Genomic DNA, 144179 nt, shown 5'->3' with positions numbered 1-144179 from the left:
TTCTCTCGCTTCAATCCCTGTAAAACACTGTTCTACTTTCTGTCTCTATGAATTCAACTATTCCACATGCCACATTCAAGCAGAATCACACAACACTTGTTCCTTTGTGTCTTACTCATTTCATTTAGCATAGACTCATCCATGTTGTAGCATGTATTAGAATGTCTTTTATTTTTAAGGCTCAATATCCTCTTGTGTGCATACAAATGTTTTGTTTATTTTTCTTTTTTAATTTTGTTTGTTTGTTTGTTTGGAGGCCACACCTGGCAGTGCTCAGGGATTACTCCTAGTTCTTGCTCAGGGATCACTCCTAACAATGCTTGGGGAACCTTAGCAGGTGCAGAGGATCATCAAACCTGAGCCAGCCGTGTGCAAAGCAGGCAACCCATCCACGAAACTCCAGTCCTACCTAAAAACCTTGTTTTTCCATTTATCTACTGATGGCCATTGGGCTGTTCCCACATCTTGACTATTATGAATGAAGTTGTGAACTTTGATGTGCAAGTATCTGTTAAAGTTTCTGCTTTCCATTATTTGGGATGTATAGTCAATGTTTTAAGCACATTTGCTTTTAGTTTCATTTTTGCTTATAATGTTTTATTATGCCATTTAAAAGCCTTTTGTTGGTTGTTCTAAGTGTTACTGTGTGTATATGTGTGTATACATATACATCTTCCATCATAGGCCCTGGTGTTAACATCTTTAATTGAAGTATAGAAAACAACCTTCCCTTTAAAATGCTTTATACTTCCACTTTTCTAAAAAATTATTTCCCCTTCATATAGTGAGGACCTTACCCTTACCCTGAAAGAGCCTCCAATGCGGCACTGCTGGAAAGAACAAGTAAAGAGAGGCTGCTAAAATCTCAGGGCTAGGACAAATGGAGGTATTACTGGCGCCCACTCGAGCAAATCGATGATCAACGGGAGGACAGTGATACAGTAATACAGTGATAGTGAGAAGCAAATAGTGCTATCACACATCTGTTTACATCTTTTTTCATTGATTAATTCTTTTTCAGTCTCTTCCTTTCATTTTGGTTGGTGGTGATGTTGTGATGACACACGTGCCTGACTGTGGTATTTGCGACCTCCCATCTGTGGCGCTCCCTGGAAATTATACATTAGGTTGTGGTGCTCACGTGTAGCCATAGCACTTACGAAGGTTTATATTCCCTCAGTTGCCATGTCTACATATGCATTTGGAGGGCTCCCACTCTTACTTGAGGCACGTAGCTGTGGTTGTGGTATTCGCTGGTTAACACACCCTTTTTTTTTTTAGTCTTTTTAATTTATTTATTTATTTTTAATTAGTGAATCACCGTGAGGGTACAGTTACAGATTTATACACTTTTGTGCTTATGCTTCCCTCATACAAAGTTCGGGAACCCATCCCTTCACCAGTACCCATTCTCCACCACCAGTAAACCCAGCCTCCCTCCCACCCTCCCCAATCCCATCTCCCCCCACCCCACCCTGCCACTGTGGCAGGGCATCCCCTTCTGTTCTCTCTCTCTAATTAGCTGTTGAGGTTTGCAATAAAGGTGTTGAGTGGCCACTGTGCTCAGTCTCTAGCCCTCATTCAGCCCGCAACTCCCTTCCCCCGCATGGCCTTCGACTACATTATAGTTGGTGATCCCTTCTCTGAGTTGCCCTTTCCCCAAGCCATGGAGTCAACCTCCTGGTACTTATTTCTACAATTCTTGGGTTGACACACCCTTTTTCATGGTGTTTATACACACCTGGATGTGACAAGGTTAGAAAACTTTTGCAGCAACAAAGAGCACAAAGAGAAAGCTGTGAGATACCTGTGTCCTGACCACTTCCCTTCTCCTGGTCCTGTGTCCATGCCTCTTGGAGAGTCCATCTGGCACGCCTTTCAGGGAATGCATCATGTTGTCATTCTTCACATCTTAACGTTTCCTATCAACCTATTTCTCCTTTCTAGCTTTCAAAATCCTTTTATCATTGTCTGCTCAGTAATTTCAAGTGAAGTTGGTTATATTTAGAGAAAAAGATAAGGAAAAAGTACATCTGTCCCATCTTGTTGCAAAAATAAATAAATGTTTGGTCTAATTCAAGTTATCAAGTGAACATATGATGATAAGAGGAAAGGATTATAGAAAGTGGCTCAGTTGTGTGCAGAAGTATCAACACAGATACACTGTGTATAATAAAAGATAATAACTCTACAAATATAAGTCAGTGTTTTCATATTATCAATTCCAATTGCCATACGGTAGAATTGGCCTGCTGTGGTGCTTTACTTTGGAAATCAAAAAGGAGAGTCAACTAGTAAAAGACCAATTGCTAACGAAACTCTGTAATCATAGTCAACTTCTGGGTGCTATAGTGAGTGGTAGAGGATAAGAAGTACCACGACTTTAAAATACTTCTAAATGGAATCAGTTTTCAACCAGTGGAAGTGGCATTATTGTCTCCAGAACATAAACTTTTATATAACAATAAATTTTTATTTCAGTGGCCAGAAGATGGTTGTCGATCATGAAAAACTAGAAGAAAAATGGGGGAACCAGGACGTAGCTAAACTCTTCCCCAGGAGATTGGGATGCTGGTGATGAGACTCCATGGAGAAGACAAGAGGACACGACAGAGAGGGCAAGAGCAGACAGATGAGATGGGGGTGGGGTCACCTGCCCAACACACACAAAGGAACTCTGTCCAAGGACAGGACTTGCTGACACCTGCAGTTTGAAACTGTTTGCTGGGGCCCAAGAACTAGGACTTGCATCACCTCACCCCAGTTAAAATCCTCAGCACTGCATAGGATCCCCCTAACTACTAGGGGGCACCCCTGACCACAGAGCCAGGAATAACCCCTGAGCACTACTGGGCGTGGTTCCAATAAATAAATAAATAAATAGAACTGTTTGCCTTGGGGCCAAGGAGATAGCACAAGTACTAAGCATGTGCAAGACCCAGAGTTTGATCTGACTCCCTAGCACCACTAAGTATGACGCTGATCTCTCACCAGCACCACCAACCTGAACATTGCCAACCCTCAGGGAGCACTGCCAGGTATGGTCCCTATAAAAAAAAATAAGATAGAATTGTATGCGGTGTAGTACACAATGCCCTTTGGGGCTACGCAGAGAAGTACTGTGTCCCATGCCTACATCCATATCAAGGAGAGAGAGGATGTCCAAGTTCTGGATGGAAATTAAGAATCGCGAGGAGCAGCATGTTACATCTAGAGATTGGAGATGCCCATGAGAACACAATCACACAGAAACTAATAAGCAAGTGTGAGAAAGGAGGTTGGTTCCGTTTCCTGCACATCACTGAGGATGAGCCTATACTCGGGAATCCCTCCTGGCTCTGCACTCAGGGGACCGTATGCAGGGCTGTGGACTGACTAGCGTCCAGCTGCACACAAGGCAAGTAAGTGCCTTACCCACTGTACTATCTCTCTGTCCCTGCAAGTCATTCTTAATTTTTTTTTTCAGAATCCATTTAGACAGAATAAGGTATCTGCTATGCCTTCTGTCAATAAACCTCGGAGCAAAAGTACACAAGGTAAAAATCACACCAAGGATCCCGGAAAGATAGTTCAATGGGTAGGGTGCTTGCCTTGTGTGCAGCCAGCCAGGGTTCAATCCACAGCATTCCATACGGTCCCCCATGCGCACCAGGAGTAATTCCTGAGTGCAGAGTCTAGAGAAAGCCTTGAGTCCTTCCGGGTATGGCCCCAAAAAATAAAATAAAATAAATTTAAAATAGTAAAAACATTTTTAGAATAAAAATCAAACAGTACTCCATGCACTAAATGGATGCACTAGATTTCAGCATTTCAAAACTAATTCTTTCCCATAATGCCAGAGTTTCCTGCTCTCTCACAGAGAAATGGGAGCTCCAGCCCTGTAAGAGTCCTTGGTGGGCTGGAACTGTCAGGAATGGCTGCAGGCCCTGTTGTCTGGGAAGCAGGGCTGAGAGGTGGGGGGAGGGGAGAGTGAGGGGAGGACGTGGCCTGTCCTTGGGGAGATGGCTCAAGGTTGAAGAAACAAAGGTGCCCCAGTAATGGATCCTCTGCAGGCTGACTGACTGCTAAAGTTAGGGTGCCTAATGATGGAGAGAACTGACTCACTGGGAGAGTAATAAATAGCAACAATCACAGGCATTTCTACAGTATTGATTTCCCTGAGACTTCCACAGGTTTTCATGTGCATAATCTGACTTATAACCAAGTAGGTCCTCTGATGAGTCTGATGAATTTCTTGTATGTCTCTGTTATGGCTCACATCTCATAAAGAAGAACTAAAGAAAGAAGGCCGTGCCTTCCTCAAGGCCCCGTGGGATCTATACTAGATGCATGGTCTCTGGAGGATACTAGAAAAAATCGTTCTTGATTGCATAGACCATTCACAGTTAGGTTACTGAACGCCTGCAATCGACCCTCAAATCCAGTTAAGTCTAAGTAATTGCTAACATAATTTTGTTAATGTAATTTTAAATCTAAGACCACATCAAATTGTTCTTGAAAGAAATAATACACAATGCAAGATGATAATTTAATAACAACACCAGCAAGCACTTGTGTTTACTATGTGCTGTTCACTGCTGTACGTGCTTTGCCTCTAGTACCTCCCTCATTCCTCACACTCGTTCCTTTGGGGGTGGGGGTTGATCACCATCATCGGAAAGCAATACACTGAGGCAGAGAAGTGGCCAAGGTGGCACTGCAGGCTGGGATGTAAACCCGGCCAGTCTGCAGACTCAGCCACCATCCTAGAAGGCCTCTCGGTGCCAGTACCGACAGTAATTCAGAGTGAGCTTCCGAGAGAAGATCTACAAAAACTGGCAATGTAGAGGGAGCGAGAGGGAAAGTAGAACATGCCTTTTTTTTTTTTTTTTTTGCTCTTCCATTTTATTCCATTTCATTCTTGAATTTGGTCACTTGAGGAAAAACACGTTCAAATTTTAGAAAATTGGAATCTGAGGGAATTTAGAGGTGTTGGTAATGTATATTTTGACAGGAGTTTGAGTTACCCAGGCGTATGCATTTGTCAAAACTTAGCAACTATGTTCTTAAAGTGTGTGCACTTCATTTATGTATATTTTACATCCAAGGAGAATGCCGTAAATAAAGTACTAGAGCGGGGGAGGTATACAGTTTGCTTTGAAATGCAACCAAAATTAAGGTGGTCTGATGAGTGAGTGGAAGACTAGGTGGAGGGGCACGTAAATGCCATGTGTATAAAATTTGCTCATGACAGAGAATCTGGTGAACTTGATAGTCACTTCTGAGATTTAGAAACTCATCAACTCCCTGAGAAAGTCCCCCATGTGCCCTGCTGAACACAGCCTCCAGCCCTCTCTGACAGTGCAGCTCTTGTTCTCATGCTACTGCAGTTCTCTATTGCCCAAGAATGCAGCCCTGGACATAGCAGTTTTGTGTGTTCCCTGTTTTGACTTAATCTAGCCCCTTCATCCCTTTCTCTGCCTTCCAGGGCCAGGGAAGCAGCTCAGTGATGGATCATTTGCCTTACATGTGTGAGGCCGATTTTGATCCCCAGCGCCACAAAAACAAAACAAAGCCTTTTCCTTGCCTTTCATTGTGTCTGCTGAAGGACGGAGGCTGTTCAGTTATGGAGTTTTCTCCAGCCTGGATGTTGATGGCTGCACACCCTCAGGTCAGAGTGCATGCTCTGCTCTGTCCCCCCTGCATTTCCTGCAGTCTGCAGCAGGATACAGAGGTGTGAGAAGACTCAGACTCCATCACACTGGGAAGACAACCATTGTGGGGTGTTCCTTTACCAGGAGTTACAAAACATCAGCTTTCCACATTTTTTGTTTAATTTTTGCACTTGTTAATGCAACCATTCTTCATTTATTTGAGGTCCTCCTAATACTATTACTTGATTTTCATTAAGTAGCTAAAATTGTTTGAACAAGAAATGTTTCCCTTCCCGCCCCCCCAAAAAAAGAAATGTTTCCCTTCCCTTACATTTATTGTGTCATGTAGTCTCATTATTTAAAAATACAGGGATAAAAACCCAGTTGATTCTTTATTTGCATTTTTTAGTTTTCACAGTAATGGCTGTCATTCTGAAAAAGTGACCAGTTTTCTTAAATATTGCCATAAAATCAGGGACTTAAATATACCTTAACATTATCTTCATTAAAACTCAATTTTGGACAGACCCTCTGCTCCTAAAGACCCATTTTGGCACCCAGAGCAGCTTCTTACAGAAATGCATCTAGACTGTGAACTGAACTAAAACATCAGAAACCCAAAGCTCATAGAATCTTTATTCTAAGCAATGAAAAGAAATTATTAAATGATGCCTTTTCAACAGGCCTGATAGTTGGGGGAAATTTCCAAACAATAATAGTGAGTTCTCTATTGAAATATTGAACGTATTCAAAGTATAGAGAATAAAATGAATATCATTAGCTATTTAGGTGGGGGCTGGATGGGAGGGGGGTATATTGGGGTTCTTGGTGGTGGAACATGTGCACTGGTGAAGGGATGGGGTTTCAATCATTATACGACTGAGACTTATACCTGGAAGCTTTGTATTTTTTTTCACAGTGATTCAATATAATAAAATAAAATTTAAAAAAACAAACTCAATTTTGGTTTCTGTATTTGACCTGTGGGAGCCTCTTTAAAATAGCTCCTGTAGGGCTGGGGCGATAGTAGAGAAGGCAGGACCTTTGCCTTGCACACAGCCGACCCAGGTTTGATACCCAGCATCCCTGAACACCACCAGAATAATTCCTGAGTGTAGAGCCAGGAGTAACCCCTGAGCATCGCTAGGTGTGACTCAAAAAGCCAAAAACCCTGAGCCTTTGCATGCAAGCACAAGAGTCTTTGTAGCCTCCAAACCATGAGGTGGGTCAAGGGTTCTGCTTCTGCATGACCTACTCCAGACCCAGACCAGTCACTTCTCCGAGAAGGCCTACTCTCTTTCGGTGGAACATGCCACGTCAAGACTAGCATCTGGACATGAAGGCTTCTTTCCTCATAATAACCAGGAAATAGCATTTCCTTCCTTCACTACTGGGGACTTCATTCTCGAAGACCCAGAGAAAATAAAATTAAAGTATCCCACCATAAGAAAAGAAGAACAAAAAAAAATCCCACCATGTCTCAACCCTGTAATAATTATGCAGCAGTTTCAGAATAGCAACAACACTACCAGCACCACAAATTACAATGAAATGAAATTGTTTAAATATTTGTTTACACATTCATGAGGTAGGCTAAACTCATTCCCTCCACTCTCGGTGGTTAACGTAGAGCTATGTTGACAGATCATATAACCTTCCAGATAATAACCTCCCTCTTCACTCTTCCTGGAATCTCAGCTCTATAGACAGTTGAGTTGTTTATGCTCATTGTGTCAACATCTCTCTGACCTTCATGGTGGACTTGGTCTCTAGCAGACTCTTAGTAAGGCCCTCTGAGTACATGAGTCCCCAAATTCATGTATGTTGATCACAGTTTGGTTAATCTTACTGATTGTTTAACCCTTCGCTCACAATTCCTTTCCGTGAGTATCTTAAAAATATTTCGTTCTCTTCTGACCTGAAGTTTTGCTGTCAAAGAGTTCGATAATAATTCAATTCTGCTCTTCATAAGTGACATGTAATTGTGCCTTAGTGTCAAAGGAATTTTTGTTTGTCTTTAAAGTCCAGCAATTGGGGCTGGAGCCATAGCACAGCAGAAGGGTGTTTGCCTTTCACGTGGCCAACCCGGTTCAGTTCCCAGCATCCCATATGGTCCCCTAAGCACCACCAGGAGTAATTCCTGAGTGCAGAGCCAGGAGTAATCCTTGTGCATCACCAGGTGTGACCCAAAAAGAAAGAAAAAAAAAAGTCCAGCAATTGTTCTAGAAAATATTCTGGTGTGGGGTGATTCTGGGCAGTATAGTTAGATCCATGGTGTGCTCTGTTCCTCTGCAGTTCAGAACAATGCAGGAAATAACTCAGAAGAGTTTTCTTGACTTCACTTGGTGTGCACTATGCTCTCTTATAATCTTCTTCCTCTCCAGGTACAGATTTCCTAATGTTCAGGTCTTTCCTCTACATTTGTCACTTTCCTCAAATCCTTTATCCCTCTTTCTACAATGTTTGTTTATTATGTTTTGTCTGGTTGGTTTTATTTTTGAGGCCACAGCAAGTTGTGCTCAGGGGCTGAATCTCACTCAGTGCTTACAGGACCACGTGGTTCCTGAGACCCAACCCAGAGCTTCTGTATACAGAGCATGCTCTCCAGCCCTCTAAACTATAAACCCAGGGAGATAGTACAGCAGGTAAGGTAGCTTGCCTTGAATGTGGCTGACCCAGATTCAATCCCCAGTATTCCATATACTCCCCTAAGGACTGCCAGGAACGATCCCTGAGTGCAAAGCTAGTAATAATCCTTGAGCATCACTAGGTGTAGCTCAAAAATAAAATAAAATAAACTATAAGTGCAACCCTATTATAGATCACTATATTACTGTATTACTGTCATCCCACTGTTCATCAATTTACTTGAGCGGGAGCCAGTAACGTCTTCATTCATCTCAACCCTGAGATTTTAGCAGCCTCCCCTTGTTTTTCCCAACAATTGGAGGCTCTTTTCAGGGTCAGGGGAATGAGACCTGTTATTTTTATTGTATTTGGTATATCAAATATGCCATGGGGAGCTTGCCAGGCTCTTCATTCTATTGTAGATATTTAAAATAAAGTCCCAAGGTTCTATTTCCCTTCCCTTTCCACTTTTAGTGATAGTGTTCACTGAGCAGGGTTGTAGCGTTGGGCATCACAAACAGCCTTGAGGCTGGGATGGGGCCCAGTCTGCGGGTGTTGCAGGAGGGGAAAGGGTTAGAAGTGGAGCCTCCAGTCTAGAGAAAGACAGTCTTCCACTGAGCTAGACCCAGGTGCCCCTGTTGATTTTTAAGTTATATTTCTTTTTACCTTGCCCATATCCATCTGCTCCTGTTCTTTGTGGCTTGGTCTTCCTTTCTAAACTGATTTTTCTCTTTTATTTGTAAGCTCCTTCTTTAATTCTGCTGCCTCGTTTATCATGTTTTTCTGATTCTCATGCTCTTTTGTCTTTTGTCCTTTGGCTAATGTCCTTCATTTCCTTTGAAATCGCTTATGATCGCGCTGAGCTATTTTCCAGCATATCTTTCTGGCACACTTTCAGAGTCCATGCTCCCTTGATTTTTTGCATAAAACACTGAGACCCAGAAGGTGGGTACTAATAGAAGTCCCTTTCGATTTTTTTTTTTAAGCGTGAAAAACAACTGAATTTTTTGTTTTGCTTTTGGACTAACCCATTGCTCAGCTGGGTGCAGCTCTGTACTCGGGAGTGCTCAGGGGGCCATATGTGGTGCTAAGAGATCCAACCTGGGTAAGCCACAGACAAGGCAGGCAGATTACCCCCTGTACTGTCTCAGGTCCCCCCAAACAGCATAACTTTCAAAACTATTTTGGAACTGGAAAGAGAGCTCAATAGGCTAGAATGCAGGCTTTGCACACAGATGGTTCCAACACCGGCAACACATGGTCTCTCACCGTCACCCAAAAGGACCTTCAAACCCAGTCAAGTGCTCAATCCTGAGCACTTCTGAGTGTGGCTCAAAAGCTCAAAATTTAACAATAGAAAACTTGCATGATGGTGTCTTTCTTTGGAGAAAAGGAAGGAGAAACAGTTCACCAAATGCCACAATAGGTTAATCTAGGGTTAATCAATCGAACGGCCAAAGCCAGGCCATCCTTGGTCCAGAGACTGGGCTTCCTTCAGGGAAATTGTTTCACCCTCTCAGAGTTCAAAAGCAAGTAAACAATCAATTTAGTTAGAAGAAACTGAACCGAAATCACACTCTTTCAAAAGGCCTAATGAATCAAATTTATTTATTCTGCAAGGTCAGTTGAGTTTCTGCTTTTGAGGCCCTCCCTACAGAGAAGAATCACCTCTGCTCCTCTGGGTGAATCAAAGAGAGAGATCAATGGCATATTAAATTAACAAGAGAGGCAGTTTCAGATGCAGACACTGTCCAACAGCAACACAGCATCAAACTCTGTCTTTATTGAAATATTTGATCAATCTTTTTGATGTCAGTAAATGTTATTTAATTAGGGATTATCTCTCATCACATAAAAGAACAAATTTCTGTATTTTATAGTGGAGTGAATTTTATAGTTTCTTACCAATAAAATAGAAGTTAACCTTCAATTAAATTGTTATGGCCACATTAACTTTAAAATACAAGTGGCAGGGGCTGGAGTAATAGTAGATGAGGAGGGTGCTTGCCTCGTACATGGCCGACCTGAGTTCATTCCCCAGAATGATACAGTCTGCCTGCCTAGAGTATTCCCTGAGCACAGAGCCAGGAGTAATCCCTGAGCACATCAGGTATTGCCCCTGAACAAAAAAGTGTATATATACATATATATATAATGAAATGCAAGCTGTAGGAAAATGAATATTGCTTGGGTGTTATCACAGGTGACTTAGACATGTGAGGCCCTGAGTTGGATCCTCAGAACATGAACCCCACCAGCACCACTGGATATGGTCCTTGTAGCCCCCCAAGAACCATCAGGCGTAAAATCCCCAATAATAGTGATCAAAAAAAGAGTGATGTTTCGGGTTTGTTTGGATTTGGGGACCATACCCAGTGGTGCTCAGAGGCTATTCCCAAGTCTATGTTCATGAGGTGTTCCCATGGTGGCTGGGGGACCATGAGATGCTGGGGATTGAACCTGGGTCTTCCACATGCAAAGTGCATTCCGCCCACTGAGCTATATCTTCAGCCCAAAATGAGTATGGTTTTAAAAAATAATTTTAAAAAAGTAAAATGCAAAAAACAAATTATAATAATTTTAAAAAAGTAAAATGCGACTCATGAGTTAAGGACAGAGATCATATTTCCTACGCATAAGGCCCTAGATTTTAGCCCTAAGGCCCTAGATTTTTAAAAAAGAGATTTAAAAAATGTTATTTCCACAGCTATTTTCTTTAGATTGATAAAAATAATTCATTTAATACTCAGAAAAATCCCATGAAAAATAATTATCATGCATACAATTGTAGAAAATACTCTACAATGCCTTTGATTAAAGAAGAATCTCTGAACATGCATCTATTACGTGGGTAATTATGACCGAGGCCTTACATTAGGATCCTACAGGTTATAATCAAAATTCACACGCATTTTCCCAGCAATAAATTTCTTTACATTTACATTTCTCTACTTGCACCCAAGATTTAGTGATGCTTATTCCCAGAGTATCAAAGGCTGTGATCCAGACCCCAGGTCACCAGCCTCTAAGCCTATATATAAGAGAATATATAAAACAAGCACTGGTAATGTTGAGATATGCCTTGAAAAGGAAAAAAGGAAGAAATGCTGAAATAAAAATGAAAGTAAAATGAGAGAAATAGAAGATGAGCCATGAACTGGGATAAAAAGGAAGAAAGAAATGCTTGGAGTCATACATAATCACACATACCATTCTCACCAACTTCATAGTACGGAATCACCCCCACTTATTTTTCACTATTGTGCACCAAACACTGTAGTTGATGCTTTCTTAGTCTTGCTACAATCCCATAAGAACCTTTTCCACTTAAAATCATAACCTGATTTGCTATGGGTTGCTTTTGGTTCTGTTTTGCCTTTGTGTTTTGTTTCCTTTGGGGGAAGGATCTTTGAACCACGCCCAGGAATGCCTAGAAGCTACTCCAAGTTCCATGTTTGGGGTAGTGGGGGAATATCTCCCAGTGGTTCTAGATGGCCATGCAGTGCCATGGATAGAACCAGGGAATAGATTGTGTACAAGGCAAGCACCTTTATCCCTGTACCATCTCTCTTGCCTCCATAGATTGATTTGTACATGAGTATCCATGTACAAATAATATTTGTACATGTACAAATTAATATCCCAAAATGGAAACAACTCAAATGTTCATCAACTGATGAATAGGTAAGCAAAATTTGGTATAAATGCAAATGGAAAATTATTTGCTAATATTAATCAAAAATTATTACTAGTGACAGCTTAGATGAACTTTAAAAATACACTAAGTAAAAGAAGCCAGTCACGCCCCCCCCAAAAAAAATAAACCCACATATTACATGATTCCAATTATGTGTATGTTCATAGAAACAGAAAGTAGATTTGTGCCTAGCTGTTGACAGGAATGGTTTTGAGGTAGGGTAGACATTCAGGAGTTGTGGGTCTGTTACCTGAGAAAACATGAGCACAGACATAAGGGAAACCACAGGGCCAGGGACTGCCGTGCCAGATTTGCACCTCCAGGGCCCTGTCCCAGGTGTTAGAGGGGAAACCATAGGGCCAGAGATTGTCGCTTCAGTTTTGATGCAGCTGTTGACCCCAATTCGGGTAACCTGCAAGGGGGTCAGCCCCAGGTCCCGAAAAATCAGGGGATGTTCCCAGTTGCAGCCCCTCTCCCCAGTGTGGAGTTTCAGAGCTCCAATCAGTAGATTCGCTGCAGCCAGTGAGGGCAGGAAGCACAGCTTTGAATATTTCCTGCCCATACTATAAAGCCTGCCCAGTGTCCCTATAAATTAAATTCTGGACCAATCCCACAAGGCACTCTAGGCCTACTCTTAGGGAAAGCAGTTTGACTATTAAGGGAACACTGCGGCTTTAAGCCCACCACCTCTCCATATTCAGTGGATATATGGCATGTTAAGTCAAAGACAAAAAGGAGGTATTTCCCCGAGGAGTGACTGCCAATGGGTACAGGGCTTCTTTCTGGGGTATGAAATGTTCTAGCATTGATTATAGAAAAGGTTGCACAACCTTTAAATATTAAAACTATGGGTGAATTGCATCGTTATGAATCAACCCTTTATAAAGCTGTTATTTAAAAACCCATGAAGGTGTTGGAACATTGTATGACTGAAACCCAATCATGATCAGCTTTGTAATGCTCTATCTCACGGTGACTCAGTTTAAAAACAAAAATTTAATTTAAATAAATTAATTAATTAAAACTCATGGACTGAATACATCAGTCTCTGAGCAAAGGAATTCAAGATTCCGTCCAGCATACCAACGACTCATTTCTAAGGGGGTCTACTTCCAGGAGTAACCCTTAAACACTGCAAGTTGTGACACAAAAACAAACAAAAATATTTAATTAAAAAATCCCCCCCCCAAAAATAAAAATAAACCAAAATAAATAAATACCCATTAAACAAAATTATACGGTCCAGCCATTTTGAATTCTACAAAGAATTGAAAGTAGGATTTCAAACAGATATTTGCACACTCAAGTTCATAGAAGCATTATTTATGATAGTTTAAATGTGGAAGATACCCAGGTACCCATCTAAGAATGGATAAATAAAATTGTGTTTGCATTAAAAGGATCCCGACTTTAAAAGGAAGGAAATTTCTGCAATATACTGCAACCTGGATGGATGAATGTGGAGGCATTAAGCTAAGCAAAATTTGCCAGTCACAAAAAAGGACCAATATTTTGAGTTTTTCATATTCAGTACGATATTAGCTATATATGTCATAGATGGCATTTATTATGTGTATCATAATAAATGCGTTTGTTCTTTATATACCCATTTTATTTTAACATAAATTTTGATATGTGAGGCCCTCAGTTCCATCCCTGGCACTCCACATACCAAACACAACCATGTTGAATCTTGTCATATCCTTCATCTGAGATGATGTTCTGATTTTTTTGTCCTTCTTTTTGTTGGTGCATGTATCTGAACTATTTTTTAAATCCCTGAAACAACTCAATTTTTCAATTTTATAAAGTAGTTTGTGAAGGATAGGCATTAACTCTTACTTGATTGTTTGGTAGAATTCAAACTAGAACTACCTGGGGGTTCAAAGCGATAATACAGCAGTAGGTGCTTGCCTTGCATGTAGCCAATTGGGGTTGTTCTACCTCCCCACACACAACTTATATGGTTCCCACCCCCCACCTCTCCCACCTTCCCACCCCCCCTTACCCCCAGCAGCCCACTGGGAGTCACCCTTAAGCACAGAGTCAGGAGTAAGCCCTAAGCTCCTCTGAGTGTTGCCCAAAATCCAAAAATGGAGAAAGAAATAGAAACCAACTGACCCTTGGATTTCTTTCCTTTGTTAGGCTTTCAATGACTGTTTCCATTTTGTTACTTGTGATGGGTCCCTTCATGTTTTCAGTTTCTTCCTGATTCAATCTTGGAATGTTGTGTGATTCTAAAAATTTGCCCATTTCTTATGGAGATCCAATTTGCTGCCATATAATTGTTCATAATATTTTCTTATGATTCTTTTTTAGTTCTGTAGTATATGCAGTAATTTCTCTTCTCTATTTCTAATTTTTCATGTATTTTTTCTCTCCCTTCTTTGTGAGTTTGCTAAAAGGTTTATTCATTTTGTGAATGTTTTTTTTAAAAAAAAGAGCCCTTGGGTTTTTTGATCTTTTGGATTGCATTCTAAATCTCTGCTGTATTAATTTCTGCTCTAATTTTTAATATATCTTTTTATCTATTGACTCTGGTTTTGATTCCTACTTTCTTTAGGTGCAAACTGAAACTTTTAATTTGTAATTCTTATTTTCTGTATTGCTCTAGCCTTCCTTCTGGATACTTCTTTCACTGTATTCCATAGGTTCTGATATCTCCATAGGTTCATATCTTCATTTCAAATCATCTCCAGATATTTTTTATTCGATCTTTTATTTCCTCATTGGCTCAATGGTTCGGTGGCATATTACTTATTCCACACAAATACTTTCCCCTATTTCTTTTTTCTTTTTGGGTCACACCTGATGATGCACAGGGGTTACTCCTGGCTCTGCACTCAGGAATTACTCCTGGCGGTGCTCAGGGGACCATATGGGATGTTGGGAATCGAACCCGGATTGGCCTCGTGCAAGGCAAACACCCTACCCGCTGGGCTATTGCTCCAGACCCTCCTCTATTTCTTTATTTGATTGATGTCTAGTTTCATACAACTACGATTCAAGAAATATGTTTGGGAGTTACTCGGGTGTGGTTCAGTGACAGAGCACGTGCCTTGCGTGTGTGAGGCCCTGGATTCAATTCTCACAACTACATGATCCCCCAAGCACTCCCAGGTGTGGTCCCAACACAAAAAAAGAATTGGCTGTAATTTTAATCTTCCTAACTTTATTGAGATATGTTTTATGTTCTAATATATAGTCTATTCTTTTTTTTTTTTTTTTTTTTTTTGCTTTTTGGGTCACACCTGTCAATGCACAGGGGTTACTCCTTGCTCTGCACTCAGGAATTACCCCTGGCCGTGCTCACAACAGCATAGAAATATCTAAAATAAATATGGGACGCTGGGATTTGAACCCGGGTCGGCCGCGTGCAAGGCAAACGCCCTACCCGCTGTGCTATCTCTCCAGCCCCTATAGTCTACTCTTGAAGATATCCTGTGAGCACTTGAAAAGAATGCACATCCTGCTGTTTGGGGATGGGGTATTTTATAAATAAGTCAATCTCATGTAACTTGTGACTTCAGACCACTTTTTCCTTGGCAATTTTCTCTCTGGATTATCTCTCTTTATTGCTGTATGTGGGTATTAAAGTCCTCTGCTATTATTTTGTTGCTATTGATGTTACTAACAGATCTTTATGACTGTTAATATTTATTTTAGATATTTTTATGCTGTTGTGTTGGTGCATATGTTATTAATTGTTCATGTCCTCAAGTTTTATTATTTATCATAACATAACACCAATATTTGCCTCTGGCTATCATTTTTGTCTGGAAGTCTACTTTATCTGATTGAAATATAGTGGTTCTTGCCTTTTTAAATTTCCCATTAGATGGAGTATCAATTTTCTTTTATTTTAAGTCTATGTTTGTCTGTACAGTCTACAAATAGTAAGTAGTAAAAAGAATGGCCATTTTTTGTATTTTTCCTAAGCTATTTGCTGTTTACAAGCTTAGACTGTAAAGACAAACATAGGATAACATTGGCTTGTCATTTCTCTCTGGCCACAGGAACCTTAGGTTTGTTGGGTTACACCACTCACAGTGCTCTCGAGGTACTCCCATTCCTCGGAGTTCATCTTTAACCCCTTGTGCTCTGCTTCCCCAACCAATTCATCACCTATTTCCCCTAAGCAGTACCTGTGACTTGTGAAGTCAAATTCCTCAGAAATCTTTGGACTTGTAATTGTAAGTGAAATATTGCTTTTCTCCTTCCCTTATGTCCTTTGCATAATTTTCCTCAGAGCAATGTCCTTTTTGTATAACACAGGAGGACAGTTATTGCTATGCTTTTGTAAATTGGGAGTTAATTGACTCTGGTTGATATTCACTCCTGGGCATCTGTTTTCTCCATTTAAGCTTCAGTTGCCCTTAGTTCTTAGCATTCCCAAAGCAGGATCCTGATGAGGGACTGGATGGACCCAGAGCAAGCTGTGAGCTACCCTGGCATCAAAACGAGCCAGGCCAAGCGCCATAATACTTAACTATAAGTTAAAACTATGGTCATGGACAAACTGTGTCATGATCCAAAGAGTAACAACTGGATTAGGACCCTAGGGTTAGGGTTAGGGTTAGGAAAGACTAATCTGGCCTGAGCACTATCATCTGGGATCTATTGTGAGATGTCCCCAGGAAAGCCACCCTACAAGCTTAATATATCTCTTACTGTGTCCATATAAAATGACTAGAAAGTAAATCTAAAATAGTTGTTGGATTAAGAAAAGGAGAAACACACCCTTAGATGGTATTTCACCCTTGAGCGATCTCCTGGCTGCAGGAGACTTTGTCTTACCTTAGGAGAGCTTCCTGGGAAGGAAGGGCTTTCATATGTTGATCGTGCTAGCTGACCTGGGTGTGGTTGCTACCCCCAATGCTTGGAGGTTAGGCACTAGACCAAGACAGCCAGACATGCAGAAAGACTAGCATGGGGGGACAGGAGGAGACTGGAAGTGGGGGAGTGAGGGGGTGGGTGGGGGGCAGTGTGAGACTAGAATGGGGAGCTGAGTGAGACTGGAACAGGCATGTGGAGAGAATGGAATAAATGGCAACTGACCACCAACCAGCCTGGTGGCCCTGTTCCCTCCTTCATGTCTGTTGGAGGCAGCTGTAGGCCAGGGTGGGGAAGCGGCTTATGGCCACCGAACACAGTGGTAGGGAAGAGAGAGACCATCACTGCTGCTGTGCTCACTTATTTATTTTGTGGTTACACACTGTTCAATATAACAAAAATAATAGTTGGAAATCCTCCTCGCAAGAATAACTTGACATGATAATAATATAAGATGCATCCAAATTAAAAGAAAAAAGTAAAATTATTACTGTTAGAAGATGTCATGATGCCATACATAGAAATTTTTAAGTTCAATGCAAAAACTATTATAAATACTTAATCAATTCTGTAAAGTATCAAGCTAAAAAGCCCTCCCTCCCTCCTCTCTTCCTCCCTTCCTCCCTTTCTCTCTATACCTCTCTCTCTCTGTCTATATATACAAATATGTGTATATACATATATTCCCTTTTGTGCACTGTGGTATGCAATACAGATACCGAGAGGTTATCCTATTTGTTCCTTTACTAATTTTCGGCATGCAGTTCTTATCTAGAGTGATCATTTCCACCTATCTTTGTTATATTGGCCGCTTCTCTATCCCAGCTGCCTTCTCCCTCAGCACTTGAGGCAGGCTTCCAAACGTGAACCAATCCTCCTGGCTAATGCAAAAAGAACAATGAAATTATCACCTCAGACCTATTAGAATGGCTATTATCAAGGACAAGAAACAAGTGTGGAGAGGGTGTGGATAAAAAGGAGACCTTATGCGTTCTCAATGGGAATGTAAATTAGTGAGGCCATTACGGAAAGCAGCTTTCAAACTCTTCAAAAACCTAAAAATAGAAACTCCATGTGATCCAGTTATGCTACTTTTGGGTCTAGCCCCAAAACTACCAAAAAGCATACTCCCTAAATATATGTAAAGCACCACGTTTGTTGCAACAGCATTAGGACAATCAAGAACTGGAAAAAGGTTCTTGCCATCTATCAGTGATGGATGGTAAGTAAAGAAGATGTAGTGTGTAGTGTGTGTGTATAAACAATGGAACACTATTCAGTTTTTTTTTTTTCTTTTTGGGTCACACCCAGCGATGCTCAGGGGTTACTCCTGGCTTTGCACTCAGGAATTACTCCTGGCGGTGCTTGGGGGACCATATGGGATGCCGGGCATCGAACCCGGGTTGGCCGAGTGCAAGGCAAACGCCCTACCCGCTGTGCTATCGCTCCGGCCCGTCAGTTATTTTTTTAATGAAGTCCCATCATTTACAACTTGATAAGCATATCAAGTTGATATCCCTTGCTGAATGTTATGCTTAGTGAAATAAGCCATAGAGAGGAAAATTAGTATTATATGGTTTTACTCATCTATGGAATGGTACATATATGAATGAAATAAAACAAAAATAATTTTTTGAAAGGTAAGACCAATAAGTGGCTACCAAAAAGGAAGAAGGTACAAGAGTGGGTAAGAGAGAAGGAGAGACTCTTAAATGAAGAACAGAATTGAACTAACAATGGTGTAATTAAAATGCTTAATTTCTACATTTTGCATATTTTACCACATTTTTTTAAGTGAGGGGAATCTTAAGTTAGCTAATTAGTGCATTTGTGCATACATACACAAATGTACATACACATACAACAGAGACACACGTGCTTATATTCCACTGGTCTTCAGACAAGAACTGCTACTCTATCTAAAATTCTTCCAGGCAAGTTGGTTGGCTTTATCTCTTGCTGAATAACTCTTAGCCTCATCTCTCAAACTTTGAGGGACACTTAGCTGCAGCGCTCCAATGCCAGATGGCTGGAGGTCCCATGTATATATCCGTGACCTTGCACACAATGGCCTCCATAAAACCTCCTTTCCCCTCCTTCCTACTGTGAATGCCAAGACCAAAGTCAGGTCATCTCATTGACTCAGAGATGGGCACTCAGAGTGGGGTAAGGGTACTGTGCAGAGAGAAGTGTTAAGGAAATTTCCGTAGTGATAAAAATATTTTATATCTTAATTAGAACAGTATTACAAGATGTCTGGCTGAATCAAAATTCACTGAGCTATATTACAATTGTTTTTTTTTTCTTAAGATTCTTAAAATAGTAAACAACCAGGAGAAGTCTACCAGAGCATCATTTCCCAAAAGTTTTCCCAGTGCCCCACTGCAACCATAGTCTGATTTAAAATAACTCTCCTCTGTGCCCTCTTAAATAACACTCTACAGAGAGTTGTATACAAGGATATAAGGTATCTTGCTGCACATGTACAACTACTAAACTTACTTATCGAAGCTTAGAAGTTCAGAAGCTTCAAAGACCATGCATTAACATCTTCATTTCCTTAACACATTCTACACTTTTCTGGAATCTCTTACATCACAAAAGTCACTCAATAAGCAGGATCCAGAGAAATAATATAGCAGGTAATGTGCCTTGCACGCAACCAACACAGATTCAATCTCTGGTATCCCACATAGCCTCCTAAGCACCTTCGGAGTGTTCCCTTAGTGCAGAGCTGGGAGTAACCCCTGAACATCACCAGGTGTAGCCCCCAAAACAAGCAAAATCAGTTTAAAAAATACATATATATATATGTATTGAATGGGGTTGCAAAGAGTTAGAAAAAGATTTCTGAGAATAAAACATAATCCCCAAAAATTAGATGACAGGAAAATAGAAATCTCAATGGGTTAGAGTGCAAGTTTTGCATGAGCAGTGCCAGAAACAATCCATGAGCCCCTGAGTACTACAGGGTGTGGCCCAGATAACAATAATAATTGGATCACAATAAAATGTAATTATCGACTATAATTGAAATCAACTTACAATCCACCCCACCACAAGCTGACACCTTCCATTCTGCAGCCAACTATGGGGCCCTCACCATCACTTCTCGACTGTTCCTTTTGAAAAATTTAGCCAAGAGGAACTGTGGTTTGGGGGACATTTTATCCAGTGAGATGTGAAGTGTGTCTGTTTATTCCCCTCCAACCCCTATGAATAGTCCTGAAGAAAGACATTTAAAAGTCCATTCCTCGCTGAGCCAGGAGTAGCCCCCAAGCACAACTGGGTAGGTCCCCAAAACAAAAAGCAAACCAACAAAAATCCAAAAGGAAAGCCAGTGGCATATCCCATGTTTGAATCAGAAAAAACTAAAAGGATTGAGCACATGCTCTGCATGCAGGAGACCAGGATTTGATCCTAGCATGACATGGTCCCCCAACTACCACCAGGAGCAACTCTTGAGCACAGGGTCAGGAGTAACCCCTAAGCACCACTGCCCCCCCTCAAAATAAAAAAGTAGCCACTCCTATAGTGATCTTATGCCTATTGAACGATCAGCAGGATTGATGGCAAATCAGTTCTCCAGGAAAAGCATTTTCCTGATTCTTATTTAGAAAATTCAACTCTGATCTATTCAAGAAATATGTCTAAGTGAGCTTTATCAAGCCTATAATTCACTTAATTTAGGTAAATATTAGCCATTAGGACTTTAACATTATAAAACGCGGCTATGGTTGGCTGCCCAAGAAGTCCCTAACGTGCTGAAGGCACCAATGGGATGACACACAGCATCCACAGCTCAGACACAGCCATGCAGGGACACGAAATCAAACAGGCTTGTGTGCAGCCCGCCTCTCTGCCCTGCCTCATCTTGCACCTACATTTACTGACACAGAGGCACAGCCGGAAGCCCGCAGAGAGAGACGTTCCATACCATGTGATATTTTCTCCCTCTTCCTCTCCCACTCAACGCCTTGGTTCATAGAACCTGCAAGAAAACTGAGCTGCAGAGGCTCAGCTGTGGAACTGACAGATCCATGTTCTCTCCTGAAGGATTCCAAATATCCAAACAATGGAAAACAAAAGCTTTTTGAAACTGTAACAGAAACTTTTCTAGAGATGACATACAGATGGCCACAGACACGTGAAAAAACGGGTCAGCATCACTGATCGAAACCAGAAAGAGCATTCACCTCACACCAGGAAGCATGGCCTATCTCAAAAAAGATGAGAAACAGGGGCCAGGAAATAGAAGAATTATTTGATAGGCATGCACCCAACCCAGCTGGGGTTCCTGGGATCACGTGGTCTCCCCACCGTCACCAGGTGCATCCCTGCCTGTCCCTAGGCACTGCCAGGTATGGCCCTGGAGGCCCATAGCCCTGCTGAAATGGCCCAGGTATCTCCAGCAGCATAGGGTCCAAGCAGCATTGCCAGTGGGGCTCCTGGATCTCCTGGGCACTGACTGGGAGCCCCCCAACACACAAAAGGCATTAGAAACAACAAATGTTGGGATCCTCAACGAGATGCTAAACCATTCCCTCTCCTGAGCCTCAACAGGCCACCAGACAGTTCTGGGTAGATCAATCTCTGGACTGAAAACTCTGAATGGGAGCTGGCAGATTCCCCCTCTCCCCTCCCCCACCTCCCGCTCTTTCTGGCTGGGGCTGGCAGCCGTCACCCATCCTCCTCACCACAGCTCCTGAAGCATGTGGCCACGTACGCAGCTGCACAACTCCTCCCCCAGATTTCACGGTACTAACATCCCAGAAATACTAAACAGCCCTTAAATTCTGTAGCATTATAAACTAACGATAAATCAATTTTTTTTTAAATGGGGGAGAGCACAAAGTAACTACCCCTACCCGGCAGTGCGGTCCCTGCTCAGAGCCCCACTTCATCAAGGAGGTTTGCATCTGGGTATTCCCAACACACAGAAGCCACAGATTAGCCAGGCCTTAAAAGCAACTGTTAGATGGCACAGCTGTAGCCGTTGCCACAGAGACGGCCTTGATGCAGAGCTCAGAGAGCTCAGACAAATTCTTCTCCCTGAAATGGAACCCTTCCAGATGATCATGTTGGAGTGTCATCTGCATGGCAGCAGGTCAAGTCAGTGGGCGGACGCTGGCCACGCTAACTGGCCACACTAGTCAGTTGATATCATCCACACTTCTCTAGAGACTGAACTTAATTGTTTACTTGTCATTGAATTATGGCAGAAAGCAGAACAGCGTACTTATTGGAAGTATACCCCCAGGTGAATTCTCACAAGTGAATATACCATGTAACCAGCACCTGGCTCAAAATATAGAATATCCTCGCCCTGCGGACATGTTCCTCATGTTTCCTTCTAAATCGTTATCATCCCTCTCCCCACCCCAATGGTGACCACGAGCTTAACTTCCGAGTCTATTTTCTCCAGCTTGGCTTTATAGATCAAATTCACCAAATGCTTTGGCATAAAGTAAGCTCATGTGGAGGATGCTAGGTCCCTGCCCTCTGAAGGTGAGACTTGAAGACAAGCTGGGGAAGTTGTTGAGACAATAAAAACCTCAGTACAGAGCCTGATGGAGTGCAAGAAACGCTGCGCTGCGCTACCCCCAGCCTGTGTTGCCTCATTATCAGACTCTGACAAAATACAAAGACACAAGTCTGCATGCAAAAAAAGAACACAGAGACTTAATTTTAAAAGATGATTCAAAACTAAGTATCACTTAAAGCGAGGGCTGGAGAGATACTGGAGCAGGTAAGGCACCTGCTCTGTGCATGGCCAACCCAGGTTCGATCCCAGGTTTCCCATATGGTTCCTCAAGCAGAGCCAGGAGCAATCCTTGAGCATCGCTAGATGTGCCCCCTCAAAGAAAAGTATCTACTTAAAGCTTATAAATGTCACTTTATTGAGATAAAATTCACACAACCTGCCTGCTAGCAAATTAGTCTTAGTTCCCCTGACACTGATGCCCTGGCAATCTCTAATCTACTTCCTGTCTCTCTGGTCTTGCCTACTTATGACAAAAGAGGCGATTTGGCCCTTTGTCTAGTTTCCTTCACCTTCTCATGTTTTCCAAGACAGATTATGCTGCAGCTTGAATCCAATTTGCATTCCTTTTCCTTGCTGAACATTGCATCATATACCAATACCATAATTTGTTTATCTATTGATACATTTGTATTTACCATTACAAACCAAATATGTGAAAACAAAAAACAGTAGCATTGTATAAACATGCAATCCCATACCTGCTTAACCACAAGGAGGTAAAAAGTTTGAGTCATAAAAATTATACATTGATGCACAGTTTAAAAATACTGGGCTGGAGCAATAGTACAGTGAGTAGGGTGCTTGCCTTGCACACGGCTGACCTGGGTTGGATCCCTGATACCCCTATATGGTTCCCAAAGCATCACCTGGAGTGATTTCTGAGTGCAGAGCCAAGAGTAACCCCTGAGCATTGCCAGGTCCAGCCCAAAAAATAATAGGACAAAAAATAGTTAAGTAGGAAAAAAAAATACCCAATTCTAGGCACCTAATATCTACGTCTTAGATTTGCCTCTGTAATATGGAGGTAACAATATCTATCTCATGGTTAAACAGATTAAATCAAATAATATGTAAAAAGTCATTATGATAGGGCCAGGGAGAGAGTTCACAGAGCTAGATGCCATGCTTTGCAATCGCTGGTCCCCAAGCTCAGTCCCCGGGGGAGCTCAGAGGGACTCAGAGGCACTGCATCACCACCACCCCCAGCACTGCACTGAGTCATCAGCCCACATAACCAGGCCAGATCCTACCAGAAGTGGGCCCTGAACCCCCTGAGGACTGCTTGGAGAATCCTTCCCTAAGAGTACAAAATGGGACCCATTCACATAATACACTAACAGATGTCTACTGCTTGTATGTTTTCATCTTGTGGTTATGGGAACTGAATCCAGGGCCTCACACATACACAGCGGGTGTGCAATCACTGAGTACTTCCTCAGTCCTGTCAACTGTTTCTATCTCTACTGTTCTTAATGTATGCTTCAGTTGATTTATAGCAATGGTTTCTGAGTTTGAGTTTTTCTTTATTAATTTGTTGGGTGGGGGGGGCGCTACACCTGGCAGTACTATTCAGAGGCTACTTCCAGCTTGGGGCACAGAAGTCACTCTTTCTTTTTAATTTAATCCCTGTGAGCCACAAAGTTACAAAGTTATTCACGATTGGGTTTCCAGACATACAATATTCCAACACCAGTCCCTACACCGGTGTCTACTTCCCTCCATCAATGTCCCCAGTTTCCCTCCCACCCCACCCCGCAGCCTGCCTCTATGGTGACACTTTTTTTCTTTATTTTTTCCTTTTAGGCACTGTGGTTTACAATACTATCACTGACAGGGTACCATGCACAGCACTTTACCTCCTTTCAGAACTCAATTCCTTCCAGAGTGACCCCTCCCTCCATCACTGTCACAGTGGTCTTGGGGATCACATAACAGTGCTCAGAGAACCATATAGTGCTGAGGGTTCAATCAAGGTCTCCTGTATGCAAAGCAGACACTCCAGTCATTGAGTTATTTTCTGACCCTAAAGTAATTTTTTAAATAACACATCTTCCTTAGGAACAACTCTTGCCCATTAAAGGCTATGCAAACAAATGAACCAGTAATGATTTGGGCTAAAGTTAAATGACCTTGGGGCTAGGAAGATAGTACTTCAGTCAAGGTGCTTTTCTTGCCCAAGGCCAGCCTAGGTTTAATCCTCAGCATCACATACGGTTGTCCAGGCACCTTCATGAGTGGTCCGTGAGTATAGGTATAAGCCCTGAGCAGCTAAACCCCCTCCCAAAAAAACTGAAAATAAAAATAGTCTTGGAAGAAACCCATAAGATTAAAAGGTAAACTAGAAACCTAAAAAACCAAGAAGTGTTCATTTTCCCATCTTTGGAGCCACTTAACACAGCATTTTGAGAGCTAAATGGTTAATTTCCCCCATGGTACTTAACTGAAGAGCTTCCTATTTTCTGGCTTACCAGAAGTGGCCTACAGTGTGCCAGGCAGGGAGGGTTAGGCAATCAGAGGGTGGGTATTCCGGCTGCTCTTCAAGACCCTGGAGATTTGTCTCATGCCTCTGACCCTTACGGAAGGAAGGAGGGAGTTGGAAAGAAACGCCCTTCTGATTCTGAAAGTCAGATTGCTTGGGTCTACATTTAGACTTTCTTCTCATCTCTATTTGTAGCAAGCAGAATTATTCAAGCCAGCTTTCAAGATATTTGCGTGTGCTAACCTTTGTGATCGCGCTTTATCACATTTGTCTTCTGGAAATAATCCCTACCTCAAAAAATAATTCTCCTGAGTTTTTTGGGGTTTTTTTTGTCTTTGGGGGGTGAGATGTCAAGCAGTGGTTATTTTGTTAGTTGTTTGACTTTTGTGGGGGTTTTTTTGGTTTTTTTTTTTTAGTTTGGCATCTCTACCCCAAAAGTCAAGTATACATACATCTGGAGGGAAGGAAGTTTCCACGTGCCAGGCACACAGATGGGCATAACAGTGACTCGCCAAGGACACTGTGGGAGATCATGGGAGGAATGAGCTGGACAAACATTTGGGGGAACCACTGTGGCCCCTGAGCTCAGGAAAGCCGTGTCTCCCCTGCCAGCCCAGGCTTCTTGAGAGGAAAGCAAAGACCCCAAGCAGTCATCTCCAGCAGAGGAAACCAGAACCTTGCTGTAAGGTTTCTGATTGTGACTTGGGGGAGGGAGTGACAGGGAGGACTTAGTTCATCAGTTATGCAGTTAATATTTATTGGGAGCCTATGATGATCCAGGCACCAGTCTAGCTGCATAAAGAAACCTTAGATCTTACAGCAAGAAAAGACTTACATTTACAGGGAAATATATGCAATAGGTAAATTAAAAAGTAGGTGCTTGTGTGTGCTTATGTGTACGGAGCATGTGAATGCAATGATTGTGTGTGTGTGTGTGTGTGTGTGTGTGTGTGTGTGTGTTAGAGCAAAGAGAACAGGCTAGGAAGCTGAGTGCAAGTTGCTATTCTAAACAGGATATCCAGAGGGGGCTTCATGGACTGGATGACACAGAGATGCCAAACTGAAAGGTGAGGGTTGCAATGGCAGAGGGAGTGTTACAAGAGCTGGGAGTGGAAAGTGCCTGCAATGAGAAGACTGAGTCTGAGAAGCCAGTGAGTGTGGCTGGAACAGAGACGTCCAGGAAAGAGACAGGAGGTGAGTGGGAGAGAGAGGGCATGTCGGCAAGGACCTGCCAGACATTAAAAGGACTTTGGCTTTTATTATGAGCATCATGGGGGTCAGGTAAGCAACTATGACCTGAAGAGAGACTTGATCTGACTTGTGTTTTTAAATGTGCTCTCCATGTGCTGGAGCAATAGTAACGTGAATAGGGCGCTTGCCCCAAAACCCCACAACCCAACCGCCTCCACGCTCAAGGCCATTCCCCATGCGCTCAGGCTGAGCCTCACATACGAGTGAACATTTTCCTGGGCCACGCAGCTGCTTTTGCAGCCACACGACACGTCATAAAACACTCCCTACCCATTCTCCATAATTACCACACCACATTTGATGGGGTTCAGATGGTAGGCAACAAATCACAGAGGGAAATATATATATATGCATATATACATATTTTCAGATATATATACCAAAGTTCACATCACCCAAATTTTAACAACATGTTAGTGATATCCTTTAGGATGTCTTAATGGCTCCTGCCAAAATAGAACAGTCTTCACACTGTTTCCTCTATGAATACCTTTTTGTAAGCACGTTCAGCCGTTCTTCATAATAGACAATACAAAATAAACTGTTTCGGTTGTATTTTGGGTCAGGGATTGGGGCTTGGGATGGAAACATCCCGAATTTGGTAGTGGGAAGGTATAATGGTGGTGGGATTGGTGTTTGAAGGTAATCAAACATTGTGAACTAACATAAAATTTCAAAAAAAATTTAAAGTAATGTGGAGTTCATGTTCAATTCAATCAGCTTAATCAATGGCTGAATAAAAAACAGTGCTCCTACATTATTAAAAAAAAAAAGAATAGGGCACTTGCCTGAGAGCCAGGAATAAAACCTGAGCAAGGGTGGGTGTGGCCTAAAAAAAAACAAAAAGTAAAATAAAATGTGCCCTCCAACAAAACAAATGCAGGCTAACGCTAAAAGATATCATCTGAATGAAAGGTATCAACATATGAGATAAAGGGTGAATATCCAAGGTACATAAAGAATTCACAAAGATTAGCAGTGAAAAAAAAAGTTTTAACCCTATCCAAATATCATAGTACTGACAGCCCAGTAGGAACACAGCAAATTAGATAGGAAAGTTGCATAAAAACTCACTAAGCTCAAAGAAGGCTCAATTAGCACCAACCAGCTCAGTAAATTCTCAATGACTTAAACAGTTTAACAGTAACTCACATCCTTCGGGTCAACTGAGACAATGACTTAAGTAGTATCATTGTGAAATAAAACAATTATCACAAATTCTCTTTTATTGATTTATTTTTTTATAATTTCATTTGCCATTTTGTCATAAAAAGCAATATGAACTAAATTTGTTTGTGCCTGTTAAAGGGGGTATTCTGGGGGGTGGGTGGGAATTTGGGGACGTTGGTGGAGAGAAGGTCATGTGGGATTGGTGTTGGAACATTGAATACCTGATACAACTCTAGTATGAACAACCTCATAAATCATGGTGTTTAAATTTAAAAATAAAAATAAATAAAAAATAAACCCGATCCAAAACTAGGGAGAGCAAATGAACACTTTCCTGAAGAAGACAAATGGATGACCAATAGGCATATAAAAAGCGCTTATCATCGCTTATTACCAGGGAAATTCAAATCAAGACAACAAATATATATCATCTTCTCTTACACCAGTGAGAATTGCATATATCAAAAAAAACTGGGAATGAAGCCAGAGCAATAGTATAGTGGTAGGGCATTTGCCTTGCATGCAGCCCACAGGGTTTGATCCCCAGCATCCCAAACTGTCCCCTGAGCACCGTAAAGAGTAATTCCTGAGTGCAGAGCCAGGAGTCACCCCTGGGCATTGCCGGATATCACCCAAAAAGAAAGGAAAAATAAAAACCTGGGAACAGTTTGTGCTGGGGAAGAAGTGGTTGAAAAGGAATACTCAGTCAGAAAGATAGTACAGTGGATAGGACATTTGCTTTGCACACAGAACCACGTATGGTCCCCTATGGATAACATAACCAGGACTGATCCCTGAGCACAGGGCCAGGAGTAAGCACTGAGCACCAGTGGGTGTGGCCATAACTAAGTAAATAAATAAGTAAATAAATGGGGAAAGCAGCTCTCATCAGAGCTGGCTGGAATTGTTACCTGGTTCAACCCCTGTGGAAAACAGCATGGAGATTTCTCAGAAAAGTAAGAATACACTGCCCTATGATTCATCAATTCCACTTCTTGGTATCTACCCCTAGGACACAAAAACACCCCTTTGAAAGGATATATGCACACCATTATTCATGCTGCATTTGGCACAATCGCTAGAGTATGAATCAACCTGGGTGTCCAGCAACAGTGAGAGGGTAATGATAAAGCCTTGTATGTGCCTGACCCAAGTTTTACCTCTGGTACCACATGGGGCCCATGTCCTGCCAGGAGTGATGCCTGAGCACAAAGCCAGGAGGAAGCCCTGGGCACTGCCAGGTGTGGTCCAAAAACAATTAATTAATTAAAATATTCTCTCAAACTGCCAAGACTATGCTGTAGAGGTGAACAGCAAACAGTGATGTATTGCAATTGTCCAAAGAAGAAGTGGCAGGGATTAGACAAGGAGTTTTAGCTCCAGAGATAATGAGAAGAGGCTGGATTCTGGGTGTACTTCTCTGTATTAATAGATGCAATGGCTGGGGAAGAGGAGAGAAAGGTAGAATCAGACATGACTGCAGTTTTTGGGCTGACCAGCTCAAGGGAAAACTGTAAAAGGAAATGACAGAAAGGCAGAAGGATGTGATGATGTAGAGTTCAGTTTTGGACATGTGGCTCTTGCAGTGCATATTAGACATTGAAGCAGAGATGAAGATCTAGCTCTAGAATTCAAAGGATAGGTTATATGATGGACTGGAGCAATAGCACAGCGGATAGGGAGTTTGCCTTGCACGCGGCTAACCCAGGTTCGATTCCTCCATCCCTCTCAGAGAGCCTGGCAAGCTACCGAGAGTATCTCACCCTCCACGGCAGAGCCTGGCAAGCTACTCGTGGCGTATTCGACATGCCAAAATCAGTGACAAGTCTCACAATGGAGACGTTACTGGTGCCCACTTGAGCAAATCTATGAACAATGGGACGACAGTGCTATAGTGCAGGTTATATGATCTTTATATAATCTTTAAATCTTGTGTGTGTGATTTTACAAGATTTAAAACTATAAAACTGGATAAGCCTCTGCTGGGGAAGGAAACAAAAAAAAAAAAGTCTGGGGTCTGACTTTAGTGCTTCCCAGTGTACAGCATCCAGAAAGTAAAGGTGAAGCACCTCAGGTGAGGTGTTCAGTCTCGGGGGGCAAAAGGCTCCCCATCAGTATAAAGGGCAGAAGTGAGAGGGTGCTCCAGAATATGGAGAAAACTTGAAAGCATCCAGAGTCAAGAAAAGAAAGTATTTGGTGCCAGGGAGATAGTACAGGGGTCAAGGCACTGTCCTTGAATGCAGCCGACCCCAGTTAGATCTCCAGCACTACATATGTTACCCATAGCCTTGCCAGGCATAGCCCCAACACTGCCAGTTGTGCTCCCCAAATGAAAATAAATACTTTAAACAGGTCATATACTACAGGTTTCCTGTATAGAAAATATCCAGAAGGGGCCCACACAAAGAGATAGAAAATAGATGCGTTGCTCCCAGCAGCCAGAGGGAGAGAGAGAAGCTCACAGGTGTGGGATTCTTTTGGAAGGATGACAAAAACACTCTGGGATGAGAGTGGGGATGTTTGTTCAACTTTGTGAATAGCCGAACAGCTCGGGAATCGTCCACCTTGTTTTGTCGATCAGATTGGGTGGTGCTGAGGATGAAACCCAGGGCCTCTCACCCATGGGACCTGGGCTCTGCCATGAAGCTACATCCGCAGATCTGACGTGTACATTAACAGACTCAGTGTTGGGGCTGGAGTGATAGGCCCTTGTCTTGCATGGGGACAACTCAAGTTCAATCCCCTGCATCCCATATGGTCCCCCGAGTCCCACCAATAGTGATCCCTATGCACAGAGCCAGGAGAAAGCCCTGAGCATTGCCAGGTGTGGCCCCAAACCAAAACCAAACAAAATTAATGGCCTGGTAGAGTTTTATGTCTTTTTTTTTATAATTTGAAAAGTGAGAACTCAGGCCCAGGGATGTGACTCAGCAGTGAAGAACATGTCTCACATGAGTGAAGGCCATAGATATCCTCAATACCAGAGAAAGGGACGGGGGGGCGGGGGGAGAAAGAAAAAAAGAGAAAGAAGGAGAAAGGGAGAGAGAGAGGGCAGGATAGAGGGAGGGAGATAGAGAGAGAGTGAATTAACTCTTGACTTTTGCAAATGACAACACTGATATGTGATGGGATCACAGAAGAGAGTTTAGGGAAGTAGGACTGTTGTCCCATTGTTCATCGATTTGCTCCAGCAAGCACCAGTAACGTCTCCATTGTGAGACTTGTTACTGTTTTAGGCATATCGAATATGCCACGCGTAGCTTGCCAGGCTCTGCCATGCGGGCAGGATACTCTCACTAGCTTGCCGGGCTCTCCAAGAGGGATGGAGGAATAGAACCCGGGTCAGCCACATGCAAGGCAAACGCCCTATCCGCTGTACTATCGCTCCAGCCCGTAGGGAATTTGGAATGAGAAAAAGTGAGCATAAATGCATCCATGCTGCAACCATAATGGAATGAAATCTAGTGTATCTAATACACTAGATACATGATTTTATAACAATACTTGAGGGGGCAAATAACACACAAAAAAACCCTCAAAATCAGATTAAGAGAGGCTATGGAAAACACTCATTGTTTTGAGACTAACAAATATTTTTAAAAATCAAGAATGAAACTGTACCATTGGGCATACAAATTGTATATAAAAATAACTTTTTTTTGGGGGGGGGAGGGTTGTTTGTTTCGGGCTTACTGACTGAGTTCAGGGCTTACTCCTAGTTCACTGCTCAGGAGTCATATATGGTTCTGGTGCTCAGAGACCATATATGGTGCCAGGGATCAAACCAAGGTCAGTCATGTGCAAAGCAAGCACCTTAACCCCTGTCCTGCATAAGTCTCTGTCCCCTCCTTTATGTATAGTTTCGCTTTGTTTCCAAGCCCTACCTCCTGCATGCAAAGCCAACAACTCAGCCTGTCAAGCCGTCTCGGGCCCCTGTGATTTTCACTTTTGAAGGATATTCCAGCTGCACCTGGAGCCCAAGTGGTATCGCAGCGGTAGAGAGGGCTGCCTTGTAGACAAAGGGGAGCTCCAGCCCCGAGTGCCCGCCCCAGGCTGTGCACTCTGCTACCTGTGGTTCCCTGGCACAAAGTGGAGGCTCTCGGGGACATCATCAGCCACAGATGTGCCAGCTCTGACGGCGGCAAATGTTCACTCCCCAGGCAGCACGACAACGAGGGTTCGACCCCCAGTCATCACAACAATAGCAAAGGCAGGGGAAGGGGGGATATTCTTTAAAAGGCATTTTAGCTAGTGAATGAAGAAGGAACAGTGCAATTAGTGTGCTGCCATTTTGAGACACCTAATAAACTCATGGGAGCAGGCACTGATCTCCCCGCAGCTGGCGTTTTGAAAATAGAAGCAAACTTTATGTGCCTCCTGATGGAAGCGCGTACCAACCCTGAAAGCCTTCCCTCCACATCTCGGTTTGAGATCAGTATCCCACCAGGTCTCTACACCCAACCGCCAATTGTCGGGATGGCCACGGACAGAGAAAGATGTCAAATTCTATGATGAGGCTGCAATCAGCAGAATTCAAACTCTGAGAATATCTGAAGGAAAGTGTATTTTGTTTCCTCCTCAAACAAATGACAAATTACAAATGAGGTGGGGGGGAGGGTGAAGATAGAAAAAGAGGAGAAAGAGAGAGAGAGAGAGAGAGAGAGAGTATTTAATGGCACTAAGAACTTTTAAACAACTCCCCCTCTCTTTTAAAAATAAGACAATAAACCCCAAATGAGTTGCTTCTGCTAAATTTCAGTACCAAACTGAGACTTAATTACAGTCTCTGCCTTTTGCAGAAAGGAATCTTGAACTAAACACGGTTGAATCCTCTTATCAATCAGTAATCTGCCTAATGGGCCAGAGCAATAGCACAGCGGGTAGGGCATTTGCCTTGCATGTGGCCAACCAGGGTTCGATTCCTCCGCCCCTCTCAGAGAGCCTGGCAAGCTACCGAGAGTATCTTGCCCCCAGGGCAGAGCCTGGCAAGGCTACCCGTGGCGTGTTTGATATGTTAAAAACAATAACAACAAGTCTCATTAGTGCCTGCTGGAGCAAATCTATGAGCAATGGGATGACAGTGATACAGTGATACCAAGAAATCATTCAGGTCTAGAAAACAACTACATGTTTTAAAAGTATGCAAGTGACTTCAGTTTGATACATGGCATCACCAGATCGCCTGACCACTGTAGAGTGTGGCCCTACCCCTTGACACCCAAAAATCATTCACTTTTTCAAAGCATTAGTTATAGTGCATTAATATCTTTGTTTTATATCTTTTTTTAATTTGGGGGAGGTTGGGGCCACACCCAGCAATGTTCAGGGCTTTCTTCTGGCTCTGCACTCAGGAATTACTCCTGGCAGTGCTCAGAGGACCATATGGGGTGCTAGGGATCAAGCCCGAGTTGGCCATGTGCAAGGTAAGCAACCTACCCACTGTACTATCTCTCCAGCCCCTTTAATCTTTTAGCTGTATCCCTTTATTAGGATGGCTTTTGGTTTTGTTTTTATATTTTCGGTTGCTACAATAGTGTTAAAGTTTGTGGTATTGATGTACAAGATTACAACACCCCTTCCCGCACCAATGTACCCGCAAATATCCCTCAGCTGACGCGCAAGGGTCTTATCTGTTAGTCATATGCACTGAAATGTTTACAGATGGTGTGATATGGTATCTAAACTAGTTCAAATTATGGGGAAGGAGAAGGAGCCAAGGAAATCTGAAAAAAGATGGGCCATGTCTGGTCAACATAAATGTGGTGGGGAGCTCCTTATACTGTCCTGTGTTAAATCAATTTGAACCTACCACCAAATAGAAGTTAGAAGAGAGAAGGCCCAAGAGATAAGATAGTGGGTAAGATGTTTGCCTTGCAAGTGGCTGGCCCCAGCTCATCCCTGGTACCACATATGGTCCCCCAAACACCACCAGGACTAATCTCTGAGTGTAAAGCAAGGAGTAAGCCCTGAGCATGCTGGTTATGCCCTCCCTCCCTCAACCCTCCCCCGCCCCAATAAAAGTTAGAAGAGACACTGGGAGGAGGAAACCTGGGAAGAGGATGTAGAGCCTGCTCATCAGAGAAGCAGAGACATGGAGTGGCAGGAGAGAAGGTGGGGTCCCAGAAGGACCCTCTGAACACCAGCAGGTGTTAGGAAAGGTTCAAATAGGGATGCCAGAATGCAAGAATGACGCTGTGGGAAGCAAAGCACTGAGAGACTGTGAGAGGAGCTGGCTGGAGGGGCTGTCAGGCAGACATTGGGGCGTTACCTGAGCCCAACCCAGGTCACTTGTCTCTTTCTCACAGAGTAAGAGCGCGATGGCCTCTTAGTACCAGTATTGCAAACCATAATCACTAAAGGAGTAAAGGAGAGAGAGAGAGAGAGAGAGAGAGAGAGAGAGAGAGAAGTGCAGTGCCTGCAGGCTTGCGGAGGTGGGGAGGTGTGGACAGCGGGGAAAGAGGGATGATGGGAGGGAAATTGGGGACTTTGGTGGTGGGAAATCCACACCGGTGACGGGATGGATGTTACAACATTGTATGACTGAAACCAGACACAAATAGCTTTTCAATAGTCTACCTCATAGAGATTCAATTTTTTAAATTTTTTTAAAGCGTCTCCAGGTTTGCTCTGTTGGAATGACTTGGAAGTCTGTTCCCCCTCGTCCCTGAGAAGCAGCTTTCTGAAGGTGCCCTCTTTAAATGTAACATGACTGTTCTCACTCAAAATGATTCTCCGAACACCTGCACAGCACCCTTTTCCTGAGTCTTCTCTTTAAACTTTTCAACTAGGGCCACCTGCCTTGCACACAGCCACGCCTGGTTGGACTCCAGGCTCCACATATCCACCTAGGAGTGATCTCTGAGCACAGTTCCGGGAAAGCCCTGAGCTCTGCTGGTGTGGGCCCAAAACAAAAGGCTATAACTTCACTCTTCTCTTCAAATTTTCTCTCTGGTAGAGAAGGACCCACCAAGTAAAGGATGCTTGGAGGGCCCGCTCGGGATGGGAGATGTGTGCTGAAAGTAGACTATAAACCGAATATGATGGCCACTTAATGCCTGTGTCGCAAACCACAACACCCAAAAGGAGAGAGAGAGAGAGAGAGAGAGAGAGAGAGAGAGAGAGAGAGAGAGAGAGAGAGAGTGAGAGAACAAAAGGGAATGCACCTGCCACAGAGGCGGTTGGGGGCGGGAGGGGGCAAGAATGGGGTGGGGGATGGGGGAGGGATACTGGGAACATTGGTGGTGGAGAATGGGCACTGGTGGACTGGTGACTGAAATGTAAGCACGAAAGTTTGTATGTCTGTAACTGTACCTCACGTTGATTCGTAAAAAAAAAATAATAAAAAATAAATTTAAAAAATTCTCTCTGGGCAGTCTCTCAAAACACATTTATTTACCTTAATAACCACAGTGCACGTTTTGGTTTTGTCTCTTCTTTACTTTTTTCTCTTTTTTGCTGAGGGAGCACGCCTGGCAGAGCTGAGCGGGAAGGAGGTACACACGTGTGGTGCAGGAAATCAGACGTGGGGCTCCCTCATCCAAATCGTGCTCTCCAGTCCTTTGAGCTATCTCCCAGCCCCCACAGTACACTTTTTTTTTAAAGTTCTTTCCTCTTTTTCAGATGTTGGTCTCATTAAAATACAGTGAGAACAAAATATCTATCTTCTGCAGATTCAACAACCCCACAGTGAGTTAAATGACCTGCCCAAGGTCTCCTGGGTGGAAAGTGCATTGGGCCCAGATCCGTTCACTGCCTGTGCCACAGCGGCCCCCAGTGGCACACTGATGACACTGTCCGCCCACTGCACCCAGCCTGCGAGGTCCACAGCCCACCTGTTCACAAGAAATTCTTCATCTGAATTAAGACCAACCGACACCCTCAAAAAGAATATTTTTATAGAATTTCTATGATTTATAAATATTTTATAACACTGATATTTCCGGTTTTAATGGTATGTTAAGTTTTTAGGATATTGAGTCTAACATTCTTTTTTTATTAATTTATTCTTTTATTGAATCATCATGTGAAAAGTTACAAAGCTTTCAGGTTTAAGTCTCAGTTATACAATACTGTGATTCTTGGTGGTGGAATATGTGCACTGGTGAAGGGATGGGTGTTCGAGCATTGAGTCTAACATTCTAAGCCTTTCATGCACTGTCTGTAGCACTGTCGTCTCATGGTTCGATTTTCTCGAGCGGGCACCAGTAATGTCTCCATTGTGAAACGTGTTGTTACTGTTTTTGGCATATCGAACTCGATATGCCAAAAGCCCTTCATATGGAAAGAAAATACATAGATGCCCGGAAAGATTTCTTTTTATCAATAAACTTCTAAAATTTGGTCCTATATACTGAGCACTTAAGTATTTGTGATTCTTATCTTTTTTGGGGGGTGATATGAAGTCTTTTAAGAACCAGAACCATAGGAAGAGCATTTGCCTTGCACATGGCCAACCCGGGTTCTATCCCCAGAGTCTAATAGGGTTCGCTGAGCCTGCCAGGACTAATTACTGAGTGCAAAGCCAGGAGTAACCCCTGAGCACTGCTGAGTGTGGAGACCCCCTCTCACCAAAAGGGCATCTGACATAAATCACCAATCCTCTTCTGAGACGATTTATAGCTTGCTTTTTGGTAGGGTAGGGGGCAGATTGGCTTTGGGTCACACCAAGCAGAGCTCAGGGACTACTTTTGAGTCAGTGTTTGAGCTTTCTACTGCCAGTGCTTGGAAAACTGCAATACTGGGCCTCAGAAGGCCAGAGAGACAGTGTAGTGGGTAGGGAGCTTGCCTTGCACGTGGCTGACCTGGGTTCAATCCCCAGCATCCCATATGGTTCCCTGAGCCCTGCCAGGAGTGATACCTGAACACAGAGCTAGGAGTAACCCATGAACCCCACCAGATGTAATCCCAAAAGAAAACAAAACCAAAAAGGTTTTGAAGTGATAGTACTTTGGGTAAAGCATTTTCCTTGCACACAGCCCACCAGGTCCATCCCCAGCACCCCAGATAGTTCCCAAGACTGCCAGAAGTGATCCCTACGTGTAGAACCAGGAGTAAGCTTTGAGCACAGCTGGGTACGGGAAAAAAAAAAACTTGGTCTCCTAGATGCAAAGCATATCCTCCAAGCCAGTGTATAATCTTTTGAGCCCCAAATCTTGCTTTTAATCACAAGGTAGCCACGGGCCCTCGATGAAAACTCACTGCAAACAGCATCTCAGCACCCATCATTTTGCTGCAACCAGGTCTAGCTACAATATGATTTGAATCCATTTCACAGCAGGACTTTAAATCACTCTAACTCTTACCAGAGGTGTCAAGCCTTCTCAGTCAGAAGCAATATCTCAGTATAAATTCAGTTTTCACAGGCAATCTGAAACCCCTGAAATATTTTTATTTCCACTGCTTTTGAGAGAACAGAATTCAATTTTAATTTATATTTAAAACATTATTCTAGGGTAAGGGAGATAGTACAGAAGTTATGGCTCCTGCCTTACATGCGACGACCCCAGTTTGATCCCCAGCATCACATATGGTCACCCAAGTGCTGTGTAATCTCTGAGCACAGAGCCAAGACTAAACCCTGATCAACACAAGACATAGCCCTAAACCACCACCCCAGCAAAAAAAGATAATATTCTAGGACTAAAGAGATAGTACAGGGGTTGAGGAGATTGTCTTGCATGCTTTTTTTGCTCTAGTTTAAACATATAGTTCCCTGGGCACTGTCAGGAGTGACCCTTAGCATAGAGTGTAAAGCATCCCCTCCTACTGTGGGGTATGGCCCCCAAATAAGAAAAAAATCATAAATAAATATTTTATTAAAATATTGAAATTGGGAAATAGTAAAGCAGGTAGGACGTCTATCTTGCACGTGGACAACCTGGTTCAATCTGGGCACCTCATATGTTACCACGAGCCTTCCTGGAATGATTCTTGAGTGCAGAGCCCGGAGTAAGCCCTGAGACCACTGGAGGTGGTCCAAAAAACAAAACACACACAGCACACACACACACACACACACACACACAACACACGAACAAAGATTCAGACATATCACAATATTACCCAGTTGAGTCAAATCCTCAGTCACAAAGGTTTCTCCCTTCCAGTACTAGTGGCAGATATTCAGAAATATAGTTCTTTAAAAAACAGACTGGAGGGGCTGGAGTGATAGCACAGCGGGTAGGGTGTTTGCCTTGCACGCAGCCGACCCAGGTTCAATTCCCAACATCCCATATGGTCTCCCGAGCACTGCCAGGAATGATTCCTGAGTGCAAAGCCAGGAGTAACCCCTGAGCATTGCCGGGTATGACCAAAAAAGAAAAAAAGAAAACAGAGAAGGGGAAATTATGGGAACTTCCTTGATGGTGGGGAGTCAGTGGAATAAGACAGAGAACATTGAGGAGCACTGTGTCTAGTGAAGTGGGTCTCATCCTTGCCTGAATGTTGGAATCAGCTGGGGAGCTGGAGCATTCCTGTGTCCTGGCTTCCTGGTGCTGGGCCAGGAGGACTCGGGCCATGGTGTGTTTCTCGGGATCCCAGGTAATGCCAAGATGCAGCCAACATTGAGAACCACTGGCAGCAGAAGAGCTGGGAGCCTTTGCATTCATGACCAACTGGCTCCTGGGTTGTGGTTTAGAATGATTTGCATTATAGCTTGGAGAGCTTCTGGCCAATATGCCAGCCACCAGGTGGGTATGATTACCTGGAACTTGCAATACAGGTAGCAAAGCTAAAATATGCCGCGGTATAAAAATAGCACAAATTTTGAAAACTTTGAAGGAAAAAATGCAAAATTTTATTATTTTAAAAATGTAGCCCTGGGGCTGGAGCGATAGCACAGAGGGTAGGGTGTTTGCCTTGCACGCGGCCGACCCAGGTTTGATTCCCAGCATCCCATATGGTCCCCTGAGCACCGCCAGGAGTAATTCCTGAGTGCAAAGCCAGGAGTAACCCCTGTGCATCGCCGGGTGTGACCCAAAAAGCAAAAAAATAAATACATAAATAAATAAATTTTTTTTAAATGTAGCCCTATTGTATACATAGAAGACAAGGTTGGCAAAACCCTCCACGACATTGAAGCTAAAGGTATTTTCAAAGATGACATGCCACTGGCCAAACAAGTGAAAACAGAGATAAACAAATGGGACTATCTTAAACTAAGAAGCTTCTGCATCTCAAAAGAAACAGTGACCAAGATACAATGACAGTCTACAGAATAGGAAAGGATATTCACCCAATACCCATCTGATAAGGGGTTGATATCAAGGATATACAAAGCACTGGTTGAACTCTACAAGAAGAAAACATCCAACCCCATCAGAAAATGAGGGGTGGAAATGAACAGAAATTTTCTCAAAGAAGAAATCCGAATGGCTAAAACACATGAGAAAATGCTCTACATCATGAATTATCAGGGAGATGCAGATTAAAACAACAATGAGATATCATTTCACATCACAGAGACTGGCCCACATACAAAAGAACAAAAGCAACCGGTGTTGGCACAGATGTGGGGAGAAAGGGACTCTCCTTCACTGCTGGTGGGAATGCCAACTGGTATAGCCCTTTTGGAAAACAATATGGGCGATTCTCAAAAAATTAGAAATTGAGTTCCCATTTGACCCAGCAAATACCACTCCTGGGAATATATCCCAGAGAGGCAAAAAAAGGTACAGTAGAAATGACATCTGCATTTGTATGTTCATTGCAGCACTGTTTACAATAGCCAAAATCTGGAAAAAAAAAAAACAGAGTGCCCAAAAACAGATGACTTGTTAAAGAAACTTTGATACATCTACACAATGGAATATTATGCAGCTGTTAGAAAAGATGAAGTCATGAAATTTGCATATAAGTGGATCAACATGGAAAGTATCATGTTGAGTGAAATGAGTCAGAAAGAGAGAGACAGGCATAGAAAGATTGCACTCATCTGTGAAATATAAAGTAACAGAGTGGGAGACTAATACCCAAGAGTAGTAGAGATAAGGAACAGGAGGTCTGCCCCACAGCTTGGAAACTGTCCTCACATGCTGGGGGAAAAGGCAGCTCAGATAGAGAAGGGAACACCAAGTAGAGGATGTTGGGAGGACCCATTCAGGTTGAAAGATGCATGCCTAAAGTAGACTATAGACCAAACATGATGGCCACTCAATACCTCTATTGCAAACTACAAAACCCAAAAGGAGAGAGAACAAAAGGGAATGCCCTGCCGCAGAGGCAGGACGGGGTGGTGGGGGATGGGGTGAGAGTGGTGGGAGGGATACTGGGACCATTGGTGGAGGAGATGGGTAAACGATCACTGTATGACTGAAATACAAACATGAAAGCTCATAAGTTGTAACTGTACCTCACGGTGATTCACTAATAAAAAAATTATTTTAATGTATCTCTATTGAAATAATAGGGGTTTTTTGCTTGGATCTCTTTGGTCAAGTAGCATATATTGCAAAAAAGTTATAAAGATGTTTTTATATATCACCAGTTGGGTGCATATGTGGTTTTGTTGTTGTTTATTGTTATGTTTTGTTTTGTTTTGTCACCTTGGATCCATTTAGGTAACTGGTAATCTGTTTTATTTGTTGCTTCTGTTCTTTTTCCTGCAGTGTGAGGGATCAAACCCAGAACCTCACACGTGCAAGGCAAGAGTTACACCCCCAGTTCCCTTTAATATCATTAATTCAGTAGAAATCCTGAAGTATAAATACATGAGACCTTAGGTGTATCCTGATTCACTCTGAAATATTTTTGCTTTTAAAGGAAGTTATTCCTCTTGCAAGGGCCTGTCATAAAGCAACTTCCCCTCTCTCTTCCATTACCAGGCTTAGAAGAAGCTCCAGGACCAGATCTTCACCCTGATAGTGGCTGATCCCCCAGAAAAAAAGTTTAGAATCATTGACGTCCAGAAGCTTTGTCTCTCTCAAGAGACGCTAGTAAGAAGCAGTTTCAGCAGCCCTTCGGCCCTGTCTGATGGCACTAACCACAGGATCTGAGAAGTCCATCAGGAAAACAACTGCCAGGAGCATGCCCACAGCTCCCAACTGGGCCGGCTCACTGAGAGGCATCTGCTTCCCAAGCAGCATGCCGTGTCCTTGCTCCACGAGCATCCCTCACTGCTGACGTGCCTGCTGCCCTCAGCACTCCAGCCCCCAATCCTCTCACCAGCTCTCGAGAATTCCAAGGCACCTGGGGACTGTGGAGGGCCCCAGGATGCGGCCTGACGTTCTCTGGGTAGCTACGGGTGAGATCAGCTTCTGGTTTCCAAGACCCGAATACCAGACACAAACATTTTCAGCAGAGGTGCCACATCCTTCATGGGTTGCCAGGAGTCATGCTGGTTGTCTCTACCGAAAACAAATCTATTCTGTACAGGCTCCGAGCCGGGAGAGAACTGTGTTGCCAACACTCTTGCCATGTAGAAAGCTCTGTTAGCTGATTTGCCCACTCTTTTTCTTTTCTTTTTTTTTGCTTTTGGGTCTCACCCGAAGATGCTCAGGGGATACTCCTGGTTCTGCACTCAAGAATTACGCCTGGCAGTGCAGTGCTCGGGGGACCATATGGGATGCTGGGAATCAAACTCAGGTCAGCCGCATGCAAGGTAAAGACCCTACCCACTGTGCTATCGCTCTAGCCCTGTCCACCCTTTTTTCATGAGGGCAAATTTCTCAAAGCCTGGGAAGCAGGGTGTAATAAAACTTATTCTTTACTTCTTTTTTCTTTTTGGGTCACACCCGACAATGCACAGAGGTTACTCCTGGCTCTGCACTCAGGAATCACCCCTGGCAGTGCTCAGGGGACCATATGGGATGCTGGGAATCGAACCCGGGTCGGCTGCATGCAAGGCAAACACCCTACCCACTGTGCTATCGCTCCAGCCCTCCTTTACTTTTTTTAAAAATAAAATTTATAAGAGGCAGGACAGAGAGATAGTACAGAAACTAAGACACATCTGTACATAGTACATAGATAGTACAGAATCTACCGCATGGCTGACCCCAGGTCAAATCTGATCCCCTGAGCAGAGAAACAGGAGAACACCCTGAGCATCTTTAGGTGTGGCTCAAACAACAAAACCAAACAAACACAAATGTACAGGGAATTTAAATAATTTCTTCTGAAGTACCAGCCGTCAGAGCTAAGATGAAATTTGTGTGTAAGTTCCTGGTCTAGAATACTCAGATGCTGAGTATCTTAAAACTGCGAGTGAGGGGTCAAGAGAGGGTAGAGGAAGTTAAGGCACTTGCCTTGCATGTGGCCACATCGAATGCAGCCCTGATTCGAATCCCTGCACCACATATGGTCCCATGAGCACCACCAAAGATCACTCCTGAGCACAGAACCAGGAATAGCTGCTGAACACCACTGGGTGTGACCCGCCCCCATGCAATACCTCCCCCCCCAAAAAAAAGAAAAAAACTGTGAATGAGAGATGTCAGAAATATTGGGCAGGGGTTAGGTTGTTTGCCTTACAAGCAGCCAACCCCGGTTCAGCCCTCAACACCAAATATTGTTCCTCCAAGCAATGCCAGGAGTGACCTCCCCGCCAAAGTTCCTCCAAGCAATGCCAGGAGTGACCTCCCCCCAAAGCAACAAGAAAAGAAAAAAATGAAGGTGGAACGCTGTGTGACCGTATCTCAACACAGAGGAATAAAGGAAAGAGAGGGGTTCTTCCCAAGGAAGTTTCCAAGAAATACTACCCAAAAATACAACCCTAAGGAGAATCTCCAGGATTTTCTTCCAATCAAAAACATATAGAAGCAGAGTCGGGCCCGTGCTCGGCTCCGGCCGGCCGGGTTGTCGGCCCGGGCGCCCATGCCCCTGCAGAGCCGGTGGATGTGGAACAAGTGGGAACCAGAGACAGCTTTAGGAATTGGGGTTCCAGCAAGTGCCTGCACCCATGTATGGAGACGGTGAATTAAGCCTTTGCCCCACGCCGGCTAACGGAGGAAAGAACCTTCCTTCTTGGTCTCTCTCCCCTCCGGGAGAAGGCGTGGAGTCCTACATTTTGTGGGTCCGTTGAGAAGGTACGAACTTGGTGGCGCGGAAAAAAAAAAAAAAAATGTGTGCTTTGAACTTGAAACAGCCGCAGGATACAGAGCCAGCCCCAGTCGGGCCCGTGCTCGGCTCCGGCCGGCCGGGTTGTCGGCCCGGGCGCCCATGCCCCTGCAGAGCCGGTGGATGTGGAACAAGCGGGAACCAGAGACAGCTTTAGGAATTGGGGTTCCAGCAAGTGCCTGCACCCATGTATGGAGACTGTGAATTAAGCCTTTGCCCCACGCCGGCCAACGGAGGAAATATGTAATTTCTGGCAGAATTTTCCCAGGACTTTATACAGAAATCCAAAACCGCGCGGACGCAGCCGCGTCCGCGCAACTTAACATTTATAATTGTCATCAATGTGAAAGGGTTCCATTTGAACAGGTCAGACTTGGGGGGGAAACTCCAAATAATAACAGTAAGTTTTTGTTGAAATATTGAAGGTTCTTAATGTAACAGCCACCTCTGGACTATGAGCTAAGCAAAAGCCCCACGCTGGCCAACGTGGCGTGGAGTACACCATACTATGAGGCGCAGGAAGGGGGATGAGGGGGAAAAATTAAAAAAAAAAAATGGAAAAGGAAATAGAGAAAAAAAAAAGAGAGAGAGAGAGTTATGTCAACTATAGTGAGTTTTGTGTTGAATTATGGAATGTAATCAAGGTAAAGAAAAAATGAAGTGAAATTCATTAGTTATACAGTAGGGGGTAGGGGGTGGGGGCGGGGGGTAAACTGGGGTTCCTGGTGGTGGAATTTGGGCACTGGTGATGGGATGGGTGTTTGAATATTGTATAACTGACATATAAACCTGAGAACTTTGTAACTTTCCACATGGTGATTTAATAAAAATTTAAAAAAAAAAAAAAAAAAAAAAAAACATATAGAAGCAAATGGGAGTCACCTCCTCTCCCGGGGAAATCCCTGACCCTGTCCACCACTACGCCCGTGCCAGGCCCCTCTCCTGCCTCCAGGCTCCTCTACGCCCTTCATCAGACCCTTGGCCCCGTCTGCCAGGCCCAGCTGCTTGGCACCTAAAATATGCTGCTTCCTGGACTTGGTCGCCTTCTCTCACTACCCTTCCATGTCCTAGTTACCTACTGAAAAGTCTAATAAGCTGAGAAATTCTAGGGAGGGACCTGGACACCCCTCAAATTGGTTCATCAACACTGACAAGCCAGAAGTAACTGAATTTCAGCAGATGCATCATAGTCTTCTGGCCTCCTCTGTCCCTCCCGACGAGAAGGAGGGGTGCCCACAGAGCATCTTCCATCATAATTGGTGCAGACTTTATGCCAAGTTTTTGTTTGTTTGGGTGACAAAGCAGGGTGTGACTACCATGTGAAGGTTTTTTAAATTGTGCAGATACTGGGGGCTGGAGCAATAGCACAGAGAGTAGGGCATTTGTCTTGCACGCGGCCGACCTGGGTTCGATTCCCAGCATCCCATATGGTCCCCTGAGCAGCGCCAGGGGTAATTCCTGAGTGCAGAGCCAGGAGTAACCCCTGTGCATTGCCGGGTGTGACCTAAAAAAAAAAAGCAAAAAAAAAATTGTGCAGATACTGAGGCTAGAGTGATAGTCCAGTAGCTACAGCATTTTTCTTGCACACAGCCAGCCCAGGTTTGATCCCTGGTACCCCATATGGTTTCCCAGCACTTCCATGAGTGATTCCTGAGCTCAGAGCCAAAAGTAATCCCTGAGCATTGACAGATGTGGCCCAAAACCAAATGATGATGATGATGATGATAATAATATAATGCAGATATTGCCTTAAAATAGGAACTGACAAAATGTGGTGAAATATAATAAGAGGAGAGCCTAAGCAGAAGAAAAAAGCTCCTCAAAATTCAGAGTTAAGGAGCTGGAGTGATAGCACAGCGAGTATGGTGTTTGCCTTGCACACGGCTGACCCGGGTTCGATTCCCAGCATCCCATATGATCCCCCAAGCACCCGCGAGGAGTAATTCCTGAGTGCATGAGCCAGGAGTAACCCCTGTGCATCACCAGGTGTGACTCAAAAAGCAAAAGGAAAAAAAGTTCAGAGTTAAGGACCGGAGCAATAATACGATTGTTAAGGCATACTGTCACTATACTGCCTTGCACATGGCCAACCCAGGTTTGATCCCAGGCACCCTCAAGTCCACCATGAGTAATCCCTGAGCACTTCCAGGTGTGGCCCCAAAACAACAACAAAAAAATTAGAATTAAGTCAAAGTGAAATGTTTTCCAAAAAATCATTTCCCCATAGTCCTTATTCTTAGGCTAACTAGCCAAGTCACGGGAGCCAGAGATTGCTTTTCTTTACATCTTGTGAGGACCAAGCCCAGGGTTGCAGGCATGTGCGGCACTCACATGACCTCTGAGCTACACCCACCGGCCACGGAACCAGGTTTTCTGTGTCTCTTTTGCTTCAAGGCGTGAGTCTGCCATCTTACAAGTACAAACCCAGCCTTTCCTGAAATATCCACCTGAGGGCTCTGAGTTCAGGATGGCAGGTCGCACTGTCTGTCACCCCATAGTTCATGGATTTGCTCAAGCAGGCACCAGTAACATCTCCACTGTGAGACCTGTTGTTACTGTTTTTGGCATATCGAATATGCCACGGGTAGCTTGCCAGGCTCTGCTGTGCGGGCGGGATACTCTCAGTAGCTTGCCGGGCTCTCCGAGAGGGGCGGAGGAATCGAACCCGGGTCGGCCATGTGCAAGGCAAACACCCTAACTGCTGTGCTATCATTCCAGCCCAGGGGGGCAGGTAAGTGTCTATTACCAGGGAACTTTCTCTCAAACTTTCTCCCTTCTTACTCAAGAAATGCAACGCAGGCGAGCGCCTCCAAAAACACCACAGATTCATGATACTGTTGATTTGAGGTTAATTTGTGGTCTTTGGGTGTTCAGAAACCTTTCCTAGTTGCTAGGTTTTCTGTGACCCCGATGTCCAGTGGCACAACCCCATGACACAACCCCACCGCCTGTGAATCGAGGCTCTATACCAACACTGGCAATAACAGTGAATCCTTAGACCCCAAAGGTCTGGAATGCCAGATAACTCAGGCAGTGAAGCAGAGGTCCGGGGGCCTGGCGGTGTGATGGAGATGGTGTTAACTCCCTCTTGGTGGAAGCAGCTTCCATCACCTCATTTGTTAGAGGTCCCCATTACCCCCTAAACCAAACAGGGAGAAACCTTGTGTACCCAGACAAGAGTTGACGGGATGGTGTATGTAAGAGAGAAATGATTCTGTGACATGAGATTTTATGAGAACTTGGCAGATCAGGCTGAAGGAATGTGAGAAGTGGCCTGTGGACAAAGGGCTTCCTGCTGTTCCCCGGAAACAGGTCATCTGTGAGGGGCCCTCCCAAGATTTAACAACCCAAGATCTAAGCAGCACCCCCAGCTCGGAGAGGGAGGGCCACAGAGAGGCATGTGAGCCGGCGGCCTCACTCCTGTCCTCCAGCTGATGGCCCCAGCAACTCTCAGGCACGTCACGCCTTCCCAGGCCTCTCCTCCACACTTGGCCTCAAAAAACTCAGGTTGAACCCCTCTTTGGGTCTTTGCTCTCATAGGATGCCTCCTGTGTCACAGAAAACTTTTAGTAAGTAAATTTATATGATGTTTTTACCTGGGTTCCGTGGGACTTCACTCATGCGTGAGGCTCAGCCCGAGTGTGTGGAAAGCGGCCTAGAGCATGGCGGTGGTTGGGTTGTGGAAGTCAGCTGCCAGGGCTGGGGTCCCTTGGGGTGGGGAAGGCTCTCACCTGGCCCCTCTAGGGCACCCCGAGTGAGAACAACCTGGCGCAGGGGCCGGTGACATGGTTATGGGGGCTTCATTTTGTGCTCCCTTTCGGGAGAAGCAGCCGCCACGCTCCAAGCCTCTTTCCACACACACTAAGGCCGAGCCTCACATATGAGTAAACATATTCCTGGACCATAAGACACTCCCTACCCATTTTCCGTAATTACCAGACCATATTTGATGGGGTTCAGACAGTAGGCAACAAATCACAGAGGGAAATATATACATATGCCTCTCGGCGAGCCCGGCAAGCTACCAAGAGTATCCCACCCACGCGGAAGAGCCTGACAAGGTCCCCGTGGTGTATTCGATATGCCAAAAACAGTAACAATAACGGGTCTCATTCCCATGACCCTGAAAGAACCTCCAATATGGCAGCGTTAGGAAAGATGAGTAAGGAGAGGTTGCTAAAAATCTCAGGACTGGGACGGGTGGAGATGTTACTGGCACCCGTTCGAGTAAATCGATAAACAACAGAGTGACAGTGATGTTTTTCCTGCCCAGTTTTGTCGACCTAGCTTTCAGACATAACCAGAGCCTCTGAGAGGGTCCCTTTTGTTCCTCTCTAGCAAGGAATATGTTAAGGTGTCAGAAGCATCAGGTTTTGTCCTCACGCACTTTGGACATAGTTTATAAAGGTTCTATTTTGGGGGAAGTGGAGCTTCCCAAGTAGGTCTCAGGGGCCCTGGGTATCACTCACAGCAATTCTTGACCAAATGAGCCAGGTTGAATGTGATGCTCAGGGCCTGCAGTGATGAGGAACCTGAGGGTCACACTGACAGCTGGGGGGCTGGGAGGGGCAGTGGAGGGGCTAGAGGAAGAGGCATATGGTGCCAGGTATTAAACCAGGTTTGGACACAGGCAAGTTTGCTCCTTTACCCCTATACTATCTCCCTGGCCCTTTATCAGTGTTCTTATCCAACGACTATCTGGTCAACAGTGTTCAGTTAATTCTGTACAAAATTGACTGCCTAAATCTTAATAGAAGAAATGTTACTGAGTCCGGAAAGGTTTGTTGCTTATGTTTTTGGTGTAAAGTTTAAAGTAGCTTCAGGGCCAAGAGACATGGCCGTGACAGAGTACTTGCCCTGCACTTGTGAGGTGCTGGGTGTGATTCCCAGCACTGCTGGGTCCCCTGAAAATAAGGGAATATCTCCCAAGCACTGGCCTCAAAACCAAAAGTAAATGAACTATTTAGTATACATAAACCCCAAAATAAACAAACTATTTAGTATACACACATGTGAGGCTTTTACATAAAATTGGATTCAGGGTCAGGTATATGATTCAGTAGCTAAAAGTACCTGCCTTGCAGACGTAAGCTTGTGAGTTCAATCCCCAGTGCTGCCCAAATGTGCAGAGAGCAAAGCAAGTGTCTCTGCTATCTGGGACCCCAAAGGCTACAACAGAGTGCGCAGTCTCTAGTGCACATCAGATGTGTGCAGCATCACAGCTAAAAGTGCGTGACCCACTCCCACAGCAATACCCACAATGAACGATAACGCTAGCTCTGCGATCCATAATGCAACCCAGACAGGCATAGGGTTCCTGAAAACATTACACTCAAATGTGCATGAGCCCCCCAGTGAGCATGTGTGCAAACACAGCAAGTGTGGGCACTGTGACCCAGATGTGTGCAAGCCCCCAACCAGATGTGTGACCGATGGCAAGCACCACAAGCAAGCATTTGCAGTCCCTGGTTATTGCAACAAAAGGAAGGAAACAGAAATGTTGACATTCACTTTAAATTAAATAATAAAGTTAGATTCAAATGCTGGGTTGAAGATGAAGAGAAATGACATTTTCTCCCCTCTCTACAACTTGGAGGACAGGCGACCCCAAAGCAGAAGGCAGCTCAATCGTTTGCTCTGTTCACTTCAGTTCTATGAAATATGCAGATCTCACAGAGGTGAGCCTGACCCATATTTTCATAAAAGGTCAGTTCTCGATTGTTAATCCATTTACCCTCTGCCAGACTCAAGAAGGATGACAGAAACGTGCTGACTTTGCCTCTGAAACCTACTTTGCATGACCAGTTTCCAGCCTGAAGGACAAAAATCCAAAGACTATTCCTGACCTTTCCAGATCAATCAAGAGAGATCTATCTACTCAAAATATTTTAAAAGCCATTGACATCTGGCAGGGTGGGGGGGAGGGGGTTGGAGTAAAAAAAAAAAAAGAATAGATTCCTTACTTATTCTGTGAAAGCACACCAAAATAGGACATTAAGATTACCTGTCAGTTTTGACTCCGCTGATGTATTTCTAGCAATTGCTGGCTACACGGCTCATTTCTTTGGGGTGATAAGCTGTTTGACGGATCTCTGACTGTTTTCTGTAGATGATGGACCTCCACCCTTCCGGGATTCGTTAACTAAAGAATCGAAGGTTTCATTTGCATATATGCCATTAGGATAAACTATGGGTAAGCATTTCCTCCTCCCAGGCCGCTGTTCTCAGTAGATCATTTCAAATGCAGCAATCAGTAGACAAGAAAACGCTGACCCGCTAGTGTTTCACCAGAGTAATCATATTTCCATTGCCTTTCCTAAACTATGGGGCAATTTAGCTGAAAAAAACAGATAAATGGAAAATTTGATACTGTGTATGTTCTCATGTGTTTCATTATTGAAGAATAACAGGGTATCAATGGAAAATAAAGATAGCACAGGGATTACTAAAAAAAAAGAAAAAAAAGATATTTCTACATGCAAGCATCCTTGTAAATCACCAATGCTTAGAAAATAGATGGCATTTAAACAGTTAGACATTAAAAATTCCAATCCCTCCAAAAAAAGCCGTTAAAACTAAGCAATACTTAGTCCCAAGAGTTCCACTTAAATTATTTTCCAGTATTAAATATTATACAAATAAATATGCCTTGTTCTATAATTACTCCTAAAAAAATAACAAAAGTCTGAAAGTGTCTGAAATGTTAGAGAAATATTAATGAGTAGCTTTTCAAAACTAGACATGGGTTTTTAAAAAATCATTTCAGCAGCTTTCATTATTTCATATTTTAAATGTCTACATTGGAGCTGGAGTGATATTACAGTGGGTAGGGTGCTTCAAGAGGCCAACCTAGGCTCGATCCCAGGCACCTCATATGGTCCCCCTAGCTCCCCCATAAGTGATCCTTGAGCATAGAGATAGGAGTAAGCCCTGAGCACCAAAACAAAGTCTATATTATATCTTTTATACAATTTTATCCAGAAAAAAATTATATTGCATGATTGTTTTTAATGTCTTTTTTTTGCATGAACTGAACCTAAGTAAAGTAGAATCACAAAGTATACAAAATGATGTTCCATTTGGTCCACATTTTAACATTACCTTTCTACACCGTCTGCCTCTGGATTTTCAATAAAAATCCTTTCACTTGAATATCTTCATCTTTGCCAGAAGACAGTTTCTAGAGCTTTGGAAAGTTGTCACGCTAATACAATCACACACAAGATGAACTGGCACGCAGCAGCTTCGGAAGACACAGGAGAGTGGGTGTTTTATTACTTCTGTACCAGATCATTGTTTCTAGGAGGTAATCCATAAATTTTTAATCTTCCTAGTGTTCTTGAGCAACACAGAGAGACCACTCCTGACCTAATTCAACCTCTTTCATTAAAGGAGTGGCAATAATTTTATTGCACAATAGAAACGGTTTATTCTATTATCTTTCCTGTTAATACTTATTGAATGTTGAAGAGTAATTTATAGCCTCCTTAAATAATGAATGTTGAGATCACCTTCAAGGCCCATAACAGGCACTGTTCCTTAAACTCAAGGTTTCATGCAATGAACGTACAGATACGTGAATGGCTTTTTTCATATTGTGAGATTATTCTCCACTAAATTATAGCATTTCACTAATTCAGAGTGGTTTTTAATATCTCCTGGTTAGCAAGATAAATTCTGTTATTAGTGCTGTTCAAAGAGAAAAGAATTTCCTAGTACTTGATACCAGTAAAAAAGACCTCAAGTTTACCAAAGTAGCATAAATGAATCTATACCCCCACTTATTATTCCACAAATCATATAATGAATGATTTGCACAAAAAAGACTACCCCTGAATTTGATGTCAGTTCTGCCTTAAATCGACCACATGCTGGAAACCCAAATTAAGATAATATGTAAACAGAAAAACAGAAAGCACTAAATCCTTTAAATTTGTGACTGTGGTTTTACCTCAAAGTGAGAGCACAATGAATAGAATAATTCAATCTTAAAGAGTCTTTCTCTGCAAATCCAATCCATAGGGGTTCAACAACTTGTTAATTTATCCTAGCTACTGAACACTCAAATTTGAAATTCAAGTGAGCTAAAATAGAACAAATGCATACATAAAATGGCAATGATGTTAATTTTTGTCAGTTAAATGAGCTTTAGCAGGCTGGAGAGAGAGATCAAAAGACAGAGTGCATGCTTCGCATGCAGCAGGTCAGCGATCAATCCAGCGCACCACCTGGTCCTCTGGTCACTTCTGGAGCAACTTTGGAGCACTGAGCTGGAAGCAGCCCCTGAGCACTATCTGATGTGGTCAAAAACAAAGAAGAGGGGGGAAAAAAACACATAGAAATGTTTAAGCAAATAAACTGTAGTATTTTAAAACTATTTTAAAGCAAGCCAGAATGGAAACTGGAGTCATAAACTACAAGAGTCTGTAGCTCTAATATATGTTACTTATGGTTCCATCATGATCTGAAATCAGCAATGCAGATTTCATACCTTCACTCATACTCTCCTTATCATCAGCTTAACAGACACTTATTTCCTTAATATCTCCAAGGGGACCAGAGAGATAGTACAAGAGGTAAAGAACTTGCCTTGCATGTGGCTGACCTTTGTAGGATCAATGGCACCATATATGGTCCCCCAAGCACCCCAAAGCACAGCCTTAGCACAGGTGGTGAGGCCCAAAAACAAAGTATAATAGTTATCCCCCAAGGGAAAAAGAAAGAGAGAATAAAAGGAGTCTGAAAGTATCTGTGAACAGTCGCAGAGAATTGCATTTAAAGGACAGCCTCTACTTTGGCTTAACGGGTTACTTCATATGCAATTGCAAAATCAATTGCCTAATGGCATTGGCAAAAATATTTTTGGTCTATAGCCACTTTGTGACTCTGCAAATTTCTGCCTTGTAGCTGACTATAAATGCAGAGCTCGAGCTAGATTTCATTTAAAAACTTAACATTGTCAAAATCTTAGCAGAGTGTTCTAGTAAATCATAGGCTTTGTTTAAAAATCTTCAGAGCACTGAAGACTCATCGCTGATGTTCTAAACAACCTGGAAGGCAGCCTGGGCCAATGGAAAGCCCTCAAAGCCAGTCCAGTCTACTTCTCATTCACATGTTGGTCTGCAGGCAGCCCCCTCTGTGAGGTGGTCTGGAGGTTGCATTTTTTCTGTTCTGTGGCTCTGTTAATTACTCAGAGTCTCAAAGTTGTCAGCACCCACCCAGCTGAACAAAGGTGGGCAGGAAGAAGTGCGGAAGGCCAATGTGCTCCTTTAAAGCTGACACACAGCACTTCTGCCAACATTCTGCTGACCAGAATTAGGTCAGAGAGTCATACCCAAACCAATGGAGCTTGGAAAATGAAGGCTATCTTTGTGCCTAAGTCAACAAAAAATAAAGGATGGTTATGCATCCTTGAAACATATACAATAATAATGAAATTTAATTTCAATTTAAATGATAACAACAACAAACTGGAGTTCATAACAAATAAGTAAGTGTGACAAACTGTGACATAGGAGGTTATTTCAAGATCAGAGCATGCTGAGATTTGAATCAGCTCTTGAGTGAGCTACCTGGCATTATGAGTACACGTTGGGAATAATAATTGTATACATGAGTTGAAAAGTTAAAAAGGAAATAAACACTTGGGGAAAAGAACTATCCATCAAGAAGAACCGCAGTGTATATAGAACCAAGCACATATTGGATGGGGAAGGGAATTGAACAGCCTGGAATACATGCTTTGCAATACAAGAGGCCTGGGTTTGATCCCCAGCACTGCGTGGTACCAAGAACCTCCAAGAGTGACCCCTGAACACAGAGCTTGGAGTTGCCACTGAGCACCACCAGATGTGGCTTAAAAGTCCAAGGAAGCTGTGTGGGGGGATGCATATGCAAGTTTTAGATATTACAATTCCATTCACGGGGCAGGAACAATAGTACAGCAGGTAGGACATTTGCCTTGCACGCAGCCAACCTGGATTCGATCCCCGACACCTAAAATAGTCCCCAAGCCCGCCAGGAGTGATCTGAGTGCACAGCCAGGAGTAACCCTGAACATTGCTGGATATGGCCCCAAAACCAATAAATAAATGCATAAGTAAATTAATAAATAAAATTCCATTCATAGATAACATTAGGTTAAATTATTGTTTTTGATTATTCTTTAGACAATTATATATGTTCAAAGAAATTTAAATAGGGAATGTGAATAAAATGAATGATATAATTTTAAAATATAACTAGGATCTGAGGAGACGACTCAAAAGACAAGAGCACGTGCTTTGCACTTGAGAGTCCCAGGTTCAGTCTCCTGCCCCATATGGTCCCGAGCACCACACCATAAAGGGCAACACAAGGTATGGTCTAAAAACACTCCAAAAGTCCCCAAATAAATAATTTTTAAATATATATATATATATCACTGTCATCCCATTGCTCATCGATTTGTTCGAGCGGGCACCAGTAATGTCTCTCATTGTGAGACTTATTGTTACTGTTTTTGGCATATCCAATATGCCACGGGTAGCTTGCCAGGCTCTGCCGTGCGGGCTCCATACTCTCGGTAGCTTTCCGGGCTCTCCGCGAACACAGGTCGGCCACGTGAAAGGCGAACGCCCTACCACTGTGCTATCACTCTAGCCCTTATATATATATATATATTTTTTTTTTTAAAACAGGACTAAAGCAATAGCACAGCGGGTAGGGCGTTTGTCTTGCACATAAACAACCCGGGTTCGATTCCTCCATCCCTCTCGGAGAGCCTGGCAAGCCACTGAGAGTATCCCGCCCGCACAGCAGAGCCTGGCAAGCTACCCGTGGCGTATTTGATATGCCAAAAACAGTAACAACAAGTCTCACAATGGAGATGTTACCGGTACCCACTCAAGCAAATCGATGAACAACGGGACAACAGTGCAACAGTGCTACAGTGCTAAATATACTATTAAATGTTCCATATTTAAGTTAAATACAGAATGTTCAATTAATAGAACAAATACAAACCTTTTTCTCGTAGGAAGGATCAAATCGTGGCCTAGGTTTGGTGTTTGTTTGGGGGCCACCCCTGTACATGACGGCTATTCCTGACTCCGTGTTTGAGGGTTGCTCCTGGCAGTGCTCAGAAGGCAGTGCAGGGACCAAACCTGGGCTCCTACAGGCCAAGCACACACTCAAGCCCTCTGAAACATATGTCTTGTAACTTACATGTTACAATGCAATGTTACTTCAATTTTCTAATTAAATATTAATTTTAAAGACAGATCTTTCAGGGGCTGGAGGGATAGCACAGCGGATAGAGCGTTTGCCTTGCACGCAGCTGACCCGGGTTCAATTCCCAGCATCCCACATGGTCTCCCAAGCACCACCAGGAGTTATTCCTGAGTGCAGAGCCAGGAGTTAACCCCTGTGCATTGCCTGGCATGACCCAAAAAGGAAAAAAAAAAAAACAGATCTTTGGTAAAAAGATGCAGGCAAGCTAATTTGATTGCATTTTGCTTTTGTGAGCTTCGCAGATGTTTTTTTTATAAATTAATGTGGCAACCCAACTCCATGCAGGTCTCAGCAGCACAAACAGCCTGTGCTCTTCTTTATTTCATATTTCATTAAAGTAATTACATTTTGCAGACATAATGCTATAGCACGTGTAATAGACTACAGTATACCATAAACATATCTCACATTGAGAAACCACCAAAAAATGACTATTTTTTTCAATACTGACTTTATTGCAGTGGTTTGCAACCTAACCCATAATATCTGAAATGTGCATGTAATCCTGTATCTCTGCTCTTCTTTATTTACAAATAGGTAACAATTACTTGTGTTGAAACTCAATATTGAGAGCTTTTGAATACCGATATTTATGAGTCATTTTCAGTTCTCTGGCTAAGCACTGTGTCGATTAAATATACAGCTATTGTTTATGTCAATGGTTGTCAGCCTGTGCCGGTTTGCAGGTGTAAAAGGCTGAAAGCTACCACTGGTTCATGCCACTGCTATGCTGATGTTAATTTGAAACGTTACCTTAGATTAAGTAGTGGGAAGCAATATAATGTACTTTCTATCTTTCTTGATATATTCATTATCAAGAATGCTATGTTGACCGTCCACTTAAGGCCCCATATGGCCAGGATCCAGAGACACACAAACGAACCTCGGTCCCGAGCAACTTGCTGCAGAGATAGAAATGGCCCTGGACTTTGCAATAGGCCGTTTCCGCTGGGCTGCTCTGGACGGAGGTAGGTGCCGTCCCTCCACCTACTCCCTAGGAACTCCGGCAGGCGCCATTTTCTAGAAGCCAGAGATAAGCTCCAGGTACGAGTGATGGTGGCGCCAAACGCCAGGCCTCACAGGCCAGGGGAGTAGTGGGCACTCCTCCATCCCCCTGCCCCAGGACTCCGAGATGATGCCACACCCGGCCACCATCTACTTAAGCTCCCACACAGCCAGGATCCAGAGACACACAAACAAACCTCGGTCCCAAGCAACTTGCTGCAGCGACCTCTTCAGACCCTAATTATTAACATTTTAGAATTCCTAAAATATCCGGCCACTCTTGCGGGGCGCTTGACATTATATTGCATCCATAACAAACAATACAAAACACATTGTCTAGCATTGCCTTTTCGGCAGGTATGAGTGGTGGTGGGTCTTGTCTCGAAATATCGAAGATAACTGAAGTAGAGAAAGAGAGGATTGTGCAAGTTGTCTGTCACACAGGCAGGGCGAGGTGTGAAATGGGGGGAAGGAAGAGAAGGAGGAGGAAGAGGAGGAGGAAGAGGAGAAGAAGAACAACAATAACAACAACATCAAAATGCTAAATTAGAGACCAATGCAATAATACAGCTGGTATGACATTTGCCTTCCATGAAGCCAACTGGGATTTGATCCCTGGCATCCCATATGGTCCCCCAAGCACCACCAGGAGTGATTCCTAAATGCAGAGCCTAGAGTAACCCCTGATCACCACAGGATGTGCCCACAAAACAAAAACAAACAAAAACAAAGAGGTAGGTGAAATACCATTTTCCCTGGCAATCAAGCAATTAACTAGATAGTGTTCCAGTCCCTTTGTTGCAGGCAGATAGGTAGGGGGCAGCTGGTAATGAGCTTTAGGGGAATAATAAAACTTAATAAATTGCCCAGCCCTGAAGTAGCCAAAAAGGCATGCAAGCACATCCCTTTGGAATGCAAATTCTGAGCTCTTTGAAGAGAGAAACTGAGGCACATCCAGATGAAGAAATGTGAGGCCCCAGAGGAAGGTAGACCCTCTCAGAAAAGAGAAGCCACAAAACCTTAAGATATTCATGAGATTGTGAAAAGACCATCAACTGTGACAAGGCCCAGTTTCAATCTTATGTATAGAGAAAACTCCAGGCTAAGACCATTTGGAGGAACGTATACAACTAAAACCCATTCAAGGCCTGCTTGCCTTTATAAACCTTACTCTCTCTTGAGCACGTCTATCTCTCTTTCTCTTCCCAATTTTTCCACTCTGGAGAAGCCTGTGTTCTCTCTTGCATATGTAGAATACATATTCCTCCTTCTCCCCTCACATCTAAGTAATTTTTTTTTAATTCAGGGGGAGGGGTTCAGGGGTAATTCCTGACTCTGAGCTCAGAGATCACTCCTGGTGGTGCTCATCTAGCACGCCAGGAATTTAAACCAGGTCAGCAGCTTGCAAAGCAAGTGCTCTACCTGCTGTGCTACAAGTCCAGCCCCAAGGTAGTAAATTTCTTCAATAAAAATTATAATGATTTTGGGGCTGGAGCAATAGCACAGCGGGTAGGGCGTTTGCCTTGCACACGGCCAACCCGGGTTCAATTCCCAGCATCCCATATGGTCCCCTGAGCACTGTCGGGAGTAATTCCTGAGTGCAGAGCCAGGAGTGATGACCCCTGTGCATCACCAGGTGTGACCCAAAAAGCAAAAAAATATATATATATATAATGATTTACTATTTGGCCTCCTCCTGAAATTCTTTTATTTTAGGGGGTGGGGCTTTTTGGTTCACACCTGGTGATTTCCAGGGGTTACTCCTGCCTCTGCACTCAGGAATCACTCCTGGAGGTGCTTGAACCCATGTCGATTGCATGCAAGGCAAATGTCCTACCCACTGTGCTATCACTCAGACCCCCTCCTCCTGAAATTCTTTTCTGCAAGGGAAGGCAATGGATTTGAAATGCCTGCGCCAAGGTTAGGACTGACTTTTCTTTTCCTACAAATTGCAATTTCTACTCTAGTGTGAGTCCATGGCTCCCAGAGAAATTGAGTGGCAGGGAATAATCTCCCACCCTGTGCAGAGCGAGTAGACTTCAAGAACAGTTTGCAGCTGCCTCATGGGGCTAATGGGACATGAGCGTCTGTGCCCTGTAGGTGCTCATAGCAGACTTTACCAGTCAAGACCTGCACCATGTCTTCCCCAGGTGGCGAAGGCGGGCTGAACAGAAAGGTGAAAGCACTCTTTCTTCTTCCTCCCACACTTTTTTTTTAATTTTATTGAATCACCGTGAGATAGTTACAAGCTTTCATGTTTGGGTTACAATCTCACAATGACCAAACACCCATCCCTCCACCAGTGCACATTCCCTACCACCACCAATATCCTGGGTATACTCCCCCTTTCCCACCCTCCCCCTGCCTCCATGGCAGACAATATTCCCCATACTCTCTCTCTGCTTTGGGGCATTATGGGAAAGCACTCTTTCTTCAGCGCTATCTCCCTTGCTCCCCACTTTACCAAGCCACCTGCGACACCAAATTCCTTACTCTTCGGGGTCATTTATTGTAGCTACATTACTCCATATGTAACAACTATTTCTTTCTTCCTGATTAGAAGCATTCATATTTATGCTTTAGTATTGACAGACTGTATGAGGTCACTTACCAGAAATGTAATTTTAAAATTCATTTAGGACTTTTAAGATAACTTGTAAATAACGTAACTTTTTTTTTTCATTTTTGGGTCCCATCCAGCCATGCACAGGAGTTACTCCTGGTTCATGCACTCAGGAATTACTCTTGGTAGTGCTCAGGGGACCATATGGGATGCTGGGAATCGAACCCAGGTCGGCTGCATGCAGGGCAAACACCCTACCTGCTGTGCTATCGCTCCAGCCCCAAACATAACATTTTAACAAATTTAACGTAACATTTTAAAATACACAGATTGGGCTCAAGTGATAGTATAGCAGGTAGAGTGCATGCCTTACATATAGTCAAGCCTGGTTTGATTCCTGGCATCCCATATGGTACCCTGAGCACCATCAGGAATAATTCCTGGGTCAGAGCCAGGAGTAACCTATGTTCCTTGCTGGGTGTGGCTCAAAAAAAACGACAGCAACAAAAATACAAAAATACAAAGGTCAGGGACAGAGACGTTATACAGGAGTAAAGTGCTTGTGGCCAATCCCCAAAAATACATTGGGTCTCCTGAGCACAGAGCCAGGAGTAAACACTGAGCACCATTGGGTTGTGGCCCAAAAACAAACAAATGAAAAACCTAAACTAAAATACAAAGCTACAGGGTTAGAGACATAGTACAGCGAGTAAGGCACTTGCCTTTCACGGCTGCAGATCTAGGCTCAATCCTTGGCACCACATATGGTCCCTCGAGCCCCCTAGGAGTGATTCCTGAGTGCAGAGTCAGTAGTAAGCCCTGAACACATCCTCAAATAAAATAAAATAATAAAATTAGTAAGCCCTCAAACAAAATATAATAAAAATTAAAATAAAATGCAAAGGTCTGCAACATAACTGAAATGAAGAATCATATCCTAAGCATGTGGTAAGGACCACATGGTGAATTTTGTAGTTATAGCAGCCCTTTGGATTTCAGTGGTGGGCCACAAACATTGGCAGTGAAACTTCAGCACACAGAGAAGTTCCATTCACAGATGAGGAGTGTAATTTAAGAGTGTGCCATGCACCATGGCTGCAAGATACATGATCTACTGGGAAGCCGAGGCTAGGAAATGCTAATCCCCAGCAAGGAAAGGAGTCATTATATGGCCTTGGGAAAATTAACTAGCTTAGTTTCTCTAACTAGAAAGACAAACAGGCTCGACAGGCTGGAGTGCAGATTTTGCCAGCAGGAGGCCTAGGTTCCATCCCTGATGTACAGCTACAAAGTAAAGAGCAGCCTCTCGGTATTACCCAAAACAGCAAAACAAGCAAATGCAAAAAGACAAATGGTGGGCTGTGGAAATAGCACAATGAGTGGGGCATTTGCCTTTCACACAGCCAGCCTGGGTTCAATTCCCGCATCCCATATGGCCCCCCAAGCACCGCCAGGAGTAATTCCTAAGCTCAGAGCCAGGAGTAACCACTGAGCATCGCTGGGTGTGACCCAAAAAGAAAAAAGAAAGACAAATGGTAATAAGCAGAGACTTTTTTTGAATAAACCTTTTACAAATCTGAGAGAGGGTTGGGGAGATGTGTGCTTAGCATGTGGGAGAGCTGGTTTAATGGTACGGCACTGCACAGTCCCCTGAGCCCTGCTGGAAGTGAACCCCAGGCAGTAATGAAAGTGACCCCCAAACAAACAAAAGTCTGAGCATGAAAGGGCAAAGGGGAGTAGAGAGATGAGAGGGAGGAAGAGGGACATAAAGCAGACACTGGAGAAAAGTTGCCAGGTTGAAAAGGAACTGAATACCTGTGTGCCTATTCAAAGGAATGATAAATGTGGGCACTGCGGAGTTCAGTGGGAGAGCACCTGCCTTGCTCATTTTGTGCAGCCAATGAGGCTCTGAATTTGATTTCTGCATTGTCCCACAGATAGCTCAGAGACTGGAGAGATAGCTCCAAGAATTCAGCACATCTTTGCATGCAGGAAGCTGGAGTTTGATCCCTGAGCTCTGCTGGTAACGATCCATGAGCAGTGAACCCAGAGTAGCCCCTAAGCACTGCGGGGCATTTCCCCCAAGCCAATGCCCCCAAAAAACTTCCAGTCTAGGGGCTGGAGCAATAGCACAGCGGGTAGGGCGTTTGCCTTGCACGCAGCCAACCGGGGTTCGATTCCCAGCATCCCATATGGTCCCCTGAGCACCACCAGGAGTAATTCCTGAATGCAGAGCCAGGAGTAACCCCTGTGCATCGCCGGGTGTGATCCAGCAATGTACTATTGCAATAAGACTGGGAAACAAAAGACTCGAAAGGGCATTTTAGGAAAGGCCTAGGAAATTGATTTTCCAAAATACTGAAGGTAGATAGGTTAGGTGAGTCACCAGTAAAGCACTTTTGTGAAATAATAATAAAACTTAAGAGATTCCCCCTTTTTTTTTTAGTAAAATAGATTTTGTTTGGAGGCTTTTAGGAAAGGGAAAGAGGGAGAGAAAGAGAGAATAACGAGTAATGCTCTCAAGAGAGTATGCAGGCTTCTCCAAAGGCAGAGAAAGCCCTACATACATCCCAGCATAAGATAAGAAAACATGAAAGCACACATCTCAAGAGGGAAGATTCAGGCACTATATGTGCTCGGATACCACATGTGCCAGCCATGTGGGCACAGGCAGTACATGGGCTCGGGCAGCACGTGCAACTTAAGAGATTTTCTAGTGGGACCAAAGAGAACATGGAATAGGTCAGGAACTTGTATGCAGCTGACCTAGATTTGATCTCTGATTCTCCACATGATCCCCTGAGCCCACCTGGAATGATTCCTGAGCCCAGAGCCAAGAATTAGTCCTTTGCACAGCAGTTATAGCCCCCAAAACAAAACAAAAAAAAAGGAGAGAGATTTCCAAGCTTTGAAGTTGCCCAAAGGCATGAAGACCACATCCTTTTGACATACATACCCTAAACTCTTTGGAGAGAAGAAACTGAGCCACTACCCAGATACAGAAGTCGAAGACTCCACCCAGAGAATGGTGGTCCCGCAGAAAAGGAGAAGCTACAGAAAAATCTATGAGATTATCAAGGGATAAAATTATGAAAAGACCATTAATGGTGCAGGCTTTTCTGTGACAACACCCAGATGATATATGCAAAATTTCAGGAAAATCCATTTGGAAGAATTTATAAAAATTCCTCCCAAAAGCCATTCAGGGTTTGCTCTTCAAGCCCAGGTTCTCCCTTAAAAGGTCTTTCACTTGCTTGTTTCCGTGTTTCTGCTTTTTTCCACTCTGGAATGGGACTGCAGGTCTCCAGCGTGCAAAGCATGCTCTCGGTCCTTTCAGCTATTGCTCAAGCCATGAAGTGACTTTTTTTATTCTGAGTATGAAAACTTCCTAAAATAGGTTGGCATTTTTAACTAGTCTAGCCCTTTCAATCAAAAACAATTTAAAAAAGGAAGTGCCTCAAATTATTTTAGGACTTCTGGGGTTGGAGTAATAGTACAGCAGTTGAGGCACTTGACTTGCACACGCCTGACCCGGGTTCAATTCTCGGCACCCCATATGGTTCCCTCTGCCAGGAGTGATTCCTAAGCATAGAGCCAGGAGTAAACCCAAAGCACTGCAGATGTGCCCCCCCCACCCCCGCCACAAGAAAGGAAGGAAGGAAGGAAGGAAGGAAGGAAGAAAGAAAGAAAGAAAGAAAGAAAGAAAGAAAGAAAGAAAGAAAGAAAGAAAGAAAGAAAGAAAGAAAGAAAGAAAGAAAGAAAGAAAGTCCTCTAGGACTTCTACGAAAAGAAAATACAGGTTTAGGTATATCTTTAAATTTTGTGCTAATTTTTTAATACTTTTTTAAAAATTGAGGTATAGCCTGTTTTTTCCTTTTTTTTTTTAAGTTTGATGGAGAGTTAAGTGGAGAGGAATACGTCTTTATCTCCAGAATTAAGGAAAGTAGGCAGAGTGTGGAATAAGGAACCCTAGGACAGAAGGCAAGAGGTCGGATTCTTTTTTTTTTTTTTTAGTTTATTTTTAATTAGAGAGTCATCGTGAGGGTACAGTTACAGATCCATACATCTTTGTGCTCATGCTTCCCCCATACAAAGTTCGATAACCCATCCCTTCACCAGTGCCCATTCTCCACCACCCGTAAACCCAACATCCCTCCCCCCCTCCCCAGTCCCGTCTCCCCCCACCCCACCCTGCCACTATGGCAGGGAATTCCCTTTTGTTCTCTCTCTCTGATTAGGTGTTGTGGTTTGCAATAAGGGTGTTGAGTGGCCATCGTGTTCAGTAAGAGGTCGGATTCTTTCTTGGAATTTTGATTTGGGATCCCATCTGACAGTGCTCAGGGGATACTCCTGTGTGGTGCTTCAGTGGCATGAGGTCCCAGGGAGGAAACCAGGTCTTCGTATGCAAAGCATGCAATACTAGACCTCTGTGCTATCTCCCAGGCCTGGGAATTCCTGGGTACCCATACTGCAAGCCTCCTGAGTAGAACTTTAAACCATGGTGTTACAATCTAGTTCCACGTAGTTCCAATTAAACTACCTGTCAAATCAGGATGACCACAACCTCCTTCCTCTCCAGGAGGAAATGTAAACTGTAAAATGAAGAGGGTCCTTGATTTCTTCACTGACAAGGCTGCTCACCTCTAGCGTACTAATTCCAACATCACCTCCTCCGTGAAGTCTTTCTAGATCCTCCTAATCAGACGGAGCTAGTGGAGCCATCCTCTAGGTTTCAAGAGAAACACTGTGCCATGGCCAGAAAGAACAGAGGTTAAGGCATTTGCTTGGCATGCAACAGTTCTGGTTCAGTTCCTGGCACCACGCATGGTCCTCCTGATACAATCAAGGGTCACTCCTGAGCAAGGGGCCAGGAAGAATCCCTGGCACCGCTGAGTGTGGCCCGAACATTCTCCACTCCACTCATTTTTTGTTTTTGTGGCGAGGGGACTGGCGGTGTCACTCAGGTGTGCAGGGGCTGGAAAGGATGCTTCCCAGAGATGCTGGGGGACCACGTGGTATGGACTATCAAACCCGGGATTCTGCAATCAAAGTGCTCAAAAGCGTTGCCGTTTATTTCTTTTTCTTTTCACGGTCAGAGAGTTAGTACAGTAGGTGGGGCACTCACTTTGCATTGCAGCCAAGCCTGAGTTCAAACCCCACACCCCTTAGGGTCCCGGGAGGCCACCAGGAGTGATTCCTGAGTGTAGAGCCAGGAGGAAGCCCTGAGCAATGCCTGCTGGGTGAGACTCAAACACCAGAGAGAAACCCTTTACCGAATAAATCGGAAGGTGGTGGGTGAGGGGATGTTCCCTCTCGCCTGTGCTTGTTTTTATACCCTTAGGCTATCTGGCTCTTTGGACCGAGTTAAAATGCACACAGGACATTCGATAAGAGAATGAGTCTTGGGGGTAGGGGGGGTCGGTCACATGAACCTCATTCTTCCGCACTCAGGGGGGCTACTCCCGGTTAGTCTGGGGAGGGGGGGCACATGGGCCTCATCCTTCTGTGCTCAGAGGACTACTCCCGGTTAGTCTTGGGGGTCAGGGATGGGAGCACTTGGGTCTCATCCTTCAGCGCTCAGGGGGTCTTGAGGGTCGCAGGTGTGGGGACGTGGGCCTCATTCTTCCGTGCTCAGGGGACTACTCCCGTTTAGTCTTGGGGGTCTGGGATGGGGGCACTTGGGCCTCATCCTTCGGCGCTCAGGGGGCCTTGGAGGTCGGGGATGGGGACACGTGTGCCTCATCCTTCCGTGCTAGGGGGTCTTTGGGGCCGGGGACACGTGAGCTTCATCCTTCCGTGCTAGGGGGTCTTTAGGGTCGGGGGCACGTGGGCCTCATCCTTCCATGCTCAGGGGGTCTTGGGAGCTGTGGTTGGGGGCACGTGGGCCTCATCTTTCCGTGCTCAGGGGGGTTGGGGGGTCGGGGCACGTGGGCCTCATGCGTTCGTGCTCAGGGGCCACGCCCGGTGTCGTCCAGGCCGGGGTCCTCCGGGTGGGATTCAGACGACGACAAAGAACGGCGAGCGCAGGGAGCGAAAGACACGGGCCAGGCCGCTCCAGGTCAAGATTTTGTTTTCCTCCGGGAAAGCCCCGAATTGTTGCTTTGGGCGGTGCTGGGGAGAGCAGCGAGGTGTGTGTGTGCGCCGGGCGAAGGTTGGGGAGGAAAGACGATCCCCCGCGCCGTCACGCCCCCGGGCCCAGGGCGCGCGCGAGGCCCGCCGAGGCAGGGAGGCCGGCGCGCCGAGCGGACGCGCAGCGCGGACGCCTTCCGCCGCCGACCCGAGTTCCGGCGCGCGGGCGCGGACGTGGCCGGAACCCGGAGCGGCGCGCGCGCGCGCGGCGGAAGGGAAGCGCGGCCGGACCCGGCCCGGCGGAAGTGGCGGCCGCGGGCGCAGCGAGGGGGGGGGCGCGGGCCGCGATGGCCTCTTCCTGTGCGCGGCTCCGCCTCCCCGCGGCCCAGGGGCTCCGGCAGCCAAGATGGAGGCGCTGAGCCGAGCCGGCCAAGAGATGAGCCTCGCGGCCCTGAAGCAGCACGACCCCTACATCACCAGCATCGCCGACCTCACGGGCCAGGTCGCGCTCTACACCTTCTGCCCCAAGGCCAACCAGTGGGTGCGTGCGGGGCCCGGGGGGCGCCGGGGGAGCCCGGGAGAGGCGGGCAGCGGGAGGAGAAGCCCCGGGAGAGACGGAGCGGGGGTGGGGGAGGGCCGGGCCGAGACCGGAACCGGCGCCGGGACCGGGCCGGGACCGAGCACTCCCCGGGGGCCCGGCTCTGTCTGGCCCCCGGGCCACCTGCCTGCCTGCCCGAAGCCCCCGGCGTGGGGCTCAGCAAGGCTCGTCAGAGAGTCCGGGAGAGCGTGTGAAGCCTCGAGGGGGCTCCTGGGGGCGAAATGACACACCGCCTTGCACGGGAAGCCCCCCTGGCAGAGGTCACTGGGGTTTTGAAGCCTGAAGTGCCGCCGGTCGCTCGCACGCTCCGAAGCGGGGGTGCCCGGGGTGCCCGGCGGTCGCCCCGGCGTGCACCGAACTGCGCCGCCTTTCCCGAGTCTTTCAGGGAAAGAAGGTTTCAGGGCACTTAGGAGAGCAACTTCCTTGCCCGTCGGAGTCCCTTGACGGCCCCGGCGGGCGGGAAGGGCCCGGGAAGTGTCTTCCCTCCTTCCAGGTCGGCGGTGATGTCACCCCCTCGTGCCGCCGTCAGTCTAGGCACGGGGAGGGCTTCTTTTTTTTTTTTTTTTTTTTGCACTTTTGCACGAGGGGTCCCTAACGTTGCATCCCTAAATGTTCATTGGTTTGTTTTGAAGAACGAGTTGTTGAACATACAATTCCTCGCTTCCTGGGCATTGGCCTTTTAAAATTCATTCCGTTCTAGGGTTCACACTTAGAAAGTAGCCCGTGGATGTTTGCTGGGTTGAATTAATAAATGATGGTCATTCACAGTTAATGGGCAGTGCTTGAAAAGAACTTCGGGAGGTTCTTAATGTGTCCTGTGCAATGTTATGGACACAATGTATTCCCTCTGTCATTTTGTGAACATCCTTTGGCTTTTATTAGCAGTTAAATCGTAGAGAAAGGTGGTTTTGTTTCTGTTTGTTTTGGCTCTTAGACCACACCCGGTGATGCTCAGGCACGCGATACTCCTGGCGGTGTTTAGGGAACCAAATGGGATGGGGGTGGGGGGAGATTTTGGTTGGGCCTCATGCATGGCAAGCACCCTACCTGCTATGCTATCTCTCCAGCCCCAACTTTTTAAAGTCTTGCTTTAGTTTTGGGTTTTTTTTTTTTCTCTGCTTCATCTCCTTGAAGAGAAAGGTGGGGTCCTGAGAGTACAGTGGGAAGGGCCTTGGCACGTACCCACCTGGGGCCAACCCCCAACACCTCCTCCCCCCAGCCATACCAGGAGTGAACCCTTTTCAGAGCCAGGAGTAAACCCTGAGCACCACAGCTGTGGCTCAAGAAGTAAAAGAGAGAGAAGGATGTGTGGAAAGCCACAAAGAACAAAGTTATAGATTGTTTTTAAAATGAGGCAGTTTTAGATAGTGCCTTAGTTTTAATGGTTTTGATCACTTTCTTGATCTGTGTGCATAAGTTTATGAACTTTGAGACAGATGGTAAAGACTTGGGTCAGGGTCTTATTGTTATGCCAACAGGCTGTTTTTTAAAAAATTAATTTTTTGTTTGGTTTTGGGACACACCCCGCAGTGCTCAGGGGTTGCTCCTGGTCAGGGTACTATATGGGGTACAGGGAATTGAGTCTGCAGTCAGTTGGACGCAAGGCAAGATCCCTATCCACTGTACTATTTCTCTGGTCCCTATATTAACCAGCTTTTGTTCCTAGTTTTTCAGACTTGGATATTTGGGGATTTTAAGGCCAGAGTGGTAGTACAGCAGTTAGGGCATTTGCCTTGCCTGTGACTGACCCTAGTACCCCATGTGTTTCCCCAAAGCCAACCAGAAACAATCCCTGAATACAAAGCCAGTAGTCAATCCTGAGCACTGCTAGGTATGACCCCCAACAAAAATATATATGTGTAGTTTTAAAAATTTTGTTTTAAATATGAAATACAAGCAATAACATGAATTTAAAAAATGAATCTGGGCTGAAGCAATAGCACAGCAGGTAGGGCATTTGCCTTGCACGAAGCTGACCCGGGTTCGATTCCCAGCATCCCTTATGGTACCCTGAGCACTGCCAGGGGTAATTCCTGAGTGCAATCATGAGTGACCCCTGTGCATCGCTGGGGGTGACCCAAAAAGCAAAAAAAAAAAAAAAAAGAATCTGCCATTTGTTCATTTGGATTTTGGCATAGAAAGCATAATCAGAATCTTTTCTCTATTTACAAAAAGTTGTAACTGCAGTGCTTTGTTTAAACAAGTGTTCCTTAACTTTGAGACTGTTGGCTAACAATTTCTATTTGAAAGGCAAACAAAAGCCTGTGAATATTTAAGAAGTAAAAGTTATGAGATATGTGTAAGCTAAGGCAATAGTACTCCTGGAAGAGTTCAAGGTGATTAATTTTTTTAAATTATCCCAATAAACTTACATTCATATGACTAATGTTTAGAGGTTTTTTGTTTTTGTTGTTTTTGTTTTTGTTTTTTTAATTTGTTTCTGAGACACATCCATTAATGCTCAGGGCTTACTCCTGACTTTGCATTCAGGGCTTACTCCTGGGTGGAGTCCTAGGGACCATAGAAGTCCAACCTTGTTTGACTAAGTGCAAAGCAAGCACCCTACCAGCTGTACAATCTCTCCGGCCCCCATATTTAAAGTTTTCTGATAGTTGATACCATGAAAATATTTAGGTCCTGGCTACATTGTTGTGTTTATGGGTTTTTTTTTTTGGTGGGTTTTTTGTTGTTGTTGTTAACATTGTAGCTGTGTTTTAAATCTAAGTACACTCTGTGACAACTCCTGAAGTGGGGTATAAGTTATACTTTATTTTGTTTGTTTGTTTTGGGGCCACATCCAGCAATGTTCCTGGCTCTACTCAGGAATTACTCCAGGCAGTACTCAGGGGACCATACGGGATGCCAGGGAGGGCATAGAACCTGTGTGAGAGGCAAACGCCACACCCACTATACTATTGCTCCTATGCCCTGAGTTGAGCTTTCTTAATCAGAACGCTTCCAAGCTAAAATTCTGAATTGAGTCAACAGTAATTACATTGAGACAGATTATAGTTTCATCAATCATCAGAGTTCTAAAAATGACAGACTGCTACCGGCAGTTAATTCCTGACTAACCACAAAATTTGCTACTAGTGAAAATATATCAAAATTGCCCAGTGATAAAACAAAGGGTCTTCTAGGTGAATGTTCCCATTTTTCTTCTGCTAACTTTAAACATAGAAATTTTTTCAGCACTTAGAAACTATAAGCTGTAGGAAAGAAATCACTGTGTTTAGGACTTTCGCTTCAAAATTAAGAAATAAACTGGGAGAACAGTGGAGGGAAGTGGCTCACTGGGGCAGGATGTGGTATTGGGAGATGAGAAAGTGTTATGCAGGAAATCCTATGGCAGTAACAGTGTTATAAACCAGTGTCTAAATCAGGGAAAGTGCCTGTCAGACCAGGCTGTGGGTGGGAGGGAAACTGCAGACATTGGTGGAGAGAAGTGGACACAGAGTGAAGCAATTGGTGTAGGAACATTATATGAAACGCAGTCACAGTGACTTTGTAAATCACAGTGCCTCAGTAAAATTTTTTAACTAAAATTAAGAAATAAGACTTAGACATTTTAGCTTTAAAAGGTGAGAGCTAGGGGCTGGAGAGATAGCACAGCGGGTAGGGCGTTTGCCTTGCATGTGGCCAACCCGGGTTTAATTCCCATATGGTCCCCTGAGCACCACCAGGGGTAATTCCTGATTGCAGAGCTAGGAGTGACCCCTGTGCATTGCCAGGTGTGACAAAAAAAAAAAAAAAAAAAAAGCATAAATAAATAAATAAATAAAAATAAAAGATGAGCTAAATCTAGGGTTTTCTCCTTTAAGAATTCAAAAAGGCAAGAGGTTTTAGTCAGTGGTAGAGTAGATTTGCTTTGCATTCGTCAAGTTCAGGTTCTTTCTCTGAGATTGTGTGTGTGTGTGTGTGTGTGTGTGTGTGTGTGTGTGTGTGTGTGTGTGAGAGAGAGAGAGAGAGAGAGACAGAGACAGAGAGACAGAGACAGAGACAGACAGACAGACAGACAGACAGAAGAAAAATGCTGTGAGATCAAAGTGTTGGCACGTGGCTGGATTGAGCATAGCATTTAGCCTATGCATCAATAGTATAGGAAGGTTTCAAAAGAAATGAGAACTTTATGGGGCATAAGCGAATGTATGAAGCCAACCATGTTCAATCCCCAGCATCCCAAATGCTCATCTGAGCATGTCATGAATAAGCCCTGAACACCACTGGGTTGGCCAAAGGGGGTTGGGGGGGAGGGGGCGCTGGAGAGAGAGACGTGTTTGAAGAGGGAAAAATGCTTTGACTAATTTTTAAAGTTATCCATTGATCTTAAACATTAAAAATAAATAAATAAAGGTTTCGAGGTCCAGTATTATCGGGACCAGACCGATAATACAACTGGAAAAGCTCTTTGATCCCTGGTACCTCATATGGTCCCCCAAGCCTGATCAGGAATCAACCTGAGCACAGAGCCAGGAGTAAGCCCTGAGCAACACCAGGTGTGGCCCAGAAACAAAAAATAAGAAACATTAAAGGTTTTGTGACTATTTGGGGGTTTGGTTTATAAAGAGAAAAATGCACACACACATACTAATTGACTTTGTTCATTATAGGAGAAGACCGATATAGAAGGAACGTTATTTGTATATCGAAGGTAAGCTTTTTTTTATGTAATTTTGAACAGCACCATGTAAAGTGGTATAACCTTATTGTACATTTGTCTTTAAAACCTTTCTGCTTTCCATTTTCTATAGTTGTGAGATCCTAACAAAGTTGAATCCCTGCTGACCCATTTCCTGTTTTTTTGTTTTTTTCCTTTTTTGGTTTTTGGGCCACACCTGGCGATGCTTGGGGCTTACTCCTGGCTCTGCACTCCAGAATCACTTCTGGCAGTGCCCAGGGAACTAGATGGGATGCCAGGGATCAAAATCGGTTTTGCTGCATGGAAGACAAGAGCCTTACCAGCTGTACTGCCTTCTGGCCCCATCCGCTGAGCTTATGATTCGTATTAAACAACTGCTGGCTCAGTGGCAAGAACATCGGCCCTGTCAGTAGGGAGGCTGCAAGCTCCAGACCATTGTCACCCAGTTGCACTGAGCACAGTCGTGGGGGCTGTGCTGTCCCCAGTGGATCCTGTCCCCAAGCCACAACAGAGTTTGTGGTCTCTGGTGCCCCCACGTTAGGTGTGTGCAAACACCTCAACTTGACAAGCACTGCAGCTGAAAGTGTGCAAGCACCACAACCAGGTTTCCGAGCTCAGTGAGCACACATAAGCGCTCCACCACTAAAGCACGTGACTCCGGAGCACTGCGGCAAGAATGTGTGCCAACCCCAGCTGAGGAGTTTAACCCCCAGTGAGCACATGGGCAAGAAGCACCACTGAAAGCATGACCTAGGCACAAACCACAGTGATGTACAAGTCCCCTCTGTCTTTGGCAGCAAGGAAGGGGAAGGGAAGGGAGAAAACCTAAACAGAAGTAGAGTTTATTTCAGAGCCATTTCAAGATTGTGAACCGTGTCTAGCAATAATGAGTCTAGAGTAGCCTTGGGGTGGGGGGGTGGAGGAGGAACAAGCCCTGCATTTACTCTAGGCACTTAGTTAAGTCTCCAGGGATGTACAGGGTAGTGCCAGGTGAGCTTCGAGACCCTGGAGCACCATAGGGGTGAGCAGAATCTTGCCAGGCACCGCCCCTCGTAAAGAAGAAAGACGCTTGTGTTCTATCTCGGCATTAAATTCTTAAAGGTAGTTGAGGAACTGTAATGAATAGACTAGCTGTAAATAGTATAGTTGAGATGTCCTACAATTTCATATTTACCAAATTAGAACACCCCCTCCCCACGACAAAGCTCTAGATTGTGTGAAATGTCTTTAATGAGGTATGTTTTTAGTTTAAGAGTCTTGGAAAGCCTAGATTCTTTTTATTTTATTTAATTTTTTGGCTTTTGGGATCACACCAGTTGCTGCTCAGGGGTTACTTCTGGCTCTGCACTCGGGAATCACTCCCGGAGGTGCTCAGGAGACCATATGGGATGCCGGGAATCAAACCCGAGTCGGCCACATGCAAGGCAAACACCCTATCCATTGTACTATCACTCTGGCCCCAAGCCTAGATTCTTTTTAGTTAGTTGGGGGTGGAGGGCTAGCAAGGCTGAAGGGGTCCAGGGGTCATAGGCTGTGATACTCGGCCAACAAGGCCAGATCGTTCTGTGCTCTGGCCCACAGCCTAACAGTATTGCCAGAGGAGGTATGTCCTCCTGGGCTTCTAACTTGGATCCCTAACCATTGAACTCTCCCTGGCTCAGTAAATACACATTTTTTGTTTTCAATGTTTTAAAGAAAGTATTATCTTAAAATGTGATTGGTGGATCAGAGACATAGCTCAGCAGGCCAGAGCACAAGCTTTGTATGTTGGAGGCTTGGGTTTGATCCTGGGTTCACAGCAGCATCACCAGGAGACACCCCTGAGCATCACACTGAGTTGGAAGTAGTTTCTGGGCACTGCACGGTATGGCCCCAAAATAAAAGGGAGAAAAGAGGAGAATTGGTTTGCAATGACTGCTTTGGTTTGATTTGGGGGGCCACACTCTGTGGTGCGCTGGGCTCTGCCCTCAGATCACTCCTCATGGTCCTCTGAAAACCATACGGGATGCTGGAGATGGAGCCCAGGTCTGCTGTGTGCAAAGCAAGTGCCCTACCCACTGTACTATCTCTCTGGTAAATTGCTATTTTTGTATTGTTATGTAATTGTAGCTTAATGATGAGTAAGAAGTTACAGTGATAGGGTTCCTTGTATACCTGAATAGGTCTTGCTCTGACTGGCACAGATTCCTTTACTTATTTTTTAAAATGTAGAGACTCTGCAAGCGTTCTCACACACACCTGCTTCTTTTTTTTTCTTTTTTTTTCCTTTCTGGGTCATACCCAGCAATGCACAGGGGTCACTCATGGCTCTGCACACAGAAATTATTCCTGGCAGTGCTTGGGTGACCATATGGGATGCTGGGAATCGAACCCCTGTCAGCTGCATGCAAGGCAAATGTCCTACCCGCTGTGCTATCACTCCAGCCCCTCTTTTCTTTTTCTTTTTTTTTTTTTTTTTCAATTTGGATTTTTGTTTGTTTGGGTACCATACCAAGCGGTGCTCAGGGGTTATTCCTGACTCTGAGCTCAGGAATTACTCCCAGGGGTACTCAAGAGACTGACCATCTGGGATGTAGGGGGTTGAACCCGGGTCAGCCATGTACAAGGCAAATACCTCACCCACTGTTCATAGCTCCTGCCCCACCTTTCCTATTTCCTTATGTGCTTTGGGTTCCTCTCTTAAGGAGTCTCTTGTATGTCGTCGACCACCCCCCACACTGGAGTCACCTGCACCCCTCGCTGGGATGCTGAGCGGCTCTGCTTTATGGTGCATTCCATTCCTCATCCAGCTGGGGGTGTGGAGTTCCTTTCTTTCGTGTCATGGGGTTCCCTTTTCTCTCCTCTCTCATACTACCTATATTTAAAATAATTTTAAAAATCTTTCTGTGGACAGAGTGATAGTATAGCAGGTAAGATACTTGTCTTGCGTGCAGCCTACCCAGGTTTGATTCCCAGCACCACATATGGTCTCAAGAGTGATCCTTGAGGGGCTGGAGCGGTAGTGCAGCAGGTAGGGTGTTTGCCTTGCACTCGCTGGCCTGGGTTCAATCCCCGCCATCCCATATGGTCCCCCAAGCACCGCCAGGAGTAATTTCTGAGTGCAGAGCCAGGAGTAACCCCTGAGCATCGCTGGGTGTGACCCAAATAGGAAAAAAAATAGTGATCCTTGAGCCAGAGCTGGGAGTAAGCCCGGAGCACATTAGGTGTGGCCCCAAAACAAAAAAGTTTTTTGTTATATATTCTAATTTTTGATTAAAATTTTGAGATCTTGACTAGCTATACTTTTTTTTTTTTTAGTCCTTTGATACTATAAGCCTAGCTCTTTGTCATTTTTTGCATGTTTTTCCTCATTATTTTTTGTTTTTGTTTTGGGACCACATCTGGCAATGCTCAGGGGTTACTCCTGGCTCTGTGCTCAGGACTCCTGCGAGTTCTTTTTTTTTTTTTTTTTTTGCTTTTTTGGGTCACACCCGGCGATGCACAGGGGTCACTCCTGGCTCTGCACTCAGGAATTACCCCTAGCGGTGCTCAGGGGACCATATGGGATGCTGGGAATCAAACCCGGGTCCGCCGCATGTAAGGCAAACGCCCTACCCGCTGCGCTATCACTCCAGCCCAAAATTTATTTTGTTTATTTTATATTTTTTTGGGGGGGAGAAGTCATACCCAGCGATGCACAGGGGTACTCCTGGCTCTGCACTCAGGAATTACTCCTGGCAGTGTTCAGAGGACCATATGGGATGCTGGGAATCGAACCCGGGTAGGCAAGGCAAATTCCCTACCCCCTGTGCTGTCACTCCAGCCCCATCCTGGGAGTTCTTAGGGAACATATGGGATTTAAGGATTGAACCTGGATGGACATTTGCAAGGCCACTGTACCGTCACTCAAGTCCCCATGTCATTATTTTTGCCCTAAAATATAAAAACCTCTTTTTCTACTTTGTTCACCTACTACATTATTAACCTTTTACCTTCTTCATTATTTATTATTAATATAAATCTCTAGAAACTCTTCAACTTTTGTCATTAGAATCCTGATGTTTATTAATATTTAGAAGCTGTTTTTCTTAGTCATATTGATCAAAACAGTGCCAATCCATTGATTTTAGAAAAATGTAAAATTTTAAATTTTTTATAGTGAGTGATGTGATTTAATAAAATAGAGGCGCACTTGTACTGATTCTAATAAAAGGAGACAAATACTTCCTTTGGGAAATATGAGAAGTGTTTTGTACCTTAGGTAAAGGTATATCTAAGTACAGAACATCATTTTGCAGAAATGATATCACTTTTCAAGTGGTACTTTTCAGGTGGTATGTCTAAAGTGTCAGATATCACTTTGCAGAAATCATAATATAGAAGAAACCTAGATTTAGGGTCAGAAAAATTTTTGCTATATTTTGTATTGTTTGTATAACTTTGGGCACAGCTTATTCTTTCTGATCTTGTTTGTTGGATCCTGATACCTTCTCTGTTCATCATGAAATGTATGATAAACTGTGGTATTATATATATGTTCACTTGTAACAGGTGCCTAAAGGATCATGGAATCTTCTACCTTCCTCCCCCAGTAGACCTCCCCCAGGAGACCAACGGGTTCAGGGCATTTTCTGCCTAGCTCAGGGGAATTTTGGAAAGACCTCTTTGGAGCAAGAAAAATCATTGTTTGGTGGACCATTGTTGTCCATAACCAATACTGTAGTTTATTTAGAATATTTCCATGAAGAAAATGCATGTTAAGCATCTTGGGTTTCTATCTTGTAATACATCTAAAAAAGTAAATCAATCCTGTTTGTCTTGAGCTTGCATCTTAATGAAGAACGGTAGTAAATATAAAAGCTAATAAGTTGAGATGGACAAAAGAGGGACAAATTACAGGTATTACATTTGGAACCAGTTAAATGGTAATTCTTGTCAGGGGCATAGCTCTGTCATAGAGTGCTTGCCTTGCATGTGACTGGAACCAGGTATGATCCCAAGTGACATTTATGGTTCCCTAAGCACTACCAGATATGTGTCCCCTTCCCAGTTTTTTCTTTCCTTTTTGGGGCACACCCAGCATGCTCAGGGGTTCCTCCTTGTTCTGCACTCAGGAATTGCTCCTGGCAGTGCTCGGGAGACCATTATGGGATGCCAGGGATTGAGTCCAGATCTTTTCTTGTTTTGCTTTTTAGGTGTTGGAGGGGAAGGGGGGGGGTTGTACTACACTAGTAGTGATGCTTGGAGTTATTCCTGGTGGTGCTCAGGGGACCACGTGGTGCCAGGGATTGAACCTAGGCCTCCTTCATCCAAAGTCTGTGCTCCAGCCCCTTGAGCTGTCTCTCAGCCCCAGTAGAGATCTTTGGATAGAGGCAGACCTGAAGGGAGAGTGGGAAGGAAAAGTGTAGCTGAGTGGGAGGATCGGGACGAGGGCAGAGAAGGCAAGGGAGTCACGTATCACAGGACTTGGGTGACCTTACTGCAGATTTTCGTCTTTGGAAACTTCTGGGTGGAGAAGGGAATCTGACTTCAATGCTTTCTTTATAATTTTAATTGCTAATAATTCTGTATAATATAGTAGTAAACATTTCTGCCTATTAAACAGTAACTTGATTCTTTTTTCTTCTGTTAAATCTAAGGTCAGCTTCACCTTACCATGGTTTTACTATTGTGAATCGGCTCAATATGCACAATCTAGTTGAGCCAGTGAATAAAGATTTGGAGTTTCAGCTTCATGAACCATTTCTTCTGTATAGAAATGCAAGCTGTGAGTATATTTGTTTTACCATTCACATAATGTAATTAAAACAGAGGAACTGCTTTTTGTCACCACATTAATTTTGAAGTTTCCAATTGCAATAAAAAATATGGTCTATTCCAGTGATTTTTAACTGCCAATTCATGGATCATTGGAAGTCCACAGTTATAAGAATGTTGAAAACCACTGCTCTGTACTCTTGCAGTTATAAATGAGTAAGATTCTGCCTTTTCAGTTGGGCTCTAATGGAAGCTGATATGCGGTTACTGTACTATTTCAGTTTACTCTGTTTAACAACATCGCATTATATTTTTGCTTATTTAATGAGAGAGTCGCCCGGTGGTGCTGAGAGCTTGCTCCTGGCTCTGCATTCAGGGATCACTCCTAGTGGGGTTCAGGGTGCTGGGTCAAACCAGGTCAGCCACATGCGAAACCAGCGCCCTCCCTGCTGTCTGCTATGGGTTTTGACTTTCGGTTTTTTTTTTTTGCTTTTTGTGTCACTCCCAGCAATACTCAGGGGTTCCTCCTGGCTCTGCACTCAGGAATTACTCCTGGCAGGGTTTGGAGACCATATAGGATGCTCACGGCAGAGCCTGGCAAACTACCCGTGCAGTATTTGATATGCCCAAAACAGTAACAACGACGTGCTCATGCTCTTCGTGTTCCTAGAGCAAGCAGATACCATTGGGCTACACTAGCATGCAACAGGGACAAATGAAGATGTTACTGGCGCTCGCTTAAGCGAATTGATGAACAACAGGATGACAGTGATACAGTGACAGTGAATGAGAGAGTGAGTTTCTCCATTGTTGTTGTGACACCAGATCATTCAATACCCCGATCCTGGTCCTGAGCAACCTAGCTTAACTCTGAGAAACACAGAAAGGAAACAAACACTGATATGCCGTTGTACAAAGAAGATACTATCTTTCGCCTTCATGGTATTTTTTCAAATTGTATGTTTACTGGGTACAAGCACTGTAGCACAGATTCAAAATTAATGTGGTGATAAAAAGCAGTCACTCCATTGTGTGTATTAATGGTGATCATCAAGTGACCTGTGTGACAGTTAAGTCAGCTGACCCTCCTTTGGAGAGAGAGTTTCTGCTTCCTAGTCCAGGGTTCATTAGGGCATTTTTATGAATCAAAAATGGATGAATATAGTAAGCAAAGCTAGAGTGGTCCTTCAAAAAGTAAGGTACTGGGACCAGTAAGGTAGTACAGTGGGTAGGGCATTTGCTTGCCTTGGTGACGATCTCTGGCATTATGGTATCCTGAGTCCTGCCAGGGGTGATTTCTGAGCACAGAGCCAGGTGAAAACCTGTGAACCACTGCATATGCCCACCCCCCCTTAACCTCCACCTCCAAAAAACATAAGGTACTAAAAATTGTTTGGTTCCTGTATCTTTGTTTTGTTTTGCATACCCAGCAGTATTCAGGGTTTACTCCTGGCTCTGCCAAACCTAGGTTGGCTGCATTCAGGTCAAGCACCTTACCTGCTGTGTTGTGTCTCCAGCCCCTGGTTCTTGTATTTCATTATGAATATTGAAAGACTGTGTTTGAGGATAGAGACAGGTGATTTGTTTGTCATTAACTATAGGAATATCGCAACTGGTTATGCCAGTAAATGTGCTATAGGTATGTTGCTTCTAATTTAAAATAAGAAAATACTGAATATTTGGATTTTACTTGACTAATAGTTGATATTTTGGTAATGTCTTCAGTATAAAACATAAAAATACTAAAATGATGTATCTTTTGGGGCTGGAGAGATAGCACAGCGGGTAGGGCGTTTGCCTTGCACGCGGCCGACCCAAGTTCAAATCCCAGCATCCCATATGGTCCCCTGAGCATGGCCAGGGGTAATTCCTGAGTGCAGAGCCAGGAGTAACCCCTGTGCATCGCCAGGTGTGACCCAAAAAGCAAAAAAAAAAAAAAAAAATGATGTATCTTTTAATTTCTTACATATGACAAACTATTTTGAAGCTTGGAGTCTCAAGTTCTTCTTCTTTTTTCTGTTTTTGGGCCACACCTGATGGTACTTAGGGCTTTCTCCTGGCCCTGTGCTCCGGAATCACTACTGGTGAGGCTCAGGAGAACCATATGGGGTGCTGGGGATTCAACCCAGGCCAGCCATGTGCAAGGCAAGTGCCCTACACATGTACCATCAGTCTGTACCCCAGTGATTATTCTTAGGCACACTTTCATATATATTATATATATAATTTTATTTCTTGATTTATTTTCCAATAACTACCCCTTCACTATTGTGCATTTCCTACTACCTATGTCCCGTTTCCTTCCCAACACCACCTCCTACCTCTAGCCCAGCTTTCATTTCTTGCAGGCACTGTTCTTCTTTTTCTTTCTCTCTTATTTTCTAAGTTCACTTTTAAATATCCACAGCACTGTAGCACTGTCGTCCCATTGTTCATCGATTTGTTCGAGCAAATCAGTAACTTCTCTATTGTGAGACTTGTTGTTACTGTTTTTGGCATATGGAATATGCCACGGATAGCTTGCCAGGCTCTGCCGTGCGGGCAAGATACTCTTGGTAGCTTGCTGGGCTCTTGAGAGGGATGGAGGAATCGAACCCGGGTCGGCCACATGCAAGGCAGACACCCTACCCGCTGTGCTATAAAATCTCTTGGTTTTTTTTTTTTAATGAACTACTCAAATAATTTTTCTTGAGATAGATTTTTGTTAATATTAGAAATATCAATATTAGAAACACTTCTTAATACCAATAAGTTCAGATAGATTTATTTAACCTAATGTTAACAGAATTGTGTCACATGGCTGGTTCTTTGTGCTAATATTCTATTAAAAGACATAGACCGGGGCCGGAGTGATAGTACATCGGGTAGGGCGTTCACCTTGCACACAGCTGACCTGGCTTTGATCCCCAGCATCCCATATGGTCTCCCCAGCACTGCCAGGGGTGATTCCTGAGTGTAGAACCAGCAGTAACCCCTGAGCATTGTTGGGTGTGACCCAAAAAGCAAAAAAAAAAAAAAAAAAAGGACATAGACCTTTTTTAAAAAAAGTGACTTAATATTCCTCTTTACTGTCAGGAACCTTGATCTAAGTATTGCTGTTGAGAAAAGCTTATTTAGTCTTGCGTCTTGCTCCTTCAAGCTTGTCTCCCTTGAATGTCTATCTTTCTGTGTCTCTTTGCATGCTTTTGTCCTCTCTGGGCAAGCATGTGTTCTCTCTTGAACACATACTTTCTCTTTTCCTGTCCTCACATCTAAGTGAATTTCATTCAGTAAAAACTATCTGCACCTGTATGTTCATTGCAGCACTGTTCACAATAACCAGAATCTGGAAACAACCTGTTGCCTGAGAACAGACAACTGGTTAAAGAAATTTTGGTACATCTACACTGTGGAATACCATGGAGCTGTTAGGAAAGATGAACTCATGAAATTTGCTTATAAGTGGATGGTCATGGAGAGTACCATGCTAAGTGAAATGAGTCAGAAAGAGAGGGACAGACATAGAATGACTGCACTCACTTGTGGAATATAAAATAACAAAATATGAGACTGACACCCAAGGACAGTAGACACAAGGGTCAGGAATATTGCTCCATAATTGGGAGCCTGCCTCATGAGCTGGGGGAGAAGGCAGCTGGAATAGAGAAGGGATCACTAAGTCAATGATGGTTGGAGGGATCATTCACGATGGGAGATGTGTGCTGAAAGTAGATAAAGGACCAAACATGATATGATAGCCTCTCAGTATCAGTATTGCAAACTATAATACCCAAAAGTAGAGAGTATGGGGGAAATAGTCTGCCATAGAACCCAGGGGAAGGTTGGGAAGGGGGGGGATACTGGGGACATTGGTGGTGGAAAATGAGCACTGGTGGAGGGGTGGGTGTTGTTAGATCATTGTATGACTGAAACTCAAACATGAAAGCTTTGTAACTGTATCTGATGGTGATTCGATTAAAAAAAACAAACACTAACTTGCTTCACAAGGGTGGGGAGGAAGCGAGGGAAGGAAGGAAGGTTTGTTTATTCAGGACCAGAGAGATGCACAGCAGGTAAGGGACTTGGCTCATACACAACCGGCAGGGGTTTGATCTCCCTCATCTCATACAGTTCCTTGAATCCTCTTGTTTCCTCCAGAGGAGGTACCTGAGCACAGCTGGGTGGTCCCCACCCCTCCAAAAAAGTTTTTTTTTAAAGTAGCACTGTTGTCTGTTGTTCATCGATTTGCTCGAGCGGGCACCAGTAAGTAACGTCTCCATTGTGAGACTTATTACTGTTTTTGGCATATCGAATATGCCACGGGGAGCTTCCCAGGCTCTGCAGTGCGGGAAATTATGAGGACTTAATTATCTTTTAGCATAAGCCTGAATTGCATCACATTGTATTTCTTTCACAAGTATAGATTACTGTGGAGTTCAAAATACAACATAGCACAAATATAATTGAACCAATCTTAGCCAAAATGTACCTACTCAGAGCTCGTGTCTGAATATATTTTTAGTCCATATGTAGAAAAAATTAAGGCAATTATATGAAAAATGCTAGGTTTTATTTTGTATAACTAGCAACTTAGGGAGCTGAAGAGATACTACAATGGGCAGGTTGTTTCCTTTCTTCTCCCTGACCCACATCTGTCCTCAGCACCCCGTATGGTTCCCTGAAGCCCCTCCAGGAATGATCCCTGAGCACAGAGCCAGAAGGAGCCCTGAGCACTGCCAGGTGTGCCCTCTCCTCACCTCCAGCTCCCACAGACTTGAGGATTTGAGATCTCAAATCTTAGGACGCCAAACTTAGGAACTTGAGATCAGTCTAAAAATATCAGCATTAATAAAGCCTTACCTATACTATAGTATCACAGATTAAATTTTTGGTGATAAGACGTTAAATGATTTGAAGTAAAGTTTGTATTATGTTCATTGGAATATTATGAAGCAGAAGAATATATGAATGAGTTTTATTTTAGAATGGTTTTATTTGGTTTTGGTGGTTTGTTTTGTTTTGAGAATAAACATTCAAGTTTTGGAGCCTTAGACCAGGAGTCCGGGGTTTTATGCAGAGATTTTTAGAGCCCGAGAGATAGCATAATGGGCTCAGCACACGCTTTTTATGCAAGAGGCTGAAATTCAATGTTTGACACCACATACAGTCCCATGTACTGCCAGATACTATCCCTGAGCACCAAGCCAGCAGTAGCCCCTGAGTACCACTGGATATAGGCTCATACCTTCCAGGCCCTCCTCCATCCTTCACCTCCCCCCACACACACAAAAAAAAATTGAAAACATGCTCAGTTGGAGTCGAAGAAGATGCCTTCATTTAGTTGAAATGCTACTTAACCCAGTTATTTTATTCCTAGGTTAATTGGGCACTGAATCATCTCATTATCTCAGAGCTATGTAGGTTTTTTTGGGGTGGTGGGGGCTTGGTTTGGTTGGGGGCCACACCTGGCAGTGCTCAGGGTTACTGCTGGTGGTGCTCAGAGAACCATATGGGATGTTGGGGATCAGACTTGTGTCAGCGATGTGCAAGGCACATACTATCTCTCCAGCCTCCAAAGGGCTATGTAGTTTCTAACATTGCTAATTAGAAATTCAGTAGCATGTCATCTTGTTTTCAGACAAGAGAAAAGCCTGAAAAGGTCAAGTACAACACTGTGGGTATATACATAACAGTCTAGGAGAAGAGCTGGGAGGTGGTATTTAGAGGAATCTCTTTACCAGGGAGAAGTAACAAGGCAGTGTAACATAATTCTGACATGGTCAAGTCTTCTCCGCAGTCTCTGTTTTGTCTTGAAAGTAGAAAACTGTCTTATCAGGTCAGCATGCTTATTCAGTTGTTTAGGGATTTGTTCTTTAAACAAAATGTTAATTAGTTTCTGATTGTGTATTCAGTTAATTATATCTGATTCTGTAGCTGTCCTTCTGTCTTTGTCTTTTGGGGAATAATCGCCAAGACACCTACCATTTTACTTGAGTTACGCCTTCACATCTAGCTGGTTCACTCAGATCACTTCTCAGAGTTAATAATCCACAATTAAGTTGTCTGTTTCTAGCTCCGTTTTTATTTAAATTAGCTTATATATACAGACTAGTTTTGGGCCACACGTGGCAGTGCTTAGGGGTCCTTCTCGAAGGTGCAGGGCTGGAATGGGAGTCTGCCTGTGGCGCCTGCAGTCAAACCCAGGGCTCCGACATACTTTCCTCAGAGCATGTGCTCTAGCTTATCTATATCCCCAGCCCAGTTTAAATATTTCTTAAATTTATTATTTTTTTCTTCATACAGAATACCCTTCAAGAAAAGGTAAAATCTAGGGCCAGAGAGATAGTAAGGATTGAGACAGTTGCCTTACATGTCACCAACCCTGGTCCAGTCCCTGGCACCACAGATAGGTCCCCAGGCACCACCAGGAGTAAGTCCTGAGCAGTGAAGGTGTGGCTTAAAAGCCAAAAAGTGGGGGAGAGTAGAGGTAAAGTTTGTAAGAGGAAATTCTTACACAAGCCAGTGCCTTAGGCTGCGTGATTCTCTTGAATCTTTCTTTCATAAACAGTATATATCTTTGTTCTCACAAGGGCCTTTGCAGCCACAAGACCGCACTGGGGCTACCCCAAAGGTTAGGGAGATTGCAGATTCCGCAGTGATGGAGCAAAAAGGGATGTTTCCAGCACCTTGTTTGTAATTCCCTACTAAAGCCCCAGAGAAGTTAAAAACTCCTGTATCAATCCACATTCTAGAGCCAAGTTCTCAAATTTACTTGACTTCAATGGGGTGGGGGGGCGAGTAACAACACCCCACAGAAATCAGCATTTAAGGGAACAGAAAGCAAACACCCCCTGCTCTAAGATTCATGCTCCAGTTGCCCCCAAGTCTGCTGCTGGCCGCCAGGGTCTGTCCAGCTGACTGCCGCCCCCCTTTGGGAAGTGCTGCTCCAGAGTCGTGCTGTGCAGTGGGGTTCTGTGACGGTGGGCCTCCCCTGTTTGAGAGCCCCGCCCTCAGGCAGCCTTTGGCAAGCCACATGCAATTTGTTTGGCTCCTTAGATGTGTCTTGTGCAACCAAGGAAATTTTCCTAAGCTTATTTAATTTGATCAACATGAATTTAAATAGAGGAGCCTAAAAGCTTCTGAGCATAAATTCAAACTCAGATGCCCCTTTCATTGTGCCGTACTTGAATTGAACAACCACTTATTAAGCTTTGGATTCAGTCTTTGTGCCTTCCAGGTAGCCATTTCTCTTTAAAATTTATAAATGATTTCAAGATACAAAGGCACAGAAAATATCCCCAGGGGTGGTTTTGTCATGGTAACATCTTTTGGCATGGAATTTAGTTTGCAGACAAAAATTCTATTCTTGGCTTTGCCATTTTATCAACTGTAACCTTGAATAAATCACTTAAACGTTGGTCTGATCTGCTTATCTTAAAAAGGAATCATGGGGCAAAAGTGATGTTTATGGCAGCTAGGGTGCTTGCCTTAAGACTTTAAGGTATTTAATGAGCCCGGAGGTCTACTAACCCATTTTGGCACCCAGAGACTTAATAGAAATGCATCTAGACTGTGAGCTAAGCTATGACCCCATGCCACCCGGGGAGGGGGAAGGATTTTTTCTCCCAGCGCTTTCTTTCTACGGGGAAGATAGCAGCAACAGCAGCAGCAGCGTCTACGTGGCATCCGCTATTCTCTAGGATTCACAACCCAGAGGTACAACCTTGTAGTGATGTGGCACGCAAGAGATCATGGGATGGGGTGTTACTGGCACGCTCTCCGCCCAGGTGAGATCCGGAGCAGCCTCGCACGACACGGCCCCTCTGCTCCTTAAAGACTATGATCTTAAAGATCCTTAAAGACTATGACTACTAACCCATTTTGGCACCCAGAGACTTACAGAAATGCATCTAGACTGTAAACTGAACTAAAACAACAGAAATCCAAAACCTATAATCATCATTCTCAACAATGGAAAACAAACTATCAAATGATGCCTTTTCAGCGGGTTTGATTGTTGAGGGAAATTCCAAATAATAATAGTTCTCTGTTGAAATATTGAATGTATCCAAAGTATAGAGAGAATAAAGTGAAGATCACTAGCCACTCAGGTGTGTGTGGGGGGAGGGTATATTGGGGTTCTTGGTGGGGGAACAGGTGCACTGGTGAAGGGATGGGGGTTTGATCATTATATGACTGAGACTTAAACCTGAAAGCTTTGTAACTTTTGTCACGGTGATTCAATAAAATAAAAAAATTTTTTAAAAGACTTTAAGGTATTTAATCATTTAGGGTTTTGTTGTTGTTGTTGTTGTTTGTTTTGCATGTGGCTATCAGTTTTCCCAGCACCATTTATTGAAGAGGCTTCTTGTACTCTGCTTAATATTCTAGTTCCTTTGTCATGAATTAAGGATTTACTTCTAGGCTTTCAGTTCTGTTCCAGGGGTCTGAAAGTCTGTTTTGACTCCAGTTCCAAATACTAGTTTTTGTTCTGTTTTGGTACCCCACTCTGCAGTGCGTAGGGTTGAATCCTGGCTCTGTGTTCAGGGGTCACTCCTGGGGTTGGCTGGTGAATGCAAGTGCCCTGGCCCCTGTACTGTATCTCCAGCCCCTGTAATACAGTTTGTCAAGGAATGCAATTTTTTTTCAATTGCTTTGGCTACTTGGGGAGTTTTGAGGTTCCATTCACATTTTAGAAGAATTGAACTTTAGCATTTTCTAACAAAAAAATCTTCTATGGGGACCAGAGTGATAGGATAGTGGGGAGGGTGCTTGCCTTGCACGTGTCTGACCCAGGGTCATCCCCAGCACCCTATATTATCCCTCAAGCCCACCAGTAGTGATTCCTGAGCAGAGTCAAGAGTAATCCCTGAGCATTGTTGGATGTGGCCAAAAAAACAAACCAAAAAATACTAGTCCTTCACTAGTCAGTACTCTAATCCAACTTTTTTTTTTTCTTTTTGAGTCATACCCTGCGATGCACAGGGGTTGCTCCTGGCTCACTCAGGAATTACTCCTTGGCGGTGCTCAGGGGACTATATGGGATGCTGGGAATCGAACCCGGATTGGACGCGTGCAAGGCAAACGCCCTACCCGCTTTGCTATCGCTCCAGCCCCTCTAATCCAACTTTATCTTTTGTTGTTTGCGTGGTTGCTTTTGGTTTTTGAGATTGGTATATTAGCAAAAACATCTGAGGTTATTATTCGGGGTATATCCCAGAAAAGAAAATAGGAGAGGAAAGACTTAAAAGGTCTAATAGGACAAAGAATTTGTGACTGATAAAATAAGATTTGGGGCCATATGGAGTCAGAGGCAGTATTTTAAGAGATTATGATTGAGAATTTTTTGGAATCCATGCACGACATAAATGTCAGGTTTAGGCATTAGACTAAGTCTTCAGGCATAAATTCAGAAGCAAATACATATCTGAACTCGTTTTGATAAGACATCAAAGGTAGGTCAGGGAGATGGCTCACAGGACTGGAGCACAGGCTTTGGGAGAGGGAGTCCTGGGTTCCACCTGATCTTAATGGGCTCCCAAGTATCAGATGTGGTCCCAAAACAAGACAGTAACGTAAAGAAAGACACAGAAGCAACCAAAGACTGCTTGAGACTGGTTATTTACAAATAGCATCTGTTAAACCTACAGCATATTTAATTGCACTTACTTAGATGAGAAGAGCAAGTAGTAATATTTTCAGTGTACTGGGGGGAATTTCTGTAATCTAAGGAAATTTAAAAAGCTTTTTTGTCTCCCTCTCATGAGATGGGGATTTAGTGTTGTTTTGTTTTTGGGGGGCCACACCAGGCACTGCTCGTGTTACTCCTACCTCTGGTACTCAGGGGACCATATGGAGTCAGACATGAGACTGTTACACCGCAAGGTCGGCCTCAGGGATGCCAGGAATCGCACCGAGGTTGGCTGTGTGCAAGGCAAGCACCCTGCCTGCTGTACTAATGCTCTGGCTTCTGTATTCAGGAGTCGCTCCCAGCACAGCCAGGGATCAAACCCAGGCCTCCTGGAAAAGGACATTTTTTAGCCAAAGCAGACCCTTTCTAAAGGAGCTTCCGAAGCAGTACTGTGCAATGCAGTAGTCACTAGTCACGTGGCTTTGAAGTGTTTGAAACGTGCTTAGTACAACTTTTTGTCATACCTGGCAGTACTCAGGGCTTACTTCTGCCTCAGGGATCATTTCTGATGATGCTCAGGGGATCATATGGGGTAGCCGGGATCAAGCCCAGGTCAGCACTGTGCAAGACAAGTAAGTGCCTTAACCACTGTACTGTCACTCCAGTCCTACGACTAAACTTTTGCTTTTGTTTTGGGGCCATACCCAGCTGTGCGCAGGGTTACTCCTGGTTTTGCACTCTGGATTCCCTTTGGCACTGCTCAGGGGACCATTTGGGATCAAACGCGGTTCAACCTCATGTAAGGCAAGCTCCCTGCCCACTATACTGTCTCTCAGTCAGTCTACAACTAAATTTTTAATAGTGTTTCATTTGGGGGGGGTTACTTTGGGCTTTTCTTGAGGGGGGTTGGTTTTAGGGTCACACTCAGGGGTGCTCAGGTCTTACACCTGGCTCTCTGACCAGGGATCACACCTAGTGGGGCTTGTTTGACCATGTGGGATGCTGGGGATCAAGCCTGGGTTGGCGCTTACAAGCCAGCTGTCTCTCTGGTCCCTGTTGGTTCATTGAGACCATCCCTTAATATACTGATATTTATGCAGCTCTCCCATTTGCCAAGCATTAAGCAGGTACCATGTATTTCCGTCCAAAGGATTGTTTTTAAGGAATTTAGTTATTTTCTACTTTAGTCCTTAGGACTGTATTTTTCTTAGAAGATTATAAGCAGAATGTATTAAAGTTTTGTTTCCAAGCTTTGCTTTCCTGGTAAAGTGGAAATTCTTAGTGAAGTCTCCTACCTAAGTAAGCCCAGTGCTATGGACATTTACTCTGCTAACAATCCTGTTGGCACCCTCCATTGTAGATTTGCCTGTGCCCCACTCGGGGTGTATCAGACTCTTTCTTCTCGTGTTTTCTGAATAAAATTATTTACTTCACAAACAAAAAAACCCTATTAACTAAGGGTAAAAGTCAAGGGATATCAGTGAGTTGAGAACTATCAGTTGTAAGTTTAGGCAACAACGTTAGAAGTATTGAAAACAGGGTGTGCCGGAAAGACTGCACCTTTTTACGGGATTTTCCTTGTGTTCATTAGTACTGCCCACCCGTTAATTCGGAAGGTACCAGCTTAGTTTCCTATTCTCATGCCTAGAGTTACTGTCTTTATACCAGTGTGCAGTGGTGGTTTTAATCAGAAGAGAAGTGATTGTTGTGCTTTAGGTATATGTGCGACTTGACAGCTTTTTCCTGCAAGATAATTATTTTAACACAGACAGCTCTTCATATTTCCAACACCCAGCAGCACCTTCCCACCAAAGACACTTCAGAGTCTAAAATGTCTTCAATAATTCAAAAGTAATTTGAGGGAAAAAAATTAATTCCTTTCCAGTTTTCCAAAATACTTCCTGAATTTAGTTTTCTTTGACAATTTTTTTTAGCAGTAACATTTTCCGTTTGTATAAAACACTTACACAGTGATTGTGTGACTAAAATCTATTCTGAAATGTCCTGAATCTGACATTAATGCCAGCTCTCAGTACAGTGTGTTGTTCTATAACCTGCTTAAAAGCCACAACGAATCACCAAAACAAGAATAACTGAATGCACAAATACTGCTGTTAAATATTCTTAAGAACTTACCTTCAGAAACCTGTGAGAAGTACCCCTTCATTTCTGCTTCACTTATAACTTTTCCTTTATATCGGGCATCTGTCTCTTGATGCAAAGCTCTTTTGATTAGAATTAGATCACTAGAAAAAGTCGGGAGATTCATTTCCGTAGTGTTGAAAATGTAGCTGCCCAAGTGGAAAATTTCGTGGAAGAAATACTGTACGATGGCTTTTTTTGCCCTTCTCAGTTCAAGGGCAAGACTTAGAACAACAGAGAGGATTGATGGCTGTAGACATTTGGCACAAATCTTCAGACTTAAAACAATGCAGGAAGTTTTCTTGCAAGAGAAATGTATGTTTCGTCAGTCAAAAAAAAAAAAATTGAGTTCTATCTCCAAATTGAAAAGTGAATTTATAAATGATTTGAAAAGTTCTGTAGTTGCTTCTGTGTGATCTTAGCTTCACCACGGTACTTCACACTCAGCCCGAAGAAAGTAGTCAGTCCCCCGCCATCGGCAGCGGCAGCACTGCTGCGGTTGGTGTGAGTCTGTAATCAGTGAAGGAAAAGGATCTCTGGCAACTGCATTAGCCAGGCCTTCTGGACCAAGATAAGGGAAGAGCCTTTGTATGCCACATTTGTAGATTGAGGAGGTAAAAACCCCATAAAAACGCAGCACTGCTGACCTGGCGACACTGTTAGGTCAAATGTCTCAGGATCTAGATTGTTTTCTGTTTTAGGCAGTGGCTTAGGATTCTGGCTGGTTGAGCTTCTGTCAGATACCTTCTTGATCATTCTGCAAGTCCATGAGCATTTCAGAATTTCCAACGTGCTTCATTTTCATTGTATGTCTCTTATACTGCCTTGTACTGCCTTGCCCATATGGGAAGTGTTACCAGGTAAAGAGCAATTTAAAAAATAATAATAATTTAAAAATAAAGAGCAATTTTTTCTCTTTATGTATGTGATGCTCACAGTAAATATGGGGGGTGGGGTGGCTGGAGGGGCTGACTTCCCAAGCAGTGCTCGATGATTCTAGACCCACCTGGCCAGGGGTTCTGGAATGTGTAGTGTTGGAAGAGCCCTGGGTGTACTCGGGAGCCTGTAGGACTGGAGCCAGCGATACACTGGGGATCATGTGGGGACCAGATCAAAGCACATGCCAGGTATGTGCGTCATCCCCTGTACTTCATCAAAACCAGCCCTTGTAGAATAGATTTTAAAAGTTTATCCTGTATACCCCATTTATCACTTCTATTTATTTATTTATTTATTATTTAGTAAAACATTTTATTTGGAGGGTTGTAGGAAGGGTAAGGATTGAGAGTAACGTGCTCAAGAGAGAAGAATGCAGGCTTCTCTAAAAGGTGGCGGGAGCCACCTTTAGATATGAAAGCACATCTCAAGAGGGGAGCATTCGATATGAAAGCACACATATCGAGAGGGGAGATGCAGGTGACACATGTGCTAAGCCACATGGGAACAAGCAGTACATGGGCTCGGGCAGCATACACACTCATTTATCACTTTTGAGTGTTTTCTTGTGAAAATTGTAAAGGGAAACAGTAACTACTTACAGCTAAGTGGTAGAAATGTTTCCTTAACATATGAACTTCATTTTTAGTCCTGTGTTTACATAGTGAAGTTCATTATAGAGGTAAACAATGGGGGCAGTAGCTACCACGTAAGATTTGAAGCCACTCAGGGATAGGCAGAATAAACCTGAGTATTGAGCTGTGAGCTTCAGTCCTCTGAAGGAGTCGAGAAAATGGAACCAATCACAGTCATATCTGGGAGACTTGCTTGTTTAGTCTTTTCTTCTTACTGAAAGGGAGACACAGAATAAGCATTTGCTAACAACACTTTGAAATTTGTTGTGTTTTTTGGGCCATCCCAGCGATACTCAGGGGTTACTCCTGGCTCTGCACTCAGGAATTACTCCTGGCAGTGCTTGGGGGACCATATGGAGTGCCTGGGATGGAACCTGACCTGGCTGCATGCAAGGCATACACCCTGCCCTCTGTACCGTCAGTCCAGCCCACAGCACTTGAGATTTTTACAGACCCAAATACCATTATACAGACCACAAATACATATCTGGAGCTCCTGGTTGGTTGGTTGGTTGGTTGGTTGGTTGGTTGGTTGGTTGGTTGGTTGGTTGGTTGGTTAGCTGGCTGGTTGGTTGGTTGGTTGGTTAGCTGGCTGGTTGGTTGGTTGCTTGCTTGCTTTCTAATTCCCCTTCCCTTTTTGTAGTTGCTGTTTCTGTGGTGTTCAGGAGCCACACACTGCAGTTGCAGTGCCAGGCGTCCCAAATGTCAGTATTGCTGGTATCCTGTTTGTCACATGTGCATGATTCCAGGGGCACTTTGCCACTGAGCTATCCCCTCTTTCTGTCTTGCAACAAAACAGCTTGTGTTGTGTAGCAGTACAGCCACATAGCATCTGTATTCCTGCACCCCTTCCGTGATCAGAACTTACTCCTGAAATAAATTCTTTTTTTTTAATAAAAAAAAGTTGGCTCTTTCCCTCTCTTCTCCCCTCTACTCCCCTCCTCACCTCTCATTTTGTCACCACGTCCGGCAGTGCTCAGGACTTCTGGCTCTGTGCTCAAGAATCACTTCTGGTGGTGCTCAGGGGACTGTGTGGGTATTGAGGATCAAACCTGGGTCAGCCAGATGCCAGGCAAGAGTCTTATCCTCTGTCTCTCCACTCTAGCCCCTCCTTCTTCTCTAATGTCACTAGCTAACCTATTTCCCAAAATCTTTACATTTTTAAAGGCCCGAGAAACAGGAACACAGCTCCCTGGAGGCCAAGATTCATATTTCTCACCCTTTGTTGTCCCCTGTGACATAGCAATATTTGTGTAGAATATGAAGGTGAACACATCTCCTGTGGGAGTTTGATGGATTCACCAGTGTGTCCTATCCAGGATCACTTGCAACTCATGCATAGGGGAAGCTTTGCATAAAGGAGTGGCAAGTACTGTGTGTGAATAATGGCTGTGAACCGTAACAGTAGAGATAAAACCCTACTGCAGTTCACTTTTATTTGGGATTGCTCATCATTGAGGATGGTTATTTTATCAATAGGATTGATGGCTTATCAATAGGATTATTGGCTTCTTTTAAATGTCTTTTTTTTTTTTTATGTTTGGGTCACACCCGGAGATGCACAGGGGTTACTCCTGGCTCTGCACTCAGGAATTAGCCCCTGGCGGTGCTTGGGGGACCATATGGGATGCTGGGAATCGAACCCGGGTCGACCACGTGCCAGGCAAACACCCTACCGGCTGTGCTATTGTTCCAGCCCCTTATTGGCCTTCTTGTTCGGATTTTTTATGGGGGGGAATGGAGTGGGTGGCACACAGGGCTGTAGTTAGGGCTTACTCCTGGCTCTGTATTGAGGGATCACTCCTAGCAGGGCTCAAGGGACCATATGGGGAGCTGGGGATTGAATTTGGGTTGGCCATGTACAAGGCAGTACCTTAGCCGCTATCCGGTCTCTAGCCCTAGGCAGTGGTGCTTGAACATGTATGTTCTTTTGGCCAAAAAAAAAAAAAGGACACTGCTAAGGTAACTAGGTCACGTTTACTAGCCTTCTCAGAGGTTCAGGGCATTCCTTGCCTGCCCATTGGCCACAATTTACCCATCACTAATTGTGGGCCTGGGTCCATCCGTCTTTGGTTTCATGCCTCTTTCCTCTGTGTGTAAGCTGTGTCCTGACACCTCAGCGCCTTTCTTTTTCCCTTTTTTTTTTTCCCCCTTTTTGGGTCACACTCCGCGATGCACGGGGGTTACTCCTGGCTTTGCACTCAGGAATTACCCCGGCAGTGCTCAGGGGATCATATGGGATGCTGGAAATCGAACCCAGGTCGGCCGAGTGCAAGAAAAACAAACACACACCCTACCCGCTGTGCTATCACTCCAGCCCCTTTTCTCCAGTCTTTGATATTGATGTGGAGTCATGAGGCTTATTCTTGCCTTAAAGGAATGAACTATCAAAACACGGGCATTTGCTTTTTCATTTGCCAAAACAGGCTTGTTTCTGCAGTCTATTCCATTCTTACATTATTTTTATGATCAGAAGGATCTTCTTTATATCTAGAGTAAAAGTATTTTGGGCTGTGTTCAAAGCCCATTTTCTTATTTTCGTTTCCTGGTGTAGGAAGTATTTGTCAGTGTCATCTGTAGAAGTTTCATAGGCTTTAGCTGTGAAAGCCATTCCCCAAAAGCTTTGATCAAATCCCCTTTTCTGTTTGGCAACATACTGAGAAAATCTCCAGCAGCCTCAGATCCTTTTAGAAAGTAGGTTAGATCTAAATAACAAATGAATCAAAAAGATAACACATGCATTAGTGATTCCCAGATCTGCTTTTTTGGCATTTCACAGGATTTCTGGAAGTCTCAAGGAATTTCACAAAGACCCCAAATTATTATGACTTTCTTGATTTTGTGTGTCCCCTATTTCACTCCAGGTAAAAAATAAAGTAGGCTGCTAGATTGGGGATTTGCAGTGAAACAGAAAACTCATACCCTTTTATTTTGGAGCATTAAATAATTTATCCAAGGATTGAGGTTCTTGTTTTATTTTTCACACTTTTAAAAGAAAAGTACTGTCTTGAAAAATGAAAGAAATACTTCATTTTGGCTATGGTCAGCATCATGGTTTTTTTTTTTTTAACGGAAGTACAACTAAAGATAATTTAGTGTCTTGTCACACACCTAACCTTGCAGAGACTTGCCTAGATTGCATGACATATTTGGGTCATCTTTGAACAGCCAGGCCAAACTAGTTTGTCTTCATCTTGAGAAAGCAAATTACAAAACAAGATGCCACCATTATTTGCCATAACAAAATAATGAATTGCCAAAACCCTCTGTGAAGGAGTTAAGAATAATTTTGGGGTGTTTCCATCTAAATGCTCCTAAGGGAAGAATACTTTGCTTTGGAGACAAGATCCTCAGTAATATCAGGCGAGTCTGTCTGTCTTTCCTCACTGGTGACGGTGACAGGCTCAGTGGCACCCCCACCCCCCACCCCTGGACCTACTCCCAGTTGCACGCACTGCGCGTTTGATATGTTGGCAGACAGAGCTGATTTTTGGATGCGTGTCTGAACCTCTACAGGTCTGCTTTTGTCAGAATTGAGTGTGACTCTTATCCTTCACCCATTAAGCTATCGTTATGGCTTCCTTATCTTTATTTCTTCTGCAAACATGCCTTTGAAAGTGTTTGATTCTTTTTTGGCAGTTTGCTTGATAATGCACAAGAGTGAAAGACGGGCATCTTATTTCTGAATTACAGTGTATTTCTTCAAAGGAGAAGGGTGGCTTAAGTGAGGATTTGTTCTAAGTTGACAGATCAGTGAGCTTATTTTGATTATCAAATATGGAATGCTTTCCTCAGTTTAGTTTATAAGCCCATTTTAAAAACATTCTAAAATGCCTGTTTAACCCCAAAATGCCTGTTGTGTATTCTTCTCGAAGACTTTTTGTTGTATTGCATATTATAAATTTCTTCTAAGTTGTCCACTAGGGGGAAAAAACTGAAATCTTTTATATTTAGGCGTTTAAACTTTGGGTGTTCTTTAAAGTTGGAAGAAGAATATTTAGAGAAGGCTAGTTGTGTGTAATTGCTATATCTGGAATCTTTTTCCAAACTCGGGTCTGATTTACTCTGTGTTGGACCATCCTTTTTTGCTATAAGCACAGTAACTAAGACCCTTCAGTAGCTAATGCTCAGTAATTATTTATTCCCTCTGTAACAAGGCTGCTTCTGTGCTTCTTCCATTGGGGCGTCAAGGCTAAATTTAATCTGTTCGTTTACATCATCTAAGTTTTCCAGAATTGTTAGTCATTGAATGCCCACTCTTTTGAAGCATTGGTAGTAGTTTGAAGTTCTGTGGACAGAATAGGGTCTGCAGAATACGGGTTCCAGGCCGGGGAGCTACTCGCAGCCAGCTGGCAGCTCAGACACAAAGACACCATAGTGCCGACAGCCTTGGTGCCTTTGCAGGGTTCCCCCGCCAGAGGAGCCCATCAGCAGGGTGAGGAAAACTGCCGCTATTAGTGGGCTTCGCTTGTGCGGCCATGATTGCTAGCGCAGTGGTAGAGGACACCTAGCATGTGCGAGGCCCTGAATTCAGTGTCCAGCACCCCGTGTCCTCCCCTAGCCTGCATGGCTCTGTGTAGCCCTGTGGCCCTCAACACCACCCTCGGGACCCAGGCGTGCTCAGGGGCTTTCCCTGCAGGAGAAGGCTTCTATTTTTTTCCTTTAGTTTGGGTGCCACACATGGCTGTGTACTCAGGGATCACTCCTGGCAGGTTCGGGACACTGATTGGGGTGCCCAGGATTGAACCCGGGTAGGCCACATGCAAGGCAAGCACTGTGCCCTCTGCTATTGCTCCAGTCCCAGTACTTCCATTTAAAGGGGGGGGGGGCGCATTCACTTGCTCTGTGTGTTGATAATTTTAAAGTCACTCTCCAGTGAGAGTAGAAAGTTCGATTGAACTAATTTCCATTGAAGAGGAAATTTCAAGGTGCCTTGGACCTGGCTGCAGCTCGGCAGGGGAGCACAGGCCTTGCGCGTGGGAGGCTCTGGGCTTGGTGTGCTGCGCTTGTGGAGAGGCAGGTGTGCTGACAAGCTGTGTTGGGCAGGCGGTCTTTCCAGGACCTAATGGCCTTCATTTGGGTAAAACCAATTCATCTTTTTTTTTTTTTGGGTCCTACGCAGCGATACACAGGGGTTACTCCTGGCTCTACACTCAGGAATTACTCCTGGCGGTGCTGGGGGACCATATGGGATGCTGGGAATCGAACCCAGGTCGGCCGCATGCAAGGCACACGCCCTACCCACTGTGCTATCACTCCAGCCCTCATCTTTAAAATATGTTTTGTTGGGGCCCAGAGAGTGAGGTAGCTAGCTCACCAGGCTGCGGGCTCATTCTGCATGCTGGAGGCCTGCTGGGACTTCAGTCCCAACACCAAATGGTCCCCTGAGCCCCGTCTGCCAGATATGGCCCAAGCTTTCACCAAAAAATTAATAAAATATAATAATTTAATTAACCCTCTAAAATTAATGAAAAATAAAATAGCACTTTTATATATAATAGCTTTCTAAAAGAATATATATTCATACACACACACACACACATATATATATATACATATATATATATGGGAAGGGAGTCACTGTGCCTAGTGGTTTTCATGGCTTACTCCTGGCTCTGTACTCAGAGATCACTCTGGGCAGGGCTTAGGGACCATTTGGGGTGCTGGGGACCAAACTTGGGTTAGCTGCATGCAACAGAAGTTCTCTAACTGCTGTACTGTTGCTCTGGCCCATAAATACATATTGATAGTATCTTTGGAATGTTTAAATGTAAGTAAGTGATGGGTTTTTTTTAGTTTCTTATGCCTGTATATATACTGCTACCATTTTTGTGTGTAATTCTTTGGAGGGCATATGTATTCCTGATGGTGCATGGCCACTTCCAGCAGTACTTTGTGGGGGTTGTGCAGTGCTGGGAATTGAATTCAGAGAGTTCTCCTACCCTTTGAACCATCTCCCTCACCCGCATGTATTATCCCTAATTTATTCAATTATTTGTCACTTCAGTCTTAATCTCAAAGCTTATTAACTTTCAGTTTCTACCAAAAAAATTGTATTTGGAGCCCAGAAACATAAAGCAGTAACAGAGGACCTGCTTTACAGGCATGAAGACCGAGTTTGATTCCTGGCAATGCGGTGCCAGGGTGGGGGGGAAGGGGGAGTTCTTTCAGTGGTTGAGAAAGAAAAGAGTGGGTGGAGACAAGACCACTAATCTATGAATCAGAAGAACTGAGTTACAGTCTTAAGGGCAGATTTATTTTCTAATCTGTGATTTATTAGAGAAAATGTAAGTCTCCATTTTCCATATGAGAATTCTAGTCCAGTCAGCATGGCACAGACTTGTCTCTCCTTGCTTCTCCCTGTTAAGGATAATTTAAAAACCAGAAAGAGTAACTGGAGTGATAGCACAATGGGTAGGGTGCTTGCCTTGCACGCAGCCAACCCGCATTCAATTCCCAGCATCCCATATAGTCCCTCAAGCCCCTGCTAGAAGTAACCCCTGACTACAACTGGATCTGTCACAGAAACAAAAAGTTTAATTGAGGAGAAGGCATGATGATCCCTGCTCTTCTGTGCCAGTCACTGTAAGTATGAGAGGAGGTACCACCTGGGACTCACCCATCTGTGTCGTGGTGAGTGCCAAAGCCATCCATATGTTTATTTTGACTTATTCAGTGTTTCTAGAAAGCATTTGCGGTGTTTTTCATGGATTGTTAACCTTTAATAATACAGTCCACTGATTCACCAAGTATCTGTCAAGGGCTTTCTTTCAACTGGGAGTAAAAGAAGTATGGGGAAAGTCACTCTCACTGTCATCCAGTTGTTCATCGATTTGCTCGAGTGGGCACCAGTAACGTCTCCATTGTGAGACTTGTTACTGTTTTTGGCATATCGAATACGCCACGGGTAGCTTGCCAGGCTCTACGAGAGGGACGGAGGAATCCAACCCGGGTCGGCCGCATGCAAGGCAAACGCCCTACGCACTGTGCTATCGCTCCAGCCCATGGGGAAAGTATAATAGAATAAACATAGTCCCAGCATTTCAGTTGCAAAAAATACTAGTGAAAACTGTTTGTTTGGTTAGCCAGTAAATTCAGTTTTCATAATTGCAATACCTTTTTTCTATCAACTTTCATTATTTTATGTCAATTTATAATACATCTTACAATCAAACTAATTCTGGCAGCAGTTATTTTTTCTTGATAATACATAATACTTGAGCGTCTTAAACTTAGTAGCATCTTTGGCTCAGCTAAATCCTATAATGTCTAAAACCAGCTATTTGGGGGCCAAAGAGATAGTGCAGCAGGTAGGGCACTTGCCTTGCATGCACCTGACCTTGGTTTGATCCCCAGCATCCCATATGGTTCCTCCAGACACTTCCAGGAGTGATTCCCAAGCACAGAGTGAAATTGCTGAACACCACTGGGTGTGGGGCTTCCCCCCCAAAAAAAAAAAACTATTTGTAAAATAATTTTTATCTAATTATTTTACTGTGCTAATTTTATTCTTATTAAGCAATTTGGCAATAGGTATTTTTTTCCTCTGGAGGAACTATAAACAATGAACATATTTCTTACATTCCTCAGTGTTAATATATTACATAAAACCAGATGAAACCTCATTTTCCCTCATCTTTTCTCTCCTTTGTTTTTCAAGTGTCAATATACAGTATCTGGTTTTATGACAAGAACGACTGTCACCGCATAGCTAAGCTCATGGCCAAGTAAGTATTTTATTCCATAGCTTTAACTCATGATATAAGATGAAAAGATGATTTTTCTCTCTTATTGCTGCTGGTGTCTAATTATGTATTTTCCCAACTTCCTGTATACTGTCAAAAATTTAGAAAAACCAATAAATTAAAGGAAACCTAAAATGATCTGTAATCCTACTGTTGTTCAAATATCCATGGGAGTGACCCCAGGCCCCTAGAATCACTTGGAAGAGGCATAAGTTTTTCCATTTAAATTTTTTTAAAAGTTGATGGCCAGAGTGATAGTATAGGGAGGTAAGGTACTTGCATGCAGCTAACCCTGGTTGAGTTCCCAGCACTGCATATGGTTCCCCAAGCACCACCAAGGGTCACTCTTATACAGGCCGAAAGTAGCCCCTGAGCATCACAAGATAAGGCCCCCAAACCAAAACGAAAAACAAAAAATATGAAAGTGACAACAGAATTAGCTTTCTTCTGGCTATTTAGAATATGTGTAGATTCTTGGTTATTCTGAAATCCAGAATGTTAAATATCTGAACTTCAGGATATAAATAAAGAGACACTTTTTTTCCACAAATAGAGTGCATTTAGACCCTGGGTGAGAGAATCTGGTTGTTTTTTGGTTTTTTGGGTTTTGGGTGTTTTTTTGTTCATTTGTTTTAGCTCTAGCAGCTATTCAGAGGAAACTATTTTGAGTAGTACCTCTATTGTAGGACTTAAGATGGTAAATGAAGTGGGAGACTGAAAGCCTCTCTGAAAATATTGTATTGAACCGTAAATAGGATGAGAAAGTAGGAACAGGATGTAGAGAAGAAAAGAGCCTTCAGGATCCTTTTCTAGAAATGCAAAAAAAAAAAAAAAGTGGGGAAGGTATTTTTTCAAGCCTTCAACTTGCTCTAGCAGAAGCAGGGGCCATATTACTGAAAGCAATTTGAGAATGTCCTCATGAACTTGTTGATAGTAAGTTTTCAAGTGTCTGGCCTATTTATGGCTGAAGAGAATACCTTATATGTTAACATTAACTTTGTGATAAATAGTGTTCTGGTCACCAAAGATTAAAAAAAAAGTCTACTTTATCTTTGTGCTAGCTTCGCCTACAGACAACTTCTATTTACTACATTTCAAAATAATCACCTTTGCTAACCTTACAAAAGCACATGTTAAAATTTTGTCCATTCTACTTGGTTTTGTTCTTTAAATAACTATTTTGACAGTTGAAAAACAATTTTAAAAAATCCCCAAGGAAAAAAATACTTATTCCAAAAGGTATTTATAAAATCTGAGAAACCATGTAGAGGAGTGGACAGACTTCTAGAACTGTATTTGGAGATTCTCTTTGGTCGTAACAAAGTTGGAAGTCCACTAAATCTGGAAGGCTTGTCTTTATTAAGAAGGAAATCCTGTCCACCCCACCAAAAAAAAAAAAAAAGGTCATTTTTGTGATTTTCATTTGTGGGCTGTACCTCCTGGCATTATGTGTGAACTACTCCTAGCTGAGTACTCCTACTGCTAGGAGTAGGGATCAGATCCAGGATTATAGCATTCAACACCCACCCATCCTCTGAGCTCTTTCTATAGCCCCAGAAACATTTTATTTTGGGGGACAGGGGCCTGGACTATGCCTTGCCATGCCCAGGGCTTGCTGGGGAATGACTCCAGACCTCCTTCCATGCACACTGTGTGGTCCAGGCCATTGGACTTTGTCTCCAGCCCTCAGTAACCATTCTAAATAAGTGAAATTTGAATGTTTACTAACTACATTGAGGGTAATATACAGAGAGGTCACAGAGAAGACTTTTGTCCTGGTTTTCTAGAGTCTTCAAGGGCACATTTGGGGATTTGAGAGAGCAGCACAGACTTTGCACAGTGGGGTTGCTCACCCTGAGGCAGCCTTCATCTTGGGCCTGTCCGTTTTCAGATGTACTCGATGAGCTTGTTCAGTTGATTTTGAGAGAGAGACACAGACAGAGACAGAAATTAACACAAAGGTTGGGGGAATAGACAGTTTTTTTAAAAATGCCTTTGGGGTTCAGGTTGTGCATAAAGAGCCCTCGCTAAAACCTGGTTCTCGCCTCCAGTGTGGTGGAAGAGGAGACACGGCGGTCCCAGCAGGCTGCTCGGGACAAGCAGAGCCCCAGCCAGGCCAACGGCTGTAGTGACCACAGGCCCATCGACATCCTGGAGATGCTCAGCAGAGCCAAGGATGAGTATGAGAGGGTGAGCGCTGCGTGCTGCCCAGGGAGGACCAGAGGGGAGGAAGGGTGGGGGGCAGGCTGGGAAGGTCACCACCAGGGCCTGCAGAAGGACAAAGTCCATGCCTCAGACAGATAAGTACACAGGGCTGAGCCTTTGTTGGGTATTCAGAATTTCACATAGTGAAGTTCATGCATGCTGTTTTCTGTTGAGCATTTTATTTTACTTTATATTGGTTTTGCATCACAAGACGCCCATTGCTGTTCCCTAGTTTAGCTTTAAGGTGAACTCTTTTCTCCTGAAAGTTGGAATGAAATGGGAATCTTGGTATATTGATTTGTTACTACAGTATATACTTAATGTCCACTATGTGCCTCTGTTCCTAAACCTTGTGACTTGGAAATTGCCCTGGCTTCCATTTGGCCTCACCGTCCCAAACCCCATACTTACTAGAACAGACTAAGGAGTTCTGCTGCTGCACTGTTTGCAGAACTGCACTTGTCACCTTGTCTTCGCTGGAGGTGGGTAAGGGTGGGCAGAGGGCAAGCAGTGCTCAGGATGTGTTCAGGGGCTTCTCCCAGTGGTACAGTCTGACTTGGCAGGTCAGTCGAATCGTGGTGCTGAAGGCCACAGGGCTGACCCCGAGTGCCTGGTAGACCATGCAGTGCAGGGATCCAACTTGGGGCCTTCATTATGACTGATATGCAAATTCCACCCTGCAGGAGTGAAAAACCTTTTTTTTTTTCTTTTGCCAAGGGCATTTGGATATTTATAACAGCATTCACAAGCCATATAATACAGGCCTAGGAAAAGCCTCTATGTCTATCCCTGTCATAAACCAGAGCAAGACTAGAGGATTTCTTGGGCCTTGTACTGTCTGCAGGCTGGATGTTCCCCACTCCTGTGGGCTTAGAACTATCTCCTTGGTCCTCTCTTCGTTTCATGCTTAACCCTTCTCTCCAAAAGTGGAAGGATCAAGGTAGGAATGCTGTTCAGACCACATTCACAAACATTCCCACTCTAACATGACCCTCCGTGCTGTTGAGGCCATTCTTCAAAATGAGTTAAGGAAACAGTATTAGCGTTCTGCACCCATGCTCTTGTGATTTTACACATTCAGGATTCTGAAATAATGCAGCACCACCAATTCCCAGATTCATTCAACTACAGGGTCATTTTTATCTTATTTAAAAATTTTATTTGGTTTTGCTTTGGGGGCTACAACCAACAGTGCTCAGTACTCCTGGCTCTGCACTCTCCTCTTGGAGTCAGGGCAGCCTCTGGGGGTGCCAGAAGTCAAACCCAGGTCAGCCAGACACAAGACGAGCACCCCACCTGTTCTACTGTCGCTCCAGGACATACTTTTGAGGTCTACATTTTATAGTCTCGAGAATCTAGAGTTCAGGGAATGAAATTTCAGACATGGTGGCCCAAAGAGTGGCTTTCTCTAAATCAAAATAGTCACATTCACAGTGGACTGTATAGAAGCCACAGAGAAAAAAGGCAACCCCAATAGGAGCCCTATTTCAAATGTTACAGTTAACTGTAGTTCCAGAGTTCCCTCTCATGCCCTTAGTAAGATTTGGATGTCTCCATAGGTCCCTGTTCTGTCTCTGTGGGGCCTTTGTGTCTCACAGAAACCTGTCTCACAGCAGGTTTCTGTTAAGTCTGGGCCTCTGTCACCCATTACAGGTGATGGCTAGATCAAGGTGTCATGCAGAGGGGCCGTGGTTACAGGGGGTAAGGCACTTGCCTTTTGTGTGGCTGACCCACATTCAGTCCATGACACTGCATGTGCCCCTGCCCCCCAGCCTCGCCAAGAGTATGCTCTGAGCACAGAGCCAGGAGTCAGCGTCACCCACCCCCAGAGTGCTGAGCAGGACAGCAGGTGAAGATGCCGAACTCTCACAGTCAAGCAGACACCAAGAAGCAAGGAGCTACAAAGGGTTAAAGCTTTGTTTCATGGAGAGAGTTTTAAAGGGACCTCTAGGGTCAAGTGGGCAACTTGAAAATCTGATGTGATTTCTAGTTACTAGACTCTGTAAAGACTATGAAGAACACAATCATTTTTCTTGAAAATAAAATACTTCTGTGGAAATTAATAAATAAAATATTTGTGTTAGGTCAAACCTTTAATAGCTTAGTTGAATCTTCCCTATTTATAATATCTTCTGTTTTTGAAACTTTAAGGAAGGTGGAGCTTTCTTGAAAGTTTTTTTTAGGGGCTAGAGCGATAGTACAGCAGATTGGGCATTTGCCCTGCGCACTGCCAGGCCAGGTTTAGTCCCCAGTGCCTCAGAGACTACCCAGGCCTCACCAGGAGTGAGCCCTGAGCACACAGCTAGGAGTGGGCCCTAACCACTGCTAGGTGTAGCCCCCAAGCCCCCAAAACTGTTTTTGTCAGCATTTTCCTGTCATCAGTTACTGGAACTGTATTACCACTGACCCAGGAATTCATCTCTCAGTGTTTGGGTAGGCTCTCCAGAGCTGCTAAGTGGTTCCTTTGTGTTTCGGAGAGACTTAGGTGATTGACAGAATCAGTGGTAGGGTATAAATTCAGCTTCCATATGGGCTTAATCCGAACTTGAAATCTTTCCTGTGTCCAGTATATACAGTAAAATGAAAGAAATTCCAGACTTCTGAGTGAGAACTTTATGATAGGGACTATCTGAAACTAGAAGATGGTGAATAAGCATTTTCTTTGTAATTTCTTATACTTACTGGTAACAAACGTATTCTTAGTATAAATCTGAACACTTAGCTCATTCTGATTGCTTCTAGCCACAGCACAGAATCCCAGTTTTATTAGGGTTTTTTTAATAGTTTAATAACAATAATAATAACTTTAAACCCAGATTTTCTTTTTTCTTTAAAATTAAGGAATTCGGGGCTGAAGCAATAGTACAGCGGGTAGGGCGTTTGCCTTGCACGTGACCGACCCGGGTTCAATTCCCAGCATCCCATATGGTCCCCTGAGCACCGCCAGGAGTAATTCCTGAGTGCAGAGCCAGGAGTGATGACCCCTGGTCATCGCCAGGTGTGACCCAAAAAGCAAAAATAAATAAATAAATAAATAAATAAGAAATTGCATCACCCTGGGTTCAGTAGCTGGCACCACGTAGAAACCCCTCCCAGCGCCACTGGCCCTGAGCTCTGCTGGGACCAGGTACCACCAGGAATACTGACCTCAAAAAAGCAATTAAAACAAATAGGACCACCATTATTTTTCTTACTTGTAAGCAATACTTATTAATTATGAAAAATTTTATATTAAAAATGTCACGAGAGCGGAGAGATGGTCGGCAGCCTGAGCACATGCTTTCTTTGCAGGGGGCCCGGGCTCAGTCCCCAGTGTCACGTGGTCTTGTGAGCACTGCTGGAGGTGGCCTGGGGAAAAACAGACGGGGAATAAATAAGAAATATCTTTGATCACTTCAAATGCTGTTTTGTAAGCCAGATAGTAGGCAACACACTTTTTCACAAGATGAACTTTTCCTTTTGATTTCAGAATCAAATGGGTGATTCAAATATCTCCAGCCCTGGGCTACAGCCCATTTCTCAGCTCTCCAATCTGGGAAGCACCGAGACTTTAGAAGAGATGCTGCCGGGGTCACAAGATAAGGTCTGTACAGCCAGAGTGCTAACTTGATCCAGGGTGACCAAACAGAAATATTATGGAAGGATTTGATGCAGTACAAATTTGGTTTGTCATTTATCTGCTGAAGTAATGTCATTTTTCCTGATTCGTGTGACCCTCTTTTGTTTAAATAGGGGTCATCCCCCAGAGTCGCCAGGCACGGTATACGGCCCCCTCCAGTGATACCCGGCAATGCAGGCCCAGCAGCTCTAGTGCTCCGGTTCTGCCATTGCGTGCACACCCCCCTTTATCTGTCTTGCATCTGGGTTTTCTGGTAGACTTTCATTTGTTTGTCTCACTTTTGCCCTTGCCACTTCCTTTCCAGTTCCTAACCCAAAGCCAAAGTAATCCTGGCAAAGTATAAGTTAGGTCATGGATTTCTTCTGCTTCAAACACCAGGGGTGCCCCATCTCATCCAAAAAGCTAGTACTGTTTTATGTGGGGGGGAGGGGGAGGAGGGCAGGGGCAGGGTGCTCTCCACAGCAGTGTTTAGGGACCAGGGACTGCTGTGCTCCCAGACCCATGCCTAGCATTGCTTTGGGACCACATGGCTACATCCAGTGGTGCTCAGGGGATCGTGGAGTACCAGGGCTCAAGGCATGCAGCACTCCAGCCCTCTGAACTGTTCCTCGCCCTTCCAAAGCCAGTTCCTCGTTGATAACAGCTTTACAAAATTCTGTATGAAATTCCGAATAGTGACACAATCTACCATCTTCACATTTCTTTGCTTTACTCCTTGTTTACACGTGTTCTTGCACGTGTCTGTTTACGCTGTGGTATTTTGTCTCGTGTGTCGTGTATTCAGCATCCAATTGCAATACCAGGGCTCCTCTCACCTCACCATCTCCAGAGATCTGTGTGTCAACTTTGGAATCACACCAGCTCCTCCCATCTTTAGCCTGAACAGCATCATCCATCTCTAGTGCCGTAATTTCAAGAATCCTGTAAAAGTGGCATTTACAGCGTACGGCCCTTGGGGGTTGTCTCTGTTGGGCATAATTGCTGGGGGTTCATTGAAATTGTTTTGCGTATCAGTAGTTCCCCTCTTTTGCAGCATTGTGCTAACATTTTGTTTTGTGTTGTGGCGAGGAGGGTGTGGGGGGACCACACACACTCGGTGCTCAGGGCTTACTCCCAGCTCTGTTCAGGGATCACTCCTGCTGGTGCTCAGGGTGACCACATGCAGTGCCAGGGATCAAACCAGGCTTGGCCACATGCAAGGCAAGCACTTTAATCTTATACTATCTTGTAGTAACTTTTTCATTTTTAGACTACACTTAGCTGTGCTCAGGGATTACTCCTAGCAGGCTTGGGCGACCATACAGGGTGTCAAGGATTGAATGCAGGTTGGCTGCATACAAGGCACATGCCCTTCCTGCTTTACTGTCACTCCCAGGCCTCCAATGTGAGCATATTCAACCATTTACCTGTTGAAGGACACCTGGGATGTGTGCAGATTTTGGCTGTTACATGAGTTATTCACTTCTCCAAGATAAATCTTGAGAGTAGAAGTGTTGGTTCATTTGGTAATTATTCTTTTTTTTTTCTTTTCTTTTTTTCTTTTTGGGTCACACCCGGCAATGCACAGGGGTCATTCCTGGCTCATGCACTCAGGAATTACCCCTGGCGGTGCTCAGGGGACCATATGGGATGCTGGGATTCGAACCCGGGTCGGCCGCGTGCAAGGCAAACGCCCTACCCGCTGTGCTATCGCTCCAGCCCCGGTAATTATTCTTGTTTAATGAGACTGCCACAGTTTCTGATAATTCTATCAGCAACGTATCCATAATGTTATTTGGTATTTAGATAATTAGTTTAAACTAGATTTTATATACTACATTCCTACACTGCATTTTTATTGTACTTGGATTAAGAATCATGAAGGTTGGAGCTGGAGCAATAGCACAATGGGTAGGGCGTTTGCCTTGCATGCGGCCGACCCGGGTTCGAATCCCAGCATCCCATATGGTCCCCTGAACACCACCAGGGGTAATTCCTGAGTGCAGAGCCAGGAATAACCCCTGTGCATCACCAGGTGTGACCCAAAAAGAAAAAAAAAATCATGAAGGTTAAACATAAAAGTGGTGCTATGTAAAATTTACTTTTTTTTTCCCCAATATATTTTGTTGGAGGGAGATGGAAGGAAGAGCTCCCTGGATTTGTCTCCCTGGATGTGTTTTGTATTTATTTTTGGGTCACACCTGCAGGTGCTCAGGCATGACTCCTGATAGATTCAGGGGACCATATGGGATGCTGGGGATTGAACCCAGTTTGACCAAGTGTAAGGCAAACCCCCTGCCTTCTGTACTATCTCCCTGGCCCCTGAATTCCTTTTGGTATGATCTGCCAGCAAAACAGACCAGTTTCTTTCCCAGTTTTTTTTGTTTTGTTTTGTTTTGTTTTGTTTTGTTTTGTTTTGTTTTATTGCTCTTTGGGTCACACCTGGCGTTGCACAGGGGTTACTCCTGTCTCATGCACTCAGGAATTACTCCTGGTGGTGCTCAGGGGACCATATGGGATGCTGGGAATCGAACCCGGGTCGGCCGCGTGCAAGGCAAACGCCCTACCCACTGTGCCCCTTCTTTCCCATTTCGAATACCAGATCTTTCCTTTCTGAGTCACGGTGCTAAGAGTTAATGCACTAGCTGACTTAAAGGAAGAGCTGATCCCCAAAATACCTTAATCATAAAGGGCTGGGGGCAGAGAGATATGGTACAACAAGTAGGGCATTTGGCTTGCACGCGGCCAACACAGCTTTGATTCCCACTATCCCATATGGTTTACCCCCGCACCACCAGAAGTAACCCCTGAACATTGCTGGTTAAAAGAACCATAAATGGGATTGGTTTACCTCTGTTCAACAGTGAAAGATGAAATTGACAACCAGAAAGGTGGTGCTGCCGTCTCACAGCACCAGAGACAGTCTGGAGACAGACATAAGGCATTCAGCATTCCCGAGGCCTCCAGGGGACCCTTGCTCTTCCACTTCGCGCTTGAATGCCAGCCCATGGGCCACAGGGATGGAACATTGAGACCTGGATATTGTCGTGCCCTAGATGGTACATTTGTTTGGTAACACTGCCATCTAGTGCCAAGGAGCAAGTACTGTCAGGCTGGCAGGCCTAAGAATTCCACTCTAGGGCGAAGGAGATGGCAGAGAGGGCCAGTGTGCCTGTGGGAGGCCCAGGCTCAGTCCCCAGCATCACCTGGAGTAGCCTCAGTTCTGGCCTAAGAACAAAAATTAAAGAACTGAGGGCCGGAGCGATAGGAGAGCGGGTAGGGCGTTTGCCTTGCACGCGGCTGACCCGGGTTCAATCCCCGGCATCCCATATGGTCCCCCAAGCATTGCCAGGAGTAATTCCTGAGTGCAAGGCCAGGAGTAACCCCTGTGCATCGCTGGGTGTGACCCCCCAAAAAAAAAATTAAAGAACTAAGCATTATAGTTTCCTTCCTAAAATCCCTTGACACGATTTCATCATTTGTGTTATTTTTGGTTTCTTTTTTTATTTTCCCCCCCAGTCACGCCTATCAATGCACCAGGGTTCCTCCTGGCTCTGCACTCAGGAATTACTCCTGGGTAATTACTGAGGGGACCATATGGGATGCTGGGAATCAAACCTGGGTTGGCCGCGTGCAAGACAAACGCCCTACCCACTGTGCTATCGCTCCAGCCCCTATTTTTGGTTCTTTGGTTACAAATACTATAAACCCAGGTGAAGAGATTGTACAAGCATTTTTGTCCCACATATACTGTTCACTGAATTCCATTTCCCCAAAGGACAGGTTATATTAGCACTTATTTTTAAAATCCTGGCCAGGGCGATAGTGCAGTGGGTAAGGTGCTTGCTTTGTACTCCACCACCCGGGTTCGATCCCCAGCATCCTATATGGTCCCCTGAGCCTCACCAGGAGTGAGCACTGAGTACTGAGCGCCACTGTGTGTGGCACAGAAACAAAGCACTTGTATAAGTCCAGGCATGAGGAAAGGATCTTTACCCTTTCTGAGCACTGAGTACTGAGCGCCACTGTGTGTGGCACAGAAACAAAGCACTTGTATAAGTCCAGGCATGAGGAAAGGATCTTTACCCTTTCTGTGGTTGATAAAAGATGAATCTGTAAAGGAATACACCAAACTACTAGAAAATACATGGTCTTGGCCATTTATTTTCCTTACTGTGGGTAATGTAAGTGTTGAGAAGGACCTTTCTCTCCATGCAGAGATGACAGGGCTTTGGGGAGTGGAGAAGTGGGCTCTGTTCACTGAGCCTTCGGTAACGGGTTCAGCTCAGCAGGCCGCCCAGAATTGGCACACAGTTACCTGTAACTGACTAGAAGTCACCTCTTAGTTGCTGAAGTCTTAGCAGCACTTGTTCTCCAGCAGTGAGTGGCACTGTCCAATTGATAGGTAACCTATTATCTGCTTTCTTGGCATTTTAGCATTGTGGAATTCACAGTGAGGAGTGTGGACAAGGGCAGGAATAAGGCTCAGTGGTAGAGCACTTGCCTTGCATTTGGTTCCTGGATCCCATGATCCCCGAGCAGAGCTCAGTGTGGTACACGCACCAGCAGAAAAATGTAGACGACAGCATTAGAGCTGAGAGCCCTGTGGTTAAAAACTTGAGCATCATCTCTGGAATGATGGCATTCACAGCACTGCCTTTGCTGCTGCACAGAATGATGCAGACCAGACGTGTGGCCCTGCTTCCCCACATAGTGAGCTTTTATCCTGCCTCACGCAGAATACCTCTGAAGCCCTAGGACTGCGCCACTCGCCGGCTTCCAAAGAAACTCTGAGAATCAGTCACCAGCTTCTCAGTTGTAAAAAGGCAGCTTGCTGAGTTTGGTGACTTTCTTCTTTTGAGTCAGGGTTCAGAGTTCTAGCTTACAGTTTCGTATTTTTAAAATGAAGTAGACTAACCCATCAGAATGCCTATTTTTTAAAGATTTTTTAAAATCATTATGACTATAAATATTTGGGCCTGAGAGATCGTACAGCAGATAAGGCGCTTGCTTTGCACACAGCTAACCCCAGTTTGATCCCCAGCATCACCTATGGTCTGTGTTTTTCAAAGTAGGAAATATACAGTAGAGATGTACATACAGAACTCTTTGGTGGTTAAGATCTCTATACATTATACTAATGAACAGGAATCTATGTGATTTTTCTAGTACTTTATTTTCAATCAAGCATTCTTGGTTATTTTTTTCTAAGCATATTGTGTATAAAATTCAAAAATGGGCAGAAGTAGGCTAGCAAGATAGCTTATAGCATTAAGGTACGTGCCCTGCATGCAGCCTGGCATTGATCCCTGACACCACATATGGTCTCCTTAGCAATGCCAGAGTGATTTCTAGGCACGAGCCAAGAGTAGCCCTGAGCACTGTCCGGTGTGGCCCACGCCACCACAGCCACCCCTCCAGACAAACAAGACAGGGTGGTGTTTTCCATTGAAGTTGATGTTGACTGGGAGCCGGAGCATTAGTACTGTGGTTAGGGCGCTTGCCCAGCTGTCGGCTGACCTGAATTTGATCCCAGCATCCCATGTCCCCTGAGCACCACCAGGAGTAATTCCTGAGCACGGAGCCAGGAGTAACCCCTGAACATTGCCAGGTGTGGACAAAAAAAAAAAAAAAGGATGACGTTTAATTATAAAAAATAGTTTTATTATAATAAAAAAAGTTTAAAATAAAGTTTATGATACTAGAATCTCAGGGTTGAGACAAATGGAGGCGCTACTGGCGCCCGCTCGAGTAAATCAGTGATTAACGGGGGAACAATGACAGTAATAATAAAAAAATTAAAAGAACCAGCTTTATGTGTTGAATACTACTGGGAATCAAACGTTATATTGAGAACTGAATTTTCGCAGCAGCTCTTTGAGGGGACAATCTGTCACTGTCATCCCGTTGCTCATCGATTTGTTCAAGCGGGCACCAGTAATGTCTCTCATTGAGAGACTTATTGTTACTGTTTTTGGCATATCCAATACGCACGGGTAGCTTGCCAGGGTCTGCCACTCGGGCTCAATACTCTCGGTAGCTTGCTGGGCTCTCTGAGAGGGGCGGAGGAATCAAACTCCGGTTGGCCGCGTGAAAGGCGAACGCCCAACCGCTGTGCTATTGCTCCAGTCCTTGAGGGGACAGTAGTTACCACAATTGTCCCCATTTTTCAGGTCATGGTGCTAAGTAGAAAGATTTTGATGTTATTTTCCCAGTAAGCAGATGGCATTTGAACCTGGATATCTTTTATTTCAGACCGTACAATTTTCTCAAGTAAAAATGTTAAGAAATAAAATCTACAAAAATCTTCTGCATATATTTTATCTGTATAGTTTATAATTAGATATTAGTGCTGCTTTTTATTTGAAGTGAGATTATGGGAAATCCCTTAAAGTGATAGAGAGTGTTGTGACAAGAATGTCTCCTAGTCTCAGTGCAGCATTATTAGTGGGGGGCCTGGGTTTACCATTTGAGAATTCTTTACTTAAACAAAAGCTTCTTGTCACATTAACTTGCCAAGATACATCTTACTCGCTTTTTAGAATTTTTATTGAATGTTTTCTAAGATAAAAAGGTTTGTTACGAAATTGCCATTTTTTACAGCTGGAGGAAGATTCTCATCTTCCTTTTCAGATTACTTCATCAGCTCACATTCTCCTGAGACCTGCCCTGAAGTGGCCTCAGAGTAGGTCTCAGGAGAACGTACTTCACCTGGCAGTTGGTGCCGCTTACATGGTGTAGAAGATACACGGGTGTGCGGGGGGATGGTGTAGAGCGGTAGTGCAGTGGGTGGTGTGCTTACCTTGTACATGGCCAACTTAGGTTGATTCCCAGTATCCCATATGTCTTCTGAGCGCAGAGCCAAGAGTAGCCTCCGAGCATCACCAGGTGTGACCCGAAAAAGAAAACACAGTGGGGCAGAGCAGTGGTAGCATGCTTGCCTTGCATGTGGCCCCCAGTTCTATTTGCAGCATCCCTTATGATCCCCAGAGCATCGCCGGGGTATGGCCCCAAAACAACAAAAAGAAAATACCCAGTGTGCTCCCCTACCTTCCTGTCTCCGAGCTGTGAGTCCCTGATGTGTTCGGTCCTGGGTGTTTGACAGAGGGTCCTGTCCATTACCTCCCCAGGAGCCTCTGCCAGTCGGCCTCCTCCAGCCCTGCTCTGCATCTTTCCCCACTGCTCACAGGCCAGCGTCTCCACCACCTGGTGAACTCAGCCGTTCCTCCTTCTGGATGAGGAACTTTGAATGGATGAAGCGAAAGTTCGTCTAGGAAAACTGGATGGGTTTTCCTATAGAAATATGACATGCCACCGTACTATCATGCAATATAATCTATGGCCTTTGTAGACTTTCTGAAAATTTGAGAATCCTATGCTGCAGTGGCTTTTTTATTTTTTAATGTGTAAACTGTATCCAGCACCTTAAGTAGCCCACACACTTTTAAGTATAAAAGTGTAAGTTGAAGCTGCTTATATTTTCAAAGTTTGCCTCCTGCTAGAAGGGAATGTTTTTGTGTGTTCCTCCCTGCTGTGTCTCTTGGGCCCAGGGCAGACAGTTCCTCCGGAGGGGCCAGCAATGTGACCCAGGTAGCATGTGTAAGGCCCTGGCCTCAGTCTCAACACCACTCCGCCTCTCCAGCCAGCACCATGGGTGTGGCTGACCCCCACAGCACTGCCAGGTGTCACCTTCACAGCTACAGGCATAGTTAAAAGAATAGGATAATGGGTGCAGGAGAGCCCCTTGTGGAAAGCACAGATGTTTTTTCTCGGATCTCTGCAGTGGCATCGGTAAGCCAGATGGCTGAAGTGCATGTTCACTTGGCATTTGCGGCTTAAGTGACTCTCTTTTCTACAAATTGGGAATCTGCAACTTGGGGGTATGGAGGAAGAATGGCCTGCTGTTTAAACAACAGGTTCAGTTTACTTTCTGGCAATTGGAAATAGAAGTACTTGGTCAGCCTTGGGTCCCTCTGTTCTCTCAGGGTCATTTCCCTACGTGTGTTGCAGGGGGCAGGAAGACCCAGTTCGCTTTACAGTGAGATATTTGTCCTTTCACTTAGATCCTTCTGCTAGGGAAAAAAGTTCACTTCTACTACTATTTGGGGCCCTAGAATTGGATTTTGATTTCTGATGTAGAGTCGTGTGCCAGCTTGGAGAAACGATTGCACTGTGGCCCTCACCTCTGTTCTACCTGTTTTTCCTATCCAGTTTTCTTACTTTCAGATTCTGTACTTCTTGCTTCTGCCAACTTTTTGCCTTTGTTGTGCCAGGGCTGAGCCCAGCATCCCACATGTACATGCTCAGTGCTGTTCCAGTTGAGCTCTATCTCTCGCCCTTTGCAGGTTAGATAAGTTGATAGAAAAGAGGGTCGGGACCAGAGTGATAGTACAGTGAGTCAGGAGCTTGCCTTGCACGCGGCCAACCCAGGGTCAATCCCCAGCATCCCATATGGTCTCCCAAGCCCACCAGGAGTAATTCAGTTATTCTTACAAGCCAGGAGTAAGCCCTGAGCTCTGCCAGGTGTGGCCAAAAAAAAAAAAAAGACGTTTTGTTTCACTGATTTGCCAGGAATGTTTTTCATTGGTTGCTTTAGTTTGAGATTTGTTTTTTTGTTTTTTGTTTTGTTCTCAGTCTGCCCCATCTGGACACAAGCATCTTACAGTGGAAGAATTATTTGGAACCTCTTTGCCAAAGGAACAGCCAATAATTGTGGGTCTGGATTCAGAAGAAGCGGACAAGCTTCCGGGCGATGCCTCCCAGAAAGAGCCCAGCTCCTTCCTGCCGTTTTCCTTTGAGCAGCCGGGAGGGCCTTCTCAGTCAGAGAACCTGGGTGTCCATGCTGCTGTCCACCACCAGCTCCAGCCTGACGTCACCACACCGGTGCTAATCACTCCTGCCTCCATCGCGCAGTCCAGTGAGAAGCAGGCCCCCAGCTATACGGTGCCGTTGTGCCCATTGCTCAGCCCCACGCTGCCTGCAGAAGCTCCTGCTGCCCAGGCTCCCCCCAGTTTACCTCGGAACACCACCCGGATGCAGGCGGTGAAGACCACACCCAGGCAGAGGTCTCCGCTGCTGGGCCAGCCAGTCCCTGACCTGGGCCACCCCAGTCTGACTGCCGGCCCGAGCCCCTTCAGGACCCCCCTGGGTGTGACCAATGCGGCTGGGCCGTGCCTGCCGAGTGTTGATCTTCTCCAGAAACTCAGGTTGACCCCACAGCATGACCAAATACAGACACAGCCGCTTGCGAAAGGCGCAGTGGTGCCCGGCTTCTCGGCGTCGGCCAGCCAGCTGGCCACTCCTGAGAGCTTCATCGAGCCCTCATCGAAGACGGCGGCAGCCAGAGTGGTGGCCTCGGCCTCTTTGGGCAGCGTGGCGCTCACTCCCCTTCAGGTACTGGCAGCTTCGAAATCAAAGCAGACCTTAAATTCAACTCCTGTGAGACCATTTGGGTATATTCAGAGAGGGGAGTAAGATATTTTATGGTAAATGAGGACATGGTGGTGCACCTTTTTTTTTTCCTCTCGGTGTTGGGAATCCAACACAGCCACCTCCCTGACCTCAGTGGTGCTGTATCCAAACTCTGCTTCCCAGAGTCGTTTCTGCACAGGCCTAGGGATGCAACCCAGTGGTAGAGCCTTATATTATGTCCTGTGTTGATTGCCAACACTGTATGTCCCCCTGGGTGTAACCCCCTTGTCACCCCTACCAAAAAAAAAATTTTTTTCAACTGAGCCAAGCTAAAAAACTTGATTTGCATTTCCCTATCAGGGTCTGCGTTTCAGGGCTTTTTGTTTGTGCCAGGGGTGACACAGTTCAGGTGTCATTTGATTCAGGCCCACATATTCCAGAGACCCTGCCTCCTTCACTGCTCTGTCTGAGTGCCCACCCGTGCCAGGTGCTGTAGGGATGCCGCCAGAGCATCCCAGATGTGGAGGTGTAAAGTGAGCTGGAAGCCAGTGATTCAGGCCTTTCCTAGTCGCGGGGGAGAGTGAGGGACAGCCACGGGTGCAGAGGCCTGGAGATGAGGAGGGTTTTGCAGGACTTCAAGCACTAGAGTGTAGATGTGGGAGAGCAAGCCTGCGGATTAGAGGTTTGTTCCCAGAGCCCTGGGGAGTCATTTAAGGACTTTGAACAAAGGTAACCTGCTAGGAAAGGAAAGTGTGCTCACCCTGAGGAGGGAGGCTGGTGGTCACCGTGCTTGGGCCAACAGAGCCTGAATTGGGGAGTTATGGGCCCCCTCTTATCAGAGGCCTAAGCAGCAGTACTTAGGACACTTGCCTTGCACGTGGCCAGCCCAGGGCCAGCCCACGTTCATTCCCTGGCACTCCATATGGTTCACTGGCCCCACCAGGAATGTCTCTGAGCACCTTTGGGTATGACCCAGACAACCCAAACCACCACCCAAAAAAAGGTCCACTAATTAATGGAACTTGGAGATGGTTTGTGTGTGGGGGTTAAAAAGGAAGTTAATGATTTACAAGATCAGTGAGCTTCACTGTCACTCTCATCCCGTTGCTCATCGGTTTGTTCAAGCGGGCACCAGTAACGTCTCTCATTGAGAGACTTATTGTTACTGTTTTTGGCATATCCAATATGCATGGGTAGCTTGGCAGGCTCTGCCGCGTGGGCTTGATACTCTCGGTAGCTTGCCAGGCTCTCCGAGAGGGGCGGAGGAATCGAACTCCGGTCGACCACGTGAAAGGCGAACGCCCAACCACTGTGCTATCGCTCCAGCCCATCAGTGAGCTTATAGAAAAATAAGTTTATGGAAAATATCAGTGAGTTTACGGGAAAATCAACTCAGAATTGAACTGGCTTGTGTAAGAACACAGAACTAAAAGGGATCTTTCTGATCAAAACCATATTATTCCCATTGATAATAATCCCCAAGCTTACCCTTTTACCAGATACTGTATAGAAGAGTTCATTTTAATTATGTCTTAGCTCATGGGCTATTTTATTCCATTCCTTTGAAAACTCGTAGAGAGAGATAAGAAACTTAGGTGTCGTGGCTCCCTCACCACATTCATTTGGGGGCTTTTCCATTGAGGCTCCCTCCAGTTCGAGGACAATTCTCTGTCTCTCGTGTTGGCAGCCGGCAGTGCTGGCCGTGCCCCCTCCCTTGGGAGTCTGGGTCAGTGTGATGGTGTCTGAGCCATTCACTTCTTATTCCCACTGCGAACTAAAACTTACTCATCTTGCCCGCCACTGGCGAGCCCAGACCACAGTAGGGTCAGGCGGGGGTTAACCTCAAGATCTCCCTCTCGCACTGGAACTGCGTGGGAGCCAGCTCAGGCTCTCGTGGAGAAGCCCTAGGAGCAGGACTGTCAGGGTCCCCTCCTGTCTCTCAGGCAGCATTGTGTTTGGAACTGTTGGCCTCTGGCTTGCCTGGCAAGCGCTTTAAACCACTGAGCCACCCCCTGGGTACCTCTCACCTTTGTGTGGTTTTGTTGTTTTTTTTTTTAACATTGCAGACTATGCAGCAAAACCAGGATCCTGAAGTCTTTGCCCAGTCTAAGGTGTTACCCAGTGCCATGCCGGTAAGGACACCCTTTGTCTGAAGAATGTCCTTATGTACGTTTAAGCCACTCTGCTGAACATGAAGCAAAATTTTGTCTTTTGAGTGACAAGTGTTAGCTTTCAGGCAGAGACCCATCTCAGCGGCCCTCTTCTGGACTGAGATGCTGCTAGGGGCACACGCGTGTTACTGTGTATCATACTCCCCTTCAGTAATGAGTGAACTCTGGGGCGTTCTTACCATGTCCATAGACTCCTGGTCCTTTCATTAACAAACTAGTAACTGGATACGAAGCACTCAGCTTTTATACCTGCAGCTGAGGGGCCAGGGTAGGGCTCCGCACTGTTCTTTTTTCATTTGTTTTGGGTCTGGGGCCTCACCCAATAGTATTCAGAGCTTACTTCCTCTCTTTGCTCAGAGATCACTCCAGTGGCCCTGGGAGTCTATGGGGTACTGGGAATTGAACCCAGGTCGGCTGCTTGCAGGGCAAGCGCCCTCCCTGCTGTTCTGTCGCCCCACCCCTGCACTCTGCTCTGCTGCTACTTATGGTGGCTACCCCGGGCTCCCTCCTCGGCCTGGCTGCCGGCTCCTGCCCTTGGCTTCGGGTGACCATTGTCCCCCCACAGGTTGCAGGTCCTCCACTGGCTACTGCAGCAACCACAGCAGTGTCTTCAGTCCTGCTGTCTCCCAGCGTTTTCCAGCAGACAGCTCCCAGGGCCACTGACCTTGAACGGAAAGCAAGTTCCCCTTCTCCCCTCACTGTCGGGACTCCGGAGAACCCGAGGAAGCCTCCCCTTATCCTCAGCAAGTCACAGCTCCAGGACACGCTGATACACCTGATCAAGGTACGCAGGGCTTCCGTTCAGTGTGGATTCTCGTTGTTGGTTTCCATTGTCATTGCTGTTTAGAAAATCAGTGGTTTTTAGAAAATTCAGAACTAGACTGTTGTAGATTTCTCTCCAGAAACACACACTCCTGTGGGGGGGGGGGCGCGGCAGGGCAAGCGACTCGCAAAGTATTGATCATGGTTACCTATGCATGGTGAGATTCTTTGAGTAAGTTTTCTTTGAGTAAGTCGTTACACGAATCATTTGCACGGCTCTTTTCTTTTTGGGGGGGGTCACACCTGGCGATGCACAGGGGTTACTCCTGGCTCTGCACTCAGGAATCATCCCGGCCGTGCTCAGTGCTCAGGGGACCATATGGGATGCTGGGATTTGAACCCGAGTCAGCCGCGTGCAAGGCAAACGCCCTACCCGCTGTGCTATCGCTCCAGCCCCACGGCTCTTTTTTTTTTTTTAAGATGCTGTCAAGGAAATAAGTACTGATGAGGTAAATGTGACATTTCCTTCCAGAATGACTCCGGCTTCCTCAGTACCCTCCACGAAGTCTACTTACAGGTTCTGACCAAGAATAAAGACAACCCCCTCAACCTATGACTGGAGCCGGAGTGACACGAAGGCGGACTGGCGACCTCAGAAACAGACAGGCCTCATCCTGGAAGCTTCTAAGCCGAACATTGAGTTTTGAGATTCCTGACATTGAGCCTGTGAGATAGACACTCGTCCCTTACGAATGTTTTCCAAGTGACGTTCTCAGTGATCATGGAGGTTTCACTGTGAAGCATCACCAGCAGACCTTTGTTTTGGCAGAATCAAAAATGGGCCGTTGCGTTGTGTGGGTGTTTTTATCAGCTGTACACGAGTATGTGAAATGAGTCTGGTTTTCCCACTTCCTTCCACTTTCCAGATCTTAGGAAAGAGTAGTCACCAGCCTTGCAGTAGTTAGGTTTCGGGCCAGCCACACCCCTCCCCACCTCCCGCCCCGGGGCGTCAGGCCCACGGTAAAGTTCTGAATGAGGTTCTGAACAGAGAGAAGTGGGCACTGTGCAAGGAGCTGCCAGTGTTCAGGGTCAGAGTGAAAGCCAGCAAATCGGAAACGATCTTTGCAGGTGGCGTCTGTTTTTTATGCGTGCCCATTGGGCCTTAAAAGTTCTGGAATTTCTTCCTTGTGTTTTGTTTTTAAGTGTTGCCAGCGCTGCAGCGCAGCACAGCAGACGCCGCCCTGGTCGTGCCCGTTAGCGCATCCCTGCGAGCTTGTGCAGGCTCGGAGCGGGCAGTCAGAATAGACGCGCAGGCTGGCTCCTGAAGCCTGGACACGATCAGGAACCTGCACTTGACACTCGGGTAGTTTTGGACATGTTACATTTTGGTGTGGCGCATGGCCTTATTTTCCTTTCTCTCTAAACACAGAAGTCGTTGATTGTTTTCCTTCAGCTTTCCTTCAGGCTTTTCTGACAGAAGGGACCAGTGGACCAATCTGGACAAAGCCATTCTGGTTCCATTCGCTAAGTCTACTGAGAATAGTTTTAGAGCTATGCAGAAAAGGGAGCTATTTCACACTGCCCTTAATTGTGGGAGATGGAATCAAAAACAGAAGGGAAATTCAGAACTTTACCAGTGTACCCTAGGCTGTGAGTACTTTTTTAGCCCCAGGTGTGAAAATATGTAAAGATGCTTCGTTATGCTGCTATTGATCCGCCATGGTTTATATTTATTCTTTTATGGCATGTAATGGTGATTAGTAATATTTTAATGTAGATTTTGAGTTATTTCTGTAATGGTAATTTTAAGATAATTCTTTGAATGAAAGTGTCTTCGTTTCTATGATACAGGTCATTTTGTAGTATTTAACCAATTAAGATGCACTGCTTACTTTTCTGAGCACTATTTAATGATGGGGTAAAAACCCAATTGGCTCAACCAGCTAGCGTAAGAATTAGCTGTGAATAATGCTGACAGATATGGTGGTTCCTTGGGAACAATCATTTAAGCTTTAATGGTAACTCAATCATAAGTCCATAGATTTTTTTTTTCCTAGCTAAAATTTTTTAAAGAATACTTGTGAATTATACTCATTTTAGTTTGGTCTTTAGTGTAAGGAATCCTTTGCTTGATTGGCTCTTTTAATCTAAACGTGCTTCCTTGACTTTCCTGCTTCTCAGTCCCATGTTTCCTATTGCTGTCTGCCTAGTAATGTGTAAATTGTGCACAGGTCAGGGAAGCTTACAAGTTTTCATGCTCACTAGGATTAGTTTTTAAAGGTGGTGTGGAAAATTCAGCAACCAAAAATGACTTGCTCATGCATCCCCGGGAAAGCTGCCAAAGGTCAGGAGTGCCGCTGACCCCAGGCAGTGGGTGGGAGCCCTTTGACTGGCCCCGGGGAGAGGCCGGACCAGGTGGGGTGATCACACCCAAAGTGTAGTCTCGTGGGCTTGGGTGAGTGGAAGAATCAAGGGATTCTTGTTACAGTAGACATTTAAATGATATTGAGTGTGTATAATATTATGAGCGTTTAAAGCAAATACCCTAACAAGGGTCTGTAATCAAATCTGTTACTTTCCAGTCTTCAGTTCCAGGAGTGAATAATGCAGGATGATAAAGAGGATCTATGATAAGGTTGGCTCAGTGTGAGAGTAAATTCTTAAGTGCCCGAGTCATGGAGATTTGAAAAGGGTAACCTGGTTTCAGCTCCCAAGTTTTTATATTCAAACCATTCACTTCAAATTCAGAAGCCCAAGTTCACCATCGTCATTCCTGGATGTTCAGGCTCAGAGTCAGGCCAACCTTGGTCAATTGCAGTTGGATTAACCCTGGCCCAGTAGTCACAGTTCAGTTGCCTTATTCCTCATTCAGGCTTACTCTCCAGAACCTCATGCTAGCACAGGTTGCATGTTTACATTGCTGCAGTGTCTTTACTGTGACCTTAATTTGAAATCTTAGTTGAATCAGAATGGACACCCAAACAGAGCTGCTTCTTGCTGAGTCCTGCAGAGCTTCAGGGGCCTGCTTAGGCCACCGCACACCCCTTCCGCACCCCCTAAGCAGGTGGTCCTGTGCTTCTTTTCTTGTAGTTTCTGGGCTGCACCCAGATTGGATGCCTGCACCTCCTTGTTCCTTTGCAGCACAAGCTCCTCCTCACTCTGGGGCTTTCCTGAGTGAGCTGGAACTTTGGACCCAGAGTTGCAGTGTAACTCTCAGGCTCAGGAGAAGCTCTGGGGCCACGGCCATCCCATCGCAGGGGCTGGGGGGGATATTTTGAGAAGAAGCCAAGTTGACCTGGATTCTTCTCCACCAGAGAGCGCACAGGCCTGGTTTAGAAAATGTCTGGCCAGATTTCGCATGTCAAGCCTTTGTTCCTTTTCTGCCGATGTTCCCTTGTAAAAGTCACTGAATCCTCTACTAGGTATATACGTTTAAACCATGCAGCTTTATTACTCTCCTCCCCCAAAGAATGTAGTTTGAAATTTTCTCATTTTGATAGTAGAGGCCATAACTGCCATTGTATTACTAATAATGCAACATGAAATTGAAGGTGCCTAACTGCTTATAACACAAAATCAGCCATCATATCTGTAACTCTTGTCACAATGGAGAAACACGGAGGAGCAAGCGGGCACACGGGCATGGTGGGGTCAGTCCATGTAAGTGAAGACAAGGAACCACGGGACCCCGTGTCCTGCGTTCTTGCTGCACATTTGCTGCTGAGCACGATTTTTGCTTACCTGTCTCGGTAGTCTTGGGTTGTATTCAAAGTACCTTCTGGAGCCAACAGTGCCCTGTGTTGTCAGGTGTCTAAAGTTTTAAGACCTGAACCAAGTCAAACAACTCACCCCAGAAGGCTGTGCTTGGGAACATTTCCCTTCAGCCGGGGCTCGAGGAGCCTGTTTCTCAGCCACTCCAGCAGGAGAGGTGTGTGCAATGTTCCATTCGGTGTTGTATTTCACGTCTTCGCTTGAAACGCTAAGATGATGCAATATTGTTCACTTTGAATGGGGAAAATGCAAGGTTGTGTTTCCCTTTTATCTGTGTGATTCCTTAAGAAAGTGTTTTTTAACTATGTGTTCTAAATGGTTTTCTAGTCTGTATTTCTGCTTTGGCATTGTGGTTCTCATGACTTTCGTTGTGCCAGATTCTCAGCTCCCTGGAAGGGAGGCCGAGAAGACCTGGAATTGCAGCAAGATTTTTGTTCCACAAGCGCAATACTGCATCACTAACATTTTTAACGGTATGAATTTTATACCATCTGTGTATGTTTGCAAATATTAAGTTATTACATGTTTTCAAATGAGCATTTTTCATCCTAAATTTTATATGTTTGCAAATATATTTTTTTAATAAAAGTTCAAAACCAACTTTTAGCACCTATAAAATCTTAATTGTGTTTTTATTTTAACTTGTAGAAATAGGAAGTTGTAATGAGTTTCCACACTCTCACAGGGCCCTACACTGGTGAGATACGGGGCAGAGAACAAATTAACAAAAACCCTCCCCTGCCTGCTCCCAGCTTCGAGGCTGTGGGCCACACAGGCCCCCAGAGCTCACCCTCCGGTGCGTGAATCCTACAGGCAGGCACCAGAGAAACTTCACTTCCTCCTGGACGGGCGCCCCAGACGGCCTTCCAGGGGCCCCTGCAGTCTGGGCCATTTTCCACATTCATTCCCTGGACGCATGCTGAATGGTCTCTTGCCAGGCATGCACGCTGATTTAAAAAATAAATAAAAAGCAGTGACAGTACAGCAGGTAGGGCCCTTGCCTCGCACATAGCCAACCCAGGTTCAATCGTTGGCACCCCATTGGGTACTCCAAGCCCCACCAGGAGTGATCCCTAAGCGCAGAGCCGGAAGTAAGCCCTAAGCATCGCCCTAAACACACACACACACACACCCTGCAAAAAAAAAAAGAAATGAAAGGGGCTAGAGCTATAGCACAGTAGGTAGGGCATTTGCTTTGCACACAGCCGACCCGGGTTCGATTCCCAGCATCCCATATGGTCCCCCGAGCACCACCAGGAGTTCCTGAGTGCAGAATGCAGAGCCAGGAATGACTCCTGTGCATTACCGGGTGTAACCCAAAAGGCTGGAAAAAAAAAAGAGGACAGTCCGGTTGGGAGTCCTGTGGACAAGAGAAACACATCAAGAACAGCAGGTCACTGTGGCTCCCTGTCGAGGCTTCAGCATCCTCCCACGGTTCTCCCTACACCGTCTGCATCGCCTCCTGCTCTCAGAGGCCCTGGCACTCCTGGCTTCCACTCAGCCCAGTCATTTAGGGCCACACTCAATGCTGAAGTCAGCACTGAAGGACCCAGAGTTTTTCTGAACTTTGCAATAGTCAATTTTAGAGAGAAGCTGAAGCTGGAGAGAGGGACACATGTGCCAGACGGTGTTAAGTCAAGGACCTGAGACCATTCAGATCAGAGAACTAGTCTAGAATTCCTTCCTTTACCTCTCCGCGGTAAATTATCTTGGATTGCTTTCTCTGGTGCCTTAGGTCACTCCTTCCTGTTGTTTATAAGAGCTGGAGTAGCCCACTGCTTTCCATGTCTTAGGAAGGGAGGCAGCTCACTTCATTGGAATTTCATGAAAAACTAAGATCAGTGGGGTTAACAATACAGGGGTTAAGGCACTGACCTTTCACATGGCTGACCTTGTTCAAATCCCCAGCACCACAAATGGCCCCCCAGGAGCAAACCCTGAGCACCTCTGTGTGTGGCCCAAAGCCAAAAAATTAATCAACTAAGATCAGTGGGTTTCTGCTTGAGTCTATGGGACGGGCCAGGGAGTGTGGTAGAGAATACACCTCGTGTTTAGGGCTCTGGTTTGATCCTGAGGGTGGAGGAAGCCATAGAGGTTTTCTCAGTTGTTTTTGTTTTTTTTTTAAGTAAAACATTTTATTTGGATGTTTTTGAAGGAGAGTGGGGAGAGAAAGTGGAGAGTAACACACTCAAAAGAGAGCCCGGGCTTTTCCAAGGGTGGCGAGAGCCCTACACCCACCCCGTCATTAGATAGCATGAAAGAACACATCTCAAGAGGGGAGATGCGGGCGACACGTGCTCGGGCACATGGGCATAAGCAGCACATGAGCTCGACGGCATAAGCACTCTCAGTTATTGAGGATGTTTCACTCACTGTCAAAGAATCTTTTTTCACAGATTATTAGATGTTTGGGGTGGGGGAAGTTCATTTGTTTAGTTTGGGTTCCGTTGCAGAGTGCTCAGGGGGCTTCTCCCAGCACTGACTGGGGGAGAGGAGGGTCACATGCTCAGTGGATCGTGCCAGGACCCAGCACTGGCTTCCTGCATACAAAATGTACACTCAACCCAGCGGCACTCTCTCCAGGCCTTGATGTCTGAATAAAGACGACGTGAAAGAAAAGTTGTGAGAGCTGCCAGAAACCAGCCCTCTCCAGGCTGAGAAGCTGGACAGTGGGCAGTGACGTGTCACTGTGAGGCAAACCCAGGAGGAACCAGGTCCTCCTGCAGCCAGTAAGTAGTCCCTGCATGGCCACCTGGACATGTCCGAGGCCCCCTTCCTCTCATTGCGCCCATTGGCTTTTCTACTTCATGTACTTGGAACCGGCCAATGGATTGCCAAAGGACCTATCCGATTAATTCAAGACTAAACTTGGGGCCGGAGCGATAGTACAGCGGGTAGGGCATTTGCCTTGCACACGGCCGACCTGGGTTCAATCCCCGGCATCCCATATGGTCCCCCAAGCACTGCCAGGAGTAATTCCTGAGTGCAAAGCCAGGAGTAACCCCCAAGCATCGCTGGGTGTGACCCAAAAAGCAAAAAAAAAAAAAATTCAAGACTAAACTTAGTTTGCTCTCGAGTCATGGCAGAAGACAGCTGCCATGCTGACACTAGTGGCTCCTCCAGGGGACCTGTGCTGGCCAAACAGGAGGAGGATGGCTCTGAGAACCCCTGGGAGTCTTCAGGTGAGATGGGGAGTGGGGAGACTGCCAGCAGTGTCAGGCGGTTCCACGGCAGGGCCTGAGGATGTGATGCTGCTTAGACCCAGCAATCCTGGGGCCTCCGGACCCCACACATTGCGGGCGTTTGACCTCAACTTGGGGCCTTGCATTGCAAGTCGAGCACTTGAACCCCTGTCCTCTCTGGCCCCAATCTAAAGAGGGAGAGGGCCTGAATGGAGGTGATACGGAGCCCGCCTGATTGAACTGCAAGTGGGAGGATGTGTCACTGCAGCAGTGCATGGTGCTGCAGTCCCTTCCACACCCCTGAGGTGGGCAGTCATGGTACAGTCTGGGGAAGGGACCACCCGGCCCCCTGCACACACCACCCCAAGCTCCCTGTCACCCAGAAAGGGCCAGAGGGAGCGTCAGCTCACCTGTTTATAAAGGGACCCAGGAAGTGGGGCCAGAAGGCAGATCTGTGTTCTCACCACAACCACGTGGGTGCCTGAGCTCTGTGCAGCTCTTACAAGCCCCCCAAGACCACCCTTCCTTTGCTGCTGTGCCTCTCAGAGCTTCAGGTGAAGCGGGGAGGAGGGGCAGAGGGCAGATGACTATTTTGGCCACGTTCTATTGCTCCCATCTCTGTATCTGCCAGCAGAGGGTGCCCCCATAACCTCGGGTGGAGCTGAGGGTGGTCTTTCCCCTGAATCAGCTGGTGAGCACTCTGTTCCCACCCTGCGGGAAACTGGGAGCCTCTGACTTCAGCTCGGCCCCGCCACTTCTCCGTGTCCTAATGTGGGTCTCAGGTTCTTTAGGGGACTGACTTAGACATGGCCAAGGAAGGGGAGATGTCATTGATGCTTTCTAGGACCTCAAAGATGCCCCATACACACATGTGCGCACACACACACACACACACACACACACACACACACACACACACATACCTGGCATGACCCAAGCCCTCATACCTGCAAAGCTCCCACTGAGCCGCAATTCCAGGCATGGTGGCCCCACCCCATACACACCTATTTACTTTTTTGTTGTTGAGCCACTTACGATGTGCCAGGCTCTTCTGGCTCTGTGCTGGGTGGGAGTGGGGCGTCACCCCTGGTGGTGCTAGAGGTCAAACCCCAATCTCCTGCAAGCAAAGCAGGTGCTCCAGCCTTTTGATCTCTCTTAGCTTTTTTTTCTTTTAAACAGGAGCCACACCCAGTGGTGCTCAGTGAACTGCAGAGTGAGCCCAGGCAACTGAGGGCGTCGGAGGCACGGGATGCTGGGACTGAACCCTGCCACCTCCATGGCGCCCCTGCCTCCTTCTCAAGCAATATTTTATAATTCCCCTTTACCACTGGGGCTGGAACCCATACAAATACAACTTGAAAGTCATACTCTAATTATGACATCAAGGAGCTTTTGAACATAATTACTAATGAACCATTCTGCAGTAAGAATGTTAATGCTTGAGCCCAACTACAGATTCTGCAGACAGCTCCCTAGATGCCCTGCTCTTTCCCTCCCCCGCCCGTCAGAGATCACTGTGCTCACACCACAAGTCCACTTCACCCTGACGCCTCTGGGCTCCAGCCCAAAAGGAAACTGCAGCGCCTGTGAGCCCACAACACTGAGGTTATTAATTAATTGTCTCCCGGAGGACTTTAGTCCTAAATGACGGGCCTGCACCGGAGCTGGAGGCTTAGCCCCATGGATCACCCAGCATCTCTCCTCCTGTGTCTCATGGAGAGGGCAGATAAGGGACAGACTACCAGTTGCCGTTTATTAACCTTCCTCTGAGTCCTAGGGCTTAGGCCACAGGGCACGCGAGCACATACACGCTGATGGAAACGCACGTGCTCACGTGGGCACGCACGCCTGCACGCACCACTCACCCTTAGCTCGTGTCCTGCGGGGAGTTCGGGCAACTTGCAAATGTTCGTGCCCACAGCACCTTTGACGCTGCCCGAGCTGAGTGGACTCACCCACATGACCCCCTGGCGGGCGTGTCATTTCCTCTGTGTCAGATGAGGGCACTGGAGAGTGAGTGTCTCACCCCAGGCCTCCCGTCCAAGTTTGACCGGCCAGAGAGCCGGCCAGGCATGGGTTGAGCTGCAGTGGGTGCACCCCTGTGCCCCAGCCCCCCACCTGCTCCTGCAATGTGGAGACCACCTCGAGGCCTCTGCAGAATTGCAGTGCAAGGTCGCCCCAGGGCATCAGGGACTGGGCTGGGGGTGCAGACAGAGTTCCAGCCCACTTCTTTCCTCCCCGCCCAGCCCACCATGCAGCTTCTAAGGTCTTAAAGCAGCACCATTTGCAAAATGCTCAAGCAACCCATTTGAAACGGGTTGGTGCCACAGCCACCTTCCCCTGCCATGCTGGCCCCGGTCAGTTTTGCGGTGGGAGGTTACTGCCCTCTGTGGCCAACTCCCCTCGCGCAGCCTCAGCAGCCACGAGGACACAGCTCTCTGTCCACTGTGACTGCTCCAACACTGGCCCGGCTTCCCTCCCAGAGGTGTCACACAGCGCCAGGGCCATAGGCCCGTGAAGCAGCTACTTCCCTGGATCCACTAGCGCTGACTCAGCCACACCCAGGGAAAACTGTCCAGGCTTCCAAAATAGTAGGTCACTGGGATGGGGTTGTGGGGGAGAAAGGTGCAAAAAATATGACAACAGTAAAAGGTTTCTGAGGGGCAATGCAGAAAATTCATCCAAAATCAAGCACCTCTCAGGGATGGAGCAATAGCACAGCAGGTAGGGCATTGCCTTGCACACAGTCGACCCAAGTTCTATCCCCAGCACCCCTTATAGTCCCCCAAGCACCGCCCGCAGTCATTCCTGAGTGCAGTTCCAAGAATAAGCCCTGAGCATTGCTGGGTGTGGCCCAAAATCAAAAGAACAAACAAAATTACTCCCCTCTTGAATCCGAGCTGTCTCCAGCAGTGCTCGGCCCGGATTGCAATCTCAAATGGAGAGGGGCGGGAGCAGAAGCAGCTGGGTCTAGGCCACTGGAAAGGCTGCTAATGGGGGGACTGTTGCATGTGTTGGAGGGTCACTGAGCTGACCTTGGCACTTCAGTGTCTTCCCTCTAATCCCCGCGAGGAGCAGGCGAGACTCCCCATTTCCCAGGCAGAGCTGCGGCTTGGAGCCCCGACCAGTCCCTCTCCGAGCCCTCCCCTGACCCGCCCGCTCAGGTGCAGATCTACACCCTCAGCCCAGGAGGAAATCCACGTAATCTCCCCACAGTGAAACCCAAACCCTCTTCTCCAATATCGCCAACAAAATGCCTACTTCCGCCTCCCCTACCTGGCACCAGAGCGCCCCAGAGCTGCCGGAAAGGAGCCCAGGTAAGAGTCTCACAGCTCTGCCCGGCAGACTAGAAGGCAGGGCGCCTTCCCTGCCAGTGAGTGCCCTGTCAACAACCCCGTCCCAGCCCCACCTGGCATAGCGCCCCTGGGAAGGAGCTAACCAGGGCTGCTGAGGCGGCTCCCTGCTCCCCGCCCAGGGAGGTGCCCAGGCTCCGCCACTAAAACTGCAAGTCGCAATGACTAGGCACCTTTTCTTTCTGCTCAAGGAAAGGCCGGCCCGGCAGGCTTGGCAGGGCTCCCGCCGCTGCTCCCCGTTCAGACAGAAAGGCAGGTCTCTCCAGCCCCGGGCCTTCCGGGCTGACTAGAGCCGCGCCTGGCCAAGGACACACACAGCCCTGTCTGCAGTGACAGCCGGAAGCCGCGCTCTTCCAGAAGCCCGCACAGACTGGCGCGAAAGCACAGCACCGGTTGCAAAAAGCAGAAGCCATGCAAATGCCCAAACAAAGGCCATAGTGGTGACCTTCCTCTGTGCCAGTGGCAGTTCTAAAGCAAAAGAGCAAGCGGGGTTGCAGGAGATTTAAGCAAGACATACAGGACTTGAGAGGCCTCACTGGGCTGAGCACCTGCTCCGCATGCCGGCAGCCTGGGTTTGCTCCCTCATGGTCCCCTGGGCACCTCCACATGGGCCCCCATAATAACAAAAGTAAATACTTTTATATGTGGGAGGCCCAGGTTTGATCTCCTGCACCTCATGGTGCCCCAGACACTGCCGGGAGTGACCCCAGAGCACAAAACCAGGAGTATCTCTTCCCTAAAATATAAAATGGGGGTGGGTAGAGGTTTGTGGCCAGAGCAAAAGTATAGCAGGTAGAGCACTTGCCTTGCATGTGGCCAACCCAATCAGATTCGATCCCCAGCATCCCATATGGTCCCCCGAACACTGCCAGGAGTAATTCCTGAGCACAAAGACAGGAGTAAGCCCTGAACACTTCTGGGTGTGACTCCAAAACAAAATAAAAAACGGGCAGGGCTGTTAAGATGGTACAGTGGGTAGTGCTCATGCTATAAATGTGTCCAACCGTGGCTCAGTCCCTGGTGCCCATATGGTCCCTGGACTCTCAGGAATGATCCCTGAGCACAAAGCCAGGAGTAAGCCTTGAATACCACTGGGTGTGACCCCCAAGCCCAAAATCTTAAAAATTTTTTAAATAGGGGGCTGGAGCGATAGCACAGCGGGTAGGGCGTTTGCCTTGCACGCAGCCGACCCGGGTTCTAATCCCAGCATCCCATATGGTCCCCTGAGCACCGCCAGGAGTAATTCCTGAGTGAAGAGCCAGGAGTAACCCCTGTGCATCGCCGGATGTGACCCAAAAACCCAAAAAAAAATTTTTTTTTAATAGTTTGGGCACCACATCTGGCTGTGCTCAGGAATTACACCTGGGGGTGGGTGACATGCGGTGATGGAGATCAAAGTGGGGGTGGCCACATGCAAGGCAAGTGTCTTAACCCCTGAACTATGACTCCAGCTCCACCTTCACTTATTATTGATGAAACTATAAGATGGTTCAGCCCTTTAGCACTTGTTTGTATTTGTTGGTTATGAGGTCATACCTAGTGCTCCTGGAAGCTGGTCCCAGCTCAGTGCTCAGGGAACCATGAGATGCTGGGGATCAAACCAAGGATTCTGCCATGCGTAGCATGCATCCCCTTCTTTGGAGCTGTCTCCCTAGCTGGGAAAGCCACCTTGGGATTTGTTATTGTTCTTTGGTTTGGGGGCCACTCATGGCAGGACTCAGGACTACTCCCAGCTTAGGGGCTCTGGAGTCACTCCTGGTGGTATTCAAGGGATCATGTAGTACGAGGGACCTCTAGCATGGAAAGCTCATGCTCAGCCTATTGAGCAATCTCTGTCCCTCGTAAGGCCACCTGGGGTAACAGCTTGACAGTTCCTCTAAGAGTTGTTTGTTTCGTTTTCTCTTACTTTGGGCCACACTTGGTGGTGCTTAGGGCTGACTCCTGGCTCTGTGCTCAGAGCTGACTCCTGGCTCTGTACTCAGGGATCACTCCTGGCTCTGTGCTCAGGGATCACACCTGGTGGGGTCAAGGAACCATATGGGGTGCCAAGAAATGAAACTGAGTCAGCTTTGTGCAAAGCAAGCTACCGGCCCACTGTACTGTTGTTCCAGCCCAGTTCCTCTAATAGCTAAACAAGGAATTTATAATCCAGCAATGCTGGCACTGCAGCAAGAGTACCGTGGGCAGGGTTCTTGCCTTGTACACAGCAGACCTGGGTTCGATTCCCAGCACCCCAGATGGTCCCTCAAGTGCCGAGTGCGGCCCTCCTCCTCCCCAAAAAATCCAGTATGTCTATTCCAGGTGTGTATGAAAAATAAGTGAAAAACAACAACAAAAAACTGTGATTTTTTTTTTGGCGGAGTGCCACACCCAGTGGTGCTCAGGGGCTATTCCTGGCTCTGCACTCGGGACTCACTCCTGATGGGCTCAGGCAGATCATGTGGGGATTGAACCCGAGACGGCCTACCGTCAAACGGCAAGACAAACGCCTACCTGCTCCAGCCCCAAAAGCTGTGATTTAAAAAAAAAAAATTATAACAGTGGCCCCAGAGAGATTACTCAATGGGCTGGAGCACAGGCTTTGTACACAGGAAGCCTGAAACCCACCACCAAAACCCCAAGCCCTCCCCAAGCAATAATAAGAATAATAACAAAAGCAATAAGTGGTGTCTAAATGATGTGGCTTGGTGACAGATCTGCCTCGCATGCATAAAGCCCCGAGCTCAGTCCCTGGCAGTGTAGCCTAGTGGGCCCCTGGAGTCAGGCCCAACAGAGTGTGTGGATTCCCACACGGGTGGAACAACCACCCCAGAGCAGGAGAGGAGAAAGAGCAGGAGAGAGCGGCATGCCCCAGTGCACCAGGGCCCCGCCAAGCCTGGTGCAGTTGGGTTGCCCCCAGGTTCTCTTTGCCCACTTTTTTCTTCTGTTTATTGGGCTATACCTGGTGGTTCTCAGGACATACTCCTGGCTCTGTGCTCAGGGATCACTCCTGGTGATCTTCAGGGGACCATATAGGTGTGAGGGATCAGACCCAGGTCGGCTGCGTGTAAGGCAAGCATCCTCCCCACTGTGCTATCTCTCTGCACCCCCTTACCCACTTTTTGCCTCCCTCTCTCATCTGCCAGGCCTTTACCCAGGCCCCTAGAGTCTGCATATGTCCCTGAGAAAGCCATATGCAAAAATCTCAGAGCTCTCTCTTTCCCGTAACCCTCCCTCCCTTTGCTTGTTGGACTTGGGGGACACTGCGCACTGCCTCTGGACCAGTGCCAGGGGGAGCTTGCGACCTGGGGAGCTGACAGCCACCTTCAGCCCTGCCGGACTCAGCGGTATCTGCCTCTGCCAGAAAGGCCCTCCTCTGGCTCGGGGGTCCCAGAACACAAAGGGCAACCCAGCCTCTATGTGGTGTGAAGGCAAGCCCATTTTGCAGGTTGAGGAAACTGAGGCAGATCTTGGCTTCCTTCTCTCTGCTTTCTCCCCACCACAGGCTGGGACCTCTCCAGTGAGAGGCAAAGGTAGCCAGGTCGCAGAACCAGATTTACCAGGGAGCACTTTGCCAAATGTACCAAGAGCTTTGGAAGGGCTGCCACCCTCTGACCCACAAGTTGCTCATTCCAAACCTTGATTCTAGAGATAATCTGCCAGAAGGACAAAGGCTTCAGTACCAAAATGTTAGGACAATATGGAAGGGCGGCAAGAAGGGGAGACTCCAGTACCCACCACTAAAGGAGTCCAGTACCCACCTCACAGATGAGGTCGGGGGTGGGGAGATGGCCCAGAGGGAAGGCTGGAGCATGTGCGCAGGTGTGGTCCCCTGCACCACATGGTCCCCCGAGCAGCCCTGGGAGTACAGCTCTGTGACAGGACAATACACAGCTAGTAGAGGTGACACTTCTGAAGAATTTTGGAATGCTAACAGGAAAGTGGAGAAAGAAAAATGGCAAATTTGGGTTTTTTTTTCTTTTTTCTTTTTTGTTTTTTTGCTTTTTGGGTCACACCTGGTGATGCACAGGGGTTACTCCTGGCTCTGCACTCAGGAATTACCCCTGGCCGTGCTCAGGGGACCATATGGGATGCTGGGAACTGAACCCAGGTGGGCCGTGTGCAAGGCAAACGCCCTACCCGCTGTGCTATCTCTCCAGCCCCCCAAATTTTGTTTTATTTATTATCTTTGGTATTTGGGCCGTACTCAGCTATATGCTCAGGGGTTACTCCTTGTGGCCCTCAGGGGACTATTTGCAGTGCTGGGGACTCGTTCGAGGTTAGATGCAGGCAAAGCAAGTACAAAGATAGTCTCTGTACTATCTTTCCAAATCCCCAAATGGCAAATCTTACATATCCCTGACAGAGTGAAAAAAAAATTTTTTTAATTAAATAAGCAAATATGGAGTGATAAAGGCCTGTTTTCATCTTGCCTGATTACCTAAGGTCCAAAGGTACCTCGGCAGGGCCAGAGAATAGCTTCATCGACTAAACACATGCTTTGCACCAAGAGGCTCAGGTTCGATGCCCAGTACCACATGGTCCCCTGAGCACTGCCAGGAGTGACCCAGCACAGGGCCCAGAGTAACCCCTGAGCACAGACAGATATTGCTGCCCCCAAGAAAAAGAAAAACAAAAAAGACCAAATGTACCCCACTTCCTCTCACCCCTTGCTAACCCCTGTCCCTTGACCTTGTTTTAATTTATTCATAATAGTTGTAGTAAGTCAATATTGGTCAAATGGACAAATGGCTTTTTCTTTATTTATTTGTCTTTTGAGGAACAAGCTCCAGGTTCTTTATTTGTTCATCTCTTGTGTTCGGAGTGTTCCTGGATATCATCCTTGGCCTGGGCCTCCCCGACAGTCCTGACTACCACACCCTCCAAACACCCTCTCTCTGGGCCCCGCCCGCTCTGTGGTGGCACAGAGGCCTCTGCTTTCCCTAGTTCTTCTCGTCATCACCCTTGACTGCTCCAACTCGGGGTTTGACACGAAGGGCCTCCAACAGCATGGGGTGCATGGGTTCATCACAGCTTATGCAAACTCACAAAGATGAGTTTGGCCGTTGTAAAAGGGCTCTGGCAGCTTCAAAAATTCCTCCCGCACACCCCTGATTTTACTAAATTAAGTGATTTTTAGTCAAAAACAAAAACCATATGGGGCTGGAGCGATAGCACAGTGGTAGGGCGTTTGTCTTGCATGCGGCCGACCCGGGTTCGATTCCCGGCATCCCATATGGTTCCCTGAGCACCGCCAGGAGTAATTCCTGAGTGCAGAGCCAGGAGTAACCCCTGTACATTGCCGGGTGTGACCCAAAAAGAAAAAAAAAACCATGTTTTCGACTCCACCGTTCTTCCTGCACTAACATATGCCTCAAAGACCTGGGCCCTACAAAAGCAAGACGAGAACGCTATTTGGGTCTCCCAAAGAGGAATCAAAAGAGCTATCCTTGTAATATCACATTTCACTCAAGCGAGAGGAGGAATCCGGAGTTCTGACGTCCATCGACAGTCGAGAATCAGGGACACTGTCTCGTTTGCCAAGGCATCAAAAATCAGATGGGCCGGACACGTAATGCGGTTTAGAGACGACCGCTGGACTAGAGCTGTTACCAGCTGGATTCCACGAGGTGTCAAAAGAACGCCTGGGTGCCCACCTACTACATGGTCAGATTTCTTCGTGAAGACCCTGAACGAATGATTTGAGGCTCTTCGTATTCCTGGAGCAAGCAGACACCATTGGGCGACACTAGCACATGACAGGGAGGAATGGAGTCGTTACTGGTGCCCGCTCAAGCAAATCGATGAGCAATGGGATGACAAGTGATACAAGTGAAGTAATTTTTAGGATTCCAGGACAGGGAAGCTGAATTGGGAAGCTGGAACAGGAAGCTGAATTGACATTTCCCTCAAGCAGTATGTGTGTCAAAAATGAAAAATAAAAATAAATGTCAAACACCCCAAAAAAAAATATTCCTCCTGCACAGGGCTGCAATGATAATACAGGGGGTAGGGTGCTTGCCTTGCACACAGCCAATCCAGGTTTGATCCCTGACAGCCCAAGCACGGCAAGGAGTAATTTCTAAGTGTAGAACCAGGATTAACCCCTGAGCATTGTCAGGTGTGGCCAAAAAACAACAACAATAACAACAACAAAAAAAATTCCTCCTGTGAGTGTGGCTGGTAGGTAGTAAAATGTTATGCACAAAAGCCTCCCAATAATAGTATTGTAAATCATACTGTCATAGAGGCAGGAAACTGGGGCATTGGTGGAGGGTAGTGGACACTGGTGTAGGGATTGTTGTAGGAACATTGCATACCTGAAACCCTATCATGAACTACTTTGTAATTCATGGTGCCTCAATAGATAGTTTTTGTTTTGTTTTGAGTGTATCACTGTACCACTTTATCACTGTATCACTGTCATCCCTGTTGTTCATCTATTTACTTGAGCGGGCACCAATAATGTTCTCTATACCTTCCAGCCCTGAGATTTTAGCAGCCTCTCCTTACGTGTCTTTCCCAATGATGGAGGCTTTTTCAGGGTCAGGGGAATGAGACCTATCGTTACTGTTTTTGGTATATTGAATACGCCACGGGTAGCTTGTCAGGCTCTGCCGTGCTGGCGGGATACTCTCAATAGCTTGCCAGGCTCTCCGAGAGGTATGTATATGTCTGTTACTTTATTTGGGATATGAATATGCCATTGGGAGCTTGCCAGGCTCTCCCAAGCAGGCAATAGACTCTCAGCAGCTTGTCAGGTTCTCCAAGAGGGAGAACTAGGCTATCAGATGGCGCGATGCGGCCATGCGCTTCCGTGAGCTTGATTTTATAGTCTCTGGATGTTGGTCATAGATGGGATTACACGGCACCCCGGGGCAGTTTCTGGGTGTGACTGCCTAGCTACTGGAAAAAGGGGGATCTGGGTGGAAGAGGCCCAGTCCCGATCCTGAGCAGCCTTGGAGATCTCGGCCCTGGGTCCCGCACACCTGGGTTCCTCTGCCAGTTCCGGTTTTGAGTGTATATAAAGTAAATGTAAGGGAAAATAAAATGATGCCTAATCTCACCTAAAGTCAATTCTTAATTTGTTCATTTAGCTTTGGCTTTGGAGCACACCCAATGATGCTCAGGGTCTACTCCCAATTCTGTGCTCAGGGGTTAATCTCGGTAGTGCTCAAGGGAACAAATGTGGTGCTGGGGATTGAACCCTGGGCCACCTGCATGTAAAGCCTGCACTCCACTCTAGTCTACTGAGCTATCTCTTAGACCCAAGACAACCCCTATTAAAGTCATTTTGCCAAATATCTTGGAGGCTGGGTAGGAGGGCAGCCGTGTAATCCCATCAACGGCCAACATCCAGAGACTACAAAACCAAGACTATAAAAACAATCTCCAGGAAGCATGACATCTTATAGCCTAGTTGTCCCTCTCGGAGAACCTGGCAAGCTACCGAGAGTTTCCTGCCCGCACGGCAGAGCCTGGCAAGCTCCCTGTGGCGTATTCATATGCTAAAACCAGTAATAATGATGGGTCTCATTCCCCTGACCCTGAAAGAGCCTCCAATGTGGAACTGTTGGGAAGGACGAGTAAAGAGAGGCTTCTAAAATCTCAGGGCTAGGACAAATGGAGACGTTACTGAGACCACTCAAGAAAAATCGACGATCAACGGGATGATGATGATGATAATCTTGGAGGTTGGGGCACATTCAAGCTTTGGCTTTGCTAGTAACCCTCACTTGGGTTGTAGAGGGCATTTCTTCAAGAAGTAGAATGGATGTTAATCTTGGGTTACAAGAGGTTTATGAGAAGTGCTCAGACCTTGCAGAGGAACTTATTTTTTTGAGGAGGAGGAGGGTATGTGGTTTGGGCCACACTCAGCGATACTCAGGAGTTACTCCTGGCTCGGAAGTCAGGAATTAATACTGGAAGTACATAGGGCACCACCAGGGATGCGGGGGTCAAACCTGGGTGGAATGTGTGCAGGGTAAGCATCCTACCTGCTGTACTATTGCTCCACCCTGAGGAATTTTTTTTGTTTGTTTTTTGGGTCACACCTGGCGATGCACAGGGGTTACTCCTGACTCATGCACTCAGGAATTACTCCTGGCAGTGCTCGGGGGACCATATGGGATGCTGGGAATCGAACCTGGGTCAGCCACGTGCAAGGCAGACGCCCTACCTGCTGTGCTATCACTCCAGCCCCTCTTTAAAAAAAAAATTTTAGGGCTGGAGTCATAGTACAGTGGGTAGGGCATTTGCCTTGCACATGGCTGACCCAGCTTCAATCCCCAGCATCCCATATGCCAGGAGTAATTCCTGAGTGCAGAACCAGGAGTAACCACTGAGCATCCTTGGGTGTGACCCTAAACCAAAACTAAGTGAACAAGTTAAGGATTGACTTTGGGTGGGATTAGGCATCATTTTAATTTCCCTTACATTTACTTTCTACATACTCCAAACTAAAAAAATTATTGGTTCTCACAGTGACTCAATTAAAAAGAATAAAAATAAATTTTAAAAAATTATTGGAGTGGGTAGAGAAGAGGGGATTTGGGCCACATCTGGCAGTGCTCAGGGCTTAGTCTTGGCTCTACACTCAGAAATGACTCCTAGAAGGGCTGGAGCAATAGCACAGTGGGTAGGGCGTTTGCCTTGCACGTGGCCAACCCGGGTTCGATTCCCAGCATCCCATATGGTCCCCTAAGCATGGCCAGGGGTGGTCCCTGAGTGCAGAGCCAGGAGTAACCCCTGTGCATCGCCAGGTATGACCCAAAAAAGCAAAAAATTAAAAAATTTAAAAAAAAAAAGAAATGACTCCTAGAGGGGCCCAAGGCACCATATGTGGTGCTTAGGATTAAACTTGTGCAAGGCAAGTACCCTACCCACTGAACTATCTCTCTGGCCCCACAATTTTGTTCTATTTATCTATTTGTTTATTTGTTGCTTTTTGAGTTACATCCAGAGATCCTCAGGAGTTACTCCTGGCTCTGCACTCAGGAATTATACCAGGCAGTATGCAGTGGTTAGTATTCAGTACACATGGGATGCCAGAGATTGAGCCCAGGTTGGCCTCGTGCAAGGCAAATGCCTTTCCTACTGTACTATCATTCTGACCCCCAATTTTGTTCGATTTATTTTATTTTTTATTATGACACTGTGACTTACCAAGTAGTTCATAAGACAGTTGCTTTAGACATTTAGTGTTGCGAGACTAATCCCACCACCAGTGCGCCCTTCCCTCCACCGATGTCCCCAGCCCCTCACCCACCACCCCAGCCGGTCCCCTTTCAGGCACAAACAAATTTGCTTCACATTTTTGCTACAACACAAAGGCAAATGGAATTATCAAAACTTAGATCAATGAGTCAATGTGTGATCATTGTTAGGTCTCACAATGACGTGGAAGTCGCTGTCTGAGGACCCGCTGGTGCGAGCTGAGCCTTCTGGGTCACCGTTCAGGCTCACCGAGCCTGGTGGGCTCTCCACAACTTTCCCGTCAGATTCGCTGTGATCCTCCCGGGCTGGCAGTACTAGGAAACACACGGCCTGTGGTTCAGGAGCTATAGAGCTGGAACAAATTGGTGGTTTGGCAGTGGATGAGATTCAGCTGTGAAACTGGACTGTTTCTAAGTTGGAGGGTATTGGGTATGGCTGTGGGCTGCTGTGCCTTCAGGCGGAAGAAGGGCAATCTGCCTGTCCCCATTCCCAGAAGGTCCCAGAGTCCCCAGCCTGGATCAGTTTACCCAGGAAGATTCGGCATATCATATTCTTTTGGAGATGGGACACCGGATCTTTTCTCTACCTTGTTTTATTTATTTACTTATTTTGCCTTTTTGGGTCACACCTGGCAAAGCTCAGGGGTTACTCCTGGCTCTGCACTCAGGAATCACTCCTGACGGTGCTCGGGGAACCATATGGGGTGCCGGAGATCAAACACTGGTCAACCAATTATAAGGCAAATGCCTTATCTGCTGTATTATTGCTCCAGCCCCTTGTTTTAATTTTTAATAGGGACCACTCCTGGCAGTGCTCAGGCCCCTTGGTGCTCGACAAAGGCAGGCCCACACCTGGCAGAAGGAAGTGTCTTGGGCCAGGATTGAGCTCAGGGCCCCACACAGGCTCAGCCTGGGCTCGGCCACTTGAGATTGCTCCCAGGCCCAGTGTTCTTTGCTTTTTAAACAAAACGCCAATTCAAGAAGAAAAAGAAAAATCAATTTTTCCAAGTGATCTGAACTGTATTTGACCTTACCTTTTCTCGTCCAGCAAAATATTACAAGCTTACGAGATGGGTGCCTCTTAGTGGAGCAACAAAAAGATCTTACGGAAGAAATTTTGGCTGCTAAGAGAGGATTTTATACAACTCCATTAGTTTACCTACAAGCTTGTGTCCAGCCCCTCACAGGCCCAGGTGGGATAGACACTCATGCAGGAAATCCACCTCTGAGAGCAGCAGACCCACAGTGCATCACGGAAGGACCCCAAAGGCCAGAGAGAGAATTCAAGGACTGGAGGCCATAGGTCAATCCCAGGAAGGAATGGCCCCTGAGCACCCAGCAGCTTCTGTATACTAGTGGGTGTAGCTCTAAATCAGAGCAAAAAGGAAAGGGTTCTGAGAACCCAGACTGGGGTGTTGGCTCCACTGCTAGCCCCGTGCAAGCTCTTGGGCCTGGGCCTCAGTCTTCGCCTGCCCCGTGGGGCCCGCAGGGGCCACCCCTGCCAAAGCAATGCTCAGTGCTGTCACTCAGGCGGACATCTGCCTGCGGGTCCCACCTCGCCTGTGCCTGCTCAGCGGATGTGCAGGAAATGCATCTGCCCAATCTCATTAGGACAGGGAAGTGAGGGAAGGAGGGACCCGCACTTGTGAGAACTCACCACCTCCCAATCCCCCCACCAAAAAAAAAAATTAGAAAAAACATCCCAGGCGAGCAGTCTAGCTTCTGAAACACACCTCTGAACCCAGGGAAATTAAAGGGGAAATGTACCCATCAAAATGGACCTAGAGAGATAGAGTACAGCAGGCAAGACACTTGCCTTGCAAGTGGCCAACCCAGATTTGATCCCCAACACCTTATATGGCCCCCTAAGCATTGCCAGAAGTGATCCTTGAGCAAAGGACTAGGAGTAAGCCCTGGTTTCTGCTGGGTGTGGCTCCAAAATAAACAAAAATGAGCCTTAGATGTATTTTTTTTATTTTATATATGTTTTTAATTTTAATGAGTCACCATGAGATGCATTTACAGACTTACAAACTTTATTTATTTTTTTATTTCGCTTTGCAGGCTCGCGACATCTTATAGCCTAGTTCTCCCTCTGGGAGAACCTGGCAAGCTACCGAGAGTGTCCTGCCCACATGGGAGAGCCTCACAAACTCCCCATGGTGTATTCATATGCCAAAACCAGTAACAATGCTGGGTCTCATTCCCCTGACCCTGAAAAAACCTCCAAATTCAGGATGTTTCCATCCCAAGCCCCAAGCCCTGTCCCAAAACACAACCAAAATAATATATTTCATATTGTCTGTCATGAAGAAATGCTGAACATACTTACACAAAAGTGTTCATATAAACTTGATTTTTTTCAAGCTGGAATTTCGTTTTGCTTTCCACACATATTGTCATCCCTGTTCCATGTTCCCTGACCCCAAATCCCAACAAAATAGAAATGCAAAAAGTAGACACCGAAAACCCCTCTCAGTTCAACCCTTCAAAGACCCCAGGATTCAATGCCTGTCCTGGCATCTGCTTTGCCCGTGCAAACTCAGAAGCACACATAGCAGTGGGCGTATACTGGCACACATACATCATACCCTGTGTGCTTGCGTTTCCTTCTCTCTCTCTCTCTCTCTCTCTCTCTCTCTCTCTCTCTCTCTCCTCTCTCTCTCGCTCTCTCTTTCTCTCTCCTCTCTCCTTTCTCTCTCTCTCTCTCTTCTCTCTCTCTCTCTCTCTCTCTCTCTCTCTCTCTCTCTCTCTCTCTCTCTCTCTCTCTCTCTCTCTCTCTCTCTCTCTCTCTCTCTCTCTCCCTCTCCCTCTCTGGATCATTCCTGGCAGGGCTCTGGGGACCATATAGGGTGCCGGGGGATCAAACCCAGGTTGGTTTTGGGCAAGGCAAATGCCCTACCCACTATACTCTGTCTGGCCCTGCCCCCACTCTCTCTTAACCCTCTTCTACCTTTTGTTGTCACTGTTGGTGCTTCGATGACACTCTCCAGCTGTGGGGGATGTAATAGCAAGTCCTCAGGTGGAGTTTCTTTTGGGATCATCTCCCGGGCACCAAATTCTTACTCAAAAGTGTAGGGAGCCATTTTACAGAGCTTGGCTCTTATCGTCTAGTCAAGAGGAGGCTGCTTGGGATTCCTGTGATCTTATCATTTCGCCATTTGTCTCACTAGTCAACGGCCATGCCTGATCGGCATTCTACTACTGCTCGTATGGGGTCCAAGCATGCATACTATACCACCCCCCTCCCAGCAGAGAGGTATAAGTATTGTAACTGCAGTGAATAAACTCTCTCTCTCTTTCCCTCCTCCTCCTCCTGGCTCTGCGTCTGTTCATTTGGCTGCGTCCCCTCCTTAGCCCCACGAAGGGTCCTCCCTGCTGGACAGGACGGGACCCCACACAAAAGGAACAAGCGATGTGGGCCCTCGGTGTCTAAAGAGCTGGCCAGGCTCCCGGGGCCGAGCAGCAAAAGAAGTTGGACCTTGGCTCTGCCCTTCGCCTTTGCCAAGCACACAGCCTTGGTGGGAGGCCAGCGAGGAGCAGTGTGAGGGCCACCAGCGTGCTTCAGGGCCGCCACAACCCGGGGAGAGAGTGAGGGGCCCCGTGCAGGGACGCGCGCGCGCGCGCGCGCGCGCGCGCGCGCGCGCGCGCGTGTGTGTGTGTGTGTGTGTGTGTGTGTGTGTGTGTATGTGTGTGTGTGTGTGTGTGTGCTCACACGTGTGAGAGAGTGAGACAGGCAGAGAGCCAGGGAGGAAGAGAGAGTTCCAAAATCCTCAGCTTCCTCACGCTTGGTACATCTTCACCACGTGCTGGACTCTGGACCCCACAGCGCCAGGCAGAGGGGAGCATGCATGCCCGTTCTCCCTGGCAGCATCGCTGAAGGCCATGGTATTTTCTCCTGAAACACTCCCCCCAATTCTACTGTTCCACGCTCCCCCCCTAGTCAATAGTTAACAACCCATCAGCACCCTCAGGTGACGACAAGCAGCACCCTAAAAAGCTTCCCTTGGCATGCTCAAAGAATTGGTTACAGAACCGCCACCCTTGGGCCCCCAAATCCATGGGGCTCAAGTGTCTTAAGTGAAACAGTATAGTATTCTAATTTAACTTACGCACATTCTTGGTTTACCGAAAATTGTCTCTGGGCCAGAGAATAAAGAGGTCAGGTTGCTCACCTCGTCCGCAGCCAACCTGGGTATCCCACAGGGTTTTCCGAGCACTGCCAGGAGCGATCCAGAGCACAGAGCCAGGGGAAGGCCTGAGCACTGTGGGCTGTGGCTCAAAACTCAAAATAAAATGAAAAAATTCTCTCCACCAGCCTTGGAGCCAGGCTCTGAGGCAGACTCCAGGGAAGCCCAAGAGCCATTCCGCTGAAACCCAGGCTGCAGCTGAGGTTGAGAGACCCCCCTCCCCAACCCCCCACCCCCTGCAGGGCAGAGCTTTCCCCCTCCTCCCGGCGGGAGGGCCTCAACCTCAGGAGTCCCCTGCCAGCACCAGGCAGGCAAGGGCAGGATCTGAGAGGCAGGGGTCAGCCCCATCAGACACATGGGGAAACTGAGAACTGGAACTGGAATCTCTGCTCTCGGGGCCACCACACCGAGACTTTGCAGTGGTCCTCTGCAGAGGCCTTCAGAGGAGCATTCTTTGTTCTCCAACTCTGCATGGCCCAAGGGCAGAGGTGGTCCCTGGGGCAGCCCTAGCCCCCCACCCCTGAAGCCTGCAGTGAGCAGCAATGGGGCCAGTCTTAGGCTGGTGGGTCTGTGGACTGAGTCATCAGGAGCCCCAGGGCCCTGTGATGCCAAACTTGGGGTCTGGGTGGGCCTCTCAGAGCCTGACTGGCCCGGGACTAGTGAACCTGGAGGACCCACTCACATTCCGTCCATTGTCCCTACGACCCAGAGCTCTGAGTACTGTGACAGAAAGAACCCAGAGGGACACCGGCAGGGCCTGGGGCCTCCCCAGGCTTGTTGGGGGCTCCGCTCTGAGCAGGCAGGGCCCCAGTTCAGCCAGGCTTCCTCCTGCCAGTCGCTGATGTTGTCAACGCACGGGACTGTGTTGTGAGCGGATTTCTTTTTTATAAAGTAGTCCACAATGTGTGATTACATTTAATATTCGAACACCAATACCAAACCCATCACCATTACACCTTCCCATCACCATATTTCAGAGGTTTCCATCCTGAACCCCAACCCCTGCCCCAAAGCAGAACCAAAATATTTATTTTGTATTGTTTGTTATGAATAAACCGCTGAAAATGCTCTAAAAATTTTTCCTTAGTGTGTGAAGATTGTTGTATTTCACCCAGGGGCTGTTAGGTTGAGCCTTGTGTGCTTATTTATGTATCTGTAAAAGTATATTTCCCGCTAAGATTGGTTGCCTTCTACTTTAAACCCCCATCAAATGTGGTGCGCTACTCTTGGATTATGAGTGGTGAGAGGTATGAGATGTGGCACAGCCACGTTTGTGGCCCCGCACTCTAGGAACAGGTTTACTCATGGTGAAGTTTGGCTGGAGCAGGTAGAGAGCGGCCGTGAGCATGGCGGCGGTTGAGTTCTGGAGGTATTCGGCTGCCAGGGCTGGGTCCCTTGGACCTGGAAGGGGCTTCACCCGCCCCCTCCTCCAAGGTGCCCCAAATGAAACAGCCTGACCATGGCGAGTTGCTTTATGCACTCTTCCAGGGGATTTTTAATGGGTACTGTGAATGAGTGGACTTCATGAGGGGTCCCTCCTGCCCCAGTCTGAGGGCCCTCCACTCCCCTGGGCACCCTGGAAGATCTTCCAGGGTCTACATGCAAGGCTGCAGGTAGACTTGGAACCTCCCTGTCACCTCTCTGAAAGTCAGCAGCGCTGGAGGCCCTAGGAACTAGCGAAGGGCTTGCCTCTGCTGATTTCCAGCCCACACTATCGTTTCTTTTTTGTTTAAGTTTTTGGATCACATCTGACCTGTAATTCTGTCTCTGTCTCTGTGTCTGTCTGTCTGTCTGTCTGTCTGTCTGTCTCTCTCTCTCTCTCTCTCTCTCTCACACACACACACACACACACACACATTCTTACTGAGGTTATACTTTTCCATAATTCCTGAACTTCTTCCAGGTCCTGGGCTCTCTCTCCCTTGGGGATGGGCTGTGCAGACAAGGCTGGGCCAGAGCCCAGAGCTCCAAAGCCCGGGCACCTGCATGAACCAGGCTGGATTTGCTTGTCTGTGCCATGGGATGACCAAGGAACTTCCAGGGCTAGAGAGAGGGAAATGACCCAGGGCTAGAGAGAGGGAGGGAGGGAGGCAGCCACCTGCCCCGAAGACGCGAGCGCGCCGGCAAACTTGAGCCGCGCATCGAACCGGGAGGATAAGGCCCGGGGAAGAGGGAAGAGGCGGGGCAGTGCGGGCAGCCAGGACAGAGCCCCGGGGCGGCCTCAGTTTCCCGGGCGGGGGCCGCGGGGCGCAGGGAGGGGCGGGGCGGGGGCGGGGCGCGCGGCGACGCGGGGCTGGGGTGATGCGGGCGCCCCGCCCCGCCCCGCCCCGCCCCGCCTCCCCGGGCGGGGCCCCGCGGGTCTTAACGCGCCCGCGCGCGGCGCCGCGCCTGGGCCGCCGCCTGCCGCCGCCCGAGCGTGTCCGCGCCGCCCGCGTCTCCGCATCCTCCCGCTCCCGGCCGCGCCATGGAGGGCTACCACAAGCCGGACCAGCAGAAGCTGCAGGCCCTGAAGGACACGGCCAACCGCCTGCGCATCAGCTCCATCCAGGCCACCACGGCGGCGGGCTCGGGGTGAGTGCGCGCGCGGGGCCGGCGGCGGGGCGGGGGCGCGCGCGCGGGCCCGGCTCCCCGCGCCCGGCCCGGGCTCCCCACCGCGGCCCGCGGCCCGCGCCTGCCGTTGCGGCGCCCCCGGGCGCTAGGGTCGCCGGGGCCGCCGCGCAGAGCAGACCCCGCGCCCGCGCACCCCCCCCCGCTGCCGGGCCCCCCCCCCCGTGGGTGCCTGCCGCGCAGGCCGGTTCGCGGCCGGGGGAAACTGACGCTCCACGTTTCCCGCGCGCCCTCCCCTCCCCCCAGCTGTTGACTCTGGCTCGGCTCGGCGAGCACTGGAGCCGGAGCCCGAGCCGCCCGACCAGAGCGCGCCGGGCAAGGGGCTCGCAGGTGTGGGGACCGGCCCGGCGCCGAGCGAGCCCGCCTGGGGTGCGGGGAGTGCAGGGGACGGCGGCCACGTGTGTGCGGGTCCGGGCCCCCGGCGGGCGGGGAGGGGCGAGGAGGCCCACACGGCCCCGCGACCCCGCGACCCGTCCGGGATGAGGTCCCCGAGCAGGCCGGCCGCGCGCCCATCCCCCAACGCCCTTTCCCTGCCCTCCCGCTGGCCCCGAAGGTGGGGCGAAGGGCCGCGTGCCGAGCCCGAGGAGCCTCCTGGAAGGTGTCCCGGGACGCGGACAGTGGCCACTGGGGGCTGGGGGTCCGGGGGACGCCGAGAGGGTCCCAGCCTGTGAGCTAGTTGCCGGAAACCCGTTCTCTGGCCTGTAAAATGGGAACCTCTCGGCCCACGGGAGGTTGTGGGGGTCCCAGGAAACTGAGTGCAAGGGGTCCCCTTGGTTCGGGAGCAGGTGCCGAGGGCTGGGGGTGGGGGGTGGGAGGACACCGAGGGCTCAGAGGGGGAGGTGTGGTTCCCAGGAGCGGTTTCATTCCATTCAAATCGCCCTCCCAGCAAAGACAGGCCGACCTGTGGCCAGCCCCATACAGAATGTATCCTGTTAATACGTAAATCTGGTTTCCGTGAACAGCCTTGTCATGGTCTATCTCACGGTGAGGCTATTTTAAAAAACATATTAAAAAGAAAAAAAAGTTTGGTTTGGGTCTGTGGAAGAGCCCATGCGCCCTGTTTGTGCCTTTTAGATGTGTGGGTCGTACCCCAAGTCGGTGAGAACCCCCAGCCCCCCTGTCTTGCACAGTGTGATATAGAAGTCAGCTCTGAGAAGGAAAAGGAAAAAGAAACCCAGTTCTCAGAAGGGATAGACCCTCTTCTGGCTGCGCTCTTCCCTCCCACCCACCCCCAGGCACCCTCTGGACTGACTCTTGTGGTTTATATCCACTTGACCCCATTGACTGGGGAGTCACAGCCCCCGCCCCCAGCCCCCCGCGGAGTCGGTCTACACACCTTGCATTAGGTGCCCGGTGTGAAAGGATGACGTCCCTTGGCCATATCAGGGGTCGTTTGCCCCACAGAGCCTTACTGAGCCCTGTATATGCGGACAGCAGGCCCTCTGGGGTCTGGTGACCTGCAGATCCGCGAGTCTCCAAGGCGCCTGGTAGGGACCCCCTGTGACAACAGCCTTCATCCCTAGCAGCATGTCCTGCATCCTGAACATAGCCCTACAGACAGCCTCTTCCACTCCCGTTTTATAAACCCGAAAACCGAGTCTTTGGTTCTGTGGCTTGGCCACCTTGGGCGCTGGGGCAGAGCAGGAGTGGGGGTGGCCCATGTGCACAGTTGCTCCCAGGAAAGATGCCTGAGGCAGGAGGGCCACGCAGGCCCGAGAGTGGAGAGGAACTGGGAAGGGGACCGGCAGGTGCAGGGATGAATCGCAGTTTGAAAGAACACGAAATAATATTTGAAACTGCAGGAGGGGCTCCGGGGAAGAAGGGTCTTGGGTCTCCTGGCTCGTGTTTGTTTTGGGGGGTCGGGAGGGGCCCACGCCTGGCTGTGCTCGGGGACCACTCCTGGCCGTTCCTGGGTCTGTCTGCAGTGCCGGGCATCTAACCGGGCTGCTCACGTGCAAGGCCAGTGCCCTGATCCCTGTAGAAACAGACTGTGTGTGGCAAGTGAGAGTGGGGGTGTGTTTCCACCGTGATGCCACAGAGTGCCCTGGGGGGTGGGGGGGACAGCTCGGCGTGGTGCAGTGCCCTGGCCTCGGGGCGACTCGGGACCTGGTGGGCTGTGCTTGCTGCGGGGAAGACACGGGGAAGAGAGAGTTCGGTGGAGGAAGTGACCTTGCCGGGCAGCCCTGGCACAGAGGAATGTGAAAGAGGTGTGCCAGGAGGCCCGTGTGCCCAGAAGTAGTAAAGGAAGGCAAGATGGGGCGGCGCCGAGCCTCCCTCAAGTGGAGGCTGGGTGCTGGGGCCCTCGCCTAGCCACAGGGAGGGGCCAGGGAGGGGCTTCCACTTGGTGAAGCCCTTCCGTGGCTGGACTGGACACCCGTCAGGGAGGGCCCAAGGGGGTCAGGCTGGCTCAGTGGCTTCCGGCCTTTCTGGTGCCCCATGTCCGTGGGCCGCACAGAGGACACTGACCTCTCGGGGGCTGGGCCTGGCGAGGAAGGACAGGCACACAGAGGCTCATTGTTGGTGGCCTCCCCCCGAGGGCGAGGTGGCTGGGGTGGGCAGCAGCCAGGGCCCCCCCAGCTCACTCAGGTGTGTGGAGAGAGACACCTGCTTCCCCTGTGAGGAACTTCCCGGGGGGGTGTGGTCAGTCTGGCAGTCAGTCAAGTTCTCCCAGCGCAGGGGCCACACTGCATCGTCCAGCATGGGAGAGGGGCCTCAGGGGGCCTCAGGAAGCAGGGGGGTCTCCTGGCGTGGCTGGTGGGCCCGTCTCTGACGGGTTGTTTTCAGACTGGGGCTCTCGGCTGTGGGCCTGCTCTGAGGTTCCCCCTCCCCAGGGCTGAGGGGCTGTGCCCCTGTGACCTGGGAGACTTGGCATGACAGGAGATGCCTGTGGCAGCCTGGCTGTGACCCCAGCTGTGACCCCGCGTGGCCCCCCAGCCTGGGTGGCCGTTGGATTGCCTGGCCGCAGCATTGCACAATGCGCCGTCGTGCTCGCTGACTGACTCCCGGGGAGACTGTTTGCCCAACCCCCTGACCTCCACAGGGCTGAGGGGCAGCTGAGAACCCGGCCTGGCCCCGAGGGAGGGTCAGGCTGACGTGTTCTATTTTTTTTTTTTCTTTTTGGGTCACACCAAGCTGACTTAATCCTGGCTGTGCACTCGGGAATCACTCCTCGCGGTGCTCATGGGGACCATGTGGGATGCTGGGACTCGAACCGGGTCGGCCACGTGCAAACGCCCTGCCTGCTATGCTAACGCTCCAGCCCCAGGCTGACGTGTTCATGTGGCTTCCCCGGACCCTGACCGCCCCTTGGACACCTGCACTTTGCCTCTGCCACAGACCCTGATCCTGCCGAGTCAGGAGCTTCCTTATTGCCCCGCCGGGTCCTCCCGCAGACTCTGCACACCCGGGATGGCGATGCTCGTGGACGCCACTCAGTGGGGGCTGGCGACCTCCGACCCATTTGTTTATTTGTTTGTGTTTGTTTGGGGGCCACACCCGGCAGTGCTCAGGGCTCACTCCTGGCTCTGTGCTCAGGAATCACTCCTGGCACTGTGCTCAGGGATCACTCCCGGCTCTGCTCAGAGAACCATCTGGGGTGCCAGGGATTGAACTTGTGTCAGCTGTGTGCAAGGCAAGCGTCCTACACACGGCACTATTACTCTGCCCCCCCACACACCTTTTTTTTTTTTGAAAAAAAAAGCTTATGTATTTGGGGGGCAGGGGGTAGGCGTACTTGGCTGTGTTCAAGGGGACCGTATATGGTGCCAGCGAGGAACTGGGGTTGGCCACATGCAAGGCCACGTGCCTTAACCCCAGTACTCTCTCTCTGCTCACCTCTTCTTTTTTTTTTTCCTTTTTGGGTCACACCCAGCAATGCACAGGGGTCAGTCCTGGCTCTACACTCAGGAATTACTCCTGGCAGTGCTCAGGGGACCATATGGGATGCTGGGAATCAAACCCGGGTCGGCGAATGCAAGGCAAACACCCTACCCGCTGTGCTATCACTCCAGCCCCCTCCTTCTCCTTTTAATGCCAGTCCTTTTTAGAGTTCAGTGTAGCCTATACTGAACACACCTGACATACTGACTTCAACTGTAACTTGTGCTACTTAAGCTACATTCAAGTGTGAGCCCCTGGTGGTGTGCACTGATGTCAAATCAAAGGGCGGAGCCCCTGCTCTGTGTGGCCAGGGCCCCATGGGGCAGGTGTAGGCTCCAGGGCATCTGTGTGTGTAACCTCCAAACAAACCCAGACAGGAATTTTGTAATTTTGTAACTGAGGGGTAATTTGCATACCAACACTTTGAGAGTTGAGCTCAGTTAGTTAACTTAGCAACTTCCATCCAAGGGGGTTTATAGAAAGCCTCTGGGAGGGGACCCCACCGAAGCTAGGACTGCCCCTTGCCCCGGTGCCCAGCTTCTGAGCGGCCCCTGAATTTCCCCTCATCCTCTTCCAGAGCAGCGCGAGGTCTCCAGGCCTGGCCTCCCTGCCCTGGA

At 46.3% G+C, this 144179-nt stretch overlaps 2 protein-coding genes across 3 annotated transcripts in view; both read left to right on the top strand.

Annotated features, from left to right (window-relative positions):
- The first annotated feature begins 63521 nt into the window (after positions 1–63521).
- DCP1A (decapping mRNA 1A) lies at positions 63522–117769 on the top strand. 2 transcript variants are annotated; one of them, XM_004615095.2, is made up of 10 exons: positions 63522–63739; positions 68407–68447; positions 74054–74181; positions 95155–95221; positions 97291–97429; positions 100914–101027; positions 109677–110435; positions 112520–112585; positions 113190–113408; positions 113919–117769. In XM_004615095.2, exons 1-10 carry the CDS (start codon positions 63605–63607, stop codon positions 114000–114002), a joined length of 1752 nt encoding a protein of 583 aa, XP_004615152.2. In that variant the 5' UTR covers positions 63522–63604; the 3' UTR covers positions 114003–117769. The 2 variants fall into 2 exon arrangements, with proteins under 2 accessions (XP_004615152.2, XP_054990043.1); XM_055134068.1 differs by lacking the exon at positions 112520–112585.
- A 21657-nt stretch (positions 117770–139426) lies between these two features.
- TKT (transketolase) overlaps positions 139427–144179 on the top strand; it is a 21716-nt gene continuing 16963 nt past the window's right edge. Inside the window, exon 1 of the mRNA XM_055136899.1 lies at positions 139427–139647. Within this exon, the coding sequence (XP_054992874.1) occupies positions 139541–139647 (107 nt within the window). The 5' untranslated portion in view covers positions 139427–139540. The remainder of the gene's footprint in view (positions 139648–144179) is intronic.

This window comes from Sorex araneus, chromosome 4 (genome assembly GCF_027595985.1).
Source record: "Sorex araneus isolate mSorAra2 chromosome 4, mSorAra2.pri, whole genome shotgun sequence".
In the NCBI taxonomy this organism is placed as follows: domain Eukaryota; kingdom Metazoa; phylum Chordata; class Mammalia; order Eulipotyphla; family Soricidae; genus Sorex; species Sorex araneus.
Note: the sequence above shows the minus strand (reverse complement) of the source record. Positions and strands in the feature narration are given on the sequence as shown.

Coding starts and splice junctions, on each gene's coding strand:
- DCP1A (XM_004615095.2), top strand. CDS start 63,605: ATGGAGGCGCTGAGCCGAGCCGGCCAAGAGATGAGCCTCGCGGCCCTG. Junction 97,430..100,913: donor CCAAGGATGAGTATGAGAGG/GTGAGCGCTGCG, acceptor TTTTGATTTCAG/AATCAAATGGGTGATTCAAA. Junction 110,436..112,519: donor TGGCGCTCACTCCCCTTCAG/GTACTGGCAGCT, acceptor TTAACATTGCAG/ACTATGCAGCAAAACCAGGA.